Below are 144,179 nucleotides of genomic sequence, written 5' to 3' on the forward strand. Positions count from 1 at the left end.
CGGTTTTGCTGAACCTCTGAATTAAAAATTAAAACTAATGGCTTATAACCACCATACTTACATTTATGAATACTAAACTTTGCCAACAAAAGCAGAACATTAATCAAATAATATTCCTTATGAAGAGACATGTCATAGCTAACAAAAACTAAAAAAACATTTTCAAAACAAAGTTGAAAGCTGGGAATAATATGATCTCTAACAAACTGGCAGAAATCAGACCAAAACAAGTCGAGTAGGGACAACTCCAAAATAAATGAAAAAATGTTTCCTCCTGCAGACCACAAAATGTACAGAATATATCGACATCACAATTAAATCTCTTTACAAGAAAATAATTAGTGAGGTAGTACTTATAAATAAGTTTGATTTTATTCGTGATTATATATTTATGGGGTAATTTCCAAATTTTGTACCATCTCAATCCAGCGTCAGACATGCTTGTGTAGCATCTCGAGTGTGTTGCATCATAAACATAAAATGTTTCGGTCACTGTGTCAAGTTAAATATAGTTTAATACTCAATCTTTAAAAACATATTGAGATCCCTTAGTTCGCGTTTGCGCTCCTTCAAGTGTTTTGAACGCAAAAAAGTGACTCATGTTTGTGTTGTTGCTGCTGAATGTTGTTTTCTACACTGTATAAACTGTGCATTGCTCATACAGCTGAAATTTCACTTACTGCCCTCTGGAGTAAATAGGTGGTACTACAAGCTTGCATTTCTCAGGAATCTTCCTTATTATGGTCCAGGGGAAATTTTTTTATTGCGTTGTTTTTTGTAAAATAAAATCGCACTGAATTAACGCGTTAAATAGACAGCCCTATAAAAAATTAACAGCAACATATTTCGATAACATCAAATTACACCCAGTCTTTTTTCAAGATCATGAATTCAGAGGCTTTTTCAAATTCAAGTTTTGGTGATATAAAAATGACGCCATAGGTGTCCTGCAAAGTAACACACTTGTTATGGCTCATCACATTAACTATGGACATATTCAACTAAGTTTGTCGACAAGAAAGTGTCCAAATACTTAAACCACTTTTAAAATAAAAAAACTTCTTTTGTGAAATGTTTTGCTTGAAAACTGCTTGTGCACTCTTTCTTTAAATTAAATGATACTTGGTTGGATATTTTATGTAAAGCAATGACATAAATACATTTTACATACATTATTAAGTATATGTCTTAAGTGTCCACTTTTTGGGGTCACTCATAGGTGTATTACAGACCGAGCCAGGGAAATTTCAAATTTAAAAAACAAATGGATATATACGCTTGAATATTTGGCCCCCACAGCTGTCAGCTTATACAAGGTCACCTTAACAGGGCCCTGTGACCATGAGGGTCCCCAGCCCGCTTTTAAGACCCTTTTGCCTTCATGTTTCTAATTTAAAATAAATTTAGCCACTTAAAAAATTTGACCTTTGAATTTTCTGACTATTATTTCATACTTTAGGCTTTATAGGGTTAAGCTTTATGTTTTGCATGAAAAGTGCTGTCAAATAAAAATATTTATTATAATATTCATTACAATAACTGAATTTCTCCCCGATATTACAAAAAATAACTGCACTTATGTGATTGGGAAAAGAAGATATTGATATTTTATTTTGTGTGGTACAAAAGTACTGACCCAGAAACAAAGTTTGACAAGACAACATATGATGTTGGTTTGACAAAACCTTGTCTGAAATGTGAAATAGTTTTAAATGCTTGAAGTTTGAAATTTGTACAGGTCTTACAGTGAGAGACAGAAAGAAAGAAAGAGTATCTTAAAGCAGATTAGGGCTTGTGTGACTGCTGAAGTTTGAAATCATGAACATTCAAAACAGACTCTTAGATTGTTTAAAAATTCTGTTAATATAATCTACCCTTTTTTTTTTTTTACTTACATGATGCCTTCACAGGGCTTTTCAATGGGAAAATAATAATGGTAGCCAAGCAGTAGGGTCAATGCAAACTGAATTTACAATAAAATGACCAAATTACCTTTCAACCCTTCGAAGCTCTCACAATGGAGGGTAAAGTCTTTAAAGGAAATAGGGTGTAGCATGATCACTTCTGAATGGAACGCACCTCATCAGTCCGATGAGGAGTTGTAAAAGATACAGTATAGCAGTGTGAGCCTGAACTCTTTGCCAAGTTTCACCAAACCCATATGTACATGCGGTAAGAGTGTATTTGTTAAATCCTTTATATTTAAAGTGTTTGATTAAGTTAAAATATGTCATAATGTATTATTGCCCCTTTAAATATATGCATGTTTACACACATATTAAACATTTTATTACAATTTTGTATTTTGAATGCATAATTTGTAGTATTTACTAGTATTTACATTGTGTATAACAAACGTTAAAATGCTGCTGTCTATATAATGACTGCACTACAAAGGCCCCCTCTGTCAAGCTCTTGAAGTTTGCAGACAACACCACGGTCAACGGCCTCATCCACTAGTCTGCATACAGAGGTTGTACTTCCTTCCTCCCCATAGTTCAATAATGTAAATGCATATCTCATGTACACATGTAAATTTACATATTTAATTAAATAACTGTATACATCCCTAAATTGCATAAACATTACCACTTGCACATGTACATATGCCATTCCATGTCCTTTTAAGATTAAACTTTAATGTCACTGTGCAGAGTACAGGTACAGAGCCAATGAAATTCAGTTGTTTTCGCATATCCCAACTAAGCTGGGGTCAGAACGCAGGGTCAGCCATAAAACCATTGATGATGAGCTAATTTTCACAGCCCACATTTCAAAAACTGCAAGATCATGTAGATTTACACTCTACAATATCAGGAAGATAAGACCCTTCCTCTTTGTACATGCCGCACAACTGCTCGTTCAGTCCCTTGTCATAACTAGACTGGACTACTGTAACGCTCTCATTGCAGGCCTCCCTGCATGTGCTATTAGACCTCTCCAAATGATCCAGAATGCAGCAGCACGTCTGGTCTTTAATGAACCTAAGAGAGCACATGTTACACCACTCTTTGTCTCTCTCCACTGGCTGCCGGTTCATGCACGTATTAAATTCAAGGCCCTGATGCTGGCATACAAAACAGTCACTGGGTCTGCTCCAGCATACCTAAAAACATTTATGCAGAGCTTCGTTCCCACCAGAAGCCTGCGGTCGGCTAAGGAACGTCGCCTTGTCGTACCAAAACAAAGAGGCACCAAAACACTTTCCCGGACTTTCAGTTTCATCATACCACGGTGGTGGAATGACCTTCCCAACTCAATCCGGGAAGCTAACTCACTCTCTATCTTCAAAAAACGGCTAAAAACACACCTTTTCCAAAAGCAATTAACCGGTCACTAAAAAAAAAAAAAAATTAAAATTATTTACATTTCTTGTTGCACTTAAATCTGTTTTGTATACTATTCTGATGATAGTGAAACTTTGTAATATGGCACTTTTGTACCACTGTCTCCCTAAGATGATTCGCTGATGTTCTTCCTCTTTTGTAAGTCGCTTTGGATAAAAGCGTCTGCCAAATGAATAAATGTAAATAAATGTAAATGAAACAGCACCCCTGGAGCAGATAGGGTCAAGGGCCTTGCTCAAAGGCCCAACAGTGGTATCTTGGCAGTGCTGGGGCTTGAACCCCAGACCTATTGGTCAATATCCCAGAGCCTTAACTGCTGAGGTTGTACTTGAAGTAAAACCTCTGCTGAGCCTTCTTCACATTGGAGGCTATGTGAGTGTCCCACTTCAGGTCCTGAGAGATGGTAGAGCCCAGGAACCTGAATGACTCCACTGCTGCCACAGTGCTGGGGTGGCAGGATATTTCTCCTGAAGTCCACTATCATCTTCATTGTTTTGAGCTTGTTCAGCTCATGGTTGTTGTGACCACACCATAAAGCCAGCTGATCAACCTCCCGTCTGTATGCAGACTCGTCACTGTCGCGGATGAGGCAGAAACTTCAGGAGCTTGACAGTGGGGTATTTTGCCGTGCAGTCATTCATGTACAGGGAGAAGAACAGTGGAGAGAGAACGCATCCCTGAGGAGCACCAGTGCTGATAGTCCCGGATGTGAGTTTCCCCAGTCTCACTAGCTGCTGCCTATCTGTCAGAAAGCTGGTGATCCATCGACAGATTGGGGTGGGCATGGAGAGCTGGGTCAGTTTTTTTGAGAGAAGATTCGGCATGAAGGTATTGAAGGCTGAACTGAAGTCCAAATAGGAACCTTGCATAAGTGTCAGGTTGGTCAAGGTGTTGTAGGATATAATGCAGTCCCATATTGACAGCATCATCCTCAGACGACACCATCCCCACCACCACCCATCTGGCCCGAACGTACATTCGAAAGCTGTTCATAGACTTCAGTTCAGCATTCAACACAATCGTTCCTCAGCACCTGATTGGAAAGCTAAACCTGCTGGGCCTGAACACCTCCCTCTGCAACTGGATCCTGGACTTCCTGAGTGGGAGACCTCAGTCAGTCTGGATTGGGAGCAGCATCTCCACCACCACCACCACACTGAGCACTGGGGCCCCCCAGGGCTGTGTGCTCAGTCCACTGCTGTTCTCTGCTGACTCACGACATGACCGTGGTGGGTCTCATCAGCAAGAATGACGAGTCAGCATACAGAGAGGAGGTGCAGCGGCTGGTGCATATCCAACAGCGTGTCTCTGAATTTGGACAAAACAAAAGAGATGGTTGTTGACTAAAGGAGAACGTGGAGCGACCACTCTCCGCTGAACATTGACGGCTCCTCTGTGGAGATCATCAAGAGCACCAAATTCACCAATTCACCTGGCGGAGAACCTCACCTGGTCCCTCAAAACCATCTCCATAACCAAGAAAGTCCAGCAGCATCTCAACTTTCGGCGAAGTCTGAGAAAAGCCCATCTCCCACCACCCATCCTCACTACATTCTACAGAGGGACTATCGAGAGCATCCTGACTGGCAAAAGGTACCGAAGCATTCGGCTCTCACAGCCGGACTGTGTAACAGTTTCTTCCTCCTCAATACTCACAGACTGGACTAACACACAGACACACACACACACTAAACTAAAAACCATCCGACTCCCTTTGCATTTTGCATTTAGCAGTTAATGTACAGTCTAGCACTGTTTGCACACGGGCACTTTATGTAGTGTAGGTCTTATTTAGTTCTGTGTAGTCTCACGTAGTTCTGTGTTTGTTTTATGTTGTTTTTTTGTTGTTTTATGTAGCACCATGGTCCTGGAGGAATGTTGTTTCGTTTAATTGTGTACTGTACTAACTGTATATGTATATATATATATATATATATATATATATATATATATATATATATATATATATATATATATATACTTGCTTGACTTGACCTGTTTGCTCGGTAAGCAAACTGAATGGAGTCCAGCAATGTCCTTCAAATTTGCCAAAACCAGTCCCTCAAACAACTTCATGACCACAAATGTTATGAATAGCATCATCCTAAGCTCATTTCCTGTTTAATTATATCCAAATCTGCTGTATGATGTTATAAAGATAATTTACACGTGTACAGATAACTGGCATGCCCTTCACCACCGCTTTACTAGGCGAAATGAAGCCGTGTCACGTAAAAGATCAAACTTAATTGAAAGAAAAATTACATTTAGGCTCTGGTAATAAAACAGCAGTTTCCCTTTTTCAAGATTAATAAACAGAAACAAAAATTTAGCTGACTTGTGCCGCATCCCAAAGAGCAGCATAATGAAGGGATATGGTATTTTGGTCACAAACATGGCGGCACGGTCATCCAGTGACGTCAAATGAAACATCAACAGAGCGATTATTTTTGACAGCCGTTTAACGGATGTTTACATTGATGGAATTCAGCTTTTCAAGAACGTCATTATGTTTTGTTTCAAATAAAAACATTCTCAGAACAAATTTTTTTGTGAAATATGCCTTTTTAAAAACATCTCACCGAGCTTAAATAGTTAACTTGGTGGCTCATAAAATAAAAGCTGTCATTTAAAATGTTAAGAAAAACATAAAAATACAGTAAATCCTTAAGAGAGTCTGGGATTCCTCCAAACCATGTTTTAAGACGGAATTCTTTTTTCTGCAGATGGAAACAATGAAAAACAAATTCAATATTAGAAGTTGCTTAGAAAGAGACTGGCTGAGTAGGGAGCATATTAATGTATTAGCTTAGAACAGCATAGAACAGCATAATTTATAGCAAGCTATTGGCAGGAAAATGCCATTAGCACTTTGACCTGCCTGGAGTGAGAGAGCAGTGAAAACCCCACCCCGTCTATAAAACGTACACGGTGGCCAGTAATTGTGTCAACGTTTTCAGTTATTAATCCATTTTTCTGCAATATAAGAATAAGTGAAACTAAACAAACTGCTCTGTAAGAAAATGTGTCTGAGACCTTACAAAATCCCTGACAATAACTGCCAAGGGCACAATGAGACAGGTTTGCCACTAAAAGAAAATTATCCATAAATCACCTTTAATATAAATGAAGGAATTTAAATTAATAATCATTGTGTGTATAAGGGTAACATAATTTACTCCCATGCTGAAATTGTAAATGTTAAACATTGAGCTTACCCTTGAAATTAGAAGTTCTTCATTACATACTAAAACTCAGATAGAAAATGAAAAAGAGAAAACAGCAGTAAAATTAACTTTTTATTTTCACTGTCATCTCCCTATGCATGTAGTGCACCATCTCTTTATGCCTGCACCGCAACATTTATGGCCTACTTTAGCTGTAAAGAAGTGACATTTTTCCCAAGCCATTCAGAAACATTTCAAGGTTTCTAGAAAAAACTAAACCTGACTAAATTAAAACAAGTTGGTTACACTAAAAATGCAATGTTTTAAACACAAAATGACAAAATAAATATTCAAATACAGAAACAGTGGTTCTGATTCATAGAACAATTCAAGTGACTTGTATCGTTATTATGGCTCTTTTTCAAAACTAATACCCACAATGGCGTGTCCATGTACTGCTTCATCAAGAGAGCAGTGTGTGTGTTTTTTTTACCAACTTTGTAAATGATCTGTTGGTTTTTATCATTATAATTTGCACGACATTGTGCTCTTGCAGGATAGTTAACATGGCAGTTATTGTGATTCATGAAAAAGAGTTATTTTCTATGGTTGGAAAAAAGCAATGTCTTTATGTTGTAAATATAACATCTAATTTTTTAAAAATGTGAAAAAAGGCATAGGTCATGAAATCATAATCATGGCAACAACAATTCTCAAGGTAACAATTTGAGAATAAATATATATTCCTGCATATATTAATATTGTGTTCAGGAAGGCATGGGCCATTCCATGAATTTTAACAGAAGCAAGACAATGGCTATCGAGCAAATATGAACTTCTAACTAACCATTTAAAACTAGAACTTAGTTTTTTTTTTTGGAGACAGATTAACAGTTTGGCTCAGATTAAGCATTATGTTTGGTTGTGCAACAGAAAAATAACACGTACCATATGAGAGAGAACTATAAATTCACTTAGCTGTTATTTCCTGCTTGGAAAGAAGGAGAAAAAAAAACTCAATGCAATAAATGGAAATTTGCCAACCCTGTCAATCTACCACTAGACGTCAGTACAGTTCTGTGCCTCCACCTGTCCAAGTGGTTATTTTCTAACATTAAACCAGCCTCAGTTGGAAAGAGAAAGCTATAAAGAAAAGTTTGCCATGGAGGATTGTCCTTTATACTGTATACTGGTAACCTAGATTGTAGGTAGACATTAAATGTGCCAGAGATGATGATTGGTCTGTCTTTACCAATCCAGAAAAAGTATGCCGTAAATTAATCTCAACATAGGCAGTTCAAATTACTGGCAGTACCATGAAATAATGTACCGTGAAACAGTGGAAATGTCCCGCACAAACATAGATAAAAAACTCTTAACTTATAAAAACGAAATAAAAAAAAGTAAAAACAGACATAAAAATTGTAATAGGATGACATGTAAGAAATGTAATGCACAAATTAACATTTCTAACCGTGACTTTAGGTCTAAAAGCGCTAATGCTTTAAAAATTAGCTCCAACTTTTTTGTAAGTTGGAGCTGTACTGACTCTGTGGGTGATCTTACAATAAGGCTCATTTGTAAACCCCGCTTGTGATTTATTTTCATTACTTTGGACTTTGATCAGTATGCAAGTAGTTGACCTCTTCACATAATAAATAACTCCCTATTTATGGCTAGATCTTTCCGACACAATAAGTTTCAATCATATCCATAATTACATTATTTGGTAACACTTTACAATAAGGTTCCATTTGTTAACATTAGTTAACATCATTAGTTAACTTGAACTAACAATGAACAATACTTTTACAGCATTTATTAATCTTCGTTAATATTAATTTCAACATACCGTATAGCAATACATTTTTTAAATCAAAAGTTGCATATGCTAACATTAGTTAATGCACTATGAACTACATGAACTAACAATGAACAATTATATCTGTATTACCTAGCATGAACAAAGATTAATAAATGCTGTAAATACATATAGTTAATTGTTAGTTCATGATACCTAATGCATTAACTAATGTTAACGAATGGAACCTTATTGTAAAGTGTCACAATTATTTCAGATCAAAAGAGTTTGAAGTGCACATTTCTATTTGTGAATGTAGACTATGCGAAGGGTAACCAATGTGTCCAGACTCTTAAAGAAGAGTAGGGCCTTTAGTAGTGTATGTCATTGAGGGGAAGTGTCTGCTGTCTATGTCCCACAACTTCCTGTCTCCTTGAGGCCCCAGTGCAGAGCCTTGTGTCTGGTTGCCAGCCCCTGGTAAGCTGGAGCTGCAGTAGTTAATATAACTAGCCATGAGAAGAGTCAGTTCCAGGATCTAAAGCATTGAAAGAGAGAAAGAGATATAGAATTAAAGTGAATTGTGAACTGAGGCTGTCATTCTGCCTAATATTTCCTTTTGTGTTTCATGAAAGAATCATGTCAGGTTTTCAACAAAATGAGGGTGAGTAAATGATGACAGAATTTCAATTTTTGGGTGAACTATCCCTTTTAAAGGCTAAAGAAATTACCCACAGACAGGCGGGGAAATGATCCCGCTCAAACTAACACGAAGGAGCTTATTAGCGCTTCCTGTTTAATGTAATACTGTATGGCAGTAGAGTAAGTCAGAAACCCTCAATGAATATCCAGAAACCTGCTTTTACCATCAGATGTCATCCAGATAGGTGGTTGCAGATGGAGGGAGTAGGAGTTTAACTTGGCCTTAAAGCAGTTTTTAAAGTTCTGATTTCACTTATACAAACACAAGATCAGATATCTAAGATAGCTAATAAAACGTAATCATAATAGCACCCTGGTATATCAGAATTCAGTGCTCTTTACCAACCACATTTGGAAATGCAGTTAAACTGCGTTTTGCCTTTTGTAATCCAGCATGCCTTGCCTTTGGTTTAGCCATTGCAAATAAAAGTTTATCCACAATCTTCTTGCCCAAAGCCTGGTCTTTAATCTGGCTGACCACAACCATGAAGTCCTCCTTGCAGCCTCCAAAGGTAATGACTGACTGGTATGGATACGTGGCTACCGGGTGCTAAGAAGAAACAAACAGCACACACACAAACTAATAAATCTCCCATAGCAAGGAAAACAAATATGGAAATCATTTCCAAATTATTTTAGTTCCTAGAAGTTACATTTACAGAAAGCAATAGGGTTATGTTTTCTTTTCCCTTTAAAAGGAACATTCCGGGTTCAATACAAGTTAAACTCAGTCTACAGCATTTGTGGCATAATGCTGATTATCACAAAAAGTTATTTTGGCCTGTTTTTCAAAAAAAGCAAAAATTGAGGTAACAGTGAGGCACTTACAATGGACGTCAAGTGGGTCAATTTTTGGAAAGTTTAAACACAGAAATGTGAAGCTCATAATTTTACAAAAGCACTTGCATTATTCTTCTGTTAAAACATATGTGTTATTTGAGCTGTAAAGTTGTTTAAATCTTCCTTTTTGCAGTCGTTTTAAGGTTTTAGTGTTTACGGCATTTACGCTGTATGGCAACAAATTGTAAAATTGGATATAACTTTACACAGAAAAGATTAGCAAGCAATTTTGTCATACTAAAATCACGTTAACACACATATTGTTAACATTTTGTGTCAATACTTTTGAAACAGCAAGTATTTAATGTTTATGGATTTGCCCCATTCACATCCTCACTGTAACCCAGATTTTGGCTTTTTTTTTATATATATATATATAAAATGAGGTACGAGTCTAAATAAATTGGTGTTGTAATCAACATTGTGCCACAAATGCTGTCAATTGAGCATAACATGATTGAACCTGGATTATTCCTTTAAGAATTTTACAGTGAGGTGGTGAAAATAATGAATGGATGGGAAGTTAAACCAAAAATGACATGGAAGAGCAAGAGCTGTAGAAAATTATAGTCTGCACTGACCCTGTTTATTCATGCACAGAGCAAGGAGAGGATAAGTAAGGAAGCAAATAGTCAATTGCGAAAGCTTGCAGGGCAATGGCTTTTGGAAACTGCCAGGTAAATAAACATTTTAAACCTGCCTATGCGGCCCTCTCAGTGCTAGATATATATTATATAGTTCTTGAAGCCAAAGAACAGGGCAGAGAGTAAATGCACTAAGCATCCACAAGAAGGCGCTACAGTTTGTAAAGAAACCCTTTTTATTGCTGCGCTTCAATGAACATTTCCAAATGATTTATAACCTACAATGAATATTTAAATTGTGCACGGTAGATCTTACTATAATAGCATTATTTGTTTGGTATTTCACTATGAGTATCACGGTATCGCCTCAGTTGTGAAGAATCCTGGAAGCTCCAATAACACCATGTCTGTCAGTTGACAGACCAATCACAGCAATGATAAAGTAGTCCCAGGGCCAGTTGCGTTCCCACTGTCACTTCCAGTGTTTCTGCAAATCGATTATTGTCTCGCAGCTTGAGGTCCGAGGCTATTGGTCATGGCTGGCCAGTTGATAGCCATGACTAGATGGTGGAAACGAAGCAAATTAAATGTGCAGACGGCGGCCAAGCTGTCCACTGACTGGCCTTCACAGCAGATGGGCAAGGGTACAGAGGGGTATCTGTATGATGGTAACCAGCTGCCGTCCCGGGCTATCCCGGTCAAGCAGCTCAACCCAGCGTGTGGATATTCAATTTTTTTTGGGACAAAACCGTTTTCCCAATTTTTGTGTGAACAATCCCATTTAATTGTAAATAACCCAGAATATCCTTTTAATGCAGTATTTGCCACTTTCAGAAACTTTAAATATGCATCCATATCCTCACGAACTCACCATGGTGTAGTCCAAAATACTAAGCCCATCTTCATTAACCGCCAGCCACACCTGAATCTGCTCCAATGAAGAGGGAGGCAATGGCTGCACACCAAAAGAGTGGGAGTAAATGGAGAAGGTCTTGTGAAAACATACATCTGAAAATCTTTTTATGTTGTTAAGGTTATGTAGAAAAGCAGCTCATTTTGACAGCAGCTAAGGAAACTCTGTTGCCTCATGTACATCTGAACTCACCTTGGCACTGAACAGTTTGGCCCCAGACAGAGCCCATTTGCGGGCCACCGTCAGATAGATTCTTACACATTCTGAGGCTGTGCACCCACGCAGGACAGACCACTTAGTGGCCAAACGCTCAGCAAGGTCCCTGTTGGACAGTTACCATATAAATATAATATAATATGAAATCAGTTGCCTGGGTCAACATTCAATTATACAGTTTAGCAGCCATTTTATTCAGAATCAGTCAAGTATTTGAGAGCCATTTAATATAATTGTGGAAAAGGGTGGGACCGGGCCGTGATGACGGCTAATTAAGCCCACGAGAGGGATAAAGGCAGCCAGAGGCAGTCCGGCCACCTTAGAGTGGAGGAACGACTTCGGATTGCGAGGGGAGGAGCGGCTCCCTACCTCAGCGGTCGGGCCGCTGCCAGGGGTGGAGGAGACCCCTACTGGCTGCTAAAACGTGGTGGGTTCTAAGATAAGACTGCCGTCCGCGAGCGGGAGGGGCTCATTGCCTTGAGCACTGCTGGGGGTGGGGCATTTTGTCCGCCAGGGGCCGGACGACTGCCTCCGATCCCCCCAGGGAGGAGTGGCTGTCATCCACTAGAGAGTGGTGGGGTGACCGAGGACAAGGCTACGGTGTATCAGAGAACCGGCAACTACGTTTTTTTCTCTCTCTCCTCTCTCTCTCTCCTGCTGTCGCTCCGTGTTGGCCTTTCCTTCTCTTTTTGTTGTTGTTTTTCCCTCCCCTTGTCTCCCTCCCATCCCTGGAAAGGAGGGGGGGGGGGGGGTTGTATGGTATAATAAACACGGGAGTGGATTTACAGTACAGAGAATGGAGACTTCAACCGCAAGTAGTGAGCCAGGTGTGGGAGAGCTCAAGCAAGCTGCCTCTTCGCATCGACCGAAAATGTTCACTCACTGTCATCTCAGCCAGTGTCAAAAACAAAACTACGAGAAAGACCCAGCATGTGTGCAGTAGAGACTGAACTGAATATTTGTAAGATTTTAAACTTAAGCAAAAAAAAAAGTTTATTTTTATCAATAATGCTTGATATAAATTGAATCTTCCCATTTGATCCATATAATATAATATAATATAATATCATATAATAAATGGAATATCCTGCATAAGATACATTAGTCATCAACGGAACTGTCCATTCACAATACATATAATTTGTATATTACAGGTTTAGTAATTTTTCTTAGTTATGAAAGTGGTTTTAATACAGTAAATCAGATGTGAGTATACCTGAGCTGCTCCATGTTGCATTCCTGCTTGTAGCGTTTAGGGTAAAAACGCTCCAGTACCTGCAGTAGGATCTGTTGGGTCTTTGGCTGAGGAGAACCAGTGGGAGACATTGCTGGGCGGTCAAGGTCACCATGCTCAACCTAAAAGACAAATGTGATTTAGCTGTGTTTATGACTCAGCACTTCGGATCCATTCACCCACATATACACTCACTCTCTATTAACACACACCTGTGCCATTAACGCAGCCACTTCCAGGCCCAGTTCCTTACTGACAGGGAAATGCCCTTGTCGTACCTCATCATTTACTTGATAAGCCAGCAGGAGGCGCTCTCGCTCAGTCTCGCCCTTAGCCTGAGCTCGGAAGCACAGCCTAAACAGAGGAATGAATACTGTCATATCCTTATTATTAATAAAGTTTGCTGAATAGCTTTCCCTTTTTTTTAAGACATTCACATACATTCTAAAATACAATCACAAATGTATAACATTCACAAAGCTCCTCAGAACAAATAGACCTTTTATAGAAATTGGTCATTCAAAAATCATCATGGTATTGATGTCACAACCGTGAGCACATATAACTGACCATGTTATCATCTAGCAACTTTGCCCACTCAGTCACGGTAAAGTAATAACAAATATTATTCCTAAACACTAGAAAAACTAGATACTGTCCCCATTTGGTATCTAAGTGGTACCTGCTTTTGTAAGTCAGGCGGACAATCCGTGTTCCTTCATATTTTCCAGGATGAAGTTCTTTCAGCGCTTGTTCCCACTTGGAGATCACGTCACAAATCTGCACCAGAAGTATAAATGTCTATAAAAACTCAATCCACCATTTTTTTGCTTCACAAAACAAAGGAATACAGACTGATATAATGATAAAGAGTAAAATGCTATACTTTATTGCTGGGCTGCAGGCAGTGCTCCAGGTCTTTGCCAGAGGGGTCATCAGTGAAGAGAGCGAAGCCTGAAATCTGGGGCTTCCTCATGCCTGCCCTCTGGTTCAGTGTGTTTAGGAACTCCTCCACTGTTGTGGAACCATCAAAACCTACAACCTACAGAAAAGAGATTGATGCTGATAGGAAGAGATGACAATATTATAAAAGACTATCCTACCATTGTAAAACTGTTTGCATTTACATTTATCCATTTGTCAGATGTTTTATCAAAAGTGACAGTGGTTTAACAAGGTTTACAGGAATGTGACCATGGTGTTTCAAACACTTCGCTCTACCAGTTGAGCTACAGAATACCAAATTTTGTGTGTTATTGTATTAAGATCCCCACTAGCAAATAAGTGCCAAACAGTAGGCTACCATAGTGCTATTATGCTTTTTGGACATGGTACCATGGTAATACTGTACCATGTTGTTCTCTGAAGTACCTTGGAGTACTATGTAAATACCAGTATATAAATGATTCAGTACCATGTTATATCAGAGTACCATTGTGTCACCTTAGTACTTATCATAAGGGTCAGATCATTGGTTTGACACTAGTTAGTTTTGAGTTTATGTGTGTATCTTTTTGTTTGTTAATGGTTAGTGTGTGTGTGTGTGTGTGTGTGTGTGTGTGTGTGTGTGTGTGTGTGTGTGTGTGTGTGTGTGTGTGTGTGTACCTCATAAGTGTTGTTCATGAAGTGAACAGGTATGCTGAAGGGTAGGGAATGATGGTAAGGGTTTCGCAGCAGAATAGATAGGACCTCCATTCGCGAAGGCTTGGCCTCTCTCTCTCCATTTTGCAAAGTTCTTTCTACTGACCGTTGACAGTACACTGCATACTTCCCCACCTCACTCCTGTGAGCAAACACACACACAAGTGTGATGAGATCTTATGACCAATGATTAATCATTTTAAATCATATTTAAAATGACATAGATAATTAAGAACTTCTGTTTTTGTTTGATGCTGCATCTATGGTGCTAGGTGGCAATGAACATAAACTGAAATGTTACTGTGTGCACCTTTAAGAAGTCTTTCCAAGAGCTTTAATATTGTTCCATTGGCAGATTTTTTCACTTATTTTAAAGGAATAGTTCACCCAAAAATGAAAATTCTCTCATCATTTACTCACCATTATGCCGTCTCAAACTTGTATGACTTACTTTCTTCTCCTATATTCTGATATACTGTTTGATGTCTGTTTTTACATACATTCCCAAGTGTAATCAAACTTCAAATCATGATTGCGCCAAGGAGACTCGTTTGTATCGCTTCAGAAGACATGGATTAAACCACTCGAGTCATATGGAATACCATGCTGCCTTTGATGCTCCTTTTTGGAGCTTGAAAGTTTTGAACCCCATTGACTTGCACTGTGTAACATCTACACTCGTTTTTTCAAGCACTCATCACCAGAGGGAAGCATCTCCTAATGTCTAGAACTGATTACTCTATGTTGTTCACCTGTGCATGTACTTCCTGTAAGTTTAAATAGTCTCTTCCTTGAAAACATTGCAAGTATTGCCAATTTACCTAGCAACTCTGAGTGTTGTTGTATTGCCCTTTTCTGGATATTTTGACCCTTCCATTTTTTTGTTTATTACTCTCTTGGATTGTGATTTTGCACTTTTGCCTGCCTTACTGGATACTGATTTATGCTATAGTCCTAAATACATTTCTGCACATGGCTCCTTTAGACTCGACTGGAGCTAATTCATTACAAATTGTATGGACAAACAGACTTCATATATCCTTCAAATGATCCTTTCATATCCTTATTTCTTATTTTCCAAAAGTCATGTTCTGCAGAGTATTTTAATTGATTTCATTCTAAGATACAAATATAATAAGCAGGAATTAGACTTGGTAAAGGCACGGTCACATTTCCACAGGGGAAGGCGGTGGGGGCGGATGTTGAGCGTGTGTGAAACCAGCATAAAATTAATTGCCAAGCAACAGCTTTTTAATGCTGCACTTTTAACTCTGGGAGAGTGAAGTTAAATAGAAGCTCCCCACTAAAATGATGTTCTTGTCCATTGTGAATATTCATTGTAGCTGCATACGAAGCATCACACACACACGGAGGTCACTGCCAAACCAAGCGTCTTCCTATTGGTTAACACGGTGAATACGTCTGTCAAAGTTCACCAAACTTGAATGCCACACAAAACTCCAAGGGAAATTCAAGTCACCAGAAGTCCATTGCGCAAATTAATCATTGCACGGATTCCCATTGAGATGACTGTACTTCCCGCGGAATTTCGCCAATCGAAGGTAAATATGACACCTTAAGGGAGAGTCAATCTTAGAGCGAGTACATTTGAATATACTGTAGTTCAATATGCATGAATAAATGTCACTACACAGAGTGAGCAGGTTTGTGACCTGGGATCTGCGTTCCGCAGCAGGTACTGTCTCAGGTACCACAAAAAGTGATGCTGGGGCAGGAAGAGAGCCACACACAATGATAACAGCTGCCAGCACTAAAAGAGAGAGAAAGAGATTGTCTATAGTCACATACTGTACATACTTAATATGATGATATAGTGCCATGTGTGTGTGTTGGTATGTCACTGACCTGTGTGAGGGCGTAGTTGTGTGGTGTGCGGCAGTTGGTCTGTTTGATCAGCTGACAGTACATCTCGTTTTGCAGCTCTGGATGTGTTAGGCACACCTGCAGTGCATTCTGGGCCAGCGAGGTGTGGTAGTCAATGGAGGGAGACTCCACCAGCACATTGATGAAGAGCTGACACGACTGCCGGGTGAAACGAAGAACAGAAATCATTAGAATTGAGCTTTTGTGGCTTTTTATGCCTCTATTAAATAGGGCAGTCGAGAAAATGCATGAAAGTAATGGGAAAGAAAGAGAAATGAGCTCAGGTGTCACTGCACCACAGTTCTGCCCTGTTCTGTAAATGTAATTAAAGAACACCACTAAATATTTGCATATCCTCACTCTGATAAATGCTAAATGGCCACCAGATGGCGTTTCCCTCACACGACACATTGCCACACACAAATGGTTCTGTGGTCGGGTCATGCAGACAGCGCATGCAACAACATGCTAGACTTTCTTATTAACATTCCATTTTTGTTCTTACAGAAATTCTTACATTGCAAATTAAACAAGTCAGGATGTAGCTTTAAACCCCCCATTCATTACTTCAGAGAAAGAGGCATTTTCTTTCAGTATCAAATGACTACCTAAAAAACCCTTCTGATCTTCAAAGTATATTGAGAGCTAAGCATGATGCTAGCTCCTGAGGATAAACCATTGAACTGTAAATAGGGCATAATGTCTGCAAACCTCAGGGGAATGGGGTTCTCCATAGAAACATAGGAGCCGGAGGAGAAATACGAGCGAGTGGAACAAGACTATCTCTCTAAACACTGACAGTGATCCTCTTTGAACCCAGAGTGAAACGTTTAGACCTGTCCTCAGATAAAGGCACATTACAGCGCTGGGGCTTTTTCCCACACAGAGAGCTGAGAGCACACTCAACTGTTTTAAGGGAGAAACTTTGAGTACTTTTTTAAGTTAACATTTTTCAGTAGTATGACAGCAACTCACTTGTTTTCTAGTAATGGACATAGCTAGCTTTTTTCCAGTAACTAAGCTTTCCATCAAGTTGTGTGTAGCATTGGAAGACATTTCCCAAAGTCATTCGACATTTAGGGTTAGGGTCTACTTTTTGTCGCTAAATAAATATTTAGTTAAAAATATTTGTTCTGTTTTTTTTTTTGTTTTTATTATTAGTTGTATTTAGGTAAGTTTACATTGTCACCATACTTAAATAGAATAATTAAAAATTTTCCCAGTGGAAAACTTGCCACCACACTCGTTTACATACACTTTAAAAGTTCGATTTCAGTCGGAATAAAACAATAACTGGTATATTTATAATGTCATGTAAATGCCTTTGTCCGACTGAAATAGTACCAGTCAGATTTTGACAAAGTTGGAATAACAGACCTAGTTTCTGTTTGTAGCTCGGCTTCGTCCAGCATTAAACACATTAATTGAAACACAACTGGCCTCGGAAGCTTGAAGTGTAACTCACTACTTTCCTGTAGTTTAAATTATTATAAGTCCAGTCATGAAACTCTACATGGTGCAAACTGATAGATTAAATGTTCAAAGGAACTGTTACCCAATCGTCTTCCGTGATGCATTTGATAGGTCCTCTAGCATGTAATCTGTTAGTCAATCAACTTGCATACTCCTTCTTTGTCTAGCATTTAAATTGCATTAGTTGTTTGCAGACAGCCGGTTTCACTGCAAAGTGTTATGAGAGTTTTCTCTTTGAAACCCTCCTCCTCCCCAGCACTACTTGTCTAAATCTGTTTCTTGGGGATTGTATGTATGTCTAATCAGCAGCAGCAGTATGCAAGGCTGTATAATTCTGACAAAAATCTAAACTTTCTGTTAATTATTTCCTTTGATTTTGTAGTTGCGATTAATTTTGATATGAACAATTTACATTAAAGGTGCACTAAGTAAGATTTTAGCTTGCTCTTATTCGTCTCATCTGTCCCATGGTTTTGGACTCAATACTGACACCCATCGGCCTGGATACTTGAAGTTTGTTTACTGAACACTGCTGCTTTTCATCAAACATGTTTGTTTGTTTTCTGTTTTGTTACTTTTAAAATGTATTTTTCTCAAATCAATACCTTTTAAAACAAAGCTGTTATTGACATTTTGAATAAATTATACACAGAAGCGAGCAATAAACATGTCTCTGATTGGTTGCAATGCTCAACCACTGCAATAATAGACATTAAATACAAAATTAAATCGAAAATGTTACCAGAACATAAATAGATCTACATGGACTGCTATAATTGACAAATTTCACAATTAGATAATTGTATCAGCTGTAATTGTAATCTCGATTATTTATTCGATTAATTGTGCAGCCCTAGAAGCTTGAAGCAGCATGTCTTATGTATGTCTAATTGTGCCGCAGTAGTATCATCCCTTACTTGTTTGACACAGCATGTCTGTGCATTTTCTTACAGTAGTCTTTGTACTTGCTCTGCAGAACATGGGCACCCAGACCAAACTTACTACTAACTTGTCATATGCATTATAAAACCTTAAATTTATTCAAAGAGTTATTAGATTCATCAGTGAACTACTATTATAAATTATGAGTAACTTTTAGATTGGAAAGCTAGATTTTCAAAGTAGCTTCGCAGACATGGCTACACTGCAGAAGAGAGGTTCGCCTCAATGAGAGCCAAATCCAGCTTGTTATCTGCTCTGCTATAATGAGCACAAGGCCTCCCATCTCTGCCTTTGATCCTGCTGTGGGAGACACAGTAGCTCTCTCACACACAGGGACAGGACGACACCATCAACCCTCCAGAGAGGAGGATGAGGAGAAGTTAGAAGTATTTGAGAAATGGAGAGGCTCTTTATGCAAGAAAAACAAAGACATAAAGACTAGAGCTATTGTGAATGTGAATTAGGCAGACAGTGAAAGAGTAAAAGAGGACATAGATGGAAGGGGAGGCGTTCACCTTAAAGAGTTTGAGAGCCTCTGTTTGAAGTGCTTCAGAGGGGAGAGTGGTAAGGGGGGAACGAAGACCCTCCTTACTGAAGCACAGCACTTCACGTTTCCACATAGTAGAGTCTACACACACAAACACACAACAGATTCGAAAACAAATTAAAACAATGCAACCGCTGCAATCAGGCTTGGTCATACAAAATGTCTGGGGTCTAGATGGTGTCATTAAATCCTCAATTTAAAACCATATAACTGTAAATCCATCCAGTATGTCATTTAACACCAACTTTACACCAAACATTTGTACAGTTTAGAGGAATGTGATTGAAAGATATTTAAAAGTAACCTCTAACCTGGGTCTCCATCTACATCCAGCAGCTTGCCAATCAGCTGCTCATACTCTGTGCCAACCCTGAGGCTGGCACAACTGCCCGCCGCAACAGTCAAGTGGTACAACCATGTGTCCTGCAAGAACGACAGTAAGAAATTGAGTTTGTATCTAGATTTACACATTTCTACACAGTGCCAATTATACTAATGCTAAAAGCTGAAGTGTGTAATTTCTGCATGACTAGTGTCACCAAACAGAATTAGAAAAATAATCACAGTTTTCAAACTATCTGTCTTCCATTGGTTGCACAAACATAAAGTGCCACCCAAAACTCACACCACTGGTCAAGCCAATGTGTGTCAACTGATGCTGGTAAAATGGGCAGCTCAAAATAATAATAATAATTATTATTATTATTAATTATTAATGTACAAATGGCTTACTTACTGGTAAAGAATTTTAACATCGTATATAACACATGAACACATTAGCTTAAACGAGTTAACATTTTCATGGCTGGTGTTTCCGTCACCACTAACAAAATTCCAACAGATTTTTCAAATCTGATTTTTTGGTAAATTCATTGGACATACCATTCCATAACCAAACATAAGAAAGTAGTGCTTGGGTAAATGCTAACCAAAGTTCGTGTTTTGTGGTACCTTTTCTTGTTTGGTGCCAACAAGCAGGTAGGTGGGGCTTTGCTCTTTGGGGTGGACTACTAATGTAAAGTGAGAGGAGAGGAAGCCCCGCCCACCTGCTTCATAATCCTCATCGGAGTCACATGACCTGTCCACTTCTTCCACCCGTGCTTCCCGAACTCGTAGCTGACCCAGTGGGAACTGCCACAAACACATATTTCATATCAATACACAATAGCACCATCAAAGGTGGCTAGTAACTAGTTACATTTACTCCGTTACATTTACTTGAGTAACATTTTAGGGAAAATTTTACTTTTAGAGTAGGTTTAAAAGTGGGTACTTTTTACTCACACTCAAGTAAATTTCAAATGATTTTTTTGTACTTTTACTTCTTTACAATGAGTGGCATTACTGTCGTTACATTACTGGGTTTCATTTGAATTTATGTGTAATTTATTGAGAGATTACTGAATGGGAGTTTTATGAGAGCGGAAGTTCACAGCTGTGCGCGATGAGACGCTCCCACTTGAGTGATGAGACTGTCACTCAAGTTATCAGAGCAGCAGCATCAAACTCTTCAAAGTGAAAAACTTTCTTCGCTCCACACAGTAAAAACATAATAGGTTCGTCATGCAATGCCTTCATTTTACACCAAGACAAGCTGATATTTCAAGATTAAATTCACAGATCCATCTTCAGGCAGCATGTCGAGGTAAGTTTTGTCACTAATTCTAATGCAGGCTTTTCTGTGTAATGAGATGGTCATTTTCAGGGTGATTCTGTAACTGGGCTCTTATGACATCAGTTTTTAAGCGTATATTTTTAAATTAGTGCAGCAATATATCAGTGTGCTTTGTCCCGCATGTCATAAGCTGTATTTATGCATTTACTCCGTGCCCTCGTGGGGGTACTGGAAGCTTTGGCAGCTACTTCAGGTGGATTAACTGTATACAGTTAACTGTATCCATACAAACATCCAAGTTAATCGCTGCCATTCACGTGATCGACAACTGGAGCTCGAACAGACAGCATATCTGCGCGTGCACAGCGGGGAGTGCATGTGTAAGATGTGCTGGCTCGAGACAATCGTCGCGACGAGAGTGGCTGTGTCCGCAATCGTTCATTCATTCACTATTTCCTATATAGTATATGGCAGTTAGTGCACTATATCTCAGCAGTAAGTGAACAAAATGAGTGAATTTGGACAAGAGTGTCGGAGTTCTGGGGCTGGTGCAGAAACATCACATATGAAAATGTTAAATATTTGGGCCTTATTTGTTATTCTTATTAAATAATGTATTAATACGCTAAATCTTCATTCTGTTTGTCATTTTTAATATATACTGTGTGTTAATATAAAGAGTAAACTCATTTAATCAATTAAAGAGTACATTTTAAAATGTATCTGTATGTTTTGCCTCTCTATATGTTATTTTATTTTAATCCAGTAATGATTTGTCAAAAAGTAATTTACTACATTCAGCATGAAATAAAACATTGCAGGAGTGAAGGAAGTAGTAAACTCGTAGCTCATACGTCTTCCCTGTGGTGAATTGTGGGAAATTAACCATCATCGAGTGTACTTGAAATGTCCACTTGAAATTAGAGTGCATTGTAAGAATGAGTGAACAAAAGTAGGGAACGAGCGGCTCACTCAGAATTCAGACACTCCTACAAAATAGCGAAAATTCGAAATAGTGCACTATATAGTGGATATGGGGTGGTTTCAGACACAGCGAGTGTTGCACGATCAGGGTTGGTGCCCTACGTAGGCTATATGCTCTGCATTTAGAGAGCGGCAGTACTGCTGTACAGAACTAACTTCTTAAGATCTAAATACTTATGACACTGAAAACTGTAACTACACTGAAATATAGATCCACGCAGGACTTTAAAAGCTATGAAATAGCAAAAGAATGCACCATATTTCAGCATTATATATAATGTCCTTGTGGGACAGTTTCACATTTTCACTGTAATAATTACTAGAAATGTTTCCGAACCTCTCTTCTTATTGACAAATTCATCGAGATCTGACAAGAGCCCTTAAAAGTATAGTTCACCCAAAAATGACCATTCTCATTATTTACTCACCCTCGTGCCACCCCAGATGTGTATAACTTTCTTCTGCTTAACTTAAATGAAGATTTATAGAACAATTTCTCAGCTCTGTAGGTCAAAAGTGAATGGGTGGCAACATTATAAAGCTAAACAAACAAACATATGTCAGCATAAAAATAATCCATAAGACTCCAGTGGTTAAATCAGTATGTTCAGAAGCGATGTGATAGGTGTGGATGAGAAACAGATCATTTTCACATTCTTCTTCTAGTGTATTTGGTGATTCACATTCTTTTCTGCATATCTCCCCATGCTGTCTAGCAAAAAATGACAAATATTGATCTATTTTCTCACCCACACCTATCATATCACTTCTGAAGACATGGATTTAACCACTGGAGTCTTATGGATTAATCTATGCTGCCTTTATGTGCTTTTTTGGAGCATCAAAACTTTGGCCTACTGAGCTAAAATAATCTTTTAAAAAATCAGAATTTGTGTTATGCAGAAAAAAGGAAGTCATACACATCTGGTATGGTATGAGGGTGAGTATATTTTGTTTGGGTGTCTTTAAAGAGATAGCTCAGACATAATTTAATATTCTGTCATAATTTCTCTACCTACATTTTGTTCCAAACCCGTGTGAGGCTTTGTATTATGTGGAACACAAAATATGTTAGACAGAATGTTACTGACTAACAGTCTCGGTCACCATTCACTTTCAAAATATGGTTAAAAAAAAATGTTAATTGAAAGTAAATAGTGACTCTGGCAAACATTCTGTCTTATATCTCCTTATTGTGTTACATGGAAGAAAGCCATATGGGTTTGGAACAACATGATGGTGAATGATGAAAGAATTTCCATTAATAATAATTCTATAATACATGTTCAATGTGTATTATGTAATGGAATATAGGGGAGTTAACGTATATTATGCAGAGTTACTCACTACTTGAGTACTCTTTTAATTGGATACTTACTCTTACTCAAGTAATTATTTATGTTAGTACTTTTACTGTTTTTAGTTAATATTTTTTTTAAATAATTGTACTTTTACTTGAGGACAGTTTTTTGCTGTAATTAAACACCTCATAGTGCCATCGTAGCGGAGCGCAGCCTAATAAAACAAAGAGTATTGCCGAACATTGCCGGATACGTGCGGATTTAAAGGGAAATAACTTTACAATCAGAAAAGTGCAAATGCATGAACATTGACCATGCACAAGAACTTCATGAAATTCTTCAGTGTACAGATATCCGATATCAAAATGCAGGGACGAAAATATGAGCAGCACGCACATTAGAAGCTCAGTTACAGGAACTGAACTGCAGTTAAAATAACTCTGAATTCTGCTCCAAACATCATGTTTGTGTATAATTAAGTTGTGTATTATACAGTACACACATGTAATAACTGAGTATGTCCTCAAGAAATCATAGACTCCCCTTGAAATCCGAGCACAAGTGGTCAAATGAGACAACCAGGTGTAAGGTGATGTTTCTTGCTTGTACACTTGAGATCAGACCACCCAAAACACATATTAATACCAGGTACAAATAGCCTCAATCGGGCACAAATGGTTATGTAGTTGATACACCCAGACTGTGATCAATCGTGTAGTGTGCACACCAGCACGATGGAAAACAAGACTTTGAGACACAGGGCACCGACTGCAAGTCATGTAGTGTGCGCTTGGCATTAGGCAACTAAAAGTAACATACCTTGTCATCCTGGTTCCGGTAATAGTAGAACACTTTCCCAATCATAGCACACCACACAAGCTTTGAATGACCATGTTTCACCTGTGATAAATAGAAAGATACGGCACACACACACACACACACACACAGAAGCTGTTAACAGGGACTCCTCCTCAGATACATTCTAGATCTGCTGACCTCAGCTCTGTCCTAGCATGTACCAGCCATCCAGGAATCTCACCCAGCAATCCTCACTATCACCCAGCACCCAGATGCATGATGTAGAATCACCATTCATATTGCTTCATATTGAGTAGATCAATTAGGGAACTTTTACGTTTCAGTTGATGGCTAATGTAAAGACCCATTCACACCAACTGGGAAACGGAACAGTGAATAGCAAAATGTGAAACTATTCACACTGAGGACAAAATTTAAATTTGTTAGGCCGAATGGAAAGGAAATTTACTGAAATGGTGCAATTAAGCTTCCAGTTGGTCTGCCAATGATCATAAACTGCAGAGGTGAAGCAGCAAGCCAAACATTACTAGTAAATCTTAACCAGTTTTTTTAAACTGACCAAAAAAAAAAAAAAAAGGAGAAATGGTTCTTTTGGTGTTAATGTTGGTTGGTAAAATAGCATTTAGGGCATTAGTGCCACCGATGATATACATTTTCAAGATCTACTACACAGAATATTGGGGGAGGACATGTCCCCCTCAATAGCCTTGTTTCCATCCTCTTTTCATGCTGTTTTGTTATCGACAAAGTGAAAATGCGTAAAAATTTACTTGTCGATGTGCATGATACGAGATATTTGTGTTAGCACCCCTTGAAGATTCATGAATGCAGCATCGGATCTATATGTATTTATATTACAATAAATTGGCTTTCAAGGATCTATACCATCATCATTATAACACAGGCTAACGATTGGGGTAAATTCTGTCATGTGACACTACATTTTTGCGTTAATGCCAATTTTCTCGACAAAAAGTGTTTCCCAAAATGTTTTTGCAACATTTGAAGTATCGACATAGAGTTTATGCTCTAGAGTTAAACTGAAAAATATTATGTCAACACTTGTGAAATTTTTGCGATAATTTCTGTTTCCATTACTGTTTCCCTTTATTTTGATGCGCTAAAATCTTTTCCGCAAAAATTTGAAAAAATTTTAATTGGACAGGAGTTTAAAGTAGCAGGACTAGACATGATCCTTGATATCATATATTATTGGTCTGTATTTTTTATTTAGTTATTTTTTGACATTTGTTTTTCGCAGCAAATATTTGTAGCAAATATTCACTCATAGTGTAAACAGGGTTGTCAAGGTGATTTTGAGGCTTACAGTAAACTCTCACACTCTAAACAACACTCTTGTGAGCTCTGACCTTAGTTAGCCAGCCTCGCACTGTGGGTTTGGCTTCCTTATCCATGGAAACAGGTCCACTGGCCTGTACCTTCAGAACATTCTGTAGAACTCTGATCCAGTCCTCCAGGATATTGGGAGAGTCTGCAGCTAGGTAAAAGGTCTTCTTCTCTGTTATTAACTACACCACACAAACACAAAAATTAAATCAGAACTTTAGCCAAAAATGTGCAATATATAATTCTAACTTTGAATTTTATGTCTATTAAATGAGGTTTTGATATTTTACATCAGTGTTTCCCAACCTTTTTCGCCACAATTGCCTTGGACGCAAACAACAAAATATCTACAAAAGGTTAAATATAATTTGACATACCATTAATATTGTAACGTCCCTGATATACAAAATTAACAGAGGAAGTTGCCGGTTATGATGTTTATTCATCAATTACCACACAAACTTATCTCGGCCATATAAGCCATGAAACTCACAATTTATATGCTTTAGAGTGGTGGTGGCATAGTGGGCTAAAGCACATGACTGGTAATCAGAAGGTTGTTGGATCGATCCCCACAGCCACCACCATTGTGTCCTTGAGCAAGGCACTTAACTCCAGGTTGCTCCAGGGGGACTGTCCCTGTAATAAGTGCACTGTAAGTCGCTTTGGATAAAAGTATCTGCCAAATGCATAAATGTAAATGCATAATTTGTACTCTTGATATGTAGAACAAGTGCTAAAATGCCATTGTCTCTATAAGACTACTAGCTGTTCAGAGTTTAGTTTTGGTGGATGAGCGCATATAACAATAGTAAAGTCGCACATCGGCTTCTTGATTAGAATTAAATGTTTTTTTTTATTTTATTTTGATCAACAACTGTCTGTAGAGAACAGAAAGGATGGCCACATGCACACTAATACTTTTTAGTTTGAAAACGCATCTTTTTCTCTACGTTTTGGCCTTCCGTCCACAGAGAGACACTTTTATAAAATTCTCTCTGAAGTGGATACATTTGAAAATGACGTCTTAGTGTTGCAGTGTGGACAGCGGAAACGGGGATATCTGAAAATGATAATGTATTTGTTGGCATATGACGCAGTCATGTGATCCATTCAACCCAAAACAATCAAGATGTCGGCTTTTGTTGTAGCGTCATTGTTGTGCCTGCTATTCACTTAGATAGCATTGTTTAAGATAAATGTTATTTTGTATAACCTTCACATTGCATTCCTTCAAAGCGGAGAGAAGTTTACTCGGAATTGCTGTCTGGTGGCAGAACATGAGGACAATTGAGTTTCAGACCGTACATGGAATGGCAATTTTTTTGCATGTGCAGTAAGGCGATTTAAGAGTTTTCATACATTTCAGTGTAGACAAGGAACTTTTGGGAAAGTCTTGAAAACGGCATTGTGGACAGAGATCGTTTTGAAAATGAAAATGCAGTTTTCAAATGTATTAATGTGGACATAGCCTAAAAGAGACATTATCAATGACAAATGGATTGCATAGATCTCGTCTTTGGACACACATAGAACAAAACGAGTCAAACCAAACTTTTGCTCTTAACATGAAGTGAAAAGATCTCTATGCTGAACATCACTTATTAAAAGATCGATCTTGAGATTGTATTAATAGATATCGAATTCTTTCAAATGAATATCGTGATCAATCGAGAAATCTATATTTTTATGCAGCCATAATCCCTATTATTTCTACTTTATACATTTTTTATAGGTTAAACAAAGCAAAATCCAATACTTATTGATTACCCCCTGGCACCTGCTTACATACCCGCTAGGGTACGCGTACCTCAGGTTGGGAATCACTGTTTTATATGATCATTTGATATTGTCTATGATGATTTTCAGTCATCCAGGCCATTGTGGAAAACCATGAGAAAAAAGTGATGTCTACTGGAATGGATGCAGGGTATGAACAGTTAAAGTAATCAGAATGTGCTTTTTAATACAAGCAGGGTAATAGTAAATCATGTCCAGATGACCTAGAGTAAATTCTATAAGACATTTTAAGATTATGATATGCAATCCCTCCCAAACTGTAATAGAGATGATTACACTGATTAAAGATTGGGGGAAATTATACATAATTCCCCATTATAACTAGTATTACTCTGCAAATCCAATAATGAGAGTACTTGTGGGTCTAAATACCCCCTCGAAACACAAGCAAAAATCATCTGGTACCCATATCAGGCTGTTTCAGAAGACCCTGGGCTGACTGTTTTTGTGTATCTGTATTTGTCTTTCACCTGGAATGTCTGAGCTCCCTCTCCACGGGCGATCTGACATGAGGAGTTCAGCTCCATTTGGCCCTGAGGTTTCCGGATCACGTCACTCTAAAAGCAGAACAATGGCCGATATCATCAGTCATGTAACTCTAAACTTCCTTCCATCACACTGTCTAACAGTCTCAAGCACTGCCACAGAGACCCGTGCCAAGGTATGCTCACCGGAGATTTATAGTATAAAATCTCCCCATTTCTCAGAATAAACCACCGCCTCTTCCATGCCTTCACCTGACTGCCCATCTTCATCAAGTAACCAGCTTTCTCCAGTGTTTCCTAGAAAGAAAGGCACACAAACCTAAACATTTACCACAGTCAATTCATGTAACAAGACTAAATATAAGACAGGATTGTCTTGATATATCTATCTATCTATCTATCTATCTATCTATCTATCTATCTATCTATCTATCTATATATATATATATATATATATATATATATATATATATATATATATATAGTGGCCCCAAAAACTGTTGGACATTTAAGCCACACTTAAAATATACAAATATCTTTGCAATAGATTACAGAATATCACACCAAGTGTCTTTTATTATTAGGAAAGATAGCACAAGCAAGCATTTTAAGTAAAACCTTTCACAATTAAGACAAAAAAGTATTTAGGCACTTTAATTGTCACACATTCCTGGAACGCGTCCATATGATGAACTGCCATTGTGGTATCTTTGCTAGAACACTAGTGTTAACTCTAGGGCAAATTACTTCACATACATACACTAATAATGATCTTGGGACAAGTTGGTTAAAAGTAATTGTGGTAACACTACAATAAGGTTTCATTTGTTAACATTAGTTAACAACATTGGTTAACATGAACCATCAATGAACGATTCTTCTACTGCATTTATTAATCTTAGTTAATGTTATTTCAACATATACTAACACTTTTTTATTTTGAAAAATGTATATGTTAACATTAGTTAATGCACTATGAACAAACATGAACTAACAATGAACAATTGTATTTTTTTTAAATAACATATACAAAAATTAATAAATGCTGTAAAAAATGTAGTGTTAATTGTTTGGTCACGATACCTAATGCATTAACTAATGTTAACCTTATTGAAAATGTTATCGCAATTGCAAAAAATGACTGTGTCTCAATGAGCTCCCTAGCTCCCTATGTCATGAATCAGTATATCAAACAAAAACACAAATTCGGGCACTGGCAAGGGTGTTCATCCACTCAACATTGGGACACTCATTACTCATATGATTCACCTGCGACACGAGTATGAGGTTGTGCTTTTAAAAATGTAGCTTGAATTAATCAACAATATTGCTGTATGTATGACACTGTCATGCATTTTTGTGGTAGATACACAGACTCACTGTTTTATTATGAAAGATCAATGACATAAATAAAGAAATGTAAATATTAAGGCGTGTATTAACCAACCTCAAACAACTGTAATATTTAAAAGATTGTTTCCCTTTTATGGTCATTATGGATGAAAGACACTACAAACAACATCTCTTTTAAAGAGAAAATAAGGCTTTCACTGCATAGTTTTACACTTGTGCTCATCTAATATTGACTTGAAGGACTTCAGAAGACATGACGACATTTATGATAAGGTGCAGTGAAGCTCCCTGGTTCATACAGTGCATTCTAGGAAGTTTTAGGGAGCGTTTCAGTGCAGTGGAATGATTTTGCGTTTGAGAAGGCCCTAGAAATGGCCAACTCCCTGAATAGTGCCCTGACTACTGAACTAGAGAGCTGATCGAGACGCACCCTAAGTTCAGGCATGAAACTCTGCATGGTGTGAGCTGATAGGTCCTTTGATGTGTAATCGGATAGCCAAATAACTTGCGGACACTCTCTTTGGCTAAGATTTACATTTGCTCAGTTTGCATGTAAGCAGTTTTCACTGCAGAGCACAGTGAGAGTTTTCTCTGAAACCCTCCACCTCCCCAGCTCCACTGGTCTAGATCTTCTACATGGGGATTGTATTTATGTCTAACAGTGCAGCAGCATTACACTGAATAAACAGCTTTTGTGAGGAAACAGCTCATCACTTAATGAATTGACCACCTATCCACTAATCTTCAACAAGTTTTACATGTAACAATCCTTTTGGAATTAACTATGTGTAGAGTTTACTATGATACAATGGCTGTATTATAAAAGAAGACAGAAAATTTGGCAACAGGTAGGTGTCAGTTAAAGGCTATTCATTTGTATGGTATCTGCAACTGGTGACTTACTGTTGTAAAATGCTAGTTGACCGTTACGCTCTCTCCAAAGTTAAAAACATGGAGGTTGTTCTATCTATATAAGGAAGATCTCTTGGTTAACTCAGCATGTCTGTATATGTTTTAGCAGTACTCTGTACTAGCTCTGCAGCAGCAATGTAGCAGATCTAGTGCACGAAGACCAATATCCTATCAATATGGCATACCCACATTAACATGCTAAATATTTCAGAGACTTGTCAAGACTGAAATTAAGTTAGGTCTGAGACTGGGTCTAGCTATCTTTAGGCGATGCCACTTGGTTTTAAAGCATTTTTAATGCAATATCATTTATAAATTTGTAAGTGTGACTTAAGAGTCCAAATACATTTTAGGGGGCAAAGCATATATAGAAATGGGTCAGTTGAGCCAGAGGAAAAGGAATTTGGAAATGTACCGGCCCGACACTCTCACAAGAGTAGGACGATGTGCGCTGAACCTTGTGCTCGGGCTCAGAGCAGTCACTGTCCAGAGAATACGCATCAGGAGGTATTGCATAGTCACTCTCAGAACTGATAGAGGACATGGACACACCTGTGGGACAAATATCCAAACATTTCCAACTGTTGATAATCAGATTTTTAGAACATAAACAAAATGTTCCTTTTAAAAAGGCAGTTCCTTAATACACATTTTTATTCTTTGGATATTGACAGGAAATAGTAAAGTTCACCCAAAAATGAAAATTCTATCTTGACTTTCTCTGTTCCTCTGCGGTGGAATGAGCTTCCAACCTCCACCCGATCTGATGAAACCATCTCAACATTCAAGAAACAGCTGAAAACACATCTTTTCCACAAGAACTTAACCAATCCACAACAATGGCACTTACAATTTTATTATATACTCCAAAATGACGGAGTAGGTACCTTAAATGTAGTCCATCTGGGTCTTCTAATGCAATACAATAGTTTTGTCTGAAGAACAGACCAAAATTTAAAGGGATGGTTCACCCAAAAGATAATTGTCTCATTATTTACTCACCCTTATGCTGTCTCAAACTCAAATGACTTTGTTTCTTCTGCTGAACACAAACAAAGATATTTTAATAATGCATATTTAATGCAAGTCAATGGGGTACAACACTTCCAACTCCAAAAAAGACATAAAGGCAGCATGAAGGTAATCAGAATGTCTTTTGAAGTGATACTATCAGTTTTGGGTGAGAAGGGACCAAACATTTTTACTATAAATCTTACTATCTGCAGTCTTTTGGCGTGATCATGATTTGAAGCTCGATTACACTTTACTCGATTACTCATGCTTGACTCATGCACAGAACATGATCATGTCTGGAAGATATAACTTCAAAAGACATGGATTATACTACTCAAGTCATATGGATAACATTTATACTGTCTTTATGTTCATTTTGGAGTGTTGATACCCATTGACCATTGACTTACATTGTATGGATATACGTATTCACATCATATCCCTATCAAATTATCTTAGTTTGTGTGCTGCAGAAGAAAGAAAGTCAACATAATGGTGAGTAAATGATGAGAGAATTATCATTTTGGGTGAACTATTCCTTTCCGTTGCCTTCTACCAAAGTTCTCAAATCTTGTTCATACATTCAAAATACATGTGAACATTTTCATTTTGGGGTGAACTAACCCTTTAAATGAACAGATTTTGAAGGAGCAGGTTGTTTGACAGGTGTCCTCACCTCTTTTGACAGCACGGGGGCTGCCAGGGGTACTGCCCTTCTTATCTGGCCCCAGTGTGGATGTGTGCAGGCTGGCCAATGAGCTGCTATCGTCCTCTGAGCCAGAGTCATCATCTGGGAGAGGAACACTGCTGATCTGAGTCGCCTTCTACAAGAGCACATGAACATGATGGGAAAGATGACAAAGCTGAATAAATAAACGTATTTATTCCCTTTAACCAAATAACAATAACTTTACCTAAAAACGGGGGTAGGGCGGGGGCTCGCTCAGGGACTGACAAATAAATTGTTTAATTTTATGTTTCCTTATTTTGGTATTTAATACAGTTAAAATTATATTTTAATCAAAACATGTGATAACTAATCCAAACAAATAACCCAAAAAGTATAATTTAAAAGATTCTGTTCAAAATTTTGACTCAAAAGTAATCAACCCAAAATTGGTTAGAACGCAGAATTTTGAAAAGCACATTTTGATAGAGCATTTGTGTCAGGAGTGTGCCTATAATGGCCCAAATTTATGTAGGAAGCGCATTAGGTTTTGAGTCACAGTCAGAATGGCATGAAGCACTGTTGTGCTTACACTTTAACTTCACTATGTCTGACACTGATAACATGAGGATAGGTTTATGGAGTTGTCGTGATGGTGTAATCTTACCCCTTTAAGTGTGGAGTACACCGGCACACTGATGTTCTTATAAATGAGGTGGGTGAAGGGGCCGGCAGCAGAGTGCTGAGGTTGGATTGAAACTGGAGAAACACACATGGAGAAACACATTTCCAACTCACAAAAACTTCGCTAAGCTGTAAATATTTAATGAAGTCTGCGTGGGCCTTTTAATATCATTTCAAAAAGCCAATCTGTTTTAAGAGGCCAGTGCAACAGCCAAATATGTTGTTTGTAAATTTAATTTGTTCATTTTTAATTTGCTCATTGCAAATTTTCAAGCCTCAATATATCTTAACATTTAAATAACCCCTGGAACAGCTCAGTGAGGCTTCATACACAATGCAGCTAAATATGGCTTAATCCGGTTCTGTACACAGTTCAGAACGTAAGAGTTCGGCTGTTTACAAAATAAACAATTTTCAACAGTCTATCTCTCTCCACTATACTGTAGTAGAGGTGGGCGATATGACCTAAATCCTATATCACAATATGAGTAATTTTATATCATGATAACTATATATATCACGATAAAGTTACATTGTTCTGAAAAATCAATAAAATGTTATTATATATTAAGCCATGTCATAATGTGTAATTTTGAGTAATCCAGTCAGTGAATTAAATACTATATAAATAAAAACGTATTTATTTTGAACTTGACAAGCATAGTCAAAGTAAAAATATTAAAATAAATGCCACATTTCAGTCTGATGATGTGCATCAATTTTCTTCTTTATTGTTATTATTATTATTGTTGTTGTAATTATTATTATGATTATTGTTATAACATTCCATAAGAAACTTAACATATCAAAGCAATGCAAAAAGTTAAAAAAAACATGTAAATTAAAAAAATCCATATATAAAACCCTTAATTAGGCTCTTTGTGTTTTTAGTAATCTCTATAAAGAACATATAAAATGTCTGAAGGAAAATATGGCTAGTTTATTTCCTGATATCAAACATCATTTGAACCAAATTTTAAAAAAGGATTTTGATGTGTATTTAAAAAATCCACTCGACATCAAGAGAAACCAGAATGAGCAAAGGAGCACAAATGAAGGGACAGGGATGACTTCAATACTCACATGCATTTGCGTGTTTCAGACTGCGTGTGCCAACACTGGATGGGAGGCATGTTTGAAGCGTGGGATGAATGTCATTAAATTTGCTTTTAAGGTGGCTCAAACAAAATTTCATGCAGCGGCAGCACCTTTGGTGTCATTTTTTCTCATTTTCTAGACAAACTTTTCATCTAAAGACACGTGCAGCTGTCAGTGAAAAACTGCGTGTGACGAGGAAGAGGGTGGGGCCGGGCCGTGACTATGCAGGCCCAGCCCCCAAACGGGCTAATCAGCTGAGGAGAGGGATAAGTGCAGTGAATGCGGCAGTTAGGGAGAGAGAGAGAGAGCTACATGCAGCTGCCATGTGTGCATTTATATTTTTGTGTCTTTAAGTTCCTATTAAAATATGACTTTGATTGTTCAGCTGGTTCCCGCCTCCTCCTTTCCCATCTCAACCTTGTTACATTGGTGCCGAAGCCCAGGAAGGAGGAGGGATGCGCTGCCATGGAGTCCTCGTCACTGCCATCCACCCAAAGGAGCAGCTGTTGCCATCCACCAGGGGATGGAGAAGTTGCTGCCAGCGGAGGAACGGCCGCAGTCCACGAGGGGAGGAGGGGCTCGCTGCCGACCACCTGGAGCAGTGGAGCCGCTGCCAGGGGCGGAGGAGTTCCCTACCGGCCACCAAAACGCAGAGGGGCATTCCATCCTCCAGGGGTCGGAGGACTGGCTCCAGTCTGCCTGGGGAGGAACGGTTGTCATCTGCCAGGTGGTGGAGGAGTGATCGAGGACCAGGCAACGGCATGTCTGGGAACCGGTGATCACGTTTTCTCTCTCTCTCTCTCTCTCTCTCTCTCTCTCTCTCTCTCTCTCTCTCTCTCTCTCTCAATTCAATTCAATTTTCAATTCAATGGGCTTTACTGGCATGAAAGTTTCAAAAACAATAACTCTCTCTCTCACTGTCACTCTGCCTTGCCCTTTCCCTCTCCTCTTTTATTTTTTGTTGTTTTGTTTTTCCCTCCCCTCATCCCCCTCTCCAGCCCAAGAGAGGCAGGGAAAAGCCTACCAGCAGGCGAGGCCAAAGGAAGAGAGAAGTTCGGGAGAGAGAGAGCCACACGCAGCTGCCGTGTTTATGTTTTGCGTCTTTTGGTTTTCATTAAACATTATTTTGACGGCTGAGCCAGTTCCCTCCTCCTTTCCCAACCTTAACCTTGTTACACTGCGTTTTATTATTTCTATCAGTCTCACGTGAAGCCCTGACCACTGATATATACACGTATATGGATATATCGACATACACAAATGTACTAAATTCTTTGTCTATCAAAAAAAAAAGTTTTATTGGTACAATCAGATCATATAAAAACAAATTGACCTCATGTGCACATTATATCTTACTGCAGCATATAGCACAGTTGCATTCTTTATGTTGCAGGTTTGAGGTGGAGACCGGCAGAATACTGGGTGAAATAATTACACACCGGTTTCTTCCTTTCATCACGGCTGATTAAAAAGTCCTACTCTAAAAGCCTCTTAAAAGCTTCAATGATTGGAGGTCACATCTGCACAGGTGTGTTCCCTTTAGGTAAGAGGAACTGACATCAAACAAAACCTAACCTCTAATTGACAGATCTAAGAGCAACTGTTCGTATGGCACTATACGAATGATTAGCAATAACTGCCAGCAAGTTGTTAGTGACAGACTGGTTGTCACTGGTTAGTGATAAAGTTGTGTGTGTGTTTGTAAATCACTGACATACCTCTCCCAATAGTCTTGGCTCCAATACAGGCCTCTGAAACTCTCATTCCTGATTTAGCTACTGCATAGATATGACTTTCCTAAAAGACGAACATAGATGCATGCAAACACTTAAGTCAAACAAGGTTTTTACAATTTCTAAAGACAATGTGAGTGGTGTGTGCCGTGCATCATCTAGGGTGCTGTGAGTGGTTACCATGTCTTTGCTATGGGGTTGCTAATGTGTTCTGAGTAGTTTTTAACATGTTGCTGTGTGGTTGCTAGGGTGTTCTCAGTGGTTGCTAGGGCATTTCAAGGTGGCTGCTTTAGGTTGTTTACTAGGAGGCAATCTGCTAAAATCCTCACACCCCTAAAGTGGCAGCCACACTACACTTTGTGCTCCATTGACTATTCAAACGCACCAGAACGCAGAGGAGACCAGAAACACAAGCTTGTGTGAAGAAATGTTGTACTTTGCTGCATACAAGAGTTCTAGTTTGGCGAACTCTGTCCTGCGAATCTGTATGATGAAAGGACATGTGACCAATAGAAGATTGAAACGTCCCATACGGACCTCTTGGATCAATTCAAAGAATACAAATACGCATTTTAACATTTTAAATGATGTATTTGTGATTTATTATCAACTTATATCAGAAGCCTTCCCACGTGACATCATATCCTAGTCTGTTGCATTGTCCCAAAAAACATTTTGTGCTCAGAACTTAGTGTGACCGCCCCTTAACCCTTTAAGCTCTGAAGGTATTTTTAAAATTTCCTGTTTCAGTGGCATACCCAAAATTAAAGGCACGTACCTCAACAAAATATACACAAGAAGGGTCAAGTGTTTGGTATCATATTAAAGAAAACTTTTTCACATTTTTTAATGATATAGACTATGATCAATTCTGAGACTCTCATTCATGTATCTCTGAAAAACTGCTTTTGTTTTGTTCCCAATCATGTCACCTGTAACGGAGTAAAGTTTTGTGTTGAAAAATATTTTTTCTTTGTGTCCAAAAAAGTCTCAAAGTGCCCAAAAGCCTCTCCATACCAATAAAACATTATAATTGTACATAAGAACTAATTACACATGCGAATACAAGAATGAATAAAAGTATGCTCTCTCTCCAAGGCATGCAGGCATGAGTGACGAGATATCATTCAGATCCATTCTGTGTCATTTGAGTTATCACTGAGTCTGTGTCATGTACTATGTGCCATCTCCCTGTGGCCACATGTAATTAGAGTGAACAATCCTCTCTGCCCATATTTGAATGACTTCCACCGCTGGTTGCAGTGATCTGAATCCTAATACGATTGGTTTAGCATTCCATGATTCTGGACAACGTACTACATCATTTCCGATGAAGTCATCTGATCCAGGAAAGCTAACATGTCTTTAGCCAGATAGCACATTATATGTTGTGTGCACATTGTGCTTCATGTGACATGATCTGTGCAGTCGATTACATTGTGTGTGGGCTCGTTTTAATGATAATCGCCTCCTCTAAGTAATGATATGTGATACACTATGTTCCATTTATTATGTGATATTTTATGCTCCATTTATTTTGCGAAGTTATAATCAAAAACTCGGCATATAAGCAACACTTGTTTACATTTAACATGTAGGTCAAATACATATTATTATGTATTTTTTTTATCTGTGAGTAAATCAAAAAGGCTTTGTATTATACTCTTTGAGAGCTTTTCAACGACATATGACACATGGCTATTTGATCAGTTTGATGTTTTTACAGATTACAATAAAATGTGCAGTGCAAAATTGTTAATAAATTATCAAAACAGAAAACGTCTAGGTTACGTATGTAACCTCCGTTCCCTGATGGAGGGAACGAGACGTTGTGTCAGAGAAGCGACACTAGGGGTCTCTCTTGAGCGCCGATATTCACCTCTGGACTATGAAAAAAGGCCAATGAGAGTTGGCAACCAGTATTTGCATGTCCCGCCCCCAGACATACGGGCATTTAAGCGGCGCAAATACGGGAGTTCATTCAGGAGTTTTCTGAGGAGCCGGAAATGGTCCGGCCACAACAGTGGCTCGGCTCAGCGACGTGGCAGGGGAGACACAACGTCTCGTTCCCTCCATCAGGGAACGGAGGTTACATACATAACCTAGACGTCCCCCTTCTGTTGCTCTGTCCACGTTGTGTCAGAGAAGTGACACTAGGGGTCCACTTATAAAAGTGCCATGCGCTGAGCTGTGTACGTGAACTGCTGATACAGGAGCGAGCAGGTATTCTTACGTGCAGGACGACCAACTGTATCAAGCTGCACGTACCCTTCCCCAATGCCCCATTTAAGCCATCAGGATTCCTTATCGTTACCCTGGAGGGGAACAAGGTGCTGGCCGCCAACCTGGGAACGGGCCAAGCCTGGCCGGGCCTCTTTTCTCTCTATGTTTCTCGCATAGAGCAACTAAGGCCGGGGCCCTTACACGCATTGAGGGAAGGGGGTCTTAGCCCTTATTCAGGGCGGAGAAGACCCTGCGGAGGCCACGCCTACCCGAGAGGGGAGGCAAGTTTAAGTGGCAAAACCATCAGAGGCCTGACTTAGGGCCTATGTGGAAAAGTTGGTGCGGTGGTGGATCCAGCCTCATAGAGGGGGGAACATACAGCACGGCAGCCGAGGCAGCCATGACTGCCTAAGGGAAACACGGGAGTCAGCTCGCCTGAGATCTCCTGGGAATGAAGGCGCACTGTTTCCCCTGGTTAGGGGGAAGGGCGCTAGGTGCAAGCGATTCACCCGGTCAGATCGTGGGCGTGCCACCGAGTTCTACGGGCTCGGTACCTGAGAAAACACGGGACGATACTGACTCAACTCGGAGATTGTAGAATCTCGCAAAAGTGTTAGGTGTTGCCCAGCCCGCTGCTCTACAAATGTCTGCTAGGGCAGTGCCCCTAGCCAGTGCCCATGAGGACGCAACACTCCTGGTGGAGTGAGCTCGGACCCGCAAGGGGGGGGCACGGCCTGGGTGTGTTAAGCCAGGGAAATGGCGTCGACAACCCAGTGGGCGAGTCTCTGCTTGGAGACAGCATTCCCTTTCTGCTGTCCCCCAAAGCAGACGAAGAGCTGCTCAGAGCGTCTGGTGCTCTGTGTGCGGTCCAGATAAATACGTAAAGCACGTACTGGACACAGCATTGAAAGGGCTGGGTCTGCCTCCTCCCGGGGCAGCGCTTGCAGGTTCACTACCTGATCCCGGAAGGGCGTGGTAGGAACCTTGGGCACATAGCCCGGTCGCGGTCCTAGGATCACGAAAGTATCTGCCGGACCGAACTCCAGGCAAGCGTCGCTAACAGAGAACGCATGCATGTCCCCGACCCTCTTGATGGAAGCGAGCGCGATCAGCGGGGCAGTCTTGAGAGAGAGGGCCCTGAGTCCAGCTGAGTCAAGCGGCTCGAACGGGGGGTCTCTGGAGTCCCGTAAGGACGACCGAGAGATCCCAGGAGGGGAACAGGTTAGGCCGGGAGGGAGTTATCCTCCGGGCAGCTTTTAGGAACCTGACGATTAAGTCGTGCTTACCAAGAGACTTGCCGTCTACTTCATTTCATGTCATTTCAAAAACTTTATTTATCTCCATGGGGCAATTGCGAGACCCGTAGATTAGTACAAATAAATCTTTCATAATAAAGATAAAGTCTACAGTGTCGTGGGCCGCGATAGCGGCGACATACACCTTGAGGGTGGAGGGGGACAGCCTCCTCTCCAGCCTCTCCTGAAGAAACACGAGCACTGACCTAACTGCGCACTTCTGCGGGTCTTCGGCTCGGGAAGAACACCAGTCCGTGAACAGACGCCACTTTAGAGCGTAGAGATGCCTGGTAGAGGGGGCTCTGGCTTGATTGATTGTATCTATGATGGTCGGTGGTAGGCCGGCTAGATCTTCCGCATCCCGTCCAAGGGCCAGACGTAGAGGTTCCAGAGGTCTGGGTGCGGGTGCCAGAGCGTGCCCCGTCCCTGAGAAGGAAGGTCCTTCCTCAGGGGAATTCGCCAGGGAGGGGCTGTCGTGAGGAGCGTGAGGTCCGAAAACCAAGTCCGGGTAGGCCAGTAAGGGGCTACCAGAATGACTTGCTCCTCGTCCTCCCTGACCTTGCATAGCACCTGTGCAAGAAGGCTCACTGGGTGGAATGCGTACTTGCGCAGCCCCGGCAGGCCAGCTGTGTGCCAACGCATCTGCCCCGAGGGGAGCCTCTGTCCGGGCATACCAGAGCGGGCAGTGGGAGGTTTCTTGGGAGGCAAACAGGTCTACCTGTGCCTTGCCGAACCGGTCCCAAATCAGCTGGACTGACTGGGGGTGGAGCCTCCACTCTCCGCCAGGCAAGCTTTGTCTTGACAGCGTCTGCTGTCACATTGAGGTTGCCGGGGATGTGAGTGGCGCGCAGTGACTCCAGTTGCTGCTGACTCCAAAGGAGGAGACGACGGGCGAGCTGTGACATGTGGAGGGAGCGTACTCTGCCTTGGCGGTTTATGTAGGCTACGACCATGGTGCTGTCTGTCCTGACTAGGACGTGTTTGTTCCGAATTAACGGGAGAAACTTCTGCAGGGCCAGAAAAACAGCCAGCAGCTCTAGGCAGTTGATGTGCCAGCGCAGCAGGCCTCGGTTCCACCGGCCTGCGGCTGTGCGCCCATTGCATACGGCGCCCCAACCCAATTTGGAGGCATCGGTTGTGACCAGAACGCGTCGGGACACCTGCTGCAAGGGTACTCCTGCCCTTAGGAAGCAGAGGTCTGTCCAGGGTTTGAAGGTTTGGTGGCAGGCAGAGGTAACTTTTATGTTGTGCGAACTCTCGGGAGTGGGCCAGTATGAGCCAGTCGTCGAGGTAATTGAGTATGTCGGCTTCTCGGAGCGGGGCAAGAGCTGCCTCTGCGACTTTCGTGAAGACACGAGGGGACAGAAACAGGCCGAAGGGGAGGACTTTGTACTGATACGCCTGGCCGTCGAACGCGAACCTTAGGAAGGGGCGATGTCGAGGGCGAATTGAGACGTGGAAGTACACGTCCTTCAGGTCTACCGCTGCGAACCAATCTAGATGCCGGACGCCAGATAGAATTTGTTTCTGGGTGAGCATTTTGAACGGGAGTTTGGACAAGGTCCGATTGAAAACTTGCAGGTCCAAGATCGGTCGTAAGCCGACGCCTTTCTTGGGTACAACGAAGTAAGGGCTGTAGAAACCCTTCGTTTCGGTTGGAGGGACAGGCTCTAACGCGTCCTTTAATAGAAGGGAGGCGATTTCTTCATGCAGGGAGTGGGCATGTTGGCCGTGTACTGCGGGAAAATGTACGCCCAGGAAGGGGGACGGAGACCTGGCAAACTGAATTGCGTAACCGAGTCGAATGGTCCGGTGCAGCCAGCGTGACGGGTTGGGCAGTGAAAGCCACGCCTCTAAATTCCGTGCTAGGGGCACCAAGGGGACTGGTTTTTTGGACGTACCCAGCGGGGCTTCGCAGCGGTGCGGAACAGGTAACGCGGCGTCGGGAGGCAACGTGGCGTCCCGAGGCTCTGGTGCTGAGAATAAACTCAAAGCACTTACCTTGCTCCGCGCACCCGGCGGGGGGCGGGTTCGTGACTGAGGAGGAGGTCTGGTGTTGGCGTCCTCTGGACTCGTCTGAACCGGCCGGCCGGGGAACAGTCGTGGGGCTGGAGGCGGGGACACCGCGTCCATGGAGCCGGGACTGTTGAGGCCTGAAAGCAGAGTGCCTTGAGAAAGGCATTTGCGGGCCAGGTGACCGCAGAGACAACAAGGTCTCGGTCTCTGGGTCTGTCATCTCAGGAGCGCCTGGGAGCCTTCTGGGTCCTCAAGGGGGTCCGTGAGATGATGGGCGTCCAACTTCTGCGGGGAGCTCAATGCTGGGGCTGAGAGCTGGGCCCACTCACTTGTTAGTTGAGGCGGAGCACCACTTTCTTTCTTTCTTGAAAGCCGCAGGAGGACGCCCTCGGCGAGCAGACAGGGCATGGCCCCTGGCGGCAGGTTTGCGGCAGGGCGGGATGCTTTTTTTGCTTGAAAAACAGCCTTGGTCTGTTTCTTCACCACTGAGGACTGCTGGGTGAAGTCGTCAAGTGGTGTCGCCGAATGGACGGAGCTGGGAGACAGGGGCGTTTGAGAAAGCGTGCTTTGTCTGCCTCCCGTACTGCCTGTCCATCGTTGCGTTTCTGGACCACGGAGTGGCCATCGCCTGTTTGAGTGCAGTTCCAGCAGCACGTCAAGAACAGGACTACCCAAGTGCAGATTTGAAGTGCCCTGGCCCAGTGGACTTGCAGGAGGGGGCCATGGCGTGCAGGGGGGAGCGGTCTGGGACCGTTCTACCACCGAGGGTAGCGAGAGCGGAGGAGCGAGGAAGCTGGGCTTGCTCAGCTCGTCATGCACATCCGGGAAGGAATCCGGGGTGCGGCTGTGAACGGCGCACAAGCCCGCGGAACCAGTTAAGCCCAGGGAAGCATAGCGGACCTTCTTGCGTCAGGCTCAGACTGGGCGGAGACCCGAAGGTGGCGGCCCAGGCGAGTTATCTGCATTCGGCGCCGCTGTTACGCTCTCCGATGCAGCGGTGATGTCATCATCCAATGCCGGGGAGCTCGAGGGACCGGCGGTAGGCTGTTAAGTGGACCGCACTAATCCCGAGCTCGGGGGAAGCAGGCAACCGTGCCGGGGAGGCGGGAGGTTTTCGAGGGGATTTACCCGCCGAAAGCGTCCCGTTATTCTCCCAGATCGTTCTCCATCGCCATGGCGCCTGCCTCAATCCCGTAGGAAGGAGGCGAGGCGCGGGGGGCAGCTGAAATGGCTCTCTCTCACTACAAGAGAAAGCAGAGATCGCAACGCTGCCGCGGTTATGTTCTCACTCTGAAAACATAACCCATTGGAGAGCATGCTCATCGGACGGAAACAAGCAAGCGTGCCGGGGAGGCGGGGGGTTTCGAGGGGGTTCACCCAGCGAAATGGAGTCCGCAATGCTGTCATGGCTATGTTCTCGTACTGAAAACATAGACCATTCATAAAAACGCTGCCTGCGTGTGATCACAACCCAGGAATGCAAGGCAGTTTTTATGGCCGTCAGAGGTGGGGAGAATCAACGCATCCAGAAACTACACAGAGGCGGAAAATCGTCTTTAAAAAGACGCGTCCTGAGAAGGACGTTCAACGCCGCTGTGTTTTGCTCTTTAGAGCGAAATTCACTCTTTTAGAATAACTCTTTCGAAGTTGTCTACGCTGTCGAGCTCCAGGGCAAGAATGCACAGCCGTGCACGAATGAGAAAGACGCTGTTGTGCGCCGTCAGATCCAACAGCATGCAGAGCGTCAGAGGACTAAACAGGAACTTGGTGTGTAACTGCATGCACGACCATCGGCTCCGAAGAAATTTTCTGAATGAACTCCCGTATTTGCGCCGCTTAAATACCCGTATGTCCGGGGCCGGGACATGCAAATACTGGTTGCCAACTCTCATTGGCCTTTTTTCATAGTCCAGAGGTGAATATTGGCGCTCAAGAGAGACCCCTAGTGTCGCTTCTCTGACACAACGTGGAGAGAGCGACAGAAGGGGAACTTTGTTGGTCAAGACTGTAGTTATTATTATTTTGATAATAATTTTTTTCTCAGTGGGCCCATCCAAGCTTATAGACTTTATGATATTCTGAGGCTGGATTCATGAAACATTATGAAAACAAATGTACTTCATAACTTCAATCTAATATTTTCTTCTTAATTTCTAACTTGTAAAAAAGTTAAGAATATTTTGTGTTCATGTCAAGACTTATTAATAATGTTCTTATGAAAGTTTTTCAGGAATTGCTCTTGAATTGAACATACAATCTATTTACAATTTATCCTAAGAACTTACATTTTTTTGTGACAAGATTTTCGTGAATCTGGCCTCAGGTCCCAGATATGGCTCAAGTCAATCCTTCAATGCAAGTCCTTTACTATCTAAATCTTCTCCTGTTTTATTATCTGGCATGTAAAATCGTAAGCCCGATCACTTCGAAAAGTAATAGCACACCTCTCCTCAAGAATTCCTGCATGATTTGAGGAATCATTCATGTCCATAACCCTAAAGACTATCTTTTATCCTTCCTTTTTCCCTGTGCCATTACATCTTGAGCACAGAGAAAAAGCGCTCTAGCCTTTCAAAGTAAACTCAAGCCCATGAGGATGCATTCAGTACATGGACAGTATGACTACTTTGTGATATTATTTAGACCAGTCAATGCCAAGCATGTGTGCAGATGACGTGTACTGAAAGACTGGCTGCATGCGGACAGTCCATCGTAATGTGATGATGACAAATTTTGTGTCACATTCACATGGAAAAACGAAACATACTTTGGCCTTAATGAGTTACTTATGTGCTGAAGTTTAATCAAAACTCTACCATAAACATGCCTTAGCCAGTACCACAAATACATTTCAGGTCTTCTCTTGCAAAAAAAATCATCCATTTAGCTTTCTTACCCAAGAGGGGAATCTGTGTAGAGGTGGAGTAGGTGGTTTAAGAGCTTCTGGATCTATCATCTCCAGTTCCTTGGCCAACCTGTCAAATAAGCCTCCATCAGAGGGCAATGCTTCCATCTGTGCTCCCTCCACCACGCCTTCCATGCTCTCTGGAGGTCCTTCATCAATGTCCGTCTCCTCTAGCTCATGTGTGGGCACTGAACCTGGGACATGACTCCTGCAAGATGTAAATGAGCAGTTTCCGATATCGATGTTGACCTGATTGAGGCACTCTATGCCAGGATGCGGCTGACTATGGTGCTTCTTTATGAGTTGAATACTATCATGAGGGGTTAAAGGGGTGCGAACTTTGGGAAGGGTCATGCTGGTGCCTGAGGGTAATGCCAGAGGAAAGGGGCATGACTGAGGGAGGCGGATTAATGAGGGTGATAGTGGTGTGGGGGTTGGGCTTTTAGGTGTAGGGGTGGGAGTGTCAAAGCCACCAGGACCAGGGGTCTCGTATGCGGAAGAGGACGAGGAAGAGGACGAGGAGGAAGATTGTAGGCGCTGGGAACGGAATTTGCTGTTGAGCTCGTCAGAATAGTGATCTCTGTCTGAGGCTCCTCCCAATGCTCTCTCATGTGTCAGTCCAAAAGAAGGGTCAGCCCCATCTCTTCCCTCCTTTACCAGAGTTGTGCCATCAATCCCTTCCTGACTAGATTTGAGAGAGTTGTCTGCTTTGTCTTGTATTGTGGGAAGTAGGGACGCACTATGAAAGGCAGAGTCACAACCCTCTGTGATTTTCCTCTTGCTATCTGCAATGTGAAAAACATCACATCAGATATAAAAATGGTCTTTTCTGATTAACATTTATTTTTACTCAAACGGTTGACAACAAAAAGCAAAACATATATTCACAGAATGAACATTTAACCCCCACTATTACCCCTCCCCAACCCTACCCTGAATCTCAACAAATATCCCTGTGGTCACACATGTGTACTGTATACACACACACACACACACAAAATATATATATATATATATAATAATCACATACATTTAAAAGTATACTTCTCTCTCCACTGCCCCTCCCTGAGAGCCCTCCAAGAATGCCAAATAGACCATTTCCCATTAAATGATTCTAGATGACATCTACTCTAAAGCCGCCATTTTCCCCATCTCCGTGCTCCACTATTGAAATAAGGGCACTCCAGGTGACTTCCATCCCATTAAAACAATCTGTCTGCCAATCATAACACTAGTTAGGAACCAATTTTTTATGTGTATATCCACTATATTGATGACCGCCCCATCATCTAAAATACAGAGTGTGGGGCAAAATGAAATTTGAGTGCCCAATATGTCACACATAAAACTCTGAACCTTCAACCAAAATTCTTAACATACCACCAAAAAACATAGGTTGTGTCTCCATCTTCTGATTGGCATCGCCAGCAGATGGGTGTGTCTTTAAGACAAAGCCTATACAATCTATAGGGGGTCCAATAAAATTTATGTAAAATCTTGAATTGTTTAAGGAACACCCTTGCATCTCTAGATGCAAACTTGCCTTTTTTAAGAATCCTAGCCCACACTCCCCCCTCCAATACCAAGTTTAAATCTTTCTCCCATAATCTCGGAGGTTTTAAAGCTCCGTCCCCCAGACTCTGAATTAGCAGGGAGTAATACACTGATGCCGTAATCACCACTCCCAGAGTATCTTCCGCTTTAGGGGGGTGTAAGCTACTTACAAATATAGTAGAGAGCAAGTGGCACAGCTGTAAATACCTCAGCACTCCTCTCTCATATGGGTCACCAAGTGTATTAACCTCCCTCACAATACACTCTGACCAGCAGAAAGGGGAATTATTAATACATAATTTTGCTCAGCCATATGCTCAAGGAAACATTTAAATAAATGTCTGAATTAAACACTCTGGACACTTTTGTCTACACCGAGTTCAAATGCGAGTGTAACTTAACTTCTCCGATTAGTTTGATAGAAAGGCTTTGCAATGACAAAATAGGGGCAAGAACTTCCTGTTCAATACAAAACCAGGGAGGGGCTCTCTCGGGTGGAAGTGACCAATGAGCCAAAAGTCTGATACCGAATGCATAACAATAAAACAAAATCTTGGGTTGGCCTAGCCCACCTTTGTCAATCAGCCTATGCAATTTACTGAAATGTAATCTGGGATGTTTACAATTTCAAATGAAGGACTTTGCTATGCTATCAAATTGCTTTAAATAAGAGAGGGGGACATATATAGGTAGAGACTGTAGCAGGTAGTTGAATTTTGGAATGCGATTCATTTTAATAACATTAACCTTCCCAAAAATAAATGCCCAAATAATACCCAAATAATTAATGCCTTGTTTGGGCCACTGGAAGGCACCTGGCTGAAATGCTGTTACCAGTATGCTGTCAGAGCCAAAGCTTCGGATTCAGACCAATTAACTCTGTATCCCGAGAAATTGAAAAAGGAATGAATAATTCTGTGGAGGCAAGGCATAGATCTAGTAGGGTCAGAGACAAATAATAAAAGTGGTGGTGGCGTAGTGGGCTAAAGCACATAACTGGTAATCAGAAGGTCACTGGTTCGATCCCCACATTGTGTCCTTGAGCAAGGCACTAACTCCAGGTTGCTCCAGAGGGCTTGTCCCTGTAATAAGTGCACTGTAAGTCACTTTGGATAAAAGCATCTGCCAAATGCATAAATGTAAATGTAAATGTAAAATATCATCTGCATAAAGCAAAAGCTTATGCGGCACACCTCCCTCCACCACCCCTGGAAAATCATCCTCCTTTCTTATCGTGGCTGCTAATGGTTCCAGGGCAAAACAGAACATTAATGGGGAAAGAGGGCAACCCTGCCGGGTGCCCCAATCCAGAGTAAAATAATCTGAAATTAATCCATCCTTTTGTACCACTGCTAATGGGTGTCTATAAAGTAAATTAATCCAACAAATAAAAGTATTCCAAAATCTCAAAAAAATAATCCCATTCTACCAAATTAAAAGCCTTTTCGGTGTCAAGTGAGATGGCAACGACCAGAGTCTGATAATTCGCCACTGACCACATGATATTGTTGAACAACTAATGTTATCAGAATAAACCCCACCTGATCTATATTTATAAAAGATATCATAACTTTAATTAATCGGTTAGGCAAAATTTGGACAATATTTTAATATTTAGCCGGATCAGGGAAATTGGACGGTAACTCTTACACTCACTTGGATCTTTGTCTTTTTTAAGAATCAGGCTGATCTGGGCTTGCGTCAGGTTGGCGGAAGCTTTCCATTCTTTAATGGTTCCATATAAACTTCTAACAAAAGTGGAGCCAGTTCTGTAGCTCTAAAAAACTCAGCGGCAAAGCCATCTGTTCCCAGAGATTTGCTTGTTGGCAAGGCCTTAATTACATCGCCAAGCTCCTCCAAGGTTATCTCAGAATAAAGAGAATTGTTTTGCTCAGCCATCAGTTTAGGAAGTTCTAATGGTTCCACAAAGTATCCTCATCAGTAGACGAAAATGTGGAATTATAGAGATCATGATATAATTCTTTAAAAGCATTATTAATATCAATGGCTGAGGTAAATATTTCACCACCAGCAGACTTCAGTCACAACAGTCACAGAGGGAATGGTAGAAAAAGACTCTCTCTGTTTTATATATCTAGCCAGAAGTTTTCCTGCCTTGTCCCCAGACTCAAAGTATGACAGTCTTGCCCTGAATAGCCAAAACTCCACCTTCTGTGACAAAATAGGATTATTTCTGTATTTCAATCTGGTTAATTCTCTGAGGCCATCAGACATTTTAATATTTTATTTTTTATTTTAATATTCTTGTGCTTTGGATTTTTTGGTGAATGAGGCATACTCTATGATCCAGACCCTAAGAACCACCTTAAATACCCCCCAAGCCACGCCCACAGAGGATACTGAGGACCAGTTGGTCTCCATATGAACATTGATTTCAACCTTTAACATTAGTTGGAATTCAGGATTTTGCAAAAGGGGTACATTAAAGAGGCAACTATATGATTTCCTTTTCTCCATATGTGGCAACACCTCTAAACTCATCAGGGCATGATCTGAGACTAAAATGTTTACAATTGATGAAATGAGGGACTTAGATATAAAAAAAAAAATCTCTTCTAGAATAAATCTTATGGACTGATAAAAAAAAAATTATAGTCCCTACCAGATGGGTTAAAAAGTCTCCAGATATCTATAAGACCAAGATTTTTACACATCCCGTTAAGCGTCAATGTTGCTCTAGGGGGCTTACACACTTTTGCTTCACTATGATCAAGGACTGAGTCCATCAAAAGATTAAAGTCTCCTCACAATATTATATCATGAGGGGTGCCAGCGGCTTGCAACATCCCTTGAAGATCTATAAAAAAGACCTGATCAGCAAAGTTAGGTGAGTAAATATTAGCCAAAGTAAGACTTTGCCCCTCGATTTCTGCTAAAATAATAATGACTCTTCCTAATTAATTTTTAAACTGTTTGAGACATTTTAATTGTAGATGCTTACTTATCAGTGTAATGACTCTTACTTGCGCCAGCACTAAAGAAAACATGTCCCCCCATATCTTCACAAATTTTTCAGCTTCCTGCAGGGAAAGATGCATTTCTTGAAGAAACACTATCATATATCTTACGCTTAAGGAGAGAAATAACCTTCCTTCTTTTATGAGGAAGGTTAACCCATTCACATGCCACGTGGAGAGAGACATTCCACTCATATTAACATTTGATATTTTGACATATGAGAAAAAAATAGATTGTGTGCCAAAAACAAATGTATAAAATCCACATTCCAACATTAGAGCATCAACAAACCCTTAACTTCCCACAGAAACAATTAAACGTGCGCATTAACCCCTCACACGGAAGCAATTGATGTGGGCATGTGAATGTTTTACAGCCATCCTTTGCATCTATTCTTAATTTGGCCGGGCACATCAGTGCAAAAGCGAACTTCCATTGATGTAAAAGTTTATTGCGTTCCTTGAAAGTTCGCAAAGTCTGGGAAAAAGAAAATGCTGTTGTTCTTCCTAAAAAGCTATTCAGGATCACATTAAAAATGCAATTCACTCAAATCTATTACTTGAATACACCTCTACTATGATGAACATCAATTCAAACAATTCTTAATTCAAAGACATTTTGATTTTTTCTGTGTCTTTATCTCACACTACCTCTTGTCCATATGTGTGGATGTTGTATATTGGCTTCGCTATACACATCCCATAATTTAAACCGACTGAATTCTGTTCACAAGATTCTAGTTTGTCATTAAAGTGCTACATTTCTGTCGCAGTCATGTGACACAACATCATGGCATTGATTTTAGTGAAGCTCTTCTATGGGTGCAGAGCCAACTAAAGTTCCTCTTGTAAGAAACCTCTTTAAGGCTTTTCATTGAAACCTATTTGGGTGTAAAAAGTAGTGTCTCTTATTACGATTGATATGCCGTAAGGTTGCGTGGTTTACCGGTACTAACGAAATATCGCAGTAGAGTAAGAACGACTGTAAATACAAATTAACTCCTCTGGTGCAGCTCGGAGATTTCAGCTCGAGAGTCACAACGGGATTATCTCAGCATTAATGGGAAGCTTGATATAACTAATGTGTATAAAACAGGAAGAACTTAAATGTCTGACAAAATAAAAGTCCCACTTAAATTAAAGCTCTATTCAACTGGATGTGTGAAATTGAAGACAGAAAAATATAACTACTGTATAAAAATGTAATACTCAAAAAGTAGCAATAATATTTATAATAACAATTATATAGTATTAAATGGTTGTTTAATTATTATTATTATTATTATTTGTATGCAATATCACATATCACATGTTTTATCAGCATGTTGTAATTAAGCCATAGTAGCCTTGTGCCACGTTATCAGATTTGTTTTTTTAATTAATGTTTTCATAAATACTGTGACGCTCTGTTGTTCAGCATTTTATTTTACCAAAAATAAAATGTACATTTTTTTTTGGTTGAATTTTTTTTATTACAGCTTTATGTACCAATTTGATTAAACACTATATGATCATAACATTTAATGAAAAAATTTCACTTGGAATCCAGAAAAATTAAAACAGAAAATGCATAATTTGAATCTGTGAAACTTTATGAATTTCTTTTAAAGAGACATATTATGCTTATTTACAGGTTCATGATTTTATTTTGGGGGTCTACTGGAATAGGTTTACATGCTTTAATGTTCAAAAAACACATAATCTTTTTCATTCTGCTAAACCTATTTTCATCATCTGGCTCAATAACTTTGATTTAGTTCCTGTCTCTTTGAAGCCCCTTTTCTGAATAGCCCAGTCTGCTCTGATTGGTCAGCTGGTCTAGTCTGTTGTGACTGGTCAACTGCCTAACAGACCTTACCACACTATTGTAACTATGATAACAACGTCGTCAGTTTTTGCCATACCAGTTTCAGTCCGATAATGAAAGTTTAGAAGAACAAGCTGATCGACCTGAACCACCTTCACGACTTGAGCAGGACTTGACACTTGCACGACTTGAGCAGGACGTCTCACAATGGTAAGTTTTAATTTTGTAGCTTTCTTAAAAATACACTGTATATATATATATATATACATTAAGTATTTATTTTATTTTATTTCCTTTAAAACCTAATTTGTAAGTAACCCAAAAATGGAAGATGCCAACAATGAAACATACAACAAGTGATGATTAGGACCATTAAAAAGCATCACGAAATGCAGGATTTTCCTTGTGCTCCCAGAACATTTTTGAAAAGTTGCAAAGATAATTCATTCAGAAATTGTTGTGGTAACTGCTATTCAGTAACTTGGCCCATTTTCATTTCAACTTCAGAAAATAAAATGGAACAAAAGTATAGAATATGGCCACCCTTAAAAAATCAACAGATTTATACCAAGAACAAGACTCAAAAACAGAAGACTATTCCAGAAGTAAACAACTACTGAGAGCTTAAAAACTCCTGCAGGGTGAAGATGGTGTTGTACCTTTAGAGTTGACTGCATTTATCCAAGATCCTGTCAGTCTCCAACTCTCCTCTTTCACAGGGGGTGTCCCAGGGCAGCTGGGAGGGTGGAGGGGACTGGTGGGGACTAGGTGGGCATCCAAGGATGGAGACATGGGCCCCTCAAGAAGAGCTGACAGAAACACATTGAGTAGTGTGTAAAAATAAAGAACAACAAATCATAAAAGGAAAGAAAACAGGAAAGGAACAATGTTTACTTTGAAGCTTGTCCTGCAGCATAAGGATCTGCTCTGCCTGCTTCAGGTTGGCCTTCTTCAACTGCTGGTTTTCTGACTCCATCTTCAATACAAAGAAGAGAGAGCATAATACCAATCTCTATTTAAAAAACAAAATCTATCCCAAGAACTTCTGCATGTTTCTACTCACCTCTCTTAACTTAAATGTGACCCAGTCTTTGATTTTGGCTGCCTTCTCCTCTAAAATCTTGGCCTCTTGGGCTCGAACCAAGTTCTGAAGATAAGGAAGACATTTTTGAACAGCTGAAAGCTTCAATGCATCCTTGACTTTAAGTTAAAATCTCTTCATCTCTATGAGATTTGATCTTCTTACATGCTTCTCCAGTTGTCCTTCGAGTTGCTGTATGATCATGTCTTTCTCCTGCATTTGACTGCTCAGCTCTTGATAACGCCTATACAACACATTTTCTGATTCGCTGGGTTGCATGTTTGCAGACTTCAGTTTCTCCTCTGTGATGTGGACCTACAACGATTAAATGTTTTTTGAAACCCATTAAAAGACACCATTGACCATCTATTAATCTGTATTTGCATCAGGTGCACAATCTCAAGACACTTCAGGACCGTTCACACTGACAGCAATTTGTGCCACGAGAGTTGGCAGTTTGAGACAACACAAGCGACGAAAGCTCAGAACAGTTATTATGCAAATGTGCAGAGACTAGCACTGTGAATGTGTCACTGTGAATGTGTGTCATCGAGGAGTTGGATGAGAGAAGACATTATGGCAACTGGTCACGTGCCTAGAAGTGCCCTTTGTTCCAAATAGGATAAATCCTACTCCGAAGGGATCTTTGAAAGGGGAACGATCGTGGCCACCATGTTGAAGGGTCATGACAAACCGAAGGGCTCATAAATAGCTGCTTCAGGGGGCACTTTAAAAGTGGTGTTTCTGTAGGGTTCAACTAATTGACACTTCACTGCCAAGCGAACTGGAACTGGACCATACATCACAAATCTGCAGGATACTCTGGTGCCATAAACTCTTTTAATTATTATAAAGAATTTAAATCCCTGGCTTTCTCTTTGGAACTGGTTTTGTTTCTGTTATTTCCCTGTAAATTCACTTGTAATAATAAAATCCAATAAAAATCGGCTTGGCTTTTCAGAGGTGGCGACAACTCCTAGATTTGAAAGGATTTAAAAGCGGTCCAAAGATGGGTTTTTTCTTACTCATCAGGTAAGATATTTTATTGATATGATTTATGTATTTTTTGTAATCACACACATACACATACACGTCTGTTTGTGTGTAGTGAAATACAATAATTATACTGTAATCGGTGCAGATCTTTTCACTTGCTAGCACGTGTGTATTTTTCTTTATATTGGCAATAATTTATATAAATAAATCCTTTAGTCCTAGGCTTGCCAAGGACATGTGAGTCTTGAAATGATGTTGACCACTTGTTGGTAACAATGACAATCTATAAATTAGTTACTACCGTGGTCTATTTGGTAAGAATATCTATAAAAACTTTACAACATTTGACCTTATCAAACTTGCAATCGTTATCTCTAATGTTAAAGAATGTTTCCTAACTTTTGTAACCAGTAAGTAATTCATTTCAAAACATCAATGTTTCCAATAAGTCAAAACAGCAACATAAGATATGGCACTTATCCGCTCAGATGTCATGTTTTCGAATATCCATCTTTTCCTTTCTTTCGTTATTTATTTGTCCATTCAATCTGATAAGATATCCTTTATCCTTGTGTACACTGGTGCATCGAAACACATTAATCTGTGCAGAGGAGCAGAGCAAACAAAGATTGCATTCGCACCTCAGTTCGGGACACATTTGTTTGCATTTTTCTATGCGATTCGATTGGAAAGGAGTGCTCGCTGCTGACTCTAGTTTCCCCAAGTACATCACTGCGGCACATAAGTTGCTATCTATTTAATACGATATAATTAATGCTTAAGATGTGAAGCATTCTTAAGCATGCTGTTGTTATTTTATTAGCCAACTTGATCTGATCTTTAACTTATATATGTTGTTCTTTTGATAAATATAGTCAACTGATGAACATGCATACTAAACAACTTATCTTGCTACAAATAAAAGAGGCCTGTAAACAAAAACTAAATAATAATGTCAAGAACTGGTAATGGCAATGATGGAGTTACGAACAAAATATCCAGAAGTCTGGAAATCTGGAAATTTTCCATTTCTAAAAGAGAAAATGGTAGCTGTTTTTTTTTCCCAACACAAACAGTTTTTAGTTAATAAATTACTATTAATTTCAATTAATTAAGTCATAATAATAGAATCTAAGATTTAGAGCAATATGTGCCTTAACATGAAGTTATGTCAAAATATTACTGCATCCTTGAAACATGGGATGCTATATGAGATTTCAAGAAGACAACAGGATTTCTTATAATAAGTTATATTATTGATATTATTAAAGGTTTCATTTTTTAATGTTTTCCATCAATACGCTTAGAGGCGAATGGGAAAAACACAGGCGAAAGCATCATAATAGAATGTGCATGTGCAAGAACTTGACGTGAGAGGGATCCCTTCTAGACACGACCATGTCTGTGCTTTTGAAAGCAAAATGTGGCAATAATTGTGATATTTTTATTCTTATTGAATTGTACTCTATTCAGTTTTTTTTTGGAGTCATGCAAACCAACAGACAAGTTCAGCTTTTATTGGCGAAAGAAAACGCAGAGCAAACTCAGAAGCTTATCAGACCAGTATGTGTGTATGTGTGTTAAATCTCTGAACACCGGCAGAGCACATTTTCTAAAAAGCAAACTTTCACCGCTTGTTTTTCTGAATAACAACATGTGAAATGATAAAAATGTGATAGCTTTAAAGACTCAGAGTTTTAATATGTGTATGGCCATAATTTTGTGAGTATAGGCTTCTGTTTTCTTTTTTGATTTCCATTTTTATTAATTAATATTATTCATAAATTGTTTTCCCAAAAGAAAGCATAATTTATTGAAGTTATCTTATTTTGAAACTATTCTTCATTACAATTGTGAATAAAACAAAATATAACATTCACGTACATGTCATACATGTTATTTATATGTGCATTTTAATTTACGAATAATTGAGTAATTACTTGAAAATGCTCATCACTATTATGCCTTCTACACACTACACGGCTTTCAAAGGCGTCGGATCGTGGTACAGTTCATATTACACAACTGTCTGTCTTGTCATGGAAGTCGTGTTGTTTTCAAATTACACGACTAGTTGGCGGCAGGGGTGAACACATTACAAAACATTTCACTATTGACGAATCCCCGACGATTCTGCCTGGACTCCAAATAACATTTCAATAAAGAGTACATGCGAGATACGAAAACAAATGCATGATCATGTTATGCATTTAAGAATATGATGAGTATGTTTTTAAATGGCCTTTACATTTTGTTAAAGGCATCATATACACTCACCTAAAGGATTATTAGGAACACCTGTTAATTTCTCATTAATGCAATTATCTAATCAACCAATCACATGGCAGTTGCTTCAATGCATTTAGGGGTGTGGTCCTGGTCAAGACAATCTCCTGAACTCCAAACTGAATGTCAGAATGGGAAAGAAAGGTGATTTAAGCAATTTTGAGCGTGGCATGGTTGTTGGTGCCAGACGGGCCGGACTGAGTATTTCACAATCTGCTCAGTTACTGGGATTTTCATGCACAACCATTTCTAGGGTTTACAAAGAATGGTGTGAAAAGGGAAAAACATCCAGTATGCGGCAGTCCTGTGGGCGAAAATGCCTTGTTGATGCTAGAGGTCAGAGGAGAATGGGCCGACTGATTCAAGCTGATAGAAGAGCAACTTTGCCTGAAATAACCACTCGTTACAACCGAGGTATGCAGCAAAGCATTTGTGAAGCCACAACACGCACAACCTTGAGGCGGATGGGCTACAACAGCAGAAGACCCCACCGGGTCCCACTCATCTCCACTACAAATAGGAAAAAGAGGCTACAATTTGCAAGAGCTCACCAAAATTGGACAGTTGAAAACTGGAAAAATGTTGCCTGGTCTGATGAGTCTCGATTTCTGTTGAGACATTCAGATGGTAGAGTCAGAATTTGGCGTAAACAAAATGAGAACATGGATCCATCATGCCTTGTTACCACTGTGCAGGCTGGTGGTGTAATGGTGTGGGGGATGTTTTCTTGGCACACTTTAGGCCCCTTAGTGCCAATTGGGCATCGTTTAAATGTCACGGCCTACCTGAGCATTGTTTCTGACCATGTCCATCCCTTTATGGCCACCATGTACCCATCCTCTGATGGCTACTTCCAGCAGGATAATGCACCATGTCACAAAGCTCGAATCATTTCAAATTGGTTTCTTGAACATGACAATGAGTTCACTGTACTAAAATGGCCCCCACAGTCACCAGATCTCAACCCAATAGAGCATCTTTGGGATGTGGTGGAACGGGAGCTTCGCGCCCTGGATGTGCATCCCACAAATCTCCATCAACTGCAAGTTGCTATCCTATCAATATGGGCCAACATTTCTAAAGAATGCTTTCAGCACCTTGTTGAATCAATGCCACGTAGAATTAAGGCAGTTCTGAAGGCGAAAGGGGGTCAAACACAGTATTAGTATGGTGTTCCTAATAATCCTTTAGGTGAGTGTATTGTATTGGTTACAATATGAAAAAGTACCTCCTACTGTAAAATCGACCTATTTGCTCAACTGACTGTCCAAGAGAATTGGCAATTTCTCTCCAACACTTCTTTTTCTCCACCCGGTTGTGGTACAGTTCAGATGAAACATCAAATATGCACTTGTGCTCCTGCCAATGTTCCACAAATTTTTCCTCAATTTCTTCGGTCCAATGAGACTTTCTTGATACCGCAACCATGCTAGTTGATGTTCTGTTGCAGGTACATCAGGACTCCTCCTACTGAAACTTCCTGCGCCTCATTTCTTGCTCTCTCATTGGCTATAGGTCAATGCTGCAGTTGTATTCAGTCAAAACATATTTCACATTGCACAATTTGGAATAGCAGCCAAGTCATCTCGCTGACATCGGCAATGCATCTGTGCTTCTCTCAGATCGAGTCTTTGATAGTTCATACATTGTGATCGTCGCTTATGGTAGCGAGCTCTGATTTGCCTAAGATTTCAGGCTTTTGTCGGCGAGTGAAAAGTAGTGTAAAATGTAGTGTAAACTCTGCATTTGGAATACCTACTAAACCTATGGTGCAGCCACTTGACAACCTTTGGCAGTTTATTTGCTGTCAGTGTGTACGAACAAATCCATGGTTGAGTGGCATCTCAATATCTCCCTAAAAGGGTCAGGAGAACAGGTAGGACAGACAAACAAATGTACCTGTTTTTCGGCATTCTCTGCTCGCTGGTCAGCCTCTATCACTCTATGTTCCAACTCCTGCATCTATAAAAAAAAAATAGAAAGAAAGAATTTTAGACTTACAGTAGACTTTGACCTTTGTACCAATTCATGGACAATCTGATAAATGGCAAGAGATTTTCCAAAAACACAAACTACAACCTAATTGGCTGAATTCTACTCAATTTCTGGGAGTCAGGGTTCACAGGATTTTATCACTTTGCCGGGAAACAGTCACGTTTACAGAAAAGGGCTCCTTTGATGAACACTTTCAAGGAACAACTAATTCCTGAATTTGCCAAAGTTTGCAAGATTTATGGCACTGAATCTTTGAAAGATAATCAGAGTTTTGTTAGAGGCATTTTCTAGCAAGTAAATGGAGACATCCTCTAGCACAACTGTATATTCTGCTTTGTTTGCAGATTTATGTCCTGAAAATAATTGGTACTTATTACTTTTGGACAGACAGAAGTACTAACCAAAGTCTATGCCCATTTTCCACTAATTTCATTGGTGCTGTCTGTACAATCTTTCACATAAACAGCTGCACCATTATTTCAAAGAGTTGTCACGCTGTTGCACAACGTTTTATTATTATGGCATCAGAAATGTAAGATGCATCTGCTCTAAAAGTGACATAAAATTGATGGTTGGCCATTTTACTATCGGTCAGACAGCATTTTCCAGTCTAAGTGGCCGATTCTTAAGGCACTGTCACATTTAACTTTGCATGACGAAATACTGTCATCTAAATGGTATTTTGCGTGAACAGGAATTTCGCCTTATGGACTTAAAATTGTCATGACAGTTAAGAAATGTTCCTCCATGAATTTCTCATGGGGTTCAAACTTGGTAAACTTTGACACTGGAATTAGTGGTGATAATAGGAAGTTGCTTGGTTTGGCAGTGCGGGCAGTGCTTTGTACATCATTTCTTTATAACTTCACTCTCCCAGATTAAGCATAAATAATTAAGCAGCCTCGCTTGACAAGTAGTTTTTGCAAGTTTTCATACTCACATGCCTTCTTTGCCTGCACAATTTCATTGTGTAGGGTTAACCTTGTGTGATCCCGCGGCCTCATGCGAGGACTCTATTTTTGGGTTTGCTACATGCAATGCAGAATTTAAATTTATTTAAACGCAATGTATACCTTTCAGGACACTTTAAGGTGTCATATAAGCCATGCCGTCCACCCACTGCACTAAAACATTGAATGTGGTTGTACACATACACCCTTCCCAATTTCTCCAGTCAAATGTCCAGAGATTCCCAGAATGCACCCACACCACACATACATTCCCTATGTCTGGGGCGAGTAGAACAGCCTGTGTGACTCTTCACCTCTGGGTCAGCAAATGTACAGGAATGAATAGAGGACGTCACAACAAATGTGAACAGGGACAAGCTCTTGCTGACACTTCATCAATCCACTTTATCCACCCAGCCAAGCTTAGATCTGACCTCAGGTTAGCCTTTTTCCCTCAGCAATGATTTACAGAGCCTTCAGAGCTATTCAATGACATGTCGTAAAGATTGGTTGTTGTGAGTTTAGAGCTAACAGACCTTAATAGAGTCAATGGAAACTTTCAAATGACAAGAACAGACACTCATGTAGTGAAATCCCAATACAGTACAATATAGACTAGTTCTAGGAACGTTTTTGGGGGAGGAAAACACTGTTAGTTTTCAAACTAAGACCTATTACGTGTGAAAGTGGCCTAACTTTAGGCTTTAAGGGACAGAAATGCAGTCTGTTAAGCAGCTGTGCATCTGAAAATTAGGTCATAAATCACATGTAATTTTCACAACCCCTATTTTTGTGTCCAGTGGAAATCTGTGGAAACAGGTGTTTTCAATGTTTCTTTGGCTGGATGATCAATGCCCAGGTACACAACTGTACAACATATTGAACAGACTGTACATCTGTCACAGCATTGTTGTGATATATGGAATAAAATTACTTACATTTCATTATTTTACATTTCAGTATTTCCCTCACAATAATAATAATAAAAGAAGCTATTGCATAGCTTCAGAAATGCTTATGGACTATGGTGTTTTTTGGATTCTGACAGACATGGTCGAAATGAACTGTTGGTGTATCCCAAAAAATATCTTTCCATACACCAACATACAGTATATAACTATCCTTTTAATGCTGGGGCTAATATAAAAACCATGCTGATTTAGGATGGACTATTGTAAAGTTATATGGTCAACTTGGATGACAGGCCACAGGTTAAACAGGTGGGGCAGGGTATGTGAAATATTTAACAACTGTTCTCCTGCAGTTGCTATGAGGAAATGCAAATTAAGTTATTTTCCTTGGTTGAACTACAGAACCTCATTAGCCAGCTGGCTACACCACCTCAGAATATGGAAACAGAGAATGAGAACTATGCATTAACGACTCTGGAAATCACCAGCATAGCATCCGTCTGCCATGATCAGGTCGCCTCTCTCTCTAAAAAACACAGCCATTTTCCACAGAGAAACTACTGTCTCCAAATGTAATGATTAACTATATAAGATACAGACACAGAAGTTTCAAAAATTAATTTGAGATTTAAGACAGGACAAAGACTGATGAATAAGGTATGGTGGATTTAAAGAGGGAGAAAATGAAAGAAGACAGGAGAGAGAGAGAGAGTGTAAGAGCGCATTTTTGCTACTGCAGGCTAATCCGCCTGTCTGGCAGCTCATTAGAGACTAGACAGCTCTACAGAGAACTAGGCCAAATCTAACATGAGGACTAACTTTCTAAAACTTCAATGTCCTATTTGAAACACAAACATGCACCACTTGGAAAAAGACTGGATGTCTGTGTGAAGTAATATTAACACAATAAGGACTGAAGTGCAACTACATCTGACATTTTCAGTTGAAGTGACTACAACAACATCAAAGTCTATGTTCGGAATGGAATCAAAGCATATCGCTTACTGTATAGTTTGCAGTAAACTCTGAATACTGCCTACTATTATAACATTCAATAGCCACTTTTCAACTATCGGGCCATTGCGAGCCAAGGCTATCAACTGGTCAATCGCTTCGGACCTCAAGCCGTAAGACCAAAATCGATCTGCGTTCCCACCATCGGGCCAAAGCCCCACAGCGTTGACCTAAAGATTTAACTCTTAAAACACCGCCCTTGTGCCAACTTCACACACCCCTCCCATTTTACAAGCAAGAGGGAAGCTCAAGCTGGGGTATCATGTTATCTAGAATACTGAGTTTATCATATGTAAACATTAGCTAGCTAGCAAAATAAGTTAGCATTGACAAATCACCTAATGTAACTGCCATGGTGTCCCGAGTGGTCTCTACACTAACAGGAGGATGATCTCCCAGCACACCATCCATGATCTCGAACCATTGAAAGTTCTTTGACCATTGTGCATTTTAACGGATTTGTAGCCTACTATACCTGTTTTCTGTACCATTGTGCACTGGATACACAACCTGGAAAGTTCCACATTTGACACTGACCCCACCTCAATACCCAGTTAGCCTTGTTTGTATGACGATAAATCAGTAGCAAAACTCGAGAGCTTGCATATTTGGATTTGAGAACTTGTATAATAAATATTTGTACTCGTAAGTTGAAATTTACACTCACAGCATGATGTGAAAACTTGTAAAATAAAAATGTTAAGTTGAATGTTGCAATCTGTGCTCACAGACAATAATTAATAGCTTGTGTTTTGAATTCACAATTCAATAAAATGTTGTACTTTAATTCATTTTCACAGAACAACCACAAATCAGCACTTACAACCTCTCAAATCCGGCACTGCAACTTTAAATATTCACACCTTGACTTTTTCAACTACTTTAGTGAAAAACCTTTAGCAAAATTCACTTGTGCACTTGTAAATACTGATGCGAGAGAGCAAGAACAGTGTTCACCGGGGAGGGGTCAATTACGTTTTTTTGGGGGGTTGATGCCTAGCCAATGAAATGCTATGATTTTGTAAGCGATGGTGTCATGCCACAGCACCAGCCCGTGCCTTTTTGTTAGGGCAGAGCAGAGCCGGTGTTATGGATCAATTGGGGATTGTGTTAACTGGGGATGTGCATTTACATATGAATAATTTCACTTTCTTTTTCAGCAGATTAATTCGATGTGAATTGCCATGGAGCAAAGAGAATTATAAAAACACTGCTGGTATCATTATTAACCCACTTTGTTTCATTGATGTCTGTTCTAATGAATTTGACACAGTTTAAGAGCGATTTTAATGGTTTCACAGGGTAACATCTGGTTTCCCATGTTAACGTGGGACATTGGTTTGAATGGGAACTGGTGATTACATTAGTCAAGAGCAGTAAATCGCAAGTGTAATAATTTATTTGCAACACTAAAGCATCAGTGTTCGATAAACAAATTGAAGGGGATCTAGAAAGGGTCCAGTGATGTTTATCGAGCAAACAGGTCTGTGGATGATGCAGTCAACATGGGATTGCATCATGTCCTGTAAACATCAGGGCACATGCAAGGATCCTTTTTGTGGGCTTCAGCTCGGCTTTCAACACAATCCTCCTAACTATTCTCCGGACTAAGTTAAACCAACTCCCTGTTCCCATGTCTATCTGTCAGTGGATTACCAGCTTTCTGATGGACAGGCAGCAGCTTGTGAGGCAGGGAAAATGTACTTACACCACCTGTACCATCAGCACTGGTGTCCCCCAGGGATGTGTGCTCTCCCCACTACTCTTCTCCCTGTACACCAATGACTGCACCACCAAGGATCCCTCTGTCAAGCTACTGAAGTTTGCAGACGACACCACTGTCATCGGCCTCATCAAAGATGACGATGAGTCTGCATATAGAAAGGAGGTTGAACGGCTGGCTGTCTGGTGCAGTCAAAACAACCTGAAGCTGAACACACTCAAAACAGTGGAGATGATTGTGGACTTTAGGAGGAACACCCCAACATTGTCCCCCTCACCATTCTAAACAGCACTGTGACAGCAGTGGAGTCATTCAGGTTCCTGGGCACTACCATCTCACAGGACATGAAGTGGGAGACCCACATTGACTCCATTGTGAATAAGGCCCAGGAGAGGTTGTACATCCTTCGCCAGCTGGTGCTGCTAATACAGTTCTACACAGCAGTCAGTGAGTCTGTCCTCTGCACTTCAATAACTGTCTAGTTTGCAGCTATGAAATCAGACATAAGAAGACTACAGAGGACAGTTCGGACTGCTGAGAGGATTATTGGTTGCCCCCTTTATATAACAGATTTGTAATAGATTTGCACTATGTGTGTGTACAAAAAATATCTTCTCAGAACATGTATGAAGGTGAGTGTATGTATGTATGTATATGTATAATTATTTATTTTTATTCTTCTTTTTTTTATTATTTTTATTATCTATGTCTTGCTGCTGTATTTGTATTGTTGTACACTGGAAGCTCCTGTCACCAAGACAAATTCCTTGTATGTGTAAGCATACTTGGCATTAAAGCTGATTCTGATTCTGATATTACAAAAACACCCAATGTGCACTCAGATGCACAATCTGATTCCACTAAGGGACGAACTTACACAAAGTTACGAAAGGTCATGTGTGCATTAACAGAATGGAAAATGATTTTCCTCAGGCTAGAATGAGAAGAGATCACACCCCTTACACAATTCTATGTCAAGTCTTTCCTTTGCAAAGTGGGTCAATGTGTAAAACACTCTCCTAATGCCACCCAGAGAAGCAGATGAAAGCAGTATGAATCTTTCTAAACAGCAGTAACACCAGCAATGAGCTCTCAACATTTTCTTTTGTCCTCCCTCTGTCCTTTTCAAGCAGAAACCCATGAGACTTGGAGCATCATTACCCATCACGAGAGGTTGGAAAGAATGGGAGAGCGGGAGAGTGTGGAGGTCAGGGTGAGAGAAGAGATGTTAGAGCGATGACCAGAGTAGGGAAGAAACCTGATGGAGAATGTTTGGGAGACGTCCAAGTCTTAATGTCCCTGTGGTCTGTGTGTTTGGACAGTAAACCCCCTAATGGCACCACCACAGATAGAAAGACAAAATAAAAACACAACAACAGACCTACCTCTTGGACCAAAAAAGAATAAATAAAAAACTGATGTTGTTGGCTTTGGACATATTAATATTAAGAAGAGAAAATGGTTTACAGACCGACCTAAAACTGTTTATCTGTTCCACCATGTTTATTCCACAGTTTGTTTACTGAGGCAGCGTTTTGTATTGAAAATGGTTAGAGGGTGTTGTGATCCTTCACTAAATTATTTTAATGGTTGAAATAGTTGGCTTTCCCATTTGAACTTTATTGAGGCACAGTCACATTTACATTTACACTGAGAAATTCAGTGGACAAAGAAGGCGTGGGTGGATGTTGAGGTGAATTTGCTTGTGAAATTTCACCACACTTGAACTCCACGCTAAATCCCTGAAGGGAAATTCTTCGCCACCAGAAGTTAATTGCGTGAGATTCATAATCATTCATTCCCAATTAAATCACTGTATTTCGCCCACTGAATTTCAATGTGTGAAAGTAACTGTGACCGCGCCTTTACCTTTGCACAGCGAAATTTCATGAACAAGGAGAGGGCGGAAGTTGAGTGTGTGTGAAATCAGCAAGAAACAAATTATCAAGTAAAATCTTCTTAATACTGCATTTTCCACACTGGGACAGTGAAGTTAAAAAGAAACTTGCTGTTAAAATTATATTCTTGTGTCAGTCACTGCCCACACAGAAGCAAAACAAGCAACTTCTTATTGGTCAACGCAGCAAATTTCACCAAACTTGAACTTCATGCGGAAACTGTAAGCCACCGGAAGTCCATCACGTGAAATTCGCAAAAGTACGCATTCCAATTGAGATGACTATATAGTGTATTTTTGCCTTGCAAAGGAAAATGTGACTGTGCCTTTAGTGGTTTTGCTGAGGCAAGCATTACTGTTGCTGCTCATAATCATGGTCAGATAAGCCTAAGTATTAATGGGGTCATGACATGATAAATCAGAACTCAAAACTTCCTTTTATGTTCTTCTATTATTTAAGAGATTGGACTGAAAAAGGTAGTCATATCTAGGGACCAGAATGTCATAGAGACTTGGGTATGGCCACTTTTGACCTAGGCCAGTAAGTAACCACCTTGCAACCTCCCAGAACACCCTATCAGCCCCCTAGCAATGTCCTAGCAACCAGCTGGAACACCTTAGCAACCACACAGAAACACTAGAAACACTCATAAAGACCCTTACAAACAACTAGCAACGTCCAAGCAACAAAATTAATGCGACAGCAAGTTTTGTAAATGTAAAAATCATGTTACTTTAGCTGTTCTTGTAAATAATCCTTCCTTTATCCATCACACACACACACACACACACACACACACATACACACACACACACCTGTATATCCACTCAAGCATTCACACGAGTCAGTGGTTTCCCCCTGACTATCCCTGCAGGGCCGCCTGCCAAGTTTGACAGTTAACCTTTTCTTGCAAGACAAAACACTGAGGTCAATGCAGCATGACCAAACTGTAGAAGAGGAGGGAGAGAGACAGAAAGAGAGCAGGAATTAAGTAACTTGCTCCACTGTGACTGCAACAAAAGAGCTTTTAAAAGAAGTAAATAAGCAAAAGAAACAGCAGATATTGCCCTTACAAAGAAGTACTAAGTGTTACCATGGTACAGTGATGGTATCAGATGGTAATTATGTGGTACTTTGATATCATTGTACTGAATAATTACTACTGTGCAACCTTGGTAGTATCATGATACTTTTTGTCAATATTGGTTTGTGACGAGGAGGAAGGCGGGGCTGGGCCATGAGTGCACACGGCCAGCCCGCAATCTGGTTAATCAGCCGAAGAGAGGGATAAGGCAGAGCCAGATGCAACAGTTTGGGAAAGAGAGAGCCACACGCAGCTGCCGTTTGTGTGTTTGTGTCTTTTTGTTTTCACTAAAATATTACTTTTATGCTTTGTCTGGTTCCCATCTCCTCCTTGCCCATTTTAACCCTTGTAACATGGTTAATATTTACATGGTCCTCCAAGATACTTTGATAGTAATTTGGGATTGTCTGGGCTAATTTTGGATTATGATACAGGAAACAGACTGAAACTACCCTGTCACTGTTATTCTTCAAATATGTAACCTGATACTCTTTCATGTGCAAGTCAAAAAACACAATCCACTGCAAAATGAGTACCCGCAAACCTTCACTTATTTGACTAATGTACTGTGCTGTTACATTGTCTGTCATTTAGGTTTGTGATGTCCACAGTTTAGAAAAGCAGCTTTACAGAGGAAAGCATGGGAGAATTATTTGTTTTGCTTATATATGCAAACATATGTTTAATTGCAGTGATATATTTAAATGTATAGAAAAGAATCAATCATATGCATAACTGGAATGCAGTATGCAAATCCAGATTCTGCATGACCCATGATACCCCTTATTTACCCTCTCAGCAAGTAGGTGGCGAATGTTTCCTGCTTGCAGACGAAACCTCATGAGCTGTGTCTCCAGGGCAATGCATCTCTTTTGCCAGTCCACATTGGTGTTGGGCACTGCTGCCACAGCTACGCTGCCCTCCATCACCTCTGCCATATGTTCCCCTGTGCCAGTCTGCCAACCTACAACACCCATTAGGAAACAAGAAGTCTGTTAGTCACATGATGAACTTTGTATGGACTAAAATAATTTTCTGAAGGATCACAATACATTTGAATGAATGCAATGCAAATGGAGGACAGGACAGGGTTAACTTGAGGTTCAATGGAGGTTCAGGACCTTGGACTTGGCCTTGCATGGAGAAGGAAATAAAATGTGACAAGCTCTCCAGCTATTAGACTGTTCATTGGTCAGATTTCCTGATTTGATTTGATTCAGATTCAAAAGCTCTTAATTCTGATTAATTTGGGTATATTTCAGTTATAATCATAATTTTGTTATTTTAAATTTTGAAAATAAAATCTCTCTCAGCTAATGCTGTAAATGATACAGGGAACATTCCAACTTGGTAAAGTATGAAAATCTTAATTTTAACAATTAACAACAGGGTCAAAATTATGCAGTTCAATTGTTTTTTATTCAACAGATATAAGAATCAACACAATTAAAATGGTAAACTTAAAGTAAAAGATCAATCTTGGGATTTTAAGAATCAATATCAGGGTTGGGTATTGATACAGATGTCACGATTCAATTAGATTCTGATTCATCTGTAGATGAGTACATGTAAATAAGAGAAGACTCGAATGGCTTTATCTCACCTGTGCCATGCATAATTACAAGTAAATGTTATTTTTGTATTTTTTTTTTATCAACAACTGACTGTAGAGAACAGAAAGGATTTTAAATCAGACATTATTCAATGGCAAATGGGTCACGTGGATTTTGTCTTTAGACACGCAGTGAAAGTTCTTGTTCTAAATACTCCACCACTATACTACACAATTACTGGAGAGTGTAATTTAAACATTTATCAGCCAGTTGCCAAATATATACATATAAATTGCATAGTGCAGAGTTTGGTTGCAAATGTGAGTGATTTCCTCTCATTGTAGTGGAGGGTTGAGCATAGAGTAAAAGATCAAGCTTGGGATTTAAGAATCGATTTCGAGATTGTTCAACTGAAAATCGCAATGCATTGGAAAATTTATATTTTTACCCACCCCTAATTGGTATTGTTCAAATCGTGATTAATCTGAAATTGATTGAACAAGGCCTTCAAAACCAAAGCTATTACAGACCATTGTTATGATCCCTGTTGTCTGTCCCGTGTTTTCTGTTCACCCGTCTCTGTTCACATTCCATGTCACGTTTTCCTTGTTGTCCGCCCCGTGTTTCACTGTCTTCGTGTTAAAACTACATTTCCCATGATCCCCAGCACTCATCACTGCCAGCCTTGTGTCATTGTGCTCACCTGATTGTAGTTTGTCATCATCATGTATCCAGTGTATATATACCCTGTTTGTTCTCCATTCCCTTGTCTATCGTTGATGTTTATGGATGCTTGTTTTCGTGCTCCCCGTTGTGCCTATCCTACTCGTGAACCCTTTTTATGTCTTTCGTGTTTTGTTCCATTTAATGTCTTCTGTGTTTTTGTTTCTATTTTTTCCCATCATGGATGTTTTGTTTGTTCCTGTTTTGTTTATCTTATTAATATAATAAAAACCCCTGCATTTAGATCCTTGCCCCTCGTCTGCCTTCCTGCTCATCGTTACAGAACGATAGACCACCTATGGATCTAGCAGCGGTTTTCCTTGAACTGGCCCAGGCAAATCTTCCCCTCCGCTCTGGCTCGCCGAGTACTCACGGCGAGCCAGGGCCCACGCCTGCCACGGTCAGCGAGCCAGAGCCCACGCCTGCCACGGTCAGCGAGCCAGAGCCCACGCCTGCCACGCCTAGCCTCGACCGTCCCAGAGCCAGCGCCTGTGGCCTCGACCGTCCCAGAGCCAGCACCTGTGGCCTCGACCGTCCCAGAGCCAGCGCCTGTGGCCTCGACCGTCCCAGAGCCAGCGCCTGTGGCCTCGACCGTCCCAGAGCCAGCCTGTGGCTCGACCGTCCCAGAGCCAGCGCCTGTGGCCTCGACCGTCCCAGAGCCAGCGCCTGTGGCCTCGACCGTCCCAGAGCCAGCGCCTGTGGCCTCAACCGTCCAAGACCCAACACCTCCCGAGCTTTCCAGAGCTCCGCCTCCCGAGCTTTCCAGAGCTCCGCCTCCCGAGCTTTCCAGAGCTCCGCCTCCCGAGCTTTCCAGAGCTCCGCCTCCCAAGCTTTCCAGGGCTCCGCCTTCCGAGCCTCCTGAGCTTTCCAGAGCTCCACCTCCCAAGCTTTCCAGAGCTCCGCCTCCTGAGCTGTCCAGAGCTCCGCCTCTTGAGCTGTCCAGAGCTCCTCCTCCCGAGCCTCCCAGGGCTCCGCCTCTCAAGTCCCTCAAGCCTTCCAGGGCTTCCCCCCTCAAGTCTCTCGAGCCTTCCAGTGCTCCGCCTCTTGAGCCTTCTAGGGCTCCACCCCTCAAGTCTCCCGAGCCTCCCAGGGCTCCGCCTCCCGAGCTTTCCAGAGCTCCGCATTCCGAGCCTCCCAGGCTTTCCAGAGCTCCGCCTTCCGAGCCTCCCGGGCTTTCCGGGGCTCCACCTCCCGAGATTTCCAGAGCTCCGCCTCCCAGGGCTCCGCCTCTCAAGTCCCTCAAGCCTTCCAGGGCTTCACCCCTCGAGTCTCTCGAGCCTCCCAGGGCTCCGCCTCCCGAGCTTTCCAGAGCTCCGCCTCCCGGGCTTTCCAGAGCTCCGCCTTCCGAGCCTCCCGGGCTTTCCGGGGCTCCGCCTCCCAAGCTTTCCAGAGCTCCGCCTCCCGAGCCTCCCAGGGCTCCGCCTCTCAAGTCCCTCAAGCCTTCCAGGGCTTCGCCCCTCGAGTCTCTCGAGCCTTCCAGTGCTCCGCCACTCAAGCCTCTCGAGCCTTCTAGGGCTCCACCCCTCAAGTCTCTCAAGCCTTCTAGGGCTCAACCCCTCAAGTCTCTCAAGCCTCCCAGGGCTCCACCCCTCAAGTCTCTCGAGCCTCCCAGGGCTCCGCCTCTCAACCCTCTCAAGCCTTCCAGGGCTCCGCCTTTCAAGTCTCCCGAGCCTTCCACGGCCCTTCTCCCCGAGCCTCCTACGGCTCTTCACCCAGAAGTTCCAGAGCTTCCTACGGCTCCGCCTCCCGAGCCTCCTGAGCCTCCTACGGCTCCGCCTCCCGAGACTCCAGAGCCTCCTACGGCTCCGCCTCCCGAGCCTCCTATGGCGCCACCTCCCTCGGCTCCACCGCCAGAGCCTTCCAGGCCTTCGCCTCTAGAGCCTCCTACGGTGGCACCTTCCTCGGCTCCGTCTCCCGAGCCTCCCTCGGCTCCGTCTCCCGAGCCTCCCTCGGCTCCACCTCCCGAGCCTCCTACAGCTCCACCTCCCGAGCCTTCCAGGTCTCTGCCCCTAAAGCCTCCTACGCCGCCCCCTTCCTCGGCTCTGCCTCCTGAGCCTTCCTCGGCTCAGCCTCCTGAACCTTCCTCAGCTCTGTCTCCTGAGCCTTCCTCAGCTCCGTCTCCTGAGCCTCCCCCAGCTCCGCCTCCTGAACTTCCAGAGCCTCTCGCAGCTCCGCCTCCTGAGGCCCCAGAGCCTCCCTCAGCTCCGCCTCCTGAGCCTCCAGAGCCTCCCTCAGCTTCGTCTCCAGAGCCCCTCTCAGCTTCGCCCCCGAGACCTGTCCCTGTCCTGAGGCCGCCTCCCAGGCCTCCTGGACCTGTCCCTGTCCTGTGGCCACCTCCCAGGACCCCTGAACCAGCCCTTGCCAAGTGGCCAGCTCCCGGGCCATCTAAACCGGCCTCTGTCCGGTGGTCACCTCCCAGGCCCCCTGAACCGGCCCCTGCTCTACGGCCACCTCCCAGGCTACCTGACCCGGTTCCCTTCGCACACCCCTTGGACTGCCTGTCTGCCCCCGTGCCTCCTTGGACTGCCTGTCTGCCCCCCGTGCCTCCTTGGACTGCCTGTCTGCTCTCTGTGCCCCCTTGGATTGCCTGTCTTGCGTCCCTTTGGTCTGTCTATTTGCCCCTTGTACTCCCATGGTCTGCCTAATTGTCCCTTGTATCTCCTTGGTCTGTCTCTGTGTCCCTTGTGCCCCCCTTCATCTGTCTGTTTTCCCCCCGGGTCTACCCCCTCACTCCTTGGCCATTTTTTCTTGTTGTTGTCTTTGTGGGTCTTTTCCCCTCTAGGACCGTCTGGAATCCGGTCCTTTTGAGGGGGGCCTATGTTATGATCCCTGTTGTCTGTCCCGTGTTTTCTGTTCACCCGTCTCTGTTCACATTCCATGTCACATTTTCCTTTTTGTCCGCCCCGTGTTTCACTGTCTTCGTGTTAAAACTACATTTCCCGTGATCCCGAGCACTCATCACTGCCAGCCTTGTGTCATTGTGCTCACCTGATTGTAGTTTGTCATCATCATGTATCCAGTGTATATATACCCTGTTTGTTCTCCAGTCCCTTGTCTATCGTTGATGTTTATGGATGCTTGTTTCCGTGCTCCCCGTTGTGCCTATCCTACTCGTGAACCCTTTTTATGTCTTTCGTGTTTTGTTCCATTTAATGTCTTCCGTGTTTTTGTTTCTATTTTTTCCCATCGTGGATGTTTTGTTTGTTCCTGTTTTGTTTATCTTATTAATATAATAAAACCCCTGCATTTAGATCTTTGCCCCTCGTCTGCCTTCCTGCTCATCGTTACAACCATAATGGTAGCAAATTGTGATACATCAAAATTATATTTTTGGCCAATTTGAAATTATCAGCATACACCAGCTTGGGCGACAAAATAGTAAGTTTGTCCTTGTATATATTCCAATATCTAATAACAGATTTTTAAACAGATAATAAACATTTTCTGTTTTCAATACTTTTAGTAGATTTTGAGTAAATAATGTAAAAGTTTTAAAACCCCATTTTGGTCAACCACTAGTTACAGTGTAACTGACAGGGACTTTACTGAATTGTTTGTAGTGTTATTGAGACTTCAGCTCAAATCCATTAAACGGTTAAAAAAAAAGAAGCCAAAATCTCTGTAATCCAAGGTTGACATTTACCATAAAATGAGAACACACTGCTGACATCACAGGCCTGGCAGTAAATGCTCTGGGGCCAAGGGTTTCTTTCACCTCTGTTTTATTGTTTCCCCCTCTTTCAAATGAGCTCACTTTTTAGTGATCACCTTGGTAACCACCAAAAAGCAAACTTGAGCTGTGGGCTCAAAGAGATGAATCTACTATCTCATTCTACACATAGGGCAGACACTAATACTGTATACACATTCATGTAGACCATAGTGATGTAAGACTAGCTATGCATGTGTAGACAGTTTACCCAGCAGCCCAAGCAATCCCTACCATATTCAGCCACCTAAATATCCCTGCTCAAGCAATCCCTTCTTAATTACAGGCCTAGGGAGAAACAGGATCCTGTCCCACACAATGGAGTCTTTCTGCATGACAGTCACATTACCGATATGAGGGAGGTCTTTCTCTCTCTCCCTGAGAAAAGGATAAAGAATGTGGTGGCTGAAAGGAGACAAGCTCTTGAAATGTGGAAAGCGGTGGTTATTGTTACCTGCGCAAAGTCGTGAGGCCACCATTAGTTTAGCACACTACCACACATTTTAAAGGTAGTTCACCAAAAAAATTTTAATTCACTCATCATTTACTTCATCATATTGTGTAATATTCTCTCAAACATTGCCTTTTGCATTCTATTGAAGAAAGTCAATCTTATTGGTTTAAAACAACATGAGGATGAGTAAATGATGACAGAATTTTCATCTTTGGGTTATGCAATGGACAGTTCACACAACTGCTATGACAAAGACTCTCACTGCCCTATGGGAGTGTCGAATCAAATCGTCAGGGTGTATGAGCTGTACAGTAGATCTTCTTATTACTGGAGCTTAAACGTAGCCTGTCACAAACACACGCTAACCTCAGAGTCTGAAAAGGGCTAAATCTCTATTCATATGGTGGCAAAATAAAACAAGAATTTACAATGTAAAAAGATAAAGTAAAAAAATTATTTCCTTACAAAATAAGATGTTTTAGACAGACTACAAAGCAGTAGCAGTAATCATTTTGAATCTATTGTCTCTTGTAACAACAAATGAACAAAAACTAGTTGAAAGTAGAATGATAAATGAGACACCAGACATCTACGGTGTGGCGGACATTGAAACTGTAAAGCGGCACAACTGTGCCATGTCGCGCTCTGCAATTAGCATGGTCGTAACTACAGCCCTACTGACAAATTACAGAAGCGGCGCTCAGAGAGATTCCGCTAGCTGACCAAAGTACTATAACTCTCTGTCCAGTTATGTATGAGCTTGACTGAAGTCAAAGCTTGAGGTTTAGGAAACGTAGCCTGGCAGATGAAGGCATGGCCATTGGAAAAAGAGGTCAAATAAAGCCAATGTTTCTGCTTGCTCAGCCCACGATGTTAACATGCACTGCCAAATATGACAGCAACATGCAAATAATCCATTTGCCCCTGAAGCGTGTGTGCTAATGCATTGAGGTACACAGCATTTTGCACACTTGGCTTGTTTGACTCGGGGGGAAGGGAGGAAGAGAGGGAGAAGGATCACCCACACTGTGGAAACAGAGTGGCCACAATCTCCTTCGAGGAAAGATATTGGGGTTAAGAAGAGAGATATACCTCAGCCATGAGCTGGTCTTTGTAGGTGTGAATGTGGGCTGAAAATTTTAACAATTCCTACCCAGATTAGATTTAGGCCTACTGGTGACCATAATGAGTGCATTAACATGTACAATCTTCACCGATTCTGCTTAACAAGCCAACAAATTGTGTGGTCATTTAAACGCCTTAAATTAAGCATACTTTGGGCTTAATACCTCCTGCCTCTGGCAATATCAAATGATGAGCCCAATTTCCTGTGTCAACAGGAAATGCATCAACACTATATAAAAATTAAAAAAACTCATCAAGCCACATCATGGGAGTCTTTAATGCCTGATTTCACAACAATGTAAAATTCTATGGAAGATGAAGTGTGAATGCATTTTTCCAACCAAAATGTCTATATCATGGCATTTACAATAGTAATAGAATCATTAAAAATGAAACATTTAATCTGGAAGTTTACCACACAACCCTTTCAAAAAGGCTTTTTTGCACATTTGGGTAAAAACTAGGCCTGTCAATTTAACGTGCTAAATCAGTGTGATTAATTATATAAAAAATAACGCTTTAAAAAATATTTTATCATGCCCCCGGAAAATAATAAGTAATTTTCCTACCATCAGAGCAAATCAAGATCGAAGTTGTGGTCACCCATAGAGACCCAGAAATGTACTACCCAGACCCAAACCGGACCCGTCTATTATTTGAAAGCTGGAACCCGGAACCGGCCTGGAGACACAGACCCGATCGACACCGATTTCACAACTGATTGCTATTAACAAGTTAATTTTAAGCTGTGAAACAAAACTTTGTGTCTTACTTAATGTAACATTAGTAGCCTTCTCCCCTGTGACTGGCCATGACGCACGCATATAACCCATCCTCCTTAACAAGAAATTTGTTAAAAAATACATCCAGGTTTTCTGTGTTTCCTCTCTTACTGATTGAAACAGCATAGCTAATCCACTCATTCTTTCAGCTTCAAAAGTCCACTTGCTGTCACGGTGACGGATTACAAATGCGACTTGTTTAGAATCAACTTTGCAATTTTTTTGGTATCTTGAATTAGATAACTTCGACTGTTTGCCCTTTTGAACTATATTAACGATTACTCATTCATTGCCATTGCTGCTAACGTTAGCATTGCTAATTTGCTATCATGTGCCTTAACTCAGCTCTGCCTCTGACGTCACTCACCTCGTTGTGGCTCTTCTCCATTTTTCATCTAATTTCCCAGTCCCCACTTTCTCATCCTAAATTTACAAATTGTGTTGCAAGTTACAACACACATATCTGATCACTGCCGGGTCTTCTCGGATCAACACGGGTATTACACATAATGCTAAAAAGACTCGGGACCCGCAGCAATAGAATGGGATCCGACCCGGACCCGGCTAAACGTATAAAACGTGGATCCGAATCTGTACGGGTCCTGGGTTGGGACAATTATGACAGTTGTTGGACACCCCAAACTACAAAGTCAATGTAGCTACGTTTCACCCCAATTTGGAATGCCCAACGTCCCCATGGTGGCATAGTGACTCGTCTCAATCCAGGTGGCGGAGGACAAATCTCAGATGCCTCCGCGTCTGAGACTGTCAATCAGCGCATCTTATCACATGGCTTGTTGAGCGAGTTACCGTGGAGACATGCCACTTGTGGAGGCATCCACGCACAACTCACCATGTGCCCCACCAAGAGTGAACCACATTATAGTGACCAGGAGGAGGTTACCCCATGTGACTCTACCCTCCCTAGCAACCGGGCCAATTCGGTTGCTTAGGAGACCTGCTGGAGTCACTCAGACCACATTGGATTTGAACTCGCGTGGTAGTCAGCGTCATGGCTCGCTGAGCTACCCAGGACCCCAGTAAATTTTATACATTCATATTTTATGCTATCAGACATTAGGTGTGAAAATTAATGAGCAATTTCTCATCTTAAATTTGTATTCAGTTTTAAAGGACGTATTAAGTTATACAGAAAAGAGAAGTGAATGTTTTTCTCTTTTTCAGTATTGTTGTTTGATTAATATTCCCTACAATTTTATATGTACAATTTGTATGCAATCTAAAGGACTGTGGTTAATTATATAATAATTATTATATTAGTAGATCCAATTTGCCCTCTTTGTTTTTCCTTGATATTATTAAAGCAGCATAAAGTGAATATGGACATTATATGCATCAAAAGATCATGTATTATGCATGCACTCTTTAGATGTACAGCAGGGTTTAACCATGGATTTAACAAATAAAAAATATTCATCCTGCATAAAATGAGATTTTGTCCAATACTGTGTATATTAGATGAAATAATGGTTAATGATCCCAAAACAAATATAAATTATATAATTCACTATATTTTTTTTCTAATGTACACTCATTTATGGCTTTTTTCTCTGCACATGAATGCAGCAAGTGATGTTGGAAGATGTTATCCACAACCACTAATCTATCATACAAATAAATAGTTAAAAAATCATACATTGTGATTTCTGGATTTTTTTTTTTAGATTATGTCTCTCACAGTGGACATGCACCTACGATGACAATTTCAGACCCCTCCATGATTTCCAAGTGGGAGAACTTGCAAAATAGCAGGGTGTTCAAATACTTATTTTCCTCACTGTATGTGGCATTTTATCCCAGAGCAGAAATTGAAAACAACAAGCAATTAATTAAGTGGATACTTTCGCTGTGAAATTCTCTATGTGAGAGCGGAAGTCTTTACCAATCAAATGCTCAATTGTACAATGAAGGCATGAAAGCAGAAGGCTGCGCCTGCAAATTTGGACACACTGATCTGGAAGATCATACATGTTTAATAGTTTTGATGCAGGAATTTTTTGCGTGTGTTTGCTGGAATTTAAAAAAAAAATGCTATCCCAATATACAGAATTACCACGCTTACATATTCAGTTGAGGGTGCTCTAACGTTAATATCGAATGGTAGTGTAGCCTACTAGCTCAACTATTGCTGCACTGCCATGTTCGCAATACACATCCTCATGCTCTCAGGCAATGTGATGCATTCAAAAAGGAATATTTGCTCATTCACACAGGCTATCCACACTCCCTTTCAATTTCCTCATTCTTAACTTTGATTTAGTCTTTGCTGTTATGTAGGCTATAAGGTTTGCAACTTCACTAAAACAATGTTTAAACTCCCTCCTATTGCTTACCCACCCCAGCATATCACGAAGCAAATTCTGGGTTGAGCGTGCGGCACTGAGCGACCTGAGCGAGCGAGCGGAGCAGAATCTTCAAAAAGATGCTCTCCGCTCAGGTGGAATTATCACCGCTCCGCTCTGCTCACATGCTCTGTTACTGACTGCACACTGCCTCTGACACAGAAAGTCAGGATGTAGAACACTCATAATGACTCATCATGCCTCTCTAGTTCTGCAGGTCAAGAGCTTTCCTGAGCAACAGGAAGGATAAAACAGCTATGATAGCCCTCACACATCTCAAAGTTAATCTACAAACACAACAACAAACTTTAAGGCTAAAGTGAGCCAGTAAAGCTGTAAACTGTGTACTGCACAGTTTTGCAGACAGATGAGAGTCTGAAACTTCAAAACAATGCTCAAAATTCTTCGATAAGACACATAGAGAATATGGGCAATGTTAAAAGAGTGTAGTAGAGGAAACAGTAAATCTTATGACCCAAATCATATCACAAGATAAAAAAAAAAGTGTGTATGAGTCATGAAAGGCCAGTGAAAATCCAGGGCAAGTCTCTGGTGCATCATTCAGTAAAACAGAACCAACCACCTCAGTTTTTCCAATAAATCTAATATCATTTTGAAACTCTACTTTAAGTACACATGCACACACTCACCAAATCTCTGCTGAGCGGGCAGCTGCAGTGATGTAAGTGATTAGGCAATTAAATGATATCATCAGTAGTGTGAAATCCCCATCTTGTTTTTCTGGATTTTCTCTGTCAAGATCCAAACTGGTTTCTCAAGAAATTGTCATCTCATCCGAATTACTCAGATCAGCAGAACATTTTTTTTGTGTTTGGGTCAAGTTGCGTGGAAGTGTTTTTTTTTTTGTTTTTTTTTTGCAGTGCAGTAAACACAACCTGAATGCAATCAGTGACATCTGTGACCTATTTCTGTCTAAATAGGTCTAAATATCGAAATAAAGAAATCATGCGTGTGTTCTTCTACATTAATACTTTAAGTAGCTATTACAGGTTGGAGAAAGCTGTTTGTGAGCATTCCAACTCTTTGTTCCTGCGCAGAATATTTATCTCAAAAGAAAGGCCACCACACACAACTAAACTGAGCCTTGTGTCTTTTGTTTCAGCCTCTCCAGTCTGTAACAAAGTTTCCATTTGGTGTCTGTGCAACAATTTATGGCCACCTATAACATCAACTTTGGAGGTCTTACAAACTGAAAAGCCTGCTCAACTAATTCAGAGTGTAGCTGTTCATCAGAAAACAGCATAATAAATGGCATTCCAGAGTTCAGATGCTTTTTGCCTCTATTGTCCTCCACTAGCTTCAGTACATCAGTACAAATTTAGAGAAGGTCTGAGAAGCTTGGTTCTTCTAATACTCCTTTTCCACAAAATATGGTGCAGGTACTCATGGCAGAAACAGGGGATTTATAAACATTTATCAGAACCATCCCACATTTCCCCTTACTTGAGACATGAATAATAATGTAACTAATTATGTAACCACGTAGTTTATTCTTGAGTTTTGAGTTTTGATCACATCTTATTTTTTCTCTCATTTTTATCCCCTTTTCTCCCAATTTGGATTGCCCAATTCCCACTACTTAGTAGGTCCTTGTGGTGGCGCAGTTACTCACCTCAATTCGGGTGGTGGAGGACAAGTCTCAGTTGCCTCCGCTTCTGAGTCAATCAATCCATGCATCTTATCACGTGGCTCGTTGTGAATGACACTGCAGAGACTCACAGCATGTGGAGGCTCATGCTACTCTCCATGATCCACGCACAACTTACCATGCTCCCCATTGAGAGCAAGAACCACTTAAATCGAAACCACAAGGAGGTCACCCCATGTGACTCTACCCTCCCGAGCAACCAGGCCAATTTAGTTGCTTAGGAGACCTGGAGTCACTCAGCATGCCCTGGATTCGAACTCACATCACCAGGGGTGGGAGTTAGCATCAATACTTGCTGAGCTACCCAGGCCCTAGCACATATTTTAACATCTACAGTCATTTGATTCATAGGCGCTATGCCATCACAAGCTACTTTTGATGCAACAATCTAAAGTTATTTAAATATATAACCAATAAAATTAAATACAATCAATTAACATAAATGGTATTTGTGAATAAAACAAAATTACAAAGAGGAGGAAAATAAACTAACTGGAGCTGCAGCTCTGCAACACGTCATACATAGAAACATGCCATATCGGTCGCTTTTTCAGTGTAGAGAGCTTTGTTGATTTAAATTGAAGCGATCGAGTTTTGTGCAATAAAGTTTGTTTTGTGCCCATGTTGGCAGACTGAGTCATTGTTGTTGTTCTTAAAACTTTACTTGGTCCAACAAAACTTTACTTGGTCTAGACTTGACATTGTTACAATATACCAAGTTTTGTTTCAATACCTCAAAGTATTGTGAAGATACAGCCCTTCTTCCTGTTTGGCATCTTCTAAGGCAAATTTGCTGATGGGTTACATGAGAACAGTTAATCTATCAAAATTAATTCTTAAATGTTTTGTCAACATGGTCTGAAAATAATATAAGCCAAATTTGGTAAGGATCCGATGAATGATCTAGGAGGAGTTTGAAAAAGTATGTTTTCCGTAAAATTCAAAATAGCAGAAAATCTAGTGGGTGGAAATTGAAAACATGGTGTCCATTCAAATGAACAAGTTACCCTGCCCACTTGGTCTCTGATGGTTTGACACCCAGAACCATCTTTTTCTGCTTAGGAAACAGATGGAACAGTTTCAGATAGGGCAAAGGTTCTGGAACCGGCACTGGCATCCTGTCGGGACAAAAGAGGCTCCAAGGTTCTCTTCTTGGTTCCTCCCAGGGTTTTCCCTCAAACTACTTAAATATCTGTAAGATTTTTCCTTACACGATTTGTCCTTGCCACTTCCTTGGAGTGTTCCTTGAAGCTGTTGCCTTTGGTATGCTTCCTGGGGGTTGTAGTCCACTATTCTTTTTGAAGTTGTTTTAAAACAATATATTGTGAAATAATTCTATACAAAAGTATTGAAAAGTAGTATATTAGTAGTAGTAGTATATTATTTAAAATTAAATGAGAAACAGCTAAACAAGATGACTGTTGAGTCTATGGCTGGGGCATAAATGCGCCAAAAGGCATTACTGAATATAGCACATCACCGCAGCTCTAGACTGCAGAGATTTCAGATTTACGGGTGAGAACATCTGCTGCAGAATACAACACCCATTTAGTGGTGGTATAAATAGATTGGATTGCATGAATCACATAGAGAGTTCCTAACAGCTGTAGATGAGGCATGGAGAAATCCCACAGCTCTTCCCTCCAATATTCTCTCCTCCATTTGGGCTCTCTTCTTCTCTGGGCTACAGGATGCATTGTATTCAGCCTAATAACAGGCTTCTGTAAACTGGCCACACTCATTATCAGCCTGAACGGTAAATATAGCCTAAGACATTCCTCCATTCTGAGGTGTAAACATCTCCAGTGCTGTCACTTAAACACAGACACACACTCACATGTACACACACACACACACACACACACACACACACACACACAACACGTTGTGTTTCCATGTTTTATGGGGACGTTCCATAGACATAATGGTTTTTATACTGTATAAACTATATATTCTATCCCCTAACCCTACCCCTAATGATAGCTGAACCAACACGTGTGTTTGTGTGTGTGTGTGTGTGTGTGTGTGTGTGTGTGTGTGTGTGTGTGTGTGTGTGTGTGTGTGTGTGTATGTGTGAGCGTGTATTTATCACTTTGTGGGGACCAAATGTCCCCATAGTAAAACCCGAAATGTTTGACCTTGTGGGGACATTTTGTCGGTCCCCATGAGGAAAACAGCTTATAAATCATACTAAATTATGTTTTTTGAAAATGTAAAAATGCAGAAAGTTTTCTGTGAGGGTTAGGTTTAGGGGTAGGGTTAGGTTTAGGGGATAGAATATAAAGTTTGTACAGTATAAAAACCATTATGTCTATGGAAAGTCCCCATAAAACATGGAAACACAACATGTGTGTGTGTGTGTGTGTGTGTGTGTGTGTGTGTGTGTGTGTGTGTGTGTGTGTGTGTGTGTGTGTGTGTGTGTGTGTGTACATGTGAGTGCGTGTCTGTGCTTAAGTGTGTCAAACTGTGATCAAACTCATTCATTGTAATCAAAAACTCCATGTGAGCACGTATGCACATGCACAGCATTTGTTTTGTTTTTTGCAACGCAGTATAAAAAAGCACTTGTTCATGATCTCTACAATAAAACACAAGGAGGGCACACATAGGCAAAGCATTCATGAATTAGGCTACATTTTTTTCTCTCTCAAAAAAGGGCACAACGCACAGATGTGTCGGACAGCTGGCAAATGTCAACAATAATGTAGACATGGACCCCCGATCATTTAAACAAACAATGCAGTGGAAAAGGTCTAAAAGCATGAAACCATTAAACAGAAACACTCAATCAAAGAATAATTAGTTCAGCCTACCTTGTGACTTATTTTGACCGGCTGAAATTTTCACTTGACTCGGCACTTCAAAGTACGCATCGCAACGCCTCCGAAGTTAGTAAACTCTCTGAAAACTCGCACTTCCAAATGTTTCATTCTTTGCCCCACCGTCTTTTTGCGTTTTCAGTTCTTCTCTGAACTCAGCAGACGCTACTGAATCTCCATTCAGTAAGTTCATCCTTTATTCCTTAAAAGCGCCGAGCGCCGGGGTCAGATTACGCCGGGAGCCAAACCCCCTACACGCGCGTGTGCGTCTGTGTCTGTGTCTGCCTCTGCCCTGCAAACACAGGAAATTGCATCAGGGGCCACTATCTGAAAGTGTTTAAAGTTTTCTGACTCACTTATTTTTTTGACTGTCTAATGCTTTTAAAAGCTATTGGTAGCATATAACTTTGTGCTGAGAATTATGTAGCCATTAGTGTGAATGTTAATATTAGGCTACATTTACCTTGAACGATATTGAATAATGAACTTTTTAATTTTACTAACCAAAACAAGAACCAAAAGTACCACGATATTGATGTTTGTTCATCTTTACATGGTTGCATCTCTTCATAAACCAAGTTTCGTTTCAATAGCTCAAAGCATTGCAAAGATACAGGCTTATATCCTGTCTGGCATTTTCTATGCCATGGTACTGTGATAATGTTTTTGGACATTCTTTCATGACAATTCTTTGACGTACCTTGGTGTAACATACAATGGTATAGAACATACTGTAGTACCATGTACTTCCAGTACCATGGCATACAGGTATATAAAGTAGCCCACTTGCCAAATCACATGGTAATGTTACCTGATACACTGCTTGTTTGATTTACTTAATAAAATGAACTAAAGCAACACATTTCCTGAACAGTTTATCACAACTTGATTTCATTGCTTTCTATCCATTTAAATTTATAAAATGCAAGTTTACTTAATCCATTTGAGTTGGGACTACATGAATACTTTTTGTAGTGTTAATGGCGCATTATTGAAACTAGGCAGGGGATTTTCATTTCCAAGCCTGCTTTTATGTGTTTTATGCAAGATCAATATAAAGGGGCATACTTGTTAGTGTTTAATGTTTTGTTATTTTGAGATTTATAAGAATTTCTGTAATGTTGGAGTTTTGGGGGTTACCATTATGGTGAATCGAGCTTGAACTAACAATGAGGACAGGTAAATATCATGCACAAAATTGATTGCTTGCTTCGTTGACCAACTGCTGTTCTATCTATAACATATTTACTAAACTAATTTCAAACATGTGTAACCACTGTCCATGATTTAACCAAGTTCAGCCAAAGAGCTAGATATATGTGACGCTCTTGTTCTACCTCGAGTACTGGAACATCGAACATAGGTCTCCGGCGTGGGAGGCGGGTACTCTAACAAGGAGGCTAAAGGCTACAGCCTCTAGCATCAATCGCCAGTACACCTCTTGAGGTCTACACACTACACAGCTATCTACCAGCTGGCTCCCGTTACATATATATTTACATTTACATTTATGCATTTGGCAGACGCTTTTATCCAAAGCGACTTACAGTGCACTTATTACAAGGACAATCCCCCCGGAGCAACAGTGGCATCTTGGTGGTGCTGGGGCTTGAACCCCCAACCTTCTGGTCAGTAACCCTGAGCCTCAACCACTGAGCCACCACTGCCTATATATATATCAACAAAAAAGTGTATATATACCACTGCCTATATATATATATCAACAAAAATGTGTATATATATATATATATATATATATATATATATATATATATATATATATATATACACATATTGTATAGTGTATATATAGTGTATATAAAAGTGTATATACACCACTGCCTATATATATATCAACAAAAATGTATATATATATATATATATATATATATATATATATATATATATATATATATATATACACATATTGTACCATTATTTACCATGGTACTGTTGCGATACTTTTACGGAAGGGTTTTTTGACCAGTTTTAATACTCACAAGTAAACATTTGCTCAATAAATTCCTTAGCTGTTTTCCTCTTTTAATTATTATTATTATTTTTAATTATTTACACCCCTCTTCTCCCCAATTTGGAATGGCCAATTCCCAATGTGCTCTAAGTCCTCATGGTGGTGTAGTGACTCGCCTAAATCCAGGTGGCGGAGGACGAATCTCAGCTGCCTCCTCATCTGAGACCTTCAATCCGCGCATCTTATCATGTGGCTTGTTGAGCATGTTACCATGGAGACGTGTGGAGCGCATGTGGAGGCTTCACGCTATACTCCGCGGTATCCACTCTCAACTCACCACATGCCCTACCGTGAGCGAGAACCACATAATAGTGACCACGAGGAGGTTAACCCAACATGACTCTACCCACCCAAGAAACCGGGCCAATTTAGTTGCTTAGGAGACCTGGCTGGAGTCACTCAGCATGCCCTGGATTTGAACTTGTGATTCCAGGTGTGGTATTCGGCATATTTACTTGCTTAGCTACTCAGGCACGCCTCTTCTAATTAGCATGTCATTTTATTCAGAAATGTTAAATAACAGTATATCTAAATCTTTATTAAGGTGTTATGATGACATATTTACCAATCCCCTTCACTTTTTTGTTGATGGATGATCTCATGAGATCTTTGTTTTGATGTAGGCCACTGTGAAATTCTGCATCCAATAAAGTACACAGTTTGAAAATACAGACTGCAGTGTGTCAAACAATGAAGCTGAGCATTTTATCCAAATCTTTTATTTACTTCTCAAAATCAGCAGAGATTTTAAAAGATAATCAGTGACATGATGAATATTTTTCGTCAAAAACTATGTGGTGCCAGCCATTATACTATTATTTTTATGTTGTTTGAGTGTAGTGTGAAAGTTTGCAGTTATAGGATCATTATAGGCCAATAAAAGGCTTGTGGGAGTGCAATTAGGAAGTTTGTGAGGGAAGCATTCTTCTTTACTACCAATGCCTTAATCGGCTTCCTCAGCAAACACAAAAAAAGAAAGAAAAAAAATTGAATTCTTGACTATTGGCTGATGTTTTAGCCCATTAAAAACATACATAAATTTCATCTTTCATCTGCCCTCTAATAGAAGACAAATAGAAGACCAACAAAAGCTGTAGGTGGATGACTGCATCATGTTCAGTGAATGACGATTTTTCAACTGCTTATGCATCTTGATAGCCTGAACATTTGGTTTGTTTACTAATAAAGTGTATTGTGGCTACCTGCTGTGCAGTTGCATCTTATGCTATTATCTGCTGTATTGCATTTCCAGCATAATTTCTGTGGGCTATTTTCTCCTCTACTGTGGTTTCACAGAGATACATCCTAGTATATAAAGTCAACTTGTGGCCTGCTGCAGCTTTTTGAATAAAGAGGACACTTCTCACTCTTCTTCACTCTTTCTCTGTATGTCTGTCTCAATCTTTTTCTCCATGTCTCCAGTGTGTGTATAAAGTGTGCAAGCTGAGGTAATTGTTAGCCGCACCCTGTTGTGCACAGTGAAGAAACTTGGTGTGTTCTAAATCCATGAACCACTGCAGTCTGTGCTGGAATGCAGATGTGGAGAAAAGTCATAGTTGCAAAGGTTGTTTCATTTAACATTTCATTGTTGATGTAACTGATGGTGATTTTCCATCATGCATGTGTCAATAAAAGGACAATATATGCCATTGCATCTGCATGAATTTGCTTAATGCATATGGAAATAGACATGTTTTGTATGTCTTGCAAATGTGCAAATGATAAGAGCAGATACATTTTAACTTTGGAAATTTGCTTGTCACTACTGTTTGTCACTATGTTGCATACTGGACCCAGTGCGATACAGCATCATATAGGACATGGCCATGCACAATATTAGAACAATACAGTACATGTACAATTAGTCAGGTTCAATACAATAAGACAATAAAGCATTTAATTACATAATATATAGCCTAGTTATATAGAATATATAGATTTTAGTTGGAAAGTGAAAATAACAGGGCCATTGTCACGAGTCCCTTGTTGTCTGCCCTGGGTTTCACTTGTCTTTGTCTAAAACTACACTTCCCATGATCCCCACCCCTCATCACTGCCAGCCCTGTGTCATTGTGCTCACCTGATTGTCGTTTGTCATCATCATGTCTCCAGTGTATATAACCCTGTTTGTTCTCCATTCCCTTGTCGATCGTTGATGTTTGTGGACGCCTGTTTCCGTGGTCTTTGTATGTTTATCCTGCCTGTTAACTCTTCGAATGTCTTCCGTGTTTTTGGTTTATTTTCCCATTGCGGGTATTTCCTTTGTTCCTGTTTTGTCTGTTCCCATTTTTGTTGCAATAAAGATACACTGCAAGTAGATCCTCGCCCCTCATCTGCCTTCATCTACACTCGTGACAGCCATAACCACCAGAAACTGTAAACTGTCTGGTAAAACATAATTTTTTCCAAGTCATCTTTAGCATTTTATATGACTAAATCAACCTTACTACATTAGTTAACATATATGAAAGTAATTTATAATGGTCAGGTAGAAACACCTCCTTTAGGTAACAACTGCATAATTTCACTTTTTACAGTGTAGCTCAATATTCAGATCAGTCAGTGGTTAAAATTTCTGAAGTGAATATACAGCTCTGGAAAAAATTAAGAGACCACTTCAAATGTTCAGTTTCACTGGAATGACTACTTTATAGGTATGTGTTTGAGTGAAATTAACATTTTTGTTTTATTCTATAAAATACTGACAACATTTCTCCCAAATTACAAATACAAATATTGTCATTTAGTGCATTTATTTGCAGACAATGACAACTGGTCAAAAAAACAAAAAAAGTGTTTTCAGACTAACACAATACTAATATTTTAACTTAGGAAGAGTTCAAATATCAATATTTGGTGGAATAACTCTAATTTTCAATCACAGCATTCATGCTTCTTTGCATGCTTTCCACCAGTCTTTATCGTTGCTGTTGGAAGATTTTATGCCAATCCTGGCACAAAAATTCAAACAGGAATTCACCAGACACTGGAATGGAATGGCTGCCATACATGTAGAGATGTTGATTTAGGAAACATTTTTAGTGGTCTTTTTCAGAGCTTTATTTAGTATATGTGGTTACAGACTTGGTAGATAATAATTATTATTTGAAATATAAGCTTATTTATTTGAGAGTGTGCAAATGGTTAGTAGCATGTTTATGTTCACTGTCTCAGCTGATATTGCCTTCAGACTCAACAATGCATCCCACATTATGAAAAGTGAAATGATACCTGTTTATATAATTTTGCAGACATTATTCATCTGATAGTCATTAATGAACTTGGAATAGTTATTCAGCCCTTATCTTATCTGTCTGTCTCTATGTGATGCTGTTTTGATAATAGGATAAAACACATTTGTTATAAAGCCTGGGGCAGATTTAAATTAGGAATGTCTCAAAACAGGAGTCTTTGTGTGGTGTGTGTGTTTGTGTTTTTAGTACATCCTTTAGTCTATGCAGGTCATCTTTATGTAGCATTTTGAACAGAATGAATGTATATATATATATATATATATATATATATATATATATATATATATATATATATATATATACTTAAATATTAGTAGCTGATCAACATCTGCTAAACCAGACATGGCTTAATGAATATTCCGGGTTCAATACAAGTTAAGCATGTTAATGCATTTCAACTTTCATTCATTTCTAAAAACAAGCAAAAATGGTTTACAGTAAAGCACTAACAATGGAAGTCTATGGGGCAAGGCATTCCTGAGATTTAAAAAGCAGAAATGTGAAGCTTATATTGTTGTTAAAGCACTTATAATAATGTGAAACGGACCAAGGAAGGGACGGAAACAGGCGTCAGCTTAAGGGGTAAGCTTTATTTTTCAAACTTAATTTCTGTATATATCTGTGACACACAAGTATTCTTGGCCTTGTTGTCGGGCTCTCTCTCGAAGCTCTGTGGCTGCTGGCTTTTATCCGCTCTCCTCACGCTACTGCAATTAGACACAGGTGTTAGGCTTAATTTAGCTCAGGTGTAAGCGCCTTACCGCTTTTCTCTCCGGACGGGCGCTTGACCACGTCCCGCTGCCACATACCCCCACCGCCCGACTCAGGCCGGGCGTCATCCGGCCTGCCTACCACTCCCCATTTCTGGAGAGGAAGTCAGCGGCAGCCATCTGCACCCCGGTCTGTGGACCACCTTGAACTTAAAAGGCTGGAGTGCCAGATACCAACGGGTGATCCGGGCGTTAGTATCTTTCATGCGGTGGAGCCACTGCAGTGGGGCATGATCCGAGCAGAGGGTGAAGGCCCACCCCAGCAGGTAGTAACGGAGGGTGAGGACCGCCCACTTGATGGCCAGACACTCCTTCTCTACGGTGCTGTACTTGGTCTCCCTCAAGGAGAGCTTCCAGCTAATGTACAGCACCGGGCTCCTCTCCCTCCACCACCTGCGAGAGTACGGCCCCCAGCCCTCTGTCTGAAGCGTCTGTCTGTAATACAAAGGGGAGAGAGAAGTTAGGTGTATGCAAAAGTGGCCCCCCACAAAGTGCAGCTTTAATCTGTGTAAACGCCTGTTGGCACTGCTCCGACCATTGGACCGGATCTGGAGCCCCTTTTTAGTGAGGTCAGTCAGCGGGCTGGTGACATCCGAATAATTAGGCACAAACCGTCTGTAATAGCCAGCCAGCCCCAGGAACGGCCTCACCCCCTTTTTGGTCTTGGGTCTAGGGCAAGTCGCAATCGCCGCGGTCTTATCAATTTGGGGACGCACCTGGCCATGACCCAAGTGGAACCCCAGATACCGTACCTCCACACGCCAATCGCAGCACTTCTTAGGGTTTGCTGTGAGCCCGCCGCCGCAGCGATCTCAGGACGGCCCTCAGATGTTGCATGTGCCACTGCCAGTCATTGCTATAAATGATAATATCATCTAAATAGGCAGCGGCATATGCGGTGTGAGGTCTGAGGATCCGATCCATGAGTCGCTGAAACGTGGCCGGAGCCCCAAACAAACCGAAAGGAAGCCTCACAAATTGGTGTAATCCAAACGGCGTCGTGAAGGCTGTTTTCTCACGGGACATTGGTGTCAAGGGGATCTGCCAATAACCCTTTGTTAAATCCAAGGTTGAATAAAATGGAGCAGTACCTAACCGATCGAGCAGTTTATCAACACGGGGCATTGGGTACGCGTCAAATTTAGACACCGTGTTGACTTTTCTGTAATCCACACAGAATCGAACAGACCCGTCGCGCTTCGGAACAAGAACAACCGGGCTGGACCAATCACTGTGGGATTCCTCTATTACGCCCATATCAAGCATCGCATCTAATTCCTCCCGAACTATTTTCTTTTTATGTTCGGGTAAGCGATAAGGGTGGCTACGTACCACCACGCCCGGTTCGGTCTCGATGTGGTGCTGTATGACGTTTGTGCGGCCCGGTAGAGGAGAAAACACGTCTGCAAATTTCATTTGTAAATCGGAAACCTCTGTGAGTTGATGCGGTGAGAGGTGGTCTCCACAAGTAACCAGGGTGTTGAGATTGCGAGCTTTGTTTACCTCCGGTCCGAGCTCCGCCCTCTCCGGAACTACCGTGGCCAACGTCACAGAGGCCGCCTCTTCTCTCAACAATTTCAGGAGGTTGAGGTGATATATTTGCCGCGCGCCCCCTCTATCGGTACGTTTAACCTCATAATCGAGATCCCCAACTCGTCGTGTGACCTCAAAGGGTCCTTGGCACTTGGCGAGTAATTTAGAGCTCGATGTTGGGAGCAATACAAGTACCGTATCTCCCGGTGCAAATTCCCGTAGCCGAGCACCCCTGTCATACAGCCGGCATTGGCGTTCTTGAGCCTGGAGCAAATTCTCCTGTGTTAGTCGCCCCAGTGTGTGGAGTTTTGCTCTAAGATCAAGAATGCACTGAATTAAATTTTTGCTATTAGAAGGTCCCTCCTCCCAAGCTTCGCGGATGACGTCGAGGACCCCGCGTGGGCGTCGCCCGTACAGCAGCTCAAACGGGGAGAACCCTGTGGAGGCTTGTGGGACCTCTCGTACTGCAAACAACAGGGGGTCCAGCCACTTATCCCAATTTCTAGCGTCATCGGGTACTGCAATTTACTGAATCATGTTCTTGAGCGTTTTATTAAACCGTTCCACTAGGCCATCAGTCTGCTGATGGTAAACGCTAGTGCGAATCGATTTAATGCCCAAGAGCTCGTAAAGTTTGCGGAGTGTTCGTGACATAAAAGTCGTGCCTTGATCGGTGAGGATTTCTTTCGAAATCCCCACCCGGGAGATTATCTTGAAGAGTGCCCCTGCAACACTACGTGTGGAGATGTTGCTCAGAGGCACTGCTTCCGGATATCGCGTAATCCACTTGGACTAACATGAAGCGATGCCCGCGTGCTGTCCATTCTAATGGCCCGACGAGGTCCATCCCAATTCTTTCGAAGGGGACCTCGATCAATGGTAGAGAGCGCAATGGCGCTTTTGGGGTGGCCGGTGGGTTTACCAGCTGACATTCACGGCATGCCGCACACCACCTGCGGACGTCACCGTCAATGCCCGGCCAATAGAAACGGGCTATTAGACGGAGAAGTGTTTTTCGTTCCCCTAGGTGTCCGGCCATAGGATTATAGTGAGCCGCCTGGAAAACCATTTCCCGGCGGCTCCGTGGAATCAATAATTATGTCACTTCCTCGTTGTTTGAGCATCCTGCATCACTCTATATAGCCGATCTTTAATCAAGGCAAAATATGGGTATGAAATGGCGATGCCCGGCCGAAGCTGTTGACCATCAATTACTCTCACTTGGTCAAGAGCATGTTTAAGGGTTTCATCCTGCGACTGCTCCAGAGGGAAGTCCCCCTCAGGGAATTCCTGAGAGGAGGGGTGGCCACCTCGCCCCTTCCCTCGTCACTCAGAGCAGCCGGGGACGGCCCCGGCTCCGCCTCCCCTGCCAAAGCATTGCACACCGCACACCTCTTTATGCAGGACCCATCCGCGCAAATACCCTCTAAAATATCTTTAAAGCTCGGCCAATCAGTACCCAAGATTAGCGGATGCGTGAGGCGGGAACTAACCGCGGCCTCCACACTATGGTTTCTTCCCCTGAATTTAATCGCCAAAGTCACCATGGGATACTTGTGAACATCCCCATGCACACACCTCACCCTCACCAGTTTAGCTAAACCCAAAGCCCCGGGTTGAACCAAGCGTTGGTGGATGGTGGTCTGATTGCAGCCGGTATCCAGCAAAGCTTGGTAAATACCCCCCCTGATCCTTACCGGAATCCGGTATGCTCCAGCCCGATAGGGGGCAGCCTGCGGGACGTCGGAAACCCGCACCACCGTCCCCACCTCCATCAGCGGACACTGATCCCGGAAGTGGTCCGGGTCTCCGCACCTCCAACAGGCCGGCCCAGGCGTTGCGGCCGCACTTGTGCTGGCGGGCGCCCCCACCTGAGGAGGAGAGCGGCTGAATGACGGGGAATGGGAGGGTACATTCTCCCAAGGCCGGGAAGCTGGTCTCTGGAACCCTCCACGCCTGCGCGGGGCAGGAATGGGCCCTGGGGAGAGAACAGAGGGAGAGAACACAGGACAGGGGGAGAGGGCAGGGGCAGACACAAGGGAAGGGGAAAGAGAGAGAGAAGAAGAGGGCTCGTCCGCCCTCGAGATCGCCGCCAAATGGTCCTCCGCAAGCTGGACAGCTGCCTCCAGCGACGCCAGGCGGTGGCACTAGACCCACTCCGCCGTTCTCCTGGGCAGCCGTTGCGCGAATTGCTCCAGCACCACCTGATCGATGACTCCCTCGACGTCGCTGTCCCCCGCGAGCAGCCACCGCCGACAGGCGTCCCGGAGCCGTTGAGCAAACGCAAACGGGCGATCGGACTTCTCTAGCTTCATGCTCCGGAAGAGCTGCCGATTCTCTTCCGGGCTCCGACCGACCCGTTGCAGAATGGCCCTCTTCAGGTCAGAGTAAGCCAGGAGGTTTGTCGCCGGCAGTTGTTGTGCCGCGAGTTGGGCTTCCCCGGACAGGAGAGGAATTAGGCGGGCTGTCCACTGTTCGGGCGGCCAGCCCCAGATTTCTGCTGTCCGCTCGAACAAGTCGAGGAAGGCCTCAGGATCATCTGCTGCCCCCATCTTCTGTAACGTAGGCGGGGGTAGCGTAGCGTGGGTGTCCGGGGTCGCAGCTGGGACCGACGCAGTCTCCTGGCTGAGGAGGCTCCGGATAGCGAGTCGCTCCTCTGCCTGAGCCCGCATGATCTCGAAAAAACATCGATCTTGATCCTGCCGGAGCTCAAGCAGGGATTGTTGGTGGCCTTGATGGAGAGTAGCGAGGGACTGGAGGACTTCCGCCAGCTGGGAGGACTCTATGGGGCACTCTGTTCCATAACTTGGAAAAAAAGGTGTTCCTTTTATTCCCGGGTTTCGGCACCAGTGTGAAACGGACCAAGGAAGGGATGGAAACAGGCGTCAGCTTAAGGGGTAAGCTTTGTTTTTCAAACTTCATTTCTGTATATATCTGTGACACACAAGTATTCTTGGCCTTGTTGTCGGGCTCTCTCTCGAAGCTCTGTGACTGCTGGCTTTTATCTGCTCTCCTCACGCTACTGCAATTAGACACAGGTGTTAGGCTTAATTTAGCTCAGCTGTAAGCGCCCTTACCGCTTTTCTCTCCCGGACGGGCGCTTGACCACGCCCCCGCTGCCACAAATAAGTATTCCGTACAAAAAAAAAATGGTGGATCTTTCTCTACATTAACAGTCCCTTTTTGTATACTTGCACGTGTCATGTGGAAGTTACTGGGTTAACTGGCTTTACATAGTAATGACATGAGTTGAAATTATTATAATTTTTTTTTTTTTTTACATTATTTAGATATGTTTATACAATTATAACAGAAGGTTAAGCAGTCGTATCACACTAGTCTCAAGTTAACACATACAGTATGATGTTTAAGGTTTGTAGCTGTACTTCCAACTTATCCCAGTGCAGTGCCTCACCCATAGATTTCCACTGTAAATGCATTACTGTAAAAATTATTTTTGCTTGTTTTTACAGTCTTCATCATTAAATGATAGCATGTCACAAATGCTGTTGATAGAGCTTAACATTTTATTGGACTCTGAACATTCCTTTAAACAAAAGTGGAACAGCTAAATGTGACTCTTTTCTGCTTAGATTCCAAAACCTGAGCTCTATTTGGGCTGGGGGCTCTACTGCTCTCAGTCAAAACAAACCATGACAGCTAAACATGTGTCAATTGACTGCCGACTGACTGGAAAAAAGAGAAAAGAATTCAAATAAAGTATGCCCAGTTTAACATCTGCATAGTTGTTGTGTATGCACAACTGTTCCGTCGGCAAACAGGTTGGATGTCTTACAGTTAAAGGATTGGTCACAGTCTGACTCAAACACAAAATGATGTCACCCACCAGCAGTCTGACGTACTCTCCCCTCATGGGCATTCTCATCACCCAGTACCAGAACTTTTTTAATAAACACATCCTTTCGTATTTCTTTTGTTCACTCCCTCTATCTGCTGTCCTCAGATTTTATTGTCGTTTGGCCAGCCTCAATGGAACCTCTGAGGGAGTGGAACATGCATCATGGTGAATCTGCAACAATCTACAGCAACAACGTGTGGCAGCAGCCCAGGCTGAGTGAATGTTGGGATGGACATGGTGCTGATAATGACACAGTCTTGTATTATTCCATTCTTATTGATTTAGTCACAGCAAATATACTTTATTATTTGTTTTTCCTGTCTCTGAGAATGTGTTCAGCAGGTACAGTGTGCCCAGGGCCTAAAGCAGGTGAAGCTGCACTCTTCATAATAAAAGTTCTAATGAGAATAATGCAGCCTCAGGAGAACCCTAGTAAGTTCCACAAAGTCCCTACTTCTTTTTCTAGTTCTCTAGTTCTTCTCTAGTTCTTTACAGTGGTGCTGCAAAAGAACTCAACCATATGAATTAAAAATAAACTAATACTCTGATGTGAAACAACTAAATTTAACACTAGATTTGTAATTCGGCAAAAGTAGGTCAAAAGTTCTTCAGCTGGTCTGCCCCAAGTGGCCAAATCTGGAAATGTTGTTGAATGTATGGGCATGTGTATGCATCTGGAAGACATTTCCAGTTTAAATGATGTAATACTGTAAGCAAAAATTCACTTTTTACTACCCTACCATACCCCTAAACCTAACAGAAAGTTGAGTAAAAATGTATTTTTAAAGTGAAAATGCAACCTTCATATCTTGCTACTAATGATTATGTGAATGCGATAATTTTGTTGTTCCCATGGCTCAGAACCCGCATAGCGGAAGTTGCTTGCACAACATACAGTTCATGCTATCAGTAGTGGTAAAGGGAAATGTGTTCACGCTTGTATTGATGCAAAAATATCTGATGCGGCTTGGAATTTCAGGATACACAAACTTTCTTAAGCAACATGCTGATTTCCCATGTGATCACGTTACTGACATGAAACTCATTGCCACAAATACGTTGCTAGGGTGTTGTGGATTTGCGAGGTTTTCCGAGTTAGCTATGCAGTTCCTAGGGAATTCTGGATGGTAATTAGGGAATTTCTAGTTTGTTGCTTACTGTAAGTCAAAAGAACCCACCCTGAATTCTCCATGATATTCTGTCCCTCTTTCAGTGTAATTCTAGATGGTGGGAGTTCACCTGTTTTATCAAAAGTCAAGTAAAAGCACACTCAACAAACTCACAATTTGAGATATCCTTCATGTCCATGGCACAAACAGTGCAGGATGAGTTTGTTTAAATCCGTAAATATGAGCAAAAATAAAGCTGGGTTCACACTGTACCATGTTTTCCATATATTTGCAACCTGAGACAAAGTTTTTGTGGATCCTACAAGTTTCCTCTTGTCATAGGGCAGAATCAGCAGTCTTTTATCACTTAGTATGACATGTTTATTGATGGAAGATTAATTGTCATATGTAGCTTCTTAACAAGGTATAGCTGGAGATCTCCAAATGGGGACAGAATATCCAAAAGAGGTCAGGGTTACACCAAAAGGGGGTTGTGCCAATTCCAACTTCCACACATGGTTAGGTTTAGCGAAAAGGGTTTGGTAACTGGCTCCCTATATCTTTGCTTGCGGATTGGAGCTCCTGCCTCTGTTTGGAGCTGTGCCTGGAGCTATATCCTCTCCATTCTGGCAGTGTCAGAAATGTAGTGACTGCTCCTACAATGGCCAGATGATGTAAAACACCGGTCAGCCTGTCAATCGTGTTGATCTTACAGTCTGTAAAGCAACAATCCTAAAGGAGTGTAAAAATCATACACCTGCCTTAAAGGAATAGTTTGCCCAAAAATGATCATTCTCTTATCATCTATTCCAGAGGCGCAACATCCCATTTTCGAGTATGTATGCATCACAAACTTTCGTGCCCCATATAACTGTTGTGCGGGGTGGGGTGGATTAAGGGTTCGATTGCACCCCATTTTGTGATATTTTGATGGAGATATGATGTGTATTTGTCCATACAATGCAAGTTAACGGGGTCCAAGTAAAAGTAAAAAGTAATCCAGTAAAAAGTAATCCATATGATTCTAATGGTTAAATCTATATTTTCTGAAGAAATACAATCAGTCTTGAGTGAGAAACAGACCAAAATGTAACTCTTTTTTTCTCTTTAAATCTTCACATCAGCAGTCTCTTTGGCGATCATGATCATGAAGCTCGGTTACAATTCATTTTGCTTGACGCTTGTGCAGAGCGCTGTGCACATATTAACGTTAAATTATTATTCTGCCATCCTGATCATATATCCATTAAAATATCGTTGTTTGTGCTCCACATAAAAAGTCATACCAGTTTGTGATGGCATAAGGATGAGTATATGATGAGGGAATTATAATCCTTTGGTGAACTATTCCTCTTCTAGTGATGACTATGTTATGAAGGACCACTAAATAAGAACTCTCCAAAATCCAATCTCCAAAAATCCATATAGTAAGAAACCCACAGTATATAGCGAAAAACTGTTCTTGACAAGAATAGCGTTATTTGTTGAACATAAGGTGCTGCAAAGAACCATTATTTTTCAGAGTGTATGCCAAACATCAAGTCTGACAAGACTTTATGTGCTACTTGATGTTTGCTTTGCTGGCAACTAACCTCTATACTTAGATGTTTTCTACAAGTTGGTTGCAACATACTGGCTTAGCTATTTTTTAAAAGAAAGTTTTGCCTTAAAGCAAAATGTATGCTTTGCCTGTTAGGATTGATGCTGGATAAAGTAAGGATCAGTACAGGTCAATGTGGTCTGGATGGAGACCATGGAAATATGGCCAGACACTTGTCCTTAAATCACAGGCTGCAGGACTGATGGCTATTTATCATATTATCTAATTTCTGAACCTACCACTATATTTTAGCGGCTCTGCTATTGTCTCTGTGTCTCTAAAGGCCTCGATGTGTGAGTGTGTGTATCTGATTATTTCTTCAGTGTAATGTGTGTGTGTGTGTGTGCACGTGCTGTATGTCTGTATCTGAATATCTCCCTAAGCTCTGACTCCCTGAAAATTATAGTATACACACACAGAGCTCAGCTCAAATGCTCTCCTAAATCTTGTGGATTAGTTTCTCAGTGACTGACTGAAGGTGTCTTAGCCAAAGCTCCCCCACACACTGACACAAACACACGCACACACTCTATCCAACGCACATGCCCACCACAACAGCTGACCAGGTTATATGTATTGAACTTCCTGGCTTAGTTAATGAAACCTGCCACCTTTTGAGACCCCACACGCATATTCATTTGGTGGTGTGAAAGTAACAGTTTTGGGGAGTAACTAACTAAAAGTAACAAAGCTACTATCTTAACTACATCTTTCAGTACATGACAGCAGCTCAGTGGTTCTCATTTGGTGTAAAATTTCCAATAACAAGATATTTCACCCCCAGGGTAATATAACACAAATAATAATAATATTATACATTTACATTTATGCTGATAAATAAGGCAGAAACGCATCCTCACAACCTGTGATAAAGGTCTATTGATTAGATCACCTCACGAGTCGATCTTCGGATCTGTGCCTTTCGTTCATTTTTCACATGAAAGCTGCATAGACTCTGTATTGAAAACAGAAATAATTTCATACTCCCAACCTTTTTTTCTTTTTTCTTTTTTACAAGCGGTTAGTTTGATTGTATTTTTGCCTTTTCAATTTCACAAAGAATTTCTGGTCTCAAATGTTAGCTTCTTTATTACTTGCCATGTATAACTTTGTGAATGTTTCTATCATGGTTCTTTTCCATAACATTGAATCTGGTAATAAAGTGTTAGTTGAAGTTTCAAACTTTCTGAATGATGGGAAAAATAATATTTATAAAGTAAGGTGCCTTAAATTCAAGCCCAGTCCCAAACTTTACAGCTTTTATCTTTTCTTCATAAAATATCATAGACTATAAAAGCTATAAGAAATATCCATATTGACTTGACTACTGAACTGATTTGAATAAACTGTCATTTATATTTTTCCTCATGAAGCATCATCCTCTTGTTATATTATTTATGTCCTTACTGTGAACTGTAGACCCAAATCAAGTATGCCTAAAATAATTTCCCTGATTTTTTATTTATTTGAATGAAATTATCTTTGAATTTAGCGATAGTCGTCTAAGACTTTTTATTTAACTTTAATATTATACTTGGCAGAAAATATCTTCTATATTTATAAACACTTCCTGTATTAAATACATGAAAACAATTAATCCTGATGATTTTTTATGATTTTAAATTTAATTTTATTGTCACAGTACATGTATTTATCACAATACAAACAACTGCTATTTTAAACAATTTATTATGATCTTGTACAGCTAGATATACATATATAATTATTCTACCTGTTGTTTCCACAACCTCATGTTAATTAAGACAATACTTTATTTGCACTTCTAGAAAAAAATTTAAAGGTGATTAAGATCTTTAAAAACTTTGAAGAAATGCTGACTTGTCACAGCAGCTAAAATTCACACTTTCCCTTGTACATTCATGCACATTTTAACCTAAAATCTGTATGTTGGGAAAAGTTTTTGGACATGTTACTTGTCTGAGTTATAAAGTGCTTATTTTTAGTGCCTTCTCTAAAGAATATACTCAGCATTTTTTATATGTTTTAAAGTTATGACAATATTTGCACTGTGGGGCCCGTTGTCATGACAAGCAGTCAATAGAATTATTATTCTTTTTTTTTTTTCAACACAATAATTTTAAATTGAGCTGGAAAATGAAATCAATGAGCCGGTGTGTTATAGTGTGGTATGTTGCAGGCCGGGTTTGGTGGGCCGCTCTGGGCTAGAAAGTCCAGGGCCACTTTTTACTCCCAGTCCGCCCCTGATGGCAACATAATTCTGTACAGTCATTTCCTGAGAATGAGAGCATTCATTTGATTAATTAATTGTCTGTTTAAGTGCTATTTGAAAGTCTTTAATATTCATATAATATTTCTACCACATGACCTCTAGGTGGTGTTGATTTGCAACCTGATTGTTTTCAGGCCTTATTTTGTTATTCTATGTAACATAAATGCAGAAGTGGTTATCTTTGCAAAGTTCAGATTCTTTCAAAAGATACCACATTTGCCTGATTTATGTATTCAGAGAGTTGAACATCTTAAGCATATTCTTTTTTCGTAACACAGCACCCCCTTTTGGAGCCGCAGGCAGGTCTGCAGAGTTGAGGAGTTCCACTCAAATTCTCAAAGGTGTCCTATCAGAGTAAACAGAGCTTTAGTTAATCACGTTTACAATGGCTTGTTCCAAGAAGTTTGACAACCTGAAAGTTTGTCATACATTTTTAACAATAGATCTAGTTCTTTAACCTAAACAAAAAACCTAACAAATGTCTTTTTGTGAAATGTTTTGCTTCTAAAGTGTGCTTGTGCTAATTTACTTGGTTTATTGGGCCACTTGGTTTAATATATTGTTATCTAATGCAATGCCATACAGACATGTTTTAGTGTGGCTCATGCATCCAAATATTGGTGCCACTGTATGTTTTTTTTTTTTTAAGTATTAAATTGGTTAAGGATGTGTGTGCGTGTGTGCGTGCGTGTGTGTGTGTGTGTGTGTGCGCGTGTGTGTGTGTGCAATGAGGCGTGAACACAGATTCTTCACAGTTGCCTTATCCAGTTCACCACCTGTTTCCAAGTCTGTGACAGCAGCATTCCCATTTCCAGTGAAGGCCTGTAAAATCACTGATTCACATTGATGTTCGAGATCTCCCAACGAAACCTCCCAATTAACACTTCAACATTTGGCTTTCGGACACAGAACAAAAAATCAAAAGCATACTGATAACTGTCTCCTGAATCCTCACTCAATCTCTGAGAGGTTCATCATCCTCTGCCTTTGCTTCTTTCTAGTGTCAGAGGAATGACAAACATTCCCAATCTGTGATAACCGCAATCTGGCTGCAACAGAATCAGCAGTTTCAGACTCCCACAGATGATACATGCTCTGCTGGAAATCGTACCCGCTTTCTTACCAATGTGTTGCCGACCCTCCAGTGGTACAAAATTGTCAACAAATGATATTCTGACATTATAATATGAATCCCCTCTTGAGCCACAGATTATACGGACACATCTCCCTACTTTTGAAACAAGTGATTTGTAAAGTGATCACAGTCACTTTACTTTTTCGTGTTGTTGTTCCCAAAATGAAAATTCTGTCTTTATTGACTTACTGTCATGTTGTTCCAAACCTGAATTATTTTCTTTGTTTCTTTGAGATGTTTGGTAGAATCTTAGCCTCAGTCAACATTCACTTTCATTGCATCTGTTTTTTTTGTGTGATGACAGGAAAAGAAAACAGCAGTTTCTGCAACCTCTACGAGTTGGTCCTTAATGCTTTATTTTCAGATTCTGTACTCAAGGTGTCTTTGTTAGAAGGATATTGCGATATGCTAGTTACTTTTTGCGGTTTAGGTGAACAGACATGCTTTGGTACTTTAAAAAATGTTTGCTCTCTATTACTTGTGTTTTCTTTTCACTATTAATGTAATCAGGGATGTTAATCTGATGGAAGATCATTTATAATCAAGTTGGAGTAGCCTAGGGTATATAATCCTTTAGGCTGGAAGATTTTCAAATATTTTGCTCGAAGGAATTTTTTTATTTTTGGCTGAAATAATTGGTCTCTGCTAACCTTAAAATAATTGCACTAAATTACAGTCATTTGTGTGTGGATGAATTTGGGGAACGATGTCCAGAGTCTCAAGTCTGTGCCAACAGGACAGGTGAGATTCTAAAAGCTCAAACTGATGAAGATACTTATCTTTTTATTATATTAAAATAATTATTACTAAATTCAAGCAATGTGGAGGGGAATTCAGCATTGTGCACCACAAAAATGAAGAATTTAGAGGTCAACTTATGCATGAAAAACTTGTGAATCATGTCTTGCTAAATGAGTAAATGCATTGATACAGACTGCTCTGACGTTGAGCCTTCTAACAATATTCTCAAATTGCAACACATACAGTATCGATACAGCAAGCAAAATAATTAGCCTGGATGGTTATAATTAGCCTGGAGTTATTTCATCCAAAGTGTACTACATATACAGACACTTATACATATTTAAAATGTATGAATGTCATTGCATTATAACAAAAAATAAAACGAATTGGCATTTATTTTAAAGATAGATAGCACAAACACACTTTTTAAGCTCAACATTTCACATAAACAAACACTGTTTGGACACTTTCTGGTCATCTAATGTTAGTGGTCCATAGATAAAGTGATAAACTACACATGTAGTTACTCCACTAGAACACCTGTGTGAACCCAAAGGGAAATTACTTAATGCTTCCCTTAAAAATGACCCTGGGACTAAATAAAGTTAGTACTTTTTGTTATCTAATGCAATGTAATTCATTTATTTTTATGTGTGGCTTATGTGATTCATACATTTTAAGTGTTGCTTAAGTGCTCAAATTCTCTTTGGAGCCACTATATTATTGTACAGGCTTATACATATATATATATATATATATATAAAACCTATACAAAATATACACATTTTCACTAACAATAAAAAAATGACCCCCTTTTAAATGTCATTGTTTTATCATCTCGAGGCAGTAAATAAGTATTAATGGCACATTCACAGAGTGAGAGAGAGACAGGGATGGTGTATATGGATGCATGGGGGTAGAATTGTGATGGCTCTAGCAGACACACGCAGATGGAATAAGCACTGGGGAGGAAACCAAAAAAAAAAAAAAAAAAAAGCAGTTTGCACTGCAAATTCAAGTCTGCCTTGTTTGTGCGCGAGTTCAGTTCACCTCATAAATGTCTGAATGTGGCATAAACACATTTTATTTTTTAGTTGTTCAGAGAATTTAGCAGGCAAAACGTGGCCTTCAGAACATTTCTGACAGCTGATCCTTATGGCTGCTGTTCTTTATTTTACTGCTTCCTTTGTGCAGCTTTAGCCTGGGCACTGATTGTGCCTTAGAGGGAGCAGGGAGGTCTGCTGCATGTGGGAATTACATTTCAACATAACCATAACCTTAAAGACAAAACGAAAGAATTATCCTTTGCATTGTGATATGGAACATTATGAGGACATGCTGTGTGTGTGTGTAGTCTGGTGTGATTAATGCTTTGTTTGGCTGATGTCATTTTGTATCAGGGGATAAGACCAACACACTGCAAAACCACTGAAAAAGAATATAATTTTTTTATTTACAGCACTTTTGTGTGTGTCAGGAGGGAGAGAGAGAGAGAGAGAGAGAGAGAGAGAGAGTTGTGTAGACAATTTTAATGTGACATGCTGCCCCCTGCTTTTAAAAACAATTAAATAAATAAAATTAACCACAAGGAGTCGCTAAAGCTGTTTGGGTTTGTTCATCAGATAGCACACTATGCTTTGCCCTGGGACTGAGTTAATGCCAGGAAATACATTTTTCACACTTGATAGGGGGGTCAACACAACTTTTAATCCGGGTTATGAAACTTTGAAAACAAAAGCAGGGGTAACACCATTTTAAGGCTCTAACTGCAGTGCACAAAATGCACAATGTTTGAAACAATGAAGTGCTAAAATGTTAAATTTTTTAAACATGAGTAGTCATTTTTGAAAACAAATAAATGAATAAATGTTTAAAATGATAAGACTCCAGTCATATCATAAAAGCTGTTTTATTTTAAAAGGAGCTGAAGACTACTCAAGTCAAAGTAAGTAATTGGCGGCCATCTTTGGAACGCTCTCTGGCAGCTATTTTTCTATTTAAACAAGCGGCATACAAGAGCAGCTCCTATCTACTTGAATAGGAAATCTCCAAAGCGATTGGTCAAGATTATGATCAAAGTATATATTTCAAATAGACATTAAAATATGACAACACTGGAATCCTAAATTGTGCTTCTTTATCTCAGATTAAACTAGCTAATGCACATGTTCTCAAGTTGATTGACAGGCGATGTCTGTATCAAAAAGATTCTTGGCTCTTTTTACCAGTAAGGCGTGACTTCCTTTGTACATCCATTGATGAGGTTATCTCAGTAAATCCTCTGTTATCAGATACTTTTGCTCACAGAATAAATCAATCTTGGTTGACTACAAATATAGTGCATTTTTAAAGGGCATCGTATCGGTAACTTAAAATTATCGCTATTCCATGACACGCATTCAATCCAAGAAGAAAAATCGCTGGCAAATGCGTTAAGTATAGTGATGCTTTTAAAATGTGTCACATGCTGTATTTGTCCAATAAAAGTTATAAACCATGAAAATATGCTAATAAGAATGTTAACCCTGGTTTTTACAAATTACAGTCTAAAATCTTGTGTAAAAACCTGACTACCCAGGATTAATTCAATTTAAGTCTCATGACAACGTGTAACAATGCTAGGGGTCGGAGGAACGGCCGTCATCTGCGAGGGGAGGAGGGGCTCGCTACAGGCCGCCAGAACAGGGGGCATTCCATCTGCCAGGGGTCGAAAGATCTCGCTGCTGTCTGCCCGGGGAGGAGCGGCTGTCATCCGCCAGAGGGTGGAGGGGTGATCGAGGAACAGACGATGGCGTGTCCTCGGTCCTGGGAGCCGGCGAGCAATTTTTCTCTCTCTCACTCTCTCTCTCTCTCTCTCTCTCATTGTCGCTCCGCCTCGCTCTTTCCCTCTCCCCTTTTCCATCCCTTTCTCTCCCTCCCAGGTTTCGAGAAAAGCAGTAAAAGCCTGCCGACAGACAAGGTCAGAAGCACAACCCTTACAAAAAATCTAAACTTGCCGCAAACTTGCCACAAATTGCAGCAAATTTCCCGTTCGCTATTTTCTCGTGCAAATGAGCTTTTGATTCGGCAAAAATGCTTGCTAGAAGTTTGCAGCTTTTCGCCAGTACTTGTGACCTCCAGCAAACCTTTGGCAACAATGGACAATTTGCGGCAAGTTTGCCTCAAACCTAATTTGCATGAGAAAATTCTCAGTATCGAATTTGCCATGCACTCTCGATTATCATAAGGGAATAACATTGTTCATTGGTTCATTTTGGAGTAAAAGTTGTACGTTTTGTATGAGCCGACTGGATTAATTACTAACCCATTGTAAAGTTTAAACAAGATAATTTAGGATTACATTAATCCAGTGTTAAAAATGACCCTGTGTCAACAGTTGCAAGTGTAAAAAGCCCCACGTTAAGTTCATAGACTTAGCATATGACTCTTTATTGTCTATGAAGCATTGCCAAAACACTGAAGATAAAGCAAGGTCTCTGAGTAATGAGAAGCGCAAATAAAGTATAATAGCAATTGCAAAGAGTTGTTAAAATCTCACAGGATTTTAATTTCTCTGAGGATTTTCAGTTTAGTATTTAGGATTTTCTTCTGTGTTTACTATCATCATAATGTGTAAAAATGAGAACACGTTTCCTTTAGAGTCAGAAATCCTTTTTAAAATGGTTAGTAAGCTTGGGATCTCTGTCTTTTTCATGCATCGATTATCAAATGAGTTTCCTGATGATTATCAATATATATCAGGATTTATTGTTAGATATGTCAACACAACTTTGGGAAAGTATGGGCAGCAGGGTAAATTAATGGGGATCACACACCATAAGCGTTCTAAAATTAAAACAATTATTTTCTGCAAAGGTACACAAATTCTGTAGTGCCACGGAGCGCAACTCACATAGTTTTCATAGTTTTTTAAATTCCACCAAAATCAGTATCAAAGGACAAAGATAATTTACTCTCGCCATCACTGGATGATATATTGTGTATATGTATCTTTCATATAGCCTAACAAAGTATTTTCAGTGACAAGTATGTCATTTTGTGGTTTGACAGCTTGAATGAAAGATCTATTCAAGGCCACACAGAGAGAAATTTCATCATAACGTCGCCATTTTTAATCTTTCATTTTGCGCAGCTACACCGGTTTCAGACACTAACCTGCAGACTCATCAACGTCACTTTTTTTGCACTCTGCAGGAATGTGGTCTTCCAGGAGTAGAACTGAGTGACCTTGCCTTTTGTAGATAGGATCGGATCATCATCGGTGCATCCTTCCCGATGCCTCAATGCAAGTACAAAAACCTTCATAACTTTGGACTGCCATCTGCTCCAACCCATCAGCCCGTCCTCTGTGTGTGATACCATTGCCTTTCCTCCCCCACGACTGGCTTCAGTAAATATTTATATCACCCTCTTGTGGTCTCACAACGGGATTGAACAGAAGGCAAACTGAGTAAATTGGAAACCATGCAAATTAGGCTTCTATGCAGTCTAATTTTAATATCGATGCCTCAAAAATATATATCGATAAAATAATGTGCTCATCAATAATCAATCTATGACCTAATTTATGGTTAGTTAGTTAGGTCATTACCTAGAAAAACAAAATCTGTGTTGAAAAGTCTTCGTGTCTTCCGCCGTCTATGTTCCAAGGTACAACTTAAGCCAGAACAGCTGTGTTTCATTCTTTTATTTATCTTCAGGTCTTTTTTTACCATGCAGAGAAAAGTTACTAATATGGAAAAGCATATGATGTTTGAGTGTATGTGTGGCTCTGCTTTTGCCCATATTAGGGTAGTGTACGTAAATATTTACTCTCAATGTGTCATCAAAATGTCTATTGGTTTCATGCTGTGTGTACGTATCCGTATGCATGCATGTGTGTGGTATTAGAGGAATAATCTAGCGTCATTCCATAAAAAATTTATAATGGGGTCATATTAATAGTTAGATCCGGACACAATTTCAAATACATACCCTGTAGTCTATTTATTCAAGGAGGATGTTTGACATATAGAGAGGAAAATCAGACTTGTTTAAAGAGATTAACTAGGAGTCTCTTTTTCCATCTCTTTTGTCTTTGGTGTATTGTTTTCTTTTGTCAGTTGTGGTCAACCCTTGAAAAAAACTTTTGCCCTCAGACTTTTTTATTCTCTTTCTCTTTTTGTTGCAGTCTTTACTCCTAAACTCTACTTTTTATTTTGACTGCAATTAAATGAAAATACCTTTGTCATTGCCACACCCCTCCACCACCCATCATTAAACTAGAAACAAAGCAAATACACAAGCCTTTCCAGGACAGTTACAGAGAATGTTTTTCAAACACCGTTCGGACATTTAAAGAAACCGACAACGTTTTTTCGAGGGTATTCATGTTGCTCCTCAGGGCCGGAGTTCTGACGCCAGCATCAGCTGCCCCCGTTTTTTACTTTGTAAAAGAAAGGGAAGAGAAAAAGAACACTTTCTCAAGACATGCTGCCCCCTTCCAGTGTCACATCTTATTGAGTAATGGACACTTTGATCAAAGACTAATTACTGTTTCCTGCCACAAAACACTTGTGTGTTTAAGTTTTGTGCTTCAGGGTTAAAGGGATAGTTCACCCAAAAATGAAAATTCTCTCATCATTTACTCACCCTCATGCCATCCCATCTGTGTATGACTTTCTTTCTTCTGCTGAACACAAAGATTTATAGAAACAGATCTCAGCTGTGTAGGTCTGTGCAATTCAAGTGAATATTGGCCAGAACTTTGAATATCCAAAAAGCCCAAAAGGAACCATAAAATTAATCCAAAATGAGTCCACTGGATAAATCTATGTCTTCAAAAGCGACATGATAGGTGTGAGTGAGAAACAGATCAGTAATATCTTTGCTATAAATCTCCACTTTGACTTTCACATTCATCTTCTGTTTTTGGCGATGTGCATTCTTTGTGCATATCACCACCTACTGAGCAGGGAGGAGAATTTATATCTAAAAAATGACATGTAAATTGATCTGTTTTGCACTCACACTTATCATATCGCTTCTGAAGGTATAGATTTAAGCACTGAAGACGTATGGTGTATTTTTATGCTGCCTTCAAAGTTCTGGCCACAATTAAATTGCATTGTATGTACATACAGAGCTGAAATATTTTTCAAAATTCTTTATTTGTGTTCAGCAATAGCAAAAAAATCATGCACATCTGGGATGGCATGAGTGTGAGTAAATGATGAGAATTTTCATTGCTATCAGGAAGACTTGCAGACTTGAGTGAAATTTAAGATGCCATTTATTTGATAAATATAAAACAGAAAAGTAATGTCTCTCTTTTACGTAGGCCCCTTCTGGTGGTCTGAAGAATTTGTTCTCTGAATCGTCATATATTGCCGGAGATAGGAGGCAGGGGTTAGGAGCCTACCCCTGTACAGGACAGGACGCAACTGGTGGTGGTGGGGTGGTGGAGGTTGCCGTGTTAGCACACTGAAACAGCAATGTGATAGATTGTGAGCAGACTTATAAAGCAACAGCTTACATGTGATTGGCTGGGAATTACCCAGCTAATGGTGCGATGATGTACAGCTGCTAGTCTTCCCGCTAGAACTATGCTGTGCTTACATTTACGGTGAACTATTGCTTTAAGGACTGGTGACACTCAGCACTGAGGTATACAACAAAACACATGTATTAATACGTTGTTTCACTTATTGCCAATTTTATTATATGCTCAAATTCAGCAAACTACTTATTTGTAAATTTTCCATTAATAAACTCCTAAAAACTCGTCCTGCATCTTCATTTTACAGACATGAACAATGCCTCAAATTGTGGGGCTTATGGAGTCGTGCTAATATATTTGACATTTTTGCTAAGCAGATGATAAAACAAGCTAAAAACAGCAAGAAATCACATACTTTTATATTGAAGGAGGGACTCGAGCCATATCTAGAGTGCAGAGTGTCATAGTGACTGGATGGAGGGCTCTTTTGACTAAACAGCCACCCGGAACACTCTAGCAACCACCTTGCAACCACATAGTAAAGCCCAAGAAACCTCTCAGAACATGCAGTGTTGAATTCTGCACCACTCACATTTTCAGAAATAATACAAATCTAATGTGAAGTCTGCTGTGGACTGCAGCATGCTCAGACTGCCTTTACACACATTAGCAGTTAATTCCCAGCAGGCGTAGCTAAAGTTGAATCCTACTACAGTTGATTGCTGAGAGAAGCCTGAAATATGGCCATCCTGTATAAACATAAACCAGACTCTGCAACCCCATTTCTGTGTCTGTTATGGAAATCTAATTCTCCACATGCCAAAATGCACCATTTATAAACATACATGTTGCCGATTGTTCAGCTAAGATCAAAGCAATTCATGCAATTCTCATGCAAGTTTCCTTCAGTCAAAATAATTCCAGTGACAGACATCTCAGTAGTTCAGAATCCTCCACAAGTCAAATGAAAATCAGCAGGATTGGGGAAACTAAAGGTTTCTGTGCTGAAGGGGGGGGGTTCCAAACCTGCTCTCATGTAACTGTTTTTACATCTGCCCCACAGCTGCTATGCTGGCCAGAGGTGAGAGTGAAGTAAAGAGGAGATGAGAGAAGAAATAGAGTGGAAAATGGGCTGAGAGGGGTAACCCCTTGTAGAATAGAAGTACATTTTGTACTGCATAACTATTTCAATAAAACCTATATGCCTTACAATCAGTATGTAAACCTTATGGGTGTGGGTCATTATGTGTGTTCATAACAAGTAAGAGCCAACTATTGTGAGCAAAATAGAAGGTGTAGATTTGTACTAATGCATTGACAAACATAGGGCTTCAAATGTAAAGTCATTTAAATAACAACAATGAACTGACCCATATTCCTAGAATACAATGTCAAAACCAATCCTAGGAATATTTGTGGGGCAAACAATGCTGTGAACAGTACAGGAAAAATGTCCATAAAAAAATTGTTAGTGTACTGTATGGTGGCGATCAAGCAGATGCCAAAAGTTCAGGACCAGCACGCCTCTTTCCTGATCCCTCCTCTCCTATCTTAAAGTGGGAAAGGGGCAACAAACAGAAGAAATTTAATGTAGAATTTTAGACTGCAGTTCGCTTTGTGTCCAGCAGGTGGCATCTAAGCTCCATGAAAACAAAACAACTATCAAAAACCAGTTAGTAATGAGTTAACTTTTAAAACTTGTGAAGCTAACAGCAAATTGCACAATGACAGTGTACTGGGTCACTGACTGTAATACACAGCCTTACTGTCTGACCAGGCCCAGGGGAATCTGTTCAGAGAGCACACAGCCATGTGAACTCTGCTCAAAAGTTAAGCCGTTCCACTGATGAAGGGCAAAATCGTCATCTGTAGAGTTTTGGCAAGGCCTGTTTTAAGTGAAAAAGAGGTTTGCGCTATACAAATAAATACATCTTGCAGGAGGCTGGAGATGTGAGAGAATAATATGTCAGGGATGTAGATCTAGACTTTGCAGCCAACATTACACCTCACATTTCACATTTGTGTATTTCCTCTTAAGCAGCGCTGCGATGAAGCAAGAGGGAATATGAAATGCTTACCTATGGGGATTTTCGCAGACCGTGGAGCACTCTGAACTTTTGTGGTTCTGAATGGTTTTAATTGACAGGCAAAGGGTAAACTGGAATGTTGTTGATTAAGTTTACTAGCCAACTGAAGGTTATCAAATATAGTTACTCTTAAACTGACTGTGTGAAAATACATTGAAAACAGTAGTCACTGTCAAGTCAAGTGGTCAAGTGGTTTTGTCGTTCAACCATATACAGTTAGTACAGTACAGTGAAACGAGACAACGTTCCTCCAGGACCATGGTGCTACCTAAAACAACACAGGACAAACACAGACTACACAGACTAAATAACATACCTATATAAAGTGCACGTGCAAATGTGTGCAAAAAGTACGGGACAGTACAATAAATTACTAAAAATTAACAGGACAATAGGCACAGTGAGAGACCAGTACACAGTAGTGCAAAAAGATGACAGTTTCTAAAAATGCCAAATGTATACATAACATACTATGAGATAGTGTTCTATGCACATAGCAGTTATTGAGGTAGCAGCCAGGTATAAAGTGACAATAATTAAAGTGCAACTCAGGACACGTGTGTGTGTGTGTGTGTGTGTGTGTGTGTGTGTGTGTGTGTGTGTGTGTGTGTGTGTGTGTGTGTCAGTCCAGTCTCTGAGTATTGAGGAGTCTGATGGCTTGGGGGAAGAAGCTGTTACACAGTCTGGCCGTGAGGGCCCGAATGCTTTGGTACCTCTTGCCAGACGGCAGGAGGGTGAAAAGTTTCTTTGAGGACCAGCAATGCTGGTTGCTTTGCGGATGCATTGTTTTTTGTAAATGTCTTTGATGGAGGGAAGAGAGACCCCGATGATCTTCTCAGCTGTCCTCACTATCCTCTGCAGGGCTTTGCAGTCCAAAACGGTGCAAGCCCCAAACCTGGTAGTGATGCAGCTGCTCAGGATGCTCTCAATAGTCCTTCTATAGAATATAGTGAGGATGAGGGTGGGAGATGTGCTTCTCTCAGCCTTCGAAGAAAGTAGTGACGCTGCTGGGCTTTCTTGGTAATAGAGCTGGTGTTGAGGGACCAGGTGAGTTCTCCGCCAGGAGAACACCAAGGAATTTGGTGCTCTTGACGATCTCCACAGAGGAGGCCGTCGATGTTCAGCGGAGAGTGGTCACTCTGTGCTCTCCTAAAGTCAACAACCATCTCTTTTGTTTTGTCCACATTCAGAGACAGGTTGTTGGATCTCCACCCGTCTGTTAGCCGCTGCATCTCCTCTCTGTATGCTGATTCGTCGTTCTTGCTAATTGAGACACACGGTCCTGTCATTGGCGAACTTAATGATGTGGTTCGAGCTGTGCATTGCTGCACAGTCATGAGTCAGCAGAGTGAACAGCAGTGGACTGAGCACACAGCCCTGGGGGGCCCCAGTGTTCAGTGTGGTGGTGGTGGAGATGCTGTTCCCGATCCGGACTGACTGAGGTCTCCCAGTCAGGTAGTCCAGGATCCAGTTGCAGAGGGAGGTGTCCAGGCTCAGCAGGTTCAGCTTTCCAATCAGGTGCTGAGGAATGATTGTGCTGAATGCTGAGCTGAAGTCTATGAACAGCATTCAAACATATGAGTCCTTTTCATCTAGGTGGGTGAGGGCCAGATGGAGGGTGGTGGCGATGGCGTCGTCTGTTGAACGGTTTGGACAATATGCAAACAGCAGTGGGTCTAGTGAGGGGGGCAGCTGGGTATTAATGTGCCTCATGACAAGCCTCTCGAAGCACTTCATGATGATGGGTGTGAGTGCGACGGGACGGTGGTCGTTAAGGCAGGACACTGAAGAATTCTTTGGCATGGGGACGATGGTGGTGGCCTTAAAGCACATTGGAACGACGGTGCTGCTCAGAGAGAAGTTGAAGATGTCGGTAAGAACATCTGCCAGCTGGTCTGCACATCCTCTGAGCACTCTGCCAGGAATGTTGTCTGGTCCAGCAGCCTTCTGTGGGTTGACTCTACGTAGAGTTTTCCTCACATCAGCTGAAGTAAGACAGAGCACCTGGTCGTTGGGAGGAGGGGTGGTCTTCCTCGCTACCACATTGTTCTGTGCTTCAAACCTAGCATAGAAATCGTTAAGCGCATCTGGAAGGGAGGCATCTTTGTCACAGGGAACTGATGTTGTCCTGTAGTTGGTGATGGCCTGGATGCCCTGCCACATGCGCCGCGTGTCGCCACTGTCCTGGAAGTGACTGTGGATTCTGTGGGTGTGTGCACGCTTTGCCTCTCTGATGGCCCGGGACACTTTGGCCCTCGCTGTTCTTAGGGCAGCCTTGTCACCTGCTCTGGTGGAGTCCTCAGCTGCGCACGCACCTCAGCAGTCATCCACAGCTTCTGGTTGGAGTGTGTGGTTATGGTCTTGGAGAAGGTGACATCATCAATGCACTTGCCGATGTAGCTGATATCTGCTGTGTATTCCTCTAAGTTGGTAGAGTCGCCATATGTTGCAGCCTCCATGAACATGTAACAGTCAGTACACTCAAAACAGTCATGAAGAGCAGAGATGGCTCCTGCTGGCCAGGTTTTCACCTGCTTCTGGAGCGGTTTTGTGCATCTGACGAGCGGTCTGTATGCTGGGATTAGTCCTGCCCGGTACGCGCCTGGGATGTTTGTGTAAACAAGAGCTAGCGTGTTCCCCCTCTCGTTGCAAAGTCCACATAATGATGGAATTTAGGGAGCACTGTCTTGAGATTTGCATGGTTGAAATCTCCGGCGACAATAAACAGTCCGTCAGGGTGAGCGTTCTGCAGTTCGCTCATAGCCTCATACAGTTCACAGAGCGCTTCCTTAGCGTTAGAGCTGGGGGGAATGTAAACTCCAGTTATAATAACAGTGGTGAATTCCCATGGTACATAAAAAGATCTGCATCTAACAGTCATAAGCTCCACCAGTGATGAGCAGTAACTAGAGACTAGCATAGAGTTATTGCACCATTCCGTGTTGATGTAAACACACAAGCCACCACCGAGAGTCTTACCGCACAGAGCTGGATTTCTGTCTGCACGAAACGAGGTGAGCCCGTCTAGCTGAATGCCCAGAACTCTGTCGCTGAGCCACGTCTCTGTGAAAACATAGACACAGCAGTCTCTAAGCTCATGCTGTGTAGTCTGCTGGAGTCAGATGTGGTCCAGATTATTGTCCAGAGAGCAAATATTTGAGAGCAGGATAGACGGGAGAGCCGGCCGACTAGGGTATGTTTTTAGCCTAGCATGGATCCCTGCCATGGCAAGGGCAGCCTCCGTGACCTTCATGAAGACGCGGGGGGACAGGTACAAGCCGGGGAGGACCTTGTAATGATACGCCCGTAGGAAGGGTCTGTGTCGAGATAAAATCAAGACGTGAAAGTACACGTCCTTCAGGTCTACCGCATTGAACCAATCTTGATGTTGGATGCATGACAAAATGTGCTTCTGTGACAGGATCTTGAACAGGAGTCTGTGCAATGCCCAGGTCAGGACTCAAAGCCGGGCCGGTGACTGAGGAGGAGGGCTTCTCGGGGCGTCCTCAAAACTTGTCACTGGTGGCCGGCCAGGGATGTGGTTTGTGTGGTGCAGCTGGGCATGTGAAGACACAGGGGTGCCCAGGGGTGTTGTCTGCAGCAGAGTGCAGAGCGGAGAGAGACCGCTGGAAAGTGCCATAGATCCAACAGCAATGCTCTGAGAGGGAAGGTGAATGAGTGAGCACATGACTTCAGCTTGCTGTAGTGTGACCGCTTGGCTTCAAAGAAGAAATCTGAATGAACTTGCCTGCTGGCTTCCCTTTTATACCCGTATGTCAGGGGAGTGGCATGCAAATTCAACTCACCAATTCTCATTGGCCTTTTCTCAAAGATCTGAAGGTGTTTTGGGCTCTCAAGATCGACCCCTAGTGTCACTTCATCGAAACAATGTCGAGTGGGTGACAGAAGGGGAACCAGCATTTTCAGTGTTACACTTATATGACCTAAATATTCAGATGAGTATGATACAAAGTTGTATCTGAATAAACAACAGACAATCAATAAAACTGACTCGGAAGTGGTTTAGTCATAACTGAGAAGAAATAATCTGGGTCTAAAACAGTGCTTTAAATTACTATGAACACATTGTATTCTTTACACAATTTTAGGAAAAGTGAGTATAAGTTATAGACTTTTATTGAATCACAATTGAAATTACTTAAGATTATAGAAAAATCTACTTAACGACATTAGCTCCATGTTGTCTATTGGTTTATATGCTCTGACAAAGACACAAATTCCAACACTAAAATTTTTGGGCCTGAATTTCCCTTAAAATGACTTTTACTCAGAACCTCAGTAACTTAGTCAACAAGACTTTCTAACAGAGCTTGATAAAAAATGTGTACTGGGCTTTATTGAAGCCCCTGAGGGGACATATCAAGTAGATTTCAAGGAGACACAGACTTTATACATGAACCTCGCTCCCTGACACAAACCACATCACTCATAACGATAAAGGAAATGAGGGCTCAAGAGAGAGAGAAAGATGAATAATTACATTCTGCTGTGCACCACTGTATGGGGTGTGTGTATTTGTGTGTATTAGAGTATATGCAAGTACATCAAAAACTGCCGTCATGTGTATCAACAAGCCAATGCCTGTCCATACATCTGCATGCCTGTACAAGTGTGTGTGTGTGTGTGTGTGTGTGTGTGTGTGTGTGTGTGTGTGTCTGTGTCTGTGTCTGTGTGTGTGTGTGTGTGTGTGCGCGTTTGCCATAAGTACGTGTGCACTCTATTAATCTGGAGCAAAGTAACCCCACCTTCCTTTTTCACTGTTTGAATGAGAGAATGAAAAGTCTTTGGTTGCAATTACAGTAATTAATAATTTTTTTCTGCCTTTCTGCCTATGAAAGGTGCTCTGACCTCATCCACTTTTCCCAGAGCTGTTGGATGTGGTCTGTTTCTCTCTCTGTTCCGTAAGGCGATCCCCCTGTTTATGTTCAAATGGGTGTTACACTATGTTCTTCTTTTCAACCATTGGCTCTTTTATGTGCTTCACTTCCCCTGGGTGCCTTGGTTTGCTTGTGTGTTTTTGTGTCTGTGCAGAATTACTTTAGTGTACAAAAGTGTTTATATTAGCTTTTTACTTTTTGTGATATTAACATAGCTATGCATGTATTTTGTTTTCATTCGTGGCCCACCTTATAGGGCAGGTATATATGGGAGCGTGTACATTTACATTTATGCATTTGGCAGACGCTTTTATCCAAAGTGACTTACAGTGCACTTATTACAGGGACAATTCCCCCGGAGCAACCAGGAGTCAAGTGCCTTGCTCAAAGACACAATGGTGGTGGCTGTGGGGATCGAACCAGCAACCTTCGGATTAACAGTTATGTGCTTTAGCCCACTACACCACCACCATTCCAGTATTTATCTTACGAGAGATTGACACAGTGGCTGCGCCCCAATTTTAATACATGCACAACAAACTAGTACGGAAAGAACATACTTTTGAGTGAGAAGTAAGTCCTGGGACATCCAAAAATTGCAACTTGCAGACACTACAGACCCCTTTGTTGCACACTTTTTTGTTTGCATGTAAGTGTTAGCATCTAGCTAACTGTAGCATTACTGTACCTTTTACATTATTCCTTTGCCATGTTTTTACAACTAAAGTTGACAGAAAACCATCACAAACTCATTCTTTTTCATTGAACCAGTAGTTGTGAGCAACATTAGCCAAAAGAAATGTAAAAAATTATTAATTGGAAATAGGCTTTTAACGCGGGACAAGAATCTGCATTGAAAAGAAAAACATGATTAAAGTGTGATAAAACTGCATTTGTCAACAGAAGAGCGCAGTGACCATTCTCGTGACCATTGCTCACCATGGACCACTGATAGGTAAAAAGAGGTGTCTTTGTGTTGAAGAGTTGGTAAAAGTTCACATGTGAAGCCATAAACAAAAGATCCCCCAAATCCCCATCATCCCTCTCTCCTCCTGCCTGCCTCCCGCGAGCCTTTGTGCTTCTACCCCAAACACACATTTACAGAGAGGGAGTCATGTAAATCTGACTCCCACTGGGAGAGAGAGAGGCTGGAGAAAATAAATCTGGCACAGTTCACTGTGAGTTCAGCCAAGTCACTGCTCAGAGTTCTCTTATTCATTCTCTCTCTCTCAGGAAAGGCAACTAGAATTTTGGTTGACAGGGCATTACAATGTGGTTTCTAGGGTGTGATGGGTGGCTACTTACAGACTAAAGTCATAAGCGCCTGACCCAAAAGAGTCCATGAATCGATGGAGTCAGTTGCAACAAACCTCTTAAGTAAAGAAAACCCTTAATTTTAATACCCTTACAATTATAACTAGTTTTCTTCACTTAGAATTTGTTGCAATTGAGCATTGGTCCCCAGATCTGGCTCTGGTCCCTACTGAAATGCATTTTGTACTTTGTTTTTTATTTTTTTGTCTGCTAGGTGGAAATTGTTAGTTTTATCAATTTGAAAAATAATAGCACACTTCTCTTCAACATGATGCATGATTAGAGACATCATTCATATCTGTAGCACAAAGTGTATGGCAAGAGTTATGCACTGAAGTAAAGTTGAATACTTTTTCAAATCCCTAAACCTTAAAATATGAGCCAGTGCCTCTAATTATGGTCTTTCTGAATTATGCTATTCACCAACTACCGTAATAGTTAAATAAGTTGATGCACAGGTATGTAGACCCTCAGAACCAATGCCATTTCATAAAAAACTATGGGTCAACTATATGAAAAATCATGAAAACTGAATGAAACAAATGCAAAATGACTGTTGAGGATTGTGGTATAGAGCAAGGCAGCACACAGTAGCCAGCCAGAAAGTGTGTGTATGTTGTTTGTTGGGAGTGAGAGAGGTGGACGTTCTGCGTTTGAGGATTGAGGAGTTCCAGATGGTTATGAAGACAGATTTGAGAACATGGATTGCTGGAACACTGAGATATCCAACTCTGACCTTTAGAAAGAGAGAGAACGACAAAAACAACAGCTTGAAAAACTCAACCAGTTTGAATAAGGGCGCTTTAATCATTGTTGAAGCTTTATTGAATGGTTTCATTTGCATTTAACTGTTTAGATAAGTAAAAGATCTGATAACTCTTACCGTACATATAGGTGTCCATCTACAATAGGCATGCCTATTCAACTCTTTGTAATAGTACATTAATCCTAGCATTCCGATCCAGACAAGTACATTAGATCAAAATGTTCATGCTCTATTTAAGATGTATATCGCTTGTTTAGATTGAGACGAGTGCAGATCTATGGCCTATTTTTGTTATGACCCTTTCTTCCCTAATCCTTCTTCCCAATAAAACATCATTCAAGCACCTAAGGGAGTGGCTGCGGTGTTAAATTACCTGCTGTCTGTAATTACACACATACACCCCCTGACACACATACACCACCAGACGCACACACGCACGCACGCACGCACGCACGCACACACACACACACACACACACGCTCTCTTCAAAAACACATGCACACACTGATCATGTATAGCTGAGGCAAAAAAAGCCTTACATAAGGAGGATCAAATATTTGTCAAATTGGCTTTAATGACATGTAGTTGACCGAATTTGTGGAAACACTCACAAAAGCAGTGTGAGCACTCTAATCCAGTATATGGGATGCTTGGTAAGTCCCCTGACCACCTAGTTCTGCTAATCAGCTCACTTAGAACACATCGATGGGGCTGATGACAGAGACTAAACCTGAAAACTTATTTAAAGGGGATCCTCGAACAAAACAGCTTTTTTTTAATCGTGGGTCTGAGCAAATAACCCCAGGGTGAGGGGTCAGAGGTGATGACCCCACTGAAGGGGGTGTAAGGTTGGGGTTGAGTCTCTGCAGTGCTCAAGGCTGGAACAGCTGAAATAATAGATGAGAGAGAACAGGCCAGGGACAAAACTATAGTTAAAAGAGTAGTTAGTGTGTGGAACACAAAAGGAGATGTTTTAAGGAGTATTCCAATTAGTCTTGTCAATACAATGACAATTAATATTGGCTTACTTAAGTTAAAGAAAAGTAGTCAATCTGACTTGTGCTGGATTGTGCAACATTAAAATGTGCTAGAAAGTTCCAGACGTGGTAGAATCTAAATTTACTGGCTTTATTCGGAACACAAATCTAAGTTAATCTAACAAAATCTACCTGACAAATTAGGTTATACCAAGTAATTTCAACCTAGTCTCATAGAATGAACATTACTAAAACAAAATTTTTTACAACTGACTTTTACGTACCGATGTCTACGTTTCGCTGCAGTTTCCTAGTGAAATTAACACTAGAGGCACTACAACAACTGGGCGTTTTATTTACTTTCACACAAATCACGACTACGATGACTTTATAAACACTGTTTTGCTCTTTTTCCTCACACACTGCCTTTATCATATCGAAACACCTTTACTATAATGCAGAATTTGAAACATTATACATTTTAAAGCTTGCTTTAATGCATTCCAAAGTGATTAGCTTGAATGGTAGCTGACCTGTTAGAGTGTTGGACAACTCAGCTCGAGACCAGCAAGCAAACAAATTGACATGTGAGAAAAACGTGTCATAGAAGCAACAAAAGATGGCACGGTTGCGTCAAAAAAAATCGTATATCAATTTACTACACTATGGGTCAGTTTTAGGCATTGGTTAAGGGCAAGGATGTCTGTTTTGTTCACCTCTCATTGCTTTTTTAAAACACTACTGGTTAGGTTTAGGTTAAAGTTTTAGGTTAAGGAGGTAAGTTTTACTCATTTAAACTCCAGATTAATGCTGCATTTCATTCAAGTCAGATGTGGGATATTACTACTTAATATCTCCAATCTCTGACCATGAAGGCATTTAATTGCCAGATACTCGGAAGATGACGACAGGGGTTTGACTGTCACCAGAGACGTCACCTAGCAACCCAACTGATAAACAATGCAGCGCTAGCATTTGTGCTACAGGTGTACAATTATCAAAAGAGACTATAATTTAAAAAAAATTTAACACCTGTTTCTGCAAACCTTTGTAAACGAGCTTTAATATAACGTAATGTAGGAACTTTGACTCATTTATCAGTATAATTTAATAAGAGTGAATCTTCATACACCAGCATTTTGGTGAAATCGGAACTGAAAGTTTCCGCACGAGTTTCCAAGTTGTAATTCCTACTTCAATTGGCGTTCCATTGCATTTTTCCTTGAAGGAAGTAGGAAAATCTGACTTGCAGCATAATATTCACCTTAAAAATCTAGTCTGATTACGACACCATTTCACTTGCTTTTGGCACCCTCTCTTGGACTTTTCATAGGAAGCTGCAGCTAAACGTGTAAAGAAGCACATGGTTTCATTTAGCAAACAATTTGCCACAGTCATGTTATGTTCATGAGACCAGGCTAAGTCATTTATATGGATTAGATCATGTAGAAATAGATCCACAGTTACAACTGCAGATTGCAACTTTTTACATTGTATAATAAACCAACACCCCTTCCTCATATGTAACTTGTGTGAGAAGGTCGCTGTTGTCAAAATTCAGCCTGCTGGTTTTAAACATATTTGAATCACAATATATGCATGTAGATTTGGCAGTTGAGAAACAGTAGGGGGGATGTGTCCCAATTAACCCCAAACTCAAAAATCTTTTTGATATGATCATTGTATAATCTGCTATTGTCTCATTGTGATGGTGGATTGGTAAAACTCACGACAGCACACAAACATACTAATGCATGCTCACACAATCTGTTTGAAATGCTGGCGGGGGGCTTGTGATCCAGTAATGAGCAGCGCACATTAAAGAGCCATTCCTCTTGAGAATGCAATCTGCATCATTAAGACAGTTATTAACCTTTACTCCATCCACCTGACCCCCTCCACCACTCACTGTGCTTAATGGGCCCTGCATGATAATTTTAGACGATCTGCCACTCAAGTACTGGCCAATCGTCCAGCAGCAGTAACAATTTACAGCACAGCCCCACTGTGCATTTACAGTGACTCAAGGAGGCTGAGTAATTCTTAACCAAGCATGCCAGACCATCTTCCTACATAACAGAAGGAAATGTGTGTGTCTGTGCATTGTCTACACAAAAAGCCCAAAAAGGTATTTAGAGACACAAGTCACACCTAAAAGGTTATTGCATTAAAAAACAATTCTAAAAAAGGAATTATTACTTTCACACAGAAATGTAATTAGACGGAGGCTGTCAAACACACATTGAGCTAGACAAAACAAATAAGATACACACAAACTATACATACGTATTTTCTCAGGCACATTTTGAGTGTAAAAATATTCACAACTTATATTTATATAATTTCAGTAGTACTCCTAAATGACAATGGTCATAGCATTGTGTTCATGTGTTTTACTTGCTATAGTTTACTTCCATGTTGTTTCTTCATCAAATAGCAATGTCAAATGTAAATCAAGGCAATCACTGACACATCAGCTCCACCTTGAGTAAGAAAAAGCCTACAAATAGAAATATATGGAAGTGCAAAAAAAACCAACTAATTTTTACGAAAGAGGTGTGGGCATAACTCCAAAAATGGATGAAGTATAGGGAGTGGAATAAGGACCTGATGTATGCAATTTGACCATTTATTTATTTAAAATGCTGCTTGGTTTGATATTTTGTTATATAATGCAAAGTCATTCATACATACAGTATTTAAGTGCGGATTAAGTGTCCAAATAACTTTGTCTTGATTATGAACAGTACATCTACTGTTTTATCATTTCAAACCAAGTGTTTTCTTGAAAAGTGTGCTTTTGCTATCTTTATTTAAAACCCTTATTGGTTTGATATTCTGTAATATAAGGCAAAGACATTCAAATATTTTAAGGGCATTTTTAATTATTTTTGCAGTCACTGTATGTAATGGAATGAAAGAGAGGACAGGCTCTTTGACATCTGAAGAAAGGAAGAAAAGATTTTCCCTTAAAAAGAGAAGTTATTCTCAGTCACCACAAAGAACTGCTGATCATGCAGGTTTCTGCTCTGCACTCTCTATCAAAGTGAGTTCCTCTCAACCATGTGGGCTGATGTTGACTGATTATTGGCAGTCAGCTGACAGGAAATACAAACCAGGCCAGTCCAGCACAGCTAATGGAGAACATACAACCAAGATTCCACCTATGACCCCGACATACTTGGAGAGGTAAAGCAAACCAAAATGGATCATATACACCTTTTAACACTGGTGTCATTAATCAGGACAGTGACTCACATCCCTAAAACATTTTGAAAGTTTATTCTACAATTCTATTTGTTGTACATTCATTTCTCCAAAAGAGCTTTGACCACCAGCATGGAAAGGATGAAAAAGACAATAGAGCGTCTGTGTCAGTCCAGCTGTGTGGCTGACCCACAACTTCCTGCACAGAGATGGTCACCAGCCAGGCCTTATGAGAGATGAGGAGACACAGGCTCTGATGAGAGACACCGTTGTGCTACTTTCAGCTTCCTAGGTCCAATTGGATTGGTACATTAGCTAGCCATCTTCCCTATATTTTGTAAATGAAAGAGTACATTCTTTAGTAGAGTCACAAATAAGATATCTTCAATATCTCAATTGTTTATCTCACAGAACAGTTTAAATGGAGAGTAAATGGGAACTTTTATTAAAGTTTGTTGTTTTCTCCTGAGAAAAAGGCCCAAGTAATCTCACATGCACCGAAAACGATGTAACCTCCAATTGTTACTCTACTTGATCTTTCACTTAAAATTAGTTTTGTTGGTGTAACCTAATGTATTCAGGTAGATTCAGTAATGTTAAATATTTGTTATCTTGAATATAACTACTTAAGATATTACCACATGAAGTACATTCATGTGTTACATCTTACATGAAGTTACGTTTATTTCAGTGAGTCTCATCAAGAGTTTCAGAGGAAATCTCATCAATGTCACAAAATGTGTTCAGATTTGCCAGGTCACCAAATTCTGCAATCAAATGGTCAATATGAATTTCAAGGTAAACTTAAACATTCTAATCAAATTCCAAGACAACATTTTCTGGGCTATGCCATATACATTCATTTTTAGTTTTAAAGTCCCACTATACTGTGTCAACAGTTGTCTATATTGGGACTTTTCCACTGCATGTTACGGTTCGACTCGACTCTCCTCGACTCTACTCACTTTACTCTTCTGAGCTTGCATTTCCACTGCTGTTTAGTGCCGCCTCAACGTGGGTGGGATTATAGGCTGATTGTTATAGTTGCGCTGCCTCTACTGCTGTGACATCATCTTAAATGATGTCTTATGTTTATGTAGCACCATGGTCCTGGAGGAACGTTGTCTTGTTTTGCTGTGTACTGTACTAAATGTATATGATTGAACGACAATAAAAACCACTTGACTTGACTTGACATAAAGGCGACACAAAACAATTAACAATAACACGATCGCTAGCTGTTAGCAAGGAGCTCATTGTGCAGCATAAAGCAGTTGTTGCATGGTGATTTTACACACGTGTAACAGTTAAATTGGCCAGGTTGTTCAAAAAGCAAGCTTTCCAGTAGCTGGTCAACTAAATAATGTGAAGCTTTCAAGAAGATTATAGAGTTAACGTACCATCCTCCATCGTGGACTCCAGCCATGGCTAAGTCCAGGGCACTCTCCCTCCCATTGCTCGCAGGTTTAGATAGCGTCCATTTGGTCGAACCACTTCCACTTTTCCTTGATGTTTCTTTAGTCACTTTTAAGATTCTCTCTGACCAATCAGTAATATGGCGGGTTTTGACGTCACATTTAGTATCGGCTCGGCTCGCTTAGAACCTCGACCAAGGTGGTACTAAAAAAAGTACCAGATACCATCCACAGTTGAAAACCACCAAAAAGAGAGTTGAGTCGAGTTGTACTGTGCAGTGTAGGTAGTTCACATCATTTTCTTCGCTAAAATGTTCATTTGATTTAAAGAGTAGAAGACTTGTCAACAAAAACATTTACCCTTCTTACACAAATATCGCCCATGATCGGTATTGTTTACATTCACTGCATGTTATCACTATACAATTCTTAATTGTGTACAAACTAAAGAACATCATTAAAAAAGGTGTAATACCCCAGCTTTGATATTTCAATGACCAATATTACATTTATTTCAAAAGTATGCACATTTATAGAAATATTGATGGATTCTAGTATGTTTATAGAATATCCAGTGTGCAGCAGATGGTAGTCAGGTTAAATTGAACTTATATTAGGTATCAGGAGTATTCTATAAATAATCAGCTTTTTGCCTCATTTCCATGAATGGAATCCACATGAGATTAGTAAAAAAACAAGCTGTTAAAATTACTCTTTATTATGGTCAGAAATAAGATATATGCTGTAGATAATGTGTCATTTGTCATGTTTACCATACTGCATTCATGGCGCTAACGTAGTGGCCAATATAACATGACATGATCTTGTAAAATGTTTAATAAAAAACAGTTTCAAAGTTACCTAAAACTAACAAAGTTACCTTTTCATCATGACATTTATTTGGTGATTTTAAATTCATACATTGTCTTTGTCTTTGTATAAACTGTTAAGTATTAACACAATAAAATAATACTCACCGCCCTTCTTTAAAAAAAATGTATAAATTAGGGATGTACCCATGTATCGACTGCAGATATTTAGCTAGCAATTGTTGACCAAATAAAAACCATCAGCATATCGGTAATAAGCACAAAAACGCAGATACGAAAAACTGACGGTGAACATATTTTATCATGCTTTGAAAATAAAAAGAAAGTATGAGTGGAAAAAAAGATTAAGAAAGGGGATAGTGGTTGTTAATGAAAGACGGCTTGAATAAGACAAGCATAGACTAGCAGCGCAATTCTGTAGCTCTCGGTGTGTATTTTTCATTCTTAAAGGGAAGTGTATTGTTCATTCAGGATTCTCCCACAGTCTCCCACATCCCTCCTCTCATGTACTCCATCCATTCATCCATTCACAATACCTGCTGCATCAATAAATATTCACCAGCTCCACACTACAGGGAAGAAAGGCAAGAGCAGGGTGTAGAAAGGAGTTTGAAAAGAGAAGACAAAAAAAGAAGAAAGAAGAGGAGAGCAAAGCCAAAGAGTGGAAAAAAAGAACAAAGAAGAAAAGATTGGGAGTTGGAACTAGACAGGCTTGCCAAAAGCTTGGCAAGGTGTTGGCGGATAGCCAAGTGGCCAAACAATGGCCCACTGCTGGCTTAGTGTGTGCTCTATACAGATTCACTGAAGCATTGGGGTGCTGGGGGAGAGAGAGAGGCAGCTGCAGCTCTGAAATGCACAGGACGAGAGGGAGAGAAATAAGGTACACTTTGGCTGGAGGAGATGGGGAGTTCCCAGCCTGGAGAAAAACAAGCAGGACTCAGCACTGGCACTCAAAGCATCTCATCTTCAACATCACCTCCTACACTCCCATATTCTCTTTCAGATATCCTCAGAGATTATAAAACTTCAAGTTATTCTAAAGGCCCCAACCAATGGAAACATTTCAAACATTATAAAGTGTGCTACTGGATTTCACTGCCCCAAAAAACTCCAACAAACATCAACATTTTGAACACTGCCCCAATAAACAGCAGAAATACAAGCATTCAAAAGATGGTTATTGTATTTAGGACGTTGGAAACTATAACTGCAGTGTTCACACTAATCCAACAAATTTCCGTCTTTGCAAGTCATTGGCCACGTTTACATGCACTGGAGAAAACGGTTTATTCAAGGGTTTTTGCAGAAAGAGACATTCTGAAACATCATGTAAACAAGAACGCGATTTACCTACGCCATTTAAGGGATTACGAGAAAGCAGTTTAACACACCCAGGTTTCTCCCTGAGAACATGGCCATGTAAAAACATAAACGCCATCCTTTCAGGTGTTTAAAGATTGTGCATGTGCATGGAACAGACCTCAAAACAAACGTTATAGATTGGAGACCCACAACAGGTCTACACATTGAAAAGAATTCTACATTTCTGTGACTACAGCGGGAAAAGCACATACACTATAAACTAAACCCATTAACACACCAATGTAAAATATTGACTGTCCCCTGCATTCATGTATATGCGCTCGTACATTGAGGGAATCCCAGAGTTTTACGTAAGAGGGAAACCTCACTTTTGCAGCGCAATTCCGCTGCAGGTCACTATGGAAAGTTAAGAAAACAAACACAGTAACAACTCTGGAATATCCAGAAATAAAGCGAAGCAACGGAGGTCTAGGTCTAGCTGCACCCCAGCTCAGGTCCAGTCCATCCCCAACTAACTCATACAACATGGTAGTGCTAGTTCAATGAACACTACTGTGGAGAGATGGCAAACAGACACAGACAAACAGAGTGACTCAACAAAAATCTACAAAATCAACAAAACTCAACAAAATCTATTAAGAACAGATTAGAGAAGATTTGACGTAATGGCAGTATGTAAACTGAACTATAAAGATAACCTCAACTTTGAGATGTGTGTAAAATGTTTCTATAGACCTGTCTCACCATCTCGACATGAATGTTAATGTTAGTTATTTTTGAGTAACTGAAAGGTTAATTGTGCATAGGTTAACGTTAGCATCAATAAATGAGACAATAAACCTGAATATCGATAATTTGTGGTTCGGAGAAGCATTTAAAAAAATTTCTCAGCTAAGGTTAACACTTTCTATTATAACCGATTCATACTATTGATAGCTCATTAAATGTGCTAGCTAGCATCCATCCCATCCCCTACCAAACAGTGCGCTTGAATAACGCTACAGAGGTGGACATTGCCTATGGCAACTTTTAGCAAGTGTTGTCAGTGTGTGAATTATGATAAATCATCATAGTTTTTATTATTTCTTCATTATTATTTTTTTTTACTGACAGATGTTTAAATGGTGTGTGTTTGTGTTTGATTAACCTGAACAGATGCATCAGACAATACTGAAGTGAGGACATGATCCCCTTCGCTCTATTGAGAGATGCACAGTGTGTTGCAACAAGTACCACTGTGCCTACTGTAAAATGGTATATAACCATTTACATGAGGTACTTGCTAATCATTTTCGCATTGCAGTTCATATGCGTGTGAAGTTTCTTTATACAGTTCAATTATAGTGCGTGTGTGTTTGAAAGTGTATGAACCCTTCTGTTTTTCACATATTTTGGCCGTGGTTATTTCTCCCTAGAATTTGAAAGTAAAAACACATTCATTTGAAAAATTTGTTTAAGATTTCCTTGTATTGTGAAACCTTTGGGAAGTCTGAATCGCAAAGGTTCACATACTTCTGCACACAAGGATATTTAATGTATTAAGTAAACAATCTAAATATATTCAAACTATATGTGTTTTCTATTCAGAAATCATGTTTACCATACTGCATTCATGCATTCACATCAGAATATGTAGCGTATATGAAGATATTATAATGAAGTATGTATAAAATATGTGAAAAACAGACTTCAAAAGGGGTTTACAAACTTTCAGTCATTACATATGTAATTTGCCAATATGTAGATTGCTCAACAAATGATTAATATTCCCCATCACCACAGTTATAGGCTAATTATCTGAAGAACATTTATTTTATTCTTGTATGTTGCTTTTTTTCCCCATCTATCTTTTATCCTGATCTGTCTTATGTCAGTTAGTGTTGATAATTGTTAAATTCATAAACAAGACAGGGGTAGGCAATCACCCTGCGAGGGCTGGTGTAGGGTGCAGGCATTTGTTCAAGCGTAGTAACACACCTAATTCGCCTGATCAGCTGATAGTCTTTGATCAGGGCTTTAATTAGTAGAATCAGGTGTGTAACCGCTTGGACAGAACAAAACCTTCACCCACACTGGTCCTAGTGATCGGTGGGTGTCTGGTAAAAAATCTAAGATGGATCTAAATGTTGTTGTGCTCTTCACCCCAAAACCTCTACAGCGGTGCTGCACTGCAATGTATAAAACATTATTGTAAACGAGACAATCCATCAAACTTATTATTTCTACATTTTAGATTTTGTCATCATCAAGTTTGGTCTAGGCTGCAGACAAACACCACCTTTTCACTGCTGCTACTGTACCACTTCCACCTACATCCCCAGTAGAAGTACCTCCATCAGCAGTAAGATTACGTGTCTGGCAGCAGCTCAGGGTGACTTGCACACACTGTGGCATTCAAATAAATAAAAGGAACTTGATGGTACACATTAACAGAAAACAAAGGTAATTTGTGATATTTCAGAAAAACGCCACCTATCATGCCAATGCTTTGATGCAAAAAAGGCAGCTTTGCTGTTGATAAATCATTCAAACCATGTTCTCCTATACAAATGCTGAATTTGCAGTCAGTAGTGGAGTTGTTCCTTATGAGTGCATGCATCTAAAATCATTGCTCTTCTGCCCCCGCTCGGACACCACATCCATCATTTTGGAGGAGGAGGTGCTGTCAGAAATGGTTTGCTACTAAGCAGCCACGGCCCATGCATTTTAAGTCTAGGCCTTCAGTGCAGTTCATCCCATTAAGAAAACACAGTTTCACAATGAACAAGACACCATATGCCCATCATACATTACGTGGCAGTCAACTAATAATACCAATTGGCATTTAAAAAAAATGTCAGTGCATGAAAGCCAGAACCAAGGAGGTCTAATACCAAAAAATCTCTCTAATAATATTTGCGATTTAAATTTTGCTTGCAATAAATTTTGTGTCGTCAGGGTACACGGTTACTTTTCATAACTTGATCTGACACTGAATGCGCATGCAGCCTAATTTACACTTAGAAAACTCCTGATGTTGCTATAAAAAAAGCACTTACCAATTTGCTTGAAGTGAAAATCAGTCCTCCTTTCCTGTTTAATAATCAATTGCATGATCGTGCAGAACATCTCAGGTTTTTAAATACATAAGGATCTCTTTCTCAATGGCGAAAGTGGCAGTGATAGCCGACTCACCAGCAAGATGTCGCACTCCTCGCTTTCAAATGACACATATCACTTAAAGCGGGATTGTGTCACTCAATGCCAGCAAGAAGGCCTGGACTGGGACATATACTAAAGACCAAACCCACAACAACAAATCAATCTGATTGGCTAATTGTCATGGATTCACCAGACCCTCTTCCACACACACACAGCCTTCTCTCTCTCCCTAATACTAATCACCTGCACCTGTCTCTCATCACCAAGCTAATCAGCTCCCTACATAAGCCACACTCACTCCTCAGACAATGTCTGGTCTTTCAAGGAATACAGACTCACTTACCTGCTATGTACCTGTTCTACAGTGAAGTTTTCAAAGTTTCACTCCAGTGATATCCAATAATTTCTCCAAGGTTCCTCTCCAATGTTACCAATGATCTATTTCTCCTCTCCTTGTGTTCTGATCTGAAGTGACTCACTTCCTATATGAATACAGACTGTTATCATACTGCTCATCATATACTGTTCAACATCTTCTGATTGATACTCACCTGTTTACTTAAACTGTGCATTTAGTAAATATCTGCCTTCAGGTTCAAACATCATCTTTGAGTCTGGGGTTCTGTTACACTGATGAATCTGACTTTAGATGCCTATTCACTTACACTGTTGGTGGATTCTGTGGAAATTCTGAAGACCTGACGGGGTGGAGCTCAGACTCACGCGCTGCTTCAACTAAGGAGCATGGCTTCGGGCTTGCGATTTGTGAAACAGTTGTCACACTTAGCTTGTAAGCATCGAGGAATACATTTTGATTTAATAATTTTTTTTACTTTTTGCTATTCATTTGTAGATTAATTAGGAGTGGAAAGCGATTGAAAATACATAGGCAAAAAGGTCAATGAGAATGAAAGAATGAAAAAATATTTATTTATTAGGCATGTTATGCCAGCAGAGACGTCTTTGCTGGCCTTGAGAAATCTCCATTGCTGCTGAGATATTTTGGGAAGCAAGGAAGCAGAGCTGCTTAAACTGCCAAAGAGCAGCTGCTGATGCAATCAAATCATTTCAATATATGAGCCAAATGTTTTATACAACAGCAGATTGGGCAGGGTAATAGCAGCATATGATTTGAAAAAGTACTGGCACTGCCCATGTGCCAAAGCAAGACAATCATGTCTCCATAAAACAATTGCAAAATTGCATCTTTTGCCATCTGTTCAGGACTGCAGAGAGTTATGCCAGGCCAGATCCAGTTGTGATTCATCAAGATGCACAAGATCATGAATGCAATGCAAGACCAGGTGGAGGTGGAGGACCAGCATATCCTCCTAATGATGCAGGCCTCAGGAGAATGGTTCACTATTTACAGTAAAAAATAAAAATAAAAAAGGTCTACCTGCCCAACTCTCCCAGCATTTGGTCACTGGCTACACATTTTTGCAAGATCTTCTAAGGCAATTGATGCCAAAAGAAACATCATGCTAGGAGTGTGCCGGGCATCTTAGTTAACCAGTGCTCATTACAGCAGATGGCAAACTTGTGACATATAATGGTGTTATAGATGGTGAGACATGTAAAAAATGTCATCCATATTGACTTTGCCATACCAATTTATCTAATGTTATAAACAAAGTAAAAGTAAAGTCAATGTTGTACAGTAGGTGTTGTACACAGTGAACTTGCTAGATATACTTACTAGTGAGTGTCTCTTTACTCAAAGTAGGAAGTATAAGGCATACGTCTATTCCCAACAATATTGCAAAGTCCTGTGATACAATGACTTTCCATCTTACTAGCACTGTATCATCTTAATTGCAATATTAACTATGGCAATCAACATTATCAATTGAATATAATTTTAGTCCCTGAAGTGTATTACTTCTGGTTCACGCAAGGCACTTAGTTACTAACACCTCTGTTCCTGTATCTACTCAGTTGTCTGTCATTGAGTTCAGCTGCTATGAACATGGTTTGTCCAAAAACATGTTTTTTGTAATGAAGCATTTTATTTTTTTTTTTTTTGCAAGGCAGTCGAAAGAACCCCTTTGTGGTTTCACCAAGTTACAACAACTGGGCACCATGGATTAGACCAAAAACCTTAAAGGGGGTCACTGTTTTAAGCACAGAACATGAAAAGTTTCATGCACCAAGGCAGGCTGCTGAAATGGCTGATCTCCAAATGACAGAAGGGAGGTTCCAAGATGCACTAATTACTCTGATGGTAACGGCTGGGTTACACTAATTGTTTTTTTGTAGCCTGGACCCAAAAGGCTCAAAGATTAACCTTGTCCTAAGACTCCGGGAGGAAATGAGGAATAGGTCGTCTTACGACAAGATCTGTGAGAAGGTCTGGGAAGCTTCAGGTAAAATACATGTTTTCGCTGAGCAGTTGCATCTGGTTAATGTACAGTGATGAAATAGTCCTTCTGCCAGGAGAATGTAATGTATGTAGCTCAAGATGTTGTTGCAGTTTAAAAGTAAGCATACAGTATAGGTTAGCATTTGTTGCAGGACTTAAATTAAGGACCATACTGAATATTGCATGATGTAGCATACAAATTAATCTGTGGAAGTTATTTAACATAGTAAAATAACTGTTTAATATAGTAAGTTGTACAATATCATTACCTCAATTATTTGTTTTCCATGGGTCGTTGAGCAGTTGTGCAGTGGTCTACTCAATAAAATTTAATATAAGAGCAGAGAGTCCCAGAAAATATGCTGATATTTTGCTTAGCTGGAAGCACTTCCCAAACATTGCCATTTATGACTTTGCGAGGGGATTAGCAACACACACCAACTTGAGGGAGCCTGAACGTTTTCCAATTAGTCCACATGAGGGGCGGCTGGCTGAAGCAACCATGGACAATCTGCAGTTGGCTGCTGAAGTAAGGCTAAAGGTCACACTGTAAAAAGAACACTGTGAAATGTACAGTAACTGGCTGGCAGCAATTAGCTAGAATGTTGCTGAAGTACATTACACAGTATGCTTACTGTAAATTGAATTACAGTATCTATAAAATACTGTAATTGTTTTTACAGTAATAATCACAGTACTGTAATTGTAATCAGAGTAATAGGATGCTGTATTTTATATCACAACAAATATTATACTACTGTAACAGGCATTACTGCATTACATTTTATACTGTAAATTAATAACTAATATAATTACATTCTATAAAATGAAGACACTGTTCTTGTCATAAAAATGACATTTATTGAATAACATCATTCATCTTTCAACATTTTAAATGTAAAAATACAAACTCTTGCATCTTTAGATACAGACTTGACATTTTTTAGAATCCTAGTCCACACTCCTTCCTCCAATACCAAGTTCAAATCTTTCTCCCATAATCACTTGATGGAAGTTCTGTCCCCCAAACTCTGAATTAGCAGGGATTAAATACACTGATGCCTCATTACCTTTTCCAAAAGCAGTAATCACCTCTCCCAAAGTATCTGCCATTTTAGAGGGCTGTGTGCTTCTCCCAAACACAATACAGAGCAGGTGGCACAGCTGTAAATACCTATAAAACTGAGATCTGGGAATCCCAAAATAATTAACCAAATTCTCAAAAGATCTCAACACTCCACTCTCATTCAGGTCACCGAGTGTAGTAACCCCCTCACAATCCACTCTGACCAACAGAAAGGGGACTTATTAATATGTAATTTAGGGTTCAGCCATATGCTTGAAGCAACATTTAAATAAATGTCCAAACTAAACACTCTGGACACTTTTGTCCAAACCACGTGCAAATGCGAGATAACAGGGTTCGACTTAACTTCTCTGGTTAGTTTGATAGAAAGGCTTTGCAATGGCAAAATAGGGGCAAGAACTTCCTGTTTAAACCAGGGAGGGGCTCTTTAAGGTGGAAGCAACTAATGAGTCATATGTCTGAGACCAAATGCATAATAATAAAACAAAATCCTGGGCTTCAGATTTAGACCAATTGACTCTGTAACCTGACTCTGTAACTTGGAGAAGGAACTAAAAATCCTATGGAGACAAGGCATAGATCTAATGGGGTCAGAGACATATAATAAAATATAATCAGCGTAAAGCAATGCATATGCACCACACCTCCTGCCATCTCCCCTGGAAAATCACCCTCCTTTCTTATCGCAGCTGCTAATGGTTCCAAGGCAAGACAGAACAATAATGGGGAAAGAGGGCAACCCTTCCGGGTGCCCCTATCCAGAGTAAAATACTCTGAAATTAATTAATTTCTTTGTACCACCGCTACCAGGTGTCTACCCATTCTACCATAACAAATGTCTTTTCGGCATGAAGTGAGATGGCAGCGACCGGAGTCTGATCATTCACCACTGACCATATGATATTGATGAAATGCCTAATGTTATCAGAAGAGCTACAGCCCCGAATAAACCCCACCTGATCCAAATGTATAAGAGATGTCATAACTTTACTTAATCATTTAGCCAGAAGTTTTGACAAATGTCTAGCTGGATTAGGGAAATTGGACGGTAACTCTTACATTCACTTGGATCTTTGTCCTTTTTAAGAATCAGACTGATCCGGGGTTGTGTCATGGTTGGCGGAAGCTTTCCATTCTTAATGATTTAATGAAGTGGAGCCTTGCCTGTAGGCATGGCCTTAATTACCTCGTCGAGCTCCTCCAAAGTTATCACAGAATCAAGATAATTTTTTTGTTCAGTCATCAGTTTAGGGAGATCTAATTGTTCCACAATGTTTCTAAAATCTTCATCAATAGATGAAGATGTGGAACTCTAAATAGAAGAGAATCAAGTTATATTTTTTTAAAAGCATTATTAATATCAATGGTGAGGTAAATATATCCCCACCAGCAGATTTCACTGAGGGAATTGTAGAAAAGGATTCTCTCTGCTTTATATATCTAGCTAAAAGCTTCCCTGCTTTGTCCCCCAATTAAAAATATGACTGTCTTGCCCTAAATAACCAAAACCCCACCTTCCGCAACAAAATAGTATTGCATCTGTATTTCAATCGGGTCAATTATCTGTGGCCATCAGACATCATTCGGCACTTCAGTTCTGTCTCTGTTCTCTTCCAACTCCACGTGCTTTGGAGTTTTTTATGAATGAGGCATAGTGTATGACCCGACCCCTAAGAACCGCCTTAAGTGGCTCCCAAGTGGCTTCCGCTTCCTGTGGGGTAAGATGTGTTTCTTGAAGAAACCCTATATCATATTTCTTACGTTTAAGAAAATAAATAACCTTCCTTCTTTTTATGGGGTGCCCCAACCCGTTAGTGCAACGATCAAATCCTGAACCAAAAAACGGAAAAAAGAAAAACGTGTGCATTAACCCCGCAAGACAGCGACAACCAGCGTCCATCCCTCTAAACTCAAACAGTCCACATATGCCTACGAGAGTCCCCACAACAACTTTGCCGTCGGATTGCTCAAGTCTGGTGTTTCTGCACAAATTTTGTGAGACAGAATTACACAACAAAAATAATCTATAAAACAAACTCCAGCCAATAGTCAGAATAAGCACAAATAACAAGCAGATTTATCCACAACTGTCCCGAAGGAGTGTTATTCCACAAAGCAAACTCCAGCCACTAGGCGGAACCAGCACAAAAAGAAACAAAAAAGGCACACAGCTTCCTCGGACGGTTAAGTGTATGTCCAGCGAGACAAGCTCACTTGGAGGCATTTGAGAAACACACCATGACTTCCTCAGTCCATTGATTTTATGAAAGACATTGCTTGTTGTGTGCAAAATGTGTGGCCATCCTTAGTATCTATTCTCAATTTGTCCGGGAACTTCAGTGTAAATGCGACCCTTTGCCGATGCAAAAGTTTATTGAAGGAGTGTTATTCCACAAAACTTAGTTCAGCCGCTAGGCGGAAACAACACAAAAAGAAACAAAAATGGCGCCCAGCTTCCTCAGACTTCTAAGAGTATATGTACAGGCAGACAGCTCACTCGGGGGCCATATGAAAGTCACCAAAAGGTTTACTCACCCCATTGTCTCTATGAAAGACAATGCTTGTTTCAGGCATGTAAATATTTTGTGGCAATCCTTAGTATTTATTCTCAATTTGGCCAGAATCATCAGAGCAAAAGCGGTCTTCCGTTGATGTAAGTGTTCCTTGCATTCCTTGAAACTATCACATTTCTCTAATCGAATTTGCAAAATCTGGGAACAAGAAAATGCTGTGATTCATGTCCTCTCTGATGACTCCAGATAATCTATATTTCGATCTATATTTCTAGATATCCCCAATTGTTGGGACCAACTAAGAGAATTTTGTTTCCATCACCATAATCGATCAACGTATTACAGCAAGATCCTCTAAGTCAGCATCAACTTTTTCAGAATCACAGACATGCTCGCCAGTTGCCACTGGATTTCTCCCGCTGCACCATTCAAACCGAGTCCCTGGTTTGCGGGCCTATCTGAGGTATCAGCTTGAGCACGTAAGTGTCTTTTAATATCTCCAGAACCTTAAGATTTTGAATTCTTTGCCATGTTGACTTCAAATCTCACCCATTTAAAATAATTAAAAACTAGCAAAGTGTGCAGAGCTCGTTGTTTACATGTCCCTCGCCCAGTGCACACATAATGTTAAACACATAGGTAACTTTACATGAGGAAACTGTGCTAAATAAACGTAGCATTGCAAAATAATGAGCAAAGTTACCTTGCTGAAGTCAAAGACTGAAGAAAGTTTGGAAACTTGTCAGTAAGCTCTTGCAACTAATAGTGTGGAGAAAAGCAGGTGGCCATCAGCATATCGTTATACTCCCATCATTTGTGTAACTGTTAATATTATGGAGGATATAAACATGTTGGGTCCTCCTCTCTGCGTCATAACAAAAACTAGAAAACGTCTATGTTGGAAATTATGCAATGTACTATCAGCAATGACAGATTATTTTTTTACTACTGAAAAGAAAATCCCACTCAAAATTGCTGTATTGTGATTCACAGGATAATTATATTTACCGTAGAATTCACCCATTAAAGAAATTTGACCAAGATGCTTTGCAGATCTACAGCAATGTGCGGAATACAGGTTCAACAGTAAGCAATTGTTCATTATACAGTAATAATGCTGTGAAAATTTCTCAGTTACGTACGTAACCTCAGATCCCTGTGACTAAGGGAACGAGACAATGCATTTATTAAAGTATATGGGGAGTGCCTTCTTACATGACTTAGTTGAATCCTCTCTACAATAATGCCTATATTCTAATATTGGCTATGGTGTTTGAGCCCCACCTGTTTTGGCATGAAACTGTCTGCTATAAAAACAGGTGTACAAACACCATTTCCTCTGAGAGGAATTTCTGACTGAGAACAAGAAGCGCATTGCTTGAACTTCAAGAACTATGAGTCTTGTAGTACGGCTAGCATTCACAATGTCTCATTCCCTTTGTCTCAGGGAACCGAGGTTACGTATGTAACCAAGATGTTCCCTTATGACTTAGTACACTTGACATTGCCTTTATAACGCATATGAGGAACAGAATCCCATCACGCTACACTACACGTCATAACCAGAAAGGAAGCATGATACCACAGTCTCGTGGGATGGCGACCGACAAGAGTATGCTGCTGGACCAGGAGGGGAGAAACCAGGACGAATATATGAACTATAGTCATATAGTATGAATTAATTACTTCAGAATCTCAGTCAGGAAGGGAGTTTATGTATAATGTAAGTGCTTGTGACTTACGGTAAATTACATGGCCTAATGCATGTGGTTATGTAAAAGATGGGGAGCTAGTCCTAAAAGGAAGGAACATAAGTATATATTTGGCCAAAGGATAGCAAGCGCTGTAAACAGAGAGGACTGGTGAAGACAGAGATGTTACGTCTAGGTTGTAAAACCTTGCAAATGTGTTTTGATAGGACCATCATACTGCAAAACATCTGTTCAGTAAGGACACTTACAAAAAAGCCATTTGTCCATGCCCATGAAGAAGCCATGCCTCTAGTTGAGTGTGCTTTAACACCAATTGGGCAAGTCTTTCCCTGCAACTCATAAGCCAGGGCAATTGCATCGACAATCCAGTGAGGAAGTCTTTGCTTGGAGATGGACATTCCTTTTGTGCATCCTCCATAGCATATAACGAGGCCCTACGAGAGCTTTTAGGACTAAAGTTAAGTCCCAAGTTGGGACTGTAGCTGGCTGATGTGGGTTTAATCTTCTGCCTCCTTGAAGGAACTTTATGATTAAATCATGCTTGCCTATAGTGGCACTGGCTTCATGTGTGTGATGTGCAGATATAGTTGCCACATACACTTTGAATGTTGATGGGGTGAATCCTGTGTCTGAGAATTTCATGTACAGTATGTGGCAGTTTACTGAGTCTTTGCCATGTGAGAGACACCAATCAGTAAAAACCTTCCATTTTAGCATGTAGAGGCGTCTCGTGGAAGGTGCTCTGGCCTGTAAAATGGTGTTCATAACTGAACGCTTCAGTTCTGGTGCGTCTAGCTCACACCATTCAGGGGCCACTCATGCAGGTTCAACATCTGGGGCTGGGGATGGCAGATTGTGTCTTGTTTCCCTCCTCCGTGGTATTTCCCAAAGCAAGCTGTACAGCATCTCTATCATTTCCAGATACCATGGCTGGTTGGGCCATTTAGGCACAACTAATAGAATAGTTTCCTTGTCCTGTCAGACTTTACATATGACAGATTGAATCAGGCATACCAGGGAAACCGCATATTTGCATTTTGCTGGATGTTTGTGTGCCATTGCGCCCACCCCCAGCGGGGCTTGAGACTTCGAGTACCAGAGGGGACAGTGGGTATTCTCCACTGAGGCAAATAGATCGATTTCTGCTTTGCAGAATATTTCCCAAATCCTCAATACAATTTGAGGATGAAGTCTCCTGAATTCCACCTTGGGGGTTTAAATATGCCACAACTGTCATGTTGTCTGAGCGAACCAGGACATGACAGTTTGCTATTTCTGACCGAAAATCCTTTAAGGCTAGAAATACAGGCGATAGCTCTAGGTGCCACGTGACAACTTGCCCCAGCGCTGCACCTCACTGTTAAAATGCAGGAGCTGTTCGTGTTGCTATACAGCGGCAGGATATAGTGATGCACATGCACCCTTGGCACCAAGCATGTTGTGACACACAGCGCTTCAGCCAGCACTGGAGAGGTTTCATGTGTAAGAGACTGTGGCAGCGGGGGCATGGTCAAGTGCCCGTCCGGAGAGAGAGAAGCAGTAAGGGCACTTACACCTAAGCCAAATTATGATTAACACCTGTATCTAATTACAGTAAGCACGGGGAGAGCAGCATACAAATAGCCACACCACCAGCAGAGGAGAGAGAGAGTCGGGGTCCGGAAGCCTTTATTGTGAAGATAAAGTTTGTGAAAGTTTATTGTGAATCTAAAGTTGATTGTGAAGCTAAAGAGTTTATTAAGTGTGCATGTCATGGCACCCCTGAAAAGCCAATAAAAGCTCGTACCTGAGTTGAAGGAACCTCCTTCATTGTCCTCCTTGACGTCCCCCACAGAGACCTAATGGGATGACTGCGGATGCCGCCTCCATAAATCCCAATGCTTTCTGAAACCGTTTCAGTGGAAGTGTTCTCCCCAGTTTGAACTGAGACGGACACTGTGTAATGGCTTCAACGCGCTCGCTAGTTAGGTGTGCGCCCCCAATCGTGGAGTCGAGGCGGAATCCCAAAAAGGAGATTTTTGGCTGGGGCCACGCCGCTCTGTGCAACAGTGGGTGAAATTCTTGGGTCGGATCTCGCAGCGTAGCAGCCATACTTGGTGCCATATTAAAGCTAGCGTGCCATCTTGATTTGGAAATGAAAGTACGCATCTTTCAGATCAATCGACACATTTTCAAAGGGTGCTTTATGAGTGTGCGATTTAAAATGTCTCAGATCCAGGATCGGTCGAAGCCTGCTGTCTTTCTTTGGAGCAAGAATATAATGGCTTTAAAACCCTTTTTGTGCTGGACAATTTGGCACAATCTCTACCGTGTTGTTCATGATGAGATCATGTATTACAGCTCGTAACACTGGCACGTCTTCGGAAGAAACTGTGGAAGAAAGAACGCCTTTGAAACATGGTAGTTGGCATGCAAAATGGATTGTATAACCATGTTCGATCATTCTTTGCACCCATTCTGAAATACCTGTTAGGGCTCACCACGTGTCTTCTCAACAGGACAGAGGGCAATTTGGTTTGTTTACTGTATGACATAATGCGTCACTCACAATAGGGAAGTGGTTGTGCATAATGTGTGTGCTTTGAAGAGGAAAAAATTATCTTTATTGAAAATGTGTAAGCATCTTGTGCATTTGCAATGTATGCTGTATTCTTTTTGCACTTATTGCATTTATTTGAGTACAATGCATAGAAACAACATTTTGAACTATATTGTGAACAACAATATTCCTTATGTGGTTATTACCTGGTTGCCACCATTTGATAATGATCCTCTGGCAGCTTTACCTGTTAATATCCTTTAAAATATGTGGCACACACATTATTATGGTTTGCTATCTGAATTGTTAGTGCAGTACACAGGAAATTATTCAAAATAACTATGGTTCACCATGATTCTCATCCCAACTCACAGCATTACATTTACATTTATGCATTTGGCAGACGCTTTTATCCAAAGCGACTTACAGTGCAATTATTACAGGGACAATCCCCTGGAACAACCTGGAGTTAAGTGCCTTGCTCAAGGACACAGTGGTGGTGGCTGTGGGGTTAGAACCTGTGAGCTTCTGATTAACAGCCCTGTGCTTTAGCCACTACGCACCACCACTCCACCACCACTCCAGCATGATGCTGCAACCAAGGACTTCATTTTACTCCCTTCATAGGAGTCGGGGCACTGGATTGTATGTGTAAGTTATCTATTTTTCCATATGTTGAGGCATATAATTTGGGTGTCATATGAATTTATATGTTAAGTTTGTATTTGTTTCCACCATTTGCTGTTTTTTTTTTCTTCTTTTAAGTCTGCCGTGCATATTGTACTATGTCCCTCATAATGGAATGTCCCTTTCATTTGTAAACTGGTCCAATTCCTAATGCCATGTTCTTTTACATATCCTCAAGCCAAAGTCAAGGGAAATTTTTATTTGTAGACTCTATGAACCCTGTAGACTTTGGGCATGGGAGCTATACATATTTTCAGGTTTTGCTTTAAGGATAGCAAGTTCCAGAGTTTCCAGTTCTACTGTTCTGAGTTCATTAAAATAATATGCATGTGTTTGGAGTTCATACTAACACAAATCACTGTCTGCACCTTGTGTAAACCAACTTGTTTTACCCTGTGATAATCATTTTCTTTATTACTTTTTAAATGAACAGGCTATGAAAAAATAAAATTTTTACAGGTGTAAAGAGTGATGGAACAGTACTTCCGTTCGACTCCGATTGACATTACCTTAAAATTTTCAGGTTTTGCATGGTTCCATTCAGTTTAAACTTGACGGGCAAACTCCAGGCTTTTGATATATCAGTTTGTTTTCATTCTTATATTTTGACCTGAAAAACCGTGCTGTGCAACCTCTTGCTAGTGCCATTACTTGATAATTCACTGGTAAGAAATAAAAGCCAGCTACCCTCTTCAGTCTTATATAACTGGTTGGATAACTGGAGTTATCCCATTATGACATGAATGGCAGCTCTGTTTTAGACCATACTTTTATGTTTCAGCCAGTTCTGGTTTATGTTTCCAGTATTGGTATTTGTATAATTCAGTCATGCAGTAAAATCAAACCACTGGCTGTAACACTAACTCTTTTTTTTCCCATTACAATATGATCAACTTTGTTTTTTACTTACATGAGGACTGCTCAAGAAGATATATAGTTATATAATATTGAAATGTATTGTATTATTGTTTTATTATAGAAACTTGGTGATTAAAATTTCACCTGGCCATTGGACCATGTCTTCACAGACAGACTTTGAGGTACAGTTTTGTAACTTCTTTGCATGTTAACCTTTATTATCTGCAGTGGAGTGTCACCATTAAAACCTATACAGTACACTATATACTGTATGTATTGTATGTAGAGTGTATGGTCTTTAATGGCAGATCCCCTTTATGGTCTAAAATATGGTGTTAAAATGCTGTTGTTGATTACATTTCAGCTTTTAATACTATAATTCCCTCTAAGCTCACCACCAAGTTGGAGGACCTAGGATTTAGCCCATCTCTGCCTCAGTGAATCTCCAAGTCACAAGCAGTAAGGGTGGACAGACATGTCACCCACATCATAATAATGTCACCCCCCCCCCCCCATCATAATAATGGACACTTCTCTTTGCTGTGGTCAGGGAAACGCTTCCGCTCCCTGATGGCCAAAACAGAGAGAATGAGAAGGAGCTTCTTTCCCCAGGCCATCCATGTCCTGAACCATGGACAACACCAGGACTAGGTTCACTATTCAACACCACACACTTGAAGCAATATTACACTCTGCATTATCATATTATTATATTATCATTATTATACATCTATAACATCACCTCTGATGTCAGCCTGTTGCAGGTCAACATTACTGCAGAACTGCACATTACCTTGCACAATGTACATATTGCCAGTCAAACTGTTGCTGCTACCACCTCTACATCTGTCATTATGCACTATTTAATTTTCATATGCATACTTTTTACATGCAGTATATTTCTTCTTTCTCCTATTTTATTGTGTTGTAAATTTAGTTTTTTACTTCTATTTCTACTCCATATATATACACAATTCTATATATACATATAAATTCTATATATACATACAAATACTTGGTACAACTTATCTCCCCACAGTTTACAAAACATTATATAATTTTTTTTATCATAAACCGTGGGAAGAAAAGTCGTACCGAGAATTTCACTACATGTCGTACTGTATGTGGTTATGTATGTGACCAATAAAACTTGAAAATGGAACTATGTGACACTTGCGAAGCCCTTTGATTTTGCTGTGGTGAATTTGATTACATTTACGGTTAATTGTTGAGCAAAAAGGACTGTGAGAACACAATTAAAATGTTATGATTAAGATTTTCAATTGCCATCTTTTATCAGTTTGACATGCCAGCAATCAGTTACTTCAGGCACTTCCTCTGGCAAGGTATGATACTGATAACCAGGGCTGGGGAGTAACGAAATACATGTAACAGGATTACCTATTTAAAATACAAATATAAGTAACTGTATTCCACTACAGTTACAATTAAAATTATTGGTAATTAGAATACAGTTACATTCAAAAGTATTTTGATTACTGAAGAGATTACTTTGCATTTTACTGTCATTGTTTCATTTAATATTTAGTCCTTTCAGATGGAAAACATTTATACATATAAATGATGCGATCCAAAGTGCATTTGAACAGTGGTGAAACACTTTCTTACGATGTGTTACATTCATACGAGCAGACAGAGAAGTAAGATTGAAGTAAGTTTGGAGCAGAAGAAATAGAAACTAGATGGGTACATTTCCTGAAGAAAATGTGAGTGGTGCTTGCCGTGGCAAAACTCGTCAAACAGCGTGCTGTAACTCGAAAAGAACAAAAATCACGGTCGTAAATAAATCAACCCGGAAGTCTGTACGATTTTCTGGTGCAGAAATATGTGATTTGTTACTCGGTTGCTAGGGTAAGCCCGTGTGGTTGCTATGCAGTTACCAAGGTAATACAATACATGGCTCCTTTCCATCCCGAGCGAAATAAGTCAACCCGGAAGTCTGTACATTTTTCTGATGCAGAGATATGTGATTTGTTACTCTGTTGCTAGGGTAACCCCATGTGGTTGCTAGGCAGTTACCGTAGTGATACTTATCAAGTGTCCTTGCCATCCTGATTGGAATAAATCAACCCAGAAGTCTCTCTGATTTTCTGGTGCAGAGATATAGTTATAGCTAAGCGGTTGCTAGGGTACTCTGTTTAGTTGCTAGGGAGTGGCTTGGCAGCTGCCAATCGTGAAACTTCAAAGGCTGCTTGTCAGTATGAATGATATAAACCAACTCCCATGCCTCTGTGACATTCAGAATGGAAGATATGCCTCTATGGATTTTGGTTGCTAAGGTGCTTTCGACAATGGTTGGTAGGGAGGGGCTAGGAAGTGTTGAGGTGATTCATGATTGGCTGTTTGCTGCCCCGAGTCAAACGAGACCACCCTTGTGTTTCTATGACACTTCTATCCGGAGATATCCCTTTGATGTCTTTCATTAGAAGTCTATGGGACTTGTTGCTAAGGTGCTTTAAATTGTTGTTAGGGCGTGGCTTGATAGCTTCACAATGATCCCGAGAGACTTACAGATCTTACAGAGCCTGCCAGCCTCTTCAAATGTAGCAAATCACACGTTGCTGCGAAATCCTCGCTCGGAGCTGTGATGCGTCAAAGTTTGTCGCAATGTTAAGTCTATGGGATTTTTCGGCCGCTTTTTTGCCCCTGGGGCAAATACCGTACCCGATAAGCTTATAAAAGTCATAGCACACGTGTCCTCAATAGGCCGTTCGATTTGATACCTCATTCGTGGGTCTACGCCAAATGGTGCTGGGACGAGTTAGGTGCCGAAGTTTTGTACGGAGATATAAAAATAAAAATAAAAATAAAAATAATAAGTATGTGAGATTACAATAGTGATGCTTTGCAAGCACCACTAATAAACCTTGTGGAAATTGTCAGCTTTACGCTAAGCTAAAGTGCTATTTCTAGCCATTTTACATGCACATGTTAAGAGACACGATAATAATTTTTTATCAGGAAAATTCACATTGGATCATAATTTCTTTTTTTCTAGTCAGACGTTTGATATTAGGGCAAAAATCATATTCATGATAATAATTTTTGTATTGTTTTCCTGTAAAAATATAAAAAAATCCTTAAAACAAGATTAATTCAATTTATCTCATTTTAGAAACAACACTACATCAGATATTTAGGTTTTTCAGAGAATGTATTTTTAACATGTGTATTTTGTCTTACTGTACTTGCAGAGTTTTTATACTTCATACTTCATTGTGGGGGGTGCAAGGTCGGGGCGCAGAGAAAAAGAGCTATTCGGGGGGAGGAAGGGTTCAGTGTGTGCTTGGCCCCTCAGGATCAAAGCTGCTCTCCCATTGTACATCAAGTCCAATAGAGGCCATTGAATTGAACAGTGAAAAGAAATGGAGTTGACCCCTGCTGGCTAACTGACAGCTTCCATTATGTATGTGTGTACACATGCATTAGGAAACTACATAGACCTACATTAAATTACATTACTCATTGCATTACATTACTTTTGAAAGAAAATTCATGCTTCACAGTGCTGGTATTAAAGTTTCATATGAAAGGATTGGTTGTTCCATAATCCTTGGAGGAATGAAGAAATGCTACTCTCATATCTACACTATCTTCCTCTCACTCCCACTCTTTCCTCAGGTGTGTTAAAAACATCACATATGAGTCAGAGGTCTGCAAGTGACATTCACATTCAAAGCTTCCTTTATACGCAGGCCTGCAGCCATGCACACTCACAACTGAGCTGCACTAACAGACAGCTGCTGAGTGTTTACTGAGAAGAGCACACTAATGCAGTACTAGGGAAAGTGGGCGGTGCCGACATACAATGACATTTACTTCACTTACATCTAAAGGATGAGCTTTGAGGTAAATGTATAACACATGAATGAAAAAAGGTTAATTAGTCAAATGGTTTTCATTTATTAGTGGTGTTTGCTAAGGCAAATGTCACTATTGCTATTGCTCTTACTCAGGGTTAAAGGATAGTGTCTCCATCTGCAGAACTGCCACACAATGGATGTTTTTGTTTTTTAGCACCATTCTGAGTAAATTCTAGAGACTGTTGTGTGATAAAATACCAGGAGATCAGCAGTTACAGAAATACACAAACCAGCCCATCTGGCACCAACAATCATGCCACAGTCCATATCATTGACATCACATTTTTCTGCATTACCACCGTAATGCATTTAAAATCCACTTTTTTAAACGCTAAGTGTTAAAGACCCAAACACCTCATCCACCGCGACCTCTCCAGATTGCCAGCAAAATGAACCTGTGGTTCACAGATAGTCCTATCTGACCCTCACACACTCTGAATCACACTCATCACTTTAGCTGTTATCAGACGTCCTCCATCACACATCTACACTTCTCCTCAACCTCACTCTCATGTCAGCACGTCTTGTTGATGAGAGAAGTCAACAGAGAATGGCCAAACTGGTTAGAACTGACAAAGTCTATGGTAACTCAGATAACCACTCTGTACAATTGTGGTGAGAAGGACAGCATCTCAAAATACTATTCTTTTTGTTGGTTGCTGCAGTTTTGGTGGCACAAGTGAGAACTACACAATTTTAGGGAGGTGGTTTTAATGTTGTTTCTAATCGATTTAAACCAGAGTTGATAAGTGCATATTTACCTACAATCAATTGAAAACGCTACTTTTTTAAAGAGGTAACTTTGAGAAACTTCAAAATGTATTTTCTAAAACTTTCTTTCCCTTGCTCCTCATCCTGTCAGATAGGCAGAGAGAACTTTTAAGGAGGCTGAGATTAAGGAAGCCATTAGTACCCTGTGTTAGCCTTACCTCTCTCTCTCTCTCTCTCTCTCTCTCTCTCTCTCTCTCTCTCTCTCTCTCTCTCTCTCTCTCTCTCTCCTTGTGTTAATCTGCTGTGACAGCTTCACTGTTTACCAAATCCACACTCACTGAATCACAGGATCTGAGGCCTAACACCGCTCGTCTCCATTAACCCCTGACCTTGAGCGCTATGGCAGCAGAGCCAGGCTTGAAGGAGAAAACAACGCCCGTCCCGGCCTCATGGGGTCAATCCATTTAAATCAGCACATTTGCAAACTCAATTCATGATTTCTTTTTATCACTTAGCCTCTCGTTGAAATATTTTTATGTTGATCCCAACCCTGGAAAAAAGATTATCAAACAGTAAAAAGCAGTACATTAAGCCTTATACCAACAACTTGGTTTAAGATGGTCTTGCAGCCTTGCCAAGCTGGTGCTCATCTGCTTTAGTTGGTCAAACCAGATGATCTCCCAACCTGACCAGTTAACAAGTGCCCAAACCTCTCTAAAAACCATCAGACACAAGCTTCCATCTCACAAAACTTTGCTTCATTTAATACCACCGTAATGCATTTAAAATCCACTTTTTTAAACGCTAAGTGTTAAAGACCCAAACACCTCATCCACCGCGACCTCTCCAGATTGCCAGCAAAATGAACCTGTGGTTCACAGATGGTCCTATCTGACCCTCACACACTCTGAATCACACTCATCACTTTAGCTGTTATCAGACGTCCTCCATCACACATCTACACTTCTCCTCGACCTCACTCTCATGTCAGCACACACCCTGGAGCACTATGCTGCTCAGTCCTGCCTCAATGTCTATTCCTCCCTCCCCCACATTGCAATACACACTGATACTAAGACTTTCTACAGATCTGATCACCACTTTGAAAGGCATAGTTAACACAATAATTTTAATAAAATTTTTTGTCATTATTTACTCACTCTCATGTCGTTCTAAATGTGTATGCCTTTCTTTCTTCTGTGGATCTAAAAAGGAACAATTTGTAAAAATCTTCAAACATCTTTTGACCATACACTCACTGAGCCCTTTATTAGGAACACCTGAACACTTAATTATTAATGTGATTATCTAATCAGCCAATGATGTGGCAGCAGTGCAATGCATAGACCTCATGCAGATATGGGTCAGGAGCTTCAATTAATGTTCACATCAACCATCAGAATGGGGGAAAAATATGATCTCAGTGATTTTGACTGTGGCATGATTGTTGGTGCCAGACGGGCAGGTTTGAGAATTTATGTAACTGCTGATCTCCTGGGATTTTCACGCACAACAGTCTCTAATGTTTACTCAGAATGGTGCCAAAAACAAAAAATCATCCAGTGAGCAGCAGTAATGTGGACAGAAACATCTTGTTGATGAGAGAGGTCTACGAAGAATGGCCAGACTAGTTTGAGCTGACTGAAAGGCTACTTTAACTCAGATAACCACTCTGTACAATTGTAGTGAGCAGAATAGCATCTCAGAATGCACAACACGTCAAATCTTGAGGCAGTGTGGCTACAACAGCAGAAGGCCATGTTGGGAACATTATTAGGACCAAATTGTTCCTAATAAAGTGCTCAGTGAGTGTATATGAATGTGAATAGTGACTCCGAGCTGTCATGTTCCTAAGTAAAACACAGTAAAAGTAGTCTGTGTGACTCATGCACTATTTTCTGTCTTCTGAATGAATACGATCACTTTGTGTGATGAACAGACTGAAATTAAACTTGTTATTCCTGTATAAAATGTGCTAATCAAATGTGGTGATGTCAGTAACATCAAACCACATCGGTTCTTCTGCATCTCATAACCAAACTTCATGACCAAACCTTCTGAAGTCATACGATCACTTTGTGTGATGGCCAGGGTTGGGAGAGTTACTTTTGAAATGTATTCCACTACAGATTACAGATTACATGCTGTAAAATGTAATTTGTAACATATTTCCTTAGATTACTCAAGGTCAGTAACGTATTCTAAATACTTTGGATTACTTCTTCAGCACTGGTAGATTTTTTCACTTGTTTTGACTATAAAAACTGCCAGTACAGTAAGACAAAATACACATGTTAAAAATACATTCTCTGAAAAACCAAAATATCTGACACAGTGTTGTTCCTAAAAGAAGATAAATTAAATTAATCTTGTTTTAAGGATTTTTAGATATTTTTACAGGAAAACAATAAAAAAATTATTATGAAGAATATGATTTTGCCCTAATATCAAACGTCTGACTAGAAAAAAAGAAATTATGATCCAACATGAATTTTCTTGATACTAAATATGATCGTGTCTGGTAACATGCATGTAAAATGGATAGAAATAGCATTTTAGCTTAGCGTAAAGCTGACAATTTACACAAGGTTTATTTCTATTTCTTCTGCTCCAAACTTTCTTCAAATGTACTTCTCTGTCTGCTCATATGAATGTAAAGCATCGTAAGAAAGTGTTTCACCGCTGTTCAAATGCACTTTGGATCGCATCATTTATGTGTATAAATGTTTTCCATCTGAAAGGACTAAATATTAAATGAAACAAATGACAATAAAATGCAAAGTAATCTCTAAAGTACTCAAAATAATTTTGAATGTAACTGTATTCTAATTACCAATTATTTAAATTGTAACTGTAGTGGAATACAGTTACTTATATTTAGTATTTTAAATACGTAATCCAGTTACATGTATTTGGTTACTCCCCAAACCTGGTAATGGAATATAAGTCACACAACCAAAATTGTAGCTATTCACTCTTAAAATAAACCAAATCATTAATTCCCCCAAATCATTTAACTCCATGAACAGTGAAGAAATAAAACATGGCAACATGTAAATAACATCAAACATCATTGGTTTTTGTCATGACATCATGAAGTTTGGTTATGAGCTTTGAAAACAGAAAAGGCTTAAGCTGCTTAATTATAGACAAGAAAATACTTGACAGAAGTATTATTCATTTTCTTTTTTCATTTTATGCATAGCCTATTAGGGGCCGTTCACACCGAACAAGTTTTTGTCTGTCCGCAATGTTTTTCAATTGTTTTCCTATGTAAGCAAGCACTAGGTGGACCTCTTTTACTGTTGTGCAGGGTCTTGCACTGGAGCCCTGCTGAAAATAAGTCTGAAGAATAGCATGTCTTTGGTTGGTAGAAAGTTGGCAACAGAAGAAAAAAGTCATTGGGGTGAGTAAATAATTACAGAATTATCATTTTGGGTGAACTATTCCTTTAAAATATCAAGTCCATATATTGGTCTGTGTTGCTAGTATGCTAGATTGTGAATGCTAATACTAATGTGTTAGATTAAGCCCTGCTGAATATTTAAAGCAGCATAAACTGAAGAAATGTCTGAAGGCAAAGTTCAAGTGTGTGAGTGTGTGTGTTTAAATGGCTTGTAATTTGTTTTACTTGTTGTTCATTTATAGAAACTAGTTAATATACAACTGTAAACACAGCAGTGTTATGGTGTAATGCAGGCTATTGACAGTAGTTGGCAGTGTGTGATATTTCCTTGCAGGAAAAACAACAAACAGTCCAGGCCGAAAGCAGCTGATTATTACAGTTTACAGTATGTGAGAGGAAAATTGTTACTTAGTGGAAAATAAAACAGCAAAAAGTTCATAAAAAAAACACAAAAGAAGCTAAAGAAAAATGTAACTGTCAGGCTTTAACTTTTCTCTTCATTTCAACCTTCTCAATGTTCCATATTGCATATTTATATTGTTTACCCATAAAATCCTCTGTTGTACATGCGTTTATGATGTGGTATTTCTGCAGCTATTTGTCTTTAGCTCTCCAGGACACTGTTTGTAAATAATAATGCACTGGAGAGATACACATGGCAATGTCACAGCTGACATTCTCATA

General features: G+C 40.5%; 1 protein-coding gene across 1 annotated transcript; it reads right to left on the minus strand.

The window, feature by feature from the left end:
- Positions 1-6,665: 6,665 nt before the first annotated feature.
- LOC127657027 (pleckstrin homology domain-containing family H member 1-like) lies at positions 6,666-79,158 on the minus strand. The gene is made up of 30 exons (XM_052145666.1): positions 79,008-79,158; positions 64,608-64,780; positions 56,141-56,203; positions 51,125-51,274; positions 50,942-51,025; positions 50,773-50,854; positions 50,538-50,687; positions 43,531-44,324; positions 35,086-35,164; positions 32,253-32,344; positions 31,595-31,742; positions 30,320-30,456; positions 27,826-27,936; positions 27,625-27,711; positions 25,378-25,536; positions 24,008-24,088; positions 20,240-20,419; positions 19,600-19,711; positions 19,257-19,369; positions 16,309-16,485; positions 16,116-16,213; positions 14,407-14,584; positions 13,688-13,843; positions 13,484-13,581; positions 13,014-13,155; positions 12,784-12,923; positions 11,544-11,673; positions 11,310-11,393; positions 9,418-9,564; positions 6,666-8,850 (listed from the first exon to the last, which is right to left on the minus strand). Exons 2-30 carry the CDS (start codon positions 64,752-64,754, stop codon positions 8,668-8,670), a joined length of 4,302 nt encoding a protein of 1,433 aa, XP_052001626.1. The 5' UTR covers positions 64,755-64,780; positions 79,008-79,158; the 3' UTR covers positions 6,666-8,667.
- Positions 79,159-144,179: the final 65,021 nt, after the last annotated feature.

This window comes from Xyrauchen texanus, chromosome 16 (assembly GCF_025860055.1).
Source record: "Xyrauchen texanus isolate HMW12.3.18 chromosome 16, RBS_HiC_50CHRs, whole genome shotgun sequence".
NCBI lineage: Eukaryota > Metazoa > Chordata > Actinopteri > Cypriniformes > Catostomidae > Xyrauchen > Xyrauchen texanus.

Coding starts and splice junctions, on each gene's coding strand:
- LOC127657027 (XM_052145666.1), bottom strand. CDS start 64,754: ATGGCAGAGGTGATGGAGGGCAGCGTAGCTGTGGCAGCAGTGCCCAAC. Junction 13,844..14,406: donor TCATGAACAACACTTATGAG/GTACACACACAC, acceptor TCTTTTCTGTAG/GTTGTAGGTTTTGATGGTTC. Junction 12,924..13,013: donor TGGCTGCGTTAATGGCACAG/GTGTGTGTTAAT, acceptor TTTGTCTTTTAG/GTTGAGCATGGTGACCTTGA.